General features: G+C 35.8%; 1 protein-coding gene across 3 annotated transcripts; it reads left to right on the forward strand.

Moving 5' to 3' along the window:
* Positions 1–775: 775 nt before the first annotated feature.
* LOC149559215 (dynamin-related protein 3A-like) lies at positions 776–68,190 on the forward strand. Of its 3 annotated transcripts, none has more exons than XM_089833139.1 (21): positions 776–1,033; positions 1,563–2,069; positions 18,480–18,762; positions 18,940–18,968; positions 19,089–19,190; positions 37,122–37,190; positions 37,302–37,361; positions 37,541–37,657; positions 37,993–38,041; positions 38,888–38,997; positions 39,171–39,263; positions 54,776–54,868; positions 55,004–55,141; positions 65,811–65,921; positions 66,011–66,109; positions 66,279–66,318; positions 66,579–66,703; positions 66,855–67,001; positions 67,170–67,222; positions 67,331–67,430; positions 67,538–68,190. In XM_089833139.1, exons 2-21 carry the CDS (start codon positions 1,671–1,673, stop codon positions 67,823–67,825), a joined length of 2,505 nt encoding a protein of 834 aa, XP_089689265.1. In that variant the 5' UTR covers positions 776–1,033; positions 1,563–1,670; the 3' UTR covers positions 67,826–68,190. The 3 variants fall into 3 exon arrangements, with proteins under 3 accessions (XP_089689265.1, XP_089689264.1, XP_089689263.1); XM_089833138.1 differs by having other exon boundaries at positions 809–1,033; positions 66,279–66,321; XM_089833137.1 differs by having other exon boundaries at positions 809–1,033; positions 66,534–66,703.
* Positions 68,191–144,179: the final 75,989 nt, after the last annotated feature.

Below are 144,179 nucleotides of genomic sequence, written 5' to 3' on the forward strand. Positions count from 1 at the left end.
CATTCATTGTCTTGACAATTTTAGAGACCTAAGGCTTTTGAAAGTACACGAACCATATTATTATTCAAGAGCTTTGTACAAATACTAGAGCGAGAGCCTTCCAAGTGCTTTGTCATCTTTACCCTTACATAAGATTTTCACATCTCAAAATAAATTAGGGCATTTTAGAGCATTTCACCTCAAATTATGCAAAAGAGATGTACATTATTGACTCCGATGTAGAAGAAGACATGTACATGCTACCATTAATGGAAGTCATAGGGGAGGAAAATTCAAAAAACTACCCAAAAAGTAGACCCTTCCTAAACAAGGGCCTCTAAATTTAGCAAGCCCAACAACCACAATTATATCTCTTGAACTATATTTTATTTTTAGAGCAAAACCTTTGAGTTGACAAAATTAGGCATGTTGACATGATATGGAGAATCTTCTATAGGCAAATAAATGGCCAATAATTCATGATACTAGTATAGTTGTTTTCTTTGGAAAAAACTTTAGAATATAGAGAGACTTATTATTTGAAAACTAACTTCTAATAATTATTTTGAAAAAAATTTAACCAAAATATTAGAAAATAATTCACATTTTATATTTCACTTCCATATATCTTGAACATACATATTCGAAACATACATATTCGAACCAACACTCACGAATCAAATGAATAACAATAACAATAACAATAATAATAATAATATCTATTAGATAAATATTTTACAAAAAGTGACATAAAGCAAAGTGCTCTTAAATACTGTCTTACGTATGCAATTTCATCAGTACAAAAACAAGAGACACCGTCGGTGTCCTAGCTCGGCACCTCCTTACATTTCAAAATAGCACGCAATAAATTAGCAAAACCAGCAATTAAAAAAAAATCTTTGCCGCACACACTTTATTCGCTTTTTTGATTTCTGATTTAAACGGGATGATTTCATCGGAACATTTGAAAGAGCAAAAATAAGCTCATTTTCTTGGAAAGATTCCATAGCAGAAAGATAATTTTCAAACAACGCGGCAGTCTAATTTTATCCAGGTTCTTCGTTGCTAGATTTAACCATTTTTTTGTGTTTAAAATAAAGCAATCAACGTTCATATTTCTAAGGTTTGTTTGTCGCCTGTACAGTATTTAACCTTCGGTTTAGATTTCACTTGATCGGAATTTGTTTGGTGTGAATGCAATGTTTGAAACGTTTTTGCAAATTGATTTGGCAGGTTGGATAAATAATTTAGTAGCATTTAGGGTTTTCAGTCTGCTTTGTTTTGCTATTGCATCACGGGAGAGATTACGCCACTTTTTGCAGTTAGTTGCGTTCAATTTTCTATTTGTAGTGGATTTAGTCTTGTATTTGGTAGTTCTGATTAAAGATCAGTGGGTAATAAATTAGTTATTGTTCAAATGGTTTTGGCTGATAAAATTATCTAGGGTTCAATTTGTCTGACTGTACACTATTATGTAGGGTTCAATTTCTACCGTCACATCAAATTATATAGTGTACAATTCAGTTTTAGATTGTATAGCGATTTGAGGTTTAATACGTTTTCAGTGGAATTTGCTATCTCAGACTCTGTGCAGTTTCACTCATTTTTGTTGCACTATCTTCGAGAGAGAGAGAGGTGCATTGTTTTGGTGGGATTGGTTTTATTCTTGGGAGCGCAGAAGAATATCTAGGATGGCCGATGAAATACTATCACCCGAGGACATGCCTTCTTCTCCTATAAATTCAAATGCCAGTTCAAACAGCGTTAATTCATTAGGGCAATCTGTTATCCCAGTTGTAAACAAACTGCAAGATATATTTGCCCAATTGGGCAGCTCTTCAACAATCGACTTGCCTCAGGTTGCTGTTGTCGGAAGTCAGAGTAGTGGGAAATCTAGTGTTTTGGAAGCTCTTGTCGGGAGGGATTTTCTTCCCAGAGGTTCGGACATTTGCACGAGAAGACCTTTAGTTCTGCAGCTTGTTCAAACTCCACGGAGGACTGATGGATCTGAAATTTCTGAATGGGGTGAATTCTTGCACCTCCCAGGCAAGCGCTTCACTGATTTCTCAGCAATCCGTAAGGAGATCCAGGTAATGTGTATTTTCCATGCTGTAATATGAGTCGATGGAGATTTCTGGAGTATTGCTTTGGATTCTGGCTAAAGCCATAAGTTGCAAAATTTTGGAATGATATATTTGAAAACAGTCGGCATGCTCGCAATGAAACCATGTATATCTGGTTTTAGCTTTTTAATTAATCAGTTTGACTTTTGTCTCTTTAAACAGTTAAATTGGTAGACATTTGCATTTTGGGATGGAATTCCCCCTTCAAGCTTCCTTCTCTAAACAGTTATATCAATAAACAATTTTTTTTTTGTGTGCTGTAAATATTATTTTCAGAGTGGATATACTTTTTAAGTTGGCCTCTGGTTATGACTTTTTTTGGAAGAGTTGGATTTGATATTTTATTGTAATAGCTGGAGTATTTGAAGATGTCTCGTTATTTGAATAGATTTTGTAGAATGAAATATCAATTGAGGAACAAATGTTTTAAAATGGGGAGTACTTAAGCTGTTTCTTAATTACTAAACAGTAAAATACAAGCATTGAGATTCAGTGTTCTTCTTCCAGAATATAAACTTTAACATTATTAGATAGATATCAAGTATACAACACCATGCTGTTGCATGTAGATGACATACACTATTGTCGGCAAATAAATGTGTTGATTAAGATTCGGAGTTGAGATTTGCAAAAGCTTTGCTAAGTTTACCTACGATTAAAAATCATCTCAGGAAATATCGTCAAGGCATTGCTTGGGGTTGATGGGGACATGGCTGCAGTGGAGAAATCATCTACATAGAAATGATTAAAATAAGCTAATATAAAAATGAAACAGGGTGCTTTTGACAGCCTTAATTTTTTTTTCCATATCATTCATTAACAGTTATTTTGTAATATTACCTAGTGCATAATGAAGATAGCATAGCAGCACTGTTTGCGTCTGGTATCTAAAAATAGACTAATTATGGGCACTGGCATCAGATGTCTGTCAATGGTTATGCTTGTCTGCTATGACTGACACCTTATTTCGACACTTCAATAAACCATCTGAATGAAAAATTCTTTAGTAATTGCTATTCAATCTGACAGATCATGGTTTTTGTGTTATGAGTCCAACTATCACTTGTTACAGATGCTCTAACTGTAGTGGAGAAAGCCAAGTTTTCAGATAGGAAGTATCAATCTCACTTTTGGAACATAATAACAAAATTCTAGCACATTCTGAAAGTTCAAACTAGAAATAAAAACTGCAATTCGAAATTCTGAGTAGCTGCAAAAAAAAGTATTTTTTCTGTTCAAGAAAATCGAATCACAGAGCAAACTTCTATCTACTCTTTAGAATCTCAAGTGGAAATTAAAAAACACTGCAGGAAAAACCAATCAGTTCCCCATTTAATCTTTTGTTTCCTGAACATAAGAGATACTTTTATGATAAGTTATGACACCAATTTGTGGCTAAGAAAGTTACAAACCTGGTATGATTGTTCCCCTTGGCCAAAACATATTCAGACCTGTGCCCAAGAAGTACCTCTACAAAATACACGTGCTTTAATGAGTAACTTGATATATTATTATTATCTATCCCTTAATTAGTTTCTCGTTCTGTGCATGGGATATAATAAATTTTACACATAAATCAGCTATGTTGCAGAACTGTGCAAGCAACCAACAGAATGTTCTCACTATGATAGGAAAGTGGGCATAGTTGACTGGAATTGAATATTTTTCTAATTCACAGATAGGATAAAAAATTCAAAAATTAGAATGCCCATATCAGTACTCAACTAACTCAATTACGTTATATTCTGGCATCATAATATTATGATAATCTGTCATAGGAAAGGACTGTTTGTAGAACTAATGGTTTAATGTAATTTCCTCATTTTACACCTTCCTCTTCTGTTAGTGTTGGCCAGCTTTTAGGGTTTCCCAGATCTTTCCAGTTTTGCAGGTAGCCTTCCTATATTCTTGGTGAGCTCAGTTCCTATTAAAATAACCTTCATGTTTCTTTTTAATGCTCACTATTATATCTTATTATATCTCTGTAAATATTAGAATGTTTCTAATATTTAGGTGTAGTCTAGAATAGAATGTTTCTATTCTATTCGACTCCCCTCTTTGTATATATAGATCAGTTTGATCTCTGATTAATTCATTCAAGTATTCCGCCATTTACATTTGTAACATGGTATCAGAGCTAGGGTTTAAACCCTCTGTGCAAATCGATTGAAAAATTGTGTCTTCAGCTACTGGCGTTCTTGGAAACCCGTGGCTTAGTCTGTAAGTCACAAATTTGAAGGTCGTTTTTTCAAATCTGGAGGTCGTTTTTTCAAATCTGTTCACATCCAGAACTCAAAAAGTGGGATTTTTTGGTTGTTTTTTTCAAAAACGGGTCTGTCTATCGCTGTTGGATATTCTGCTTGCGTTTCAGCTGCTGGGTTTTGTTTTGTTTTTTTTTTGTTTCCCCTGCAAACATCTTTTTTCTGCCTTTTTTGACCTTTTTGGCCACCGACTGTTATTCTGCTCAAAACCTTAGTTTTTGACTTCGGAAAAATTTTCTGAGCACATATTCTTGGTGGGTTTTTTGAAATCTCAAATGGGTCTTCATCAGATTTTTGTGGGTGCCTCGTTTTTTGTGCCTCGATTTTCGAGCCAGCGGATCCGGATTTCGACAACATTTTATTTTTGGGTTTTTCGAGCTCTTTTCTGGGTACTCCAATTTTTCTGGGTCTTTCATTTTCTCACCTCGAAGTTTGTGCCATTTGAAATATTCACATATTATAAGCATCTGTATCAGCAGCATCAATAGTTGGACTCAATTAAATAGCACGCCAATGCTGCCCAACACTCAGAGCAGAAAGAATCTATCTACCATGCCTTTATGGCCAGCATACCTGCAAATCATGTGAAATCTTCTGCTTGGTACATCGATTCTGGTGCCTCCCGACATTTCACTCATAGGCGTGATTGGTTTGTTGAATTCACTCCCTATTCTGACTCAGTAATCTTTGGAGGCGGTGAAGAATACAATATTGTCGGCAAGGGCAATGTTCAGATTCAGTCTGGAGGAAGAAAACTCATGTTTCTCAATGTATGTTATGTTCCTGGCATGAAACATAATCTTCTGTCTGTTAGTCAGATTATGAAGCACTCTCCTCAGTTGGATGTCGTTTTCAGTGGAAATAAGTGTTCGATTATTGATCGTGCTTCCCGCACTACTCTTGCTTTCGGTCTTGAGGATCATGGTATTTATAGGCTTGTAGATTCAGGCGATTCCCTTGAGCATGCCTTCATCGCCGAATCATCCGCTCTCAGCAGTCTCTGGCATCAGCGATACGGTCATTTGAACATTTAATATCTAGCACAACTTGCTCGAGATAATTTAGTCCATGGCCTACCTAATATTCAGACCCAGAACCATCGCGTTTGCGGAGCTTGCCAAGCAGGGAAGCAACATAGGACACCATTTAAGAATGGTGAATCATGGCGGGCATACAGAGTACTCCAGCTAGTCCATGCTGATGTATGTGGTCCTATGAATACTCCTTCTATTACTGGGAACAGGTATTTTTTACTCTTTGTGGATGATTTCAGTCGCAAAATGTGGGTATATTTTCTTAAGCAAAAATCAGATGCCTTTCTTGTATTTTAGCAGTTTAAAGCTCTAGTAGAAAAAGAGTCTGGTTCCTCCATCCGTACTCTTAGGACCGATAATGGGGGGGAATTCTGTTCTTTTGCTTTCTCTGCCTTCTGTACTACTCATGGCATTAGACGTCAGTTCACCACACCTCACACCCCTCAACAAAATGGTGTTGTAGAGCGTCGAAACCGTACCATCACAGAAATGGCTAGGACTATGCTAGAACATAGAAATGTTCCCAGAAAATATTGGGCAGAAGCAGTATTCACAGCTGTCTACCTTCTTAACTGGTCACCCACCTTTGCAGTTAATCATAAGACTCTTGAGGAAGCCTGGTCTGGTCGCAAACCTAGGATCAAACATATGAAAGTTTTTGGCTCTCTGGCATATGTATGGATTCCTGATGCCAAACGCACTAAGTTGGATTCCAAAAGCCAGAAACTTATGTTTACAGGATACAGTCACACACATAAGGCCTACAGACTGATTGATGTAAATACTGATCGTTTAATCTTCAGTCGTGATGTTGTGTTTGATGAGGAATTTGGACCATTTCCGCTCTCTGACTCCCCACCACATTCCGAGATTCAGTCTTCAGCAATCTCTGACTTGGGTTCTTCTATTTTATATGAGTCATTTGATGCTACTGATACACCACCTCAGTCACTTCCAGATAATACAACTCCTGCTCCTGCTTCTCATCCAGCTATTCCGTCAGCATCTGATATTGGCTCCTCGACTCTTCGGCCAAAATGGTGGGCTCAAACGATTAGTGATCTTCGTCCTAATGAACTCATTGAAGGTAGAACCTCCAGAAATAAGAGCCTTCAGCACAACACAGTTAATATAGCTCTTATGGCCAACATCCACAGTATCCCTGAGCCCCAGATATATGCAGAGGCCAAAGGAATTCCAGAATGGGAACAAGCAATGGATTTCGAGCTTCAGAGTCTTCAAAAGAACCACACTTGGGTTCTTTCAGATCTCCCTCCTGGGAAGAAACCCATTAGCTGTAAATGGGTCTATAAGGTCAAGTACCATGCAGATGGTACCTTGGACAAATACAAAGCTAGACTTGTTGCTCGAGGATTCACCCAGTGCGAAGGCATTGATTATGAGGAGACATTTGCACCGACAGCCAAGATGAGCACTATTCACATTCTTCTTGCAATTGCAGCTCAGTATGGTTGGAAAGTTCATCAGATGGATGTGAAGAGCGCCTTTCTCAATGGTGAATTACAGGAAGAAGTCTACATGACGCAGCCCCCAGGTTTTAAGGTTGCCGGTTCAGAACACAAAGTATGTAGACTCCAGAAGGCCCTCTATGGTCTTAAACAGGCCCCTAGGACTTGGTACATAAAGATTGATCATTACTTGGTTGCTCAAGGATTTCAGCGTAGTCCGTCAGATAGTAATCTATATATTAAACACTCTGGTAATGATATTCTTTTTCTTGTTGTCTATGTGGATGATTTGATCATTACTGGAAATTCAGAACATTTGATTTCAGAAATCAAATAGGATCTATGCAGAACTTTTGATATGACAGATCTCGGATTGCTTCATTATTGTTTAGGTATTGAGGTTTGGCAGACTGACAATAGTATTTTTTTGTCTCAGTCCAAGTATGCCAGAAGTTTGCTTGATAGGTTTCGAATGCAGGATTGCAAATTTGCCTCCACTCCAATGGAGATTGGTCTGAAATTGTCCGCACAATCTGTTTCTCCTCCTGTAGATGAAACACTCTTCAGGCAGCTAGTAGGTAGTCTTATCTACCTTACTACTACTAGACCTGATCTCAGTTTTGCAGTCAGCTACATCTCACGGTTCATGACAAACCCCAAGACTGATCATTGGATTGCAGCGAAACGTGTGTTACGCTATGTACATGGTACTTTAGATTATGGTCTTCTTTACAGAAGGAGTACTACTCCTCAGCTTAGTGGATTCACTGATTCCGATTGGGCCGGCTCAGTTGATGATAGGAAATCTACTTCTGGCTATGTGTTTAGTATCGGATCTGCAGCAGTTACTTGGACCAGTAAGAAGCAACAAGCACATGCACTCTCCTCTACAGAAGCAGAATATAGAGGAGCTGTCAAGGCAGCTTGTGAAGCAGTTTGGCTCCGGCAGATGCTTGCAGATATGCATATTCCTCAAGCAGGTTCGACTTCTTTGTTTTCAGACAATCAGGGCATACTCAAACTTGCCAAGAACCCAGTGTTTCATGAACGAACCAAGCACATAGAGCTTCATTGCCATTACATCCGACAATTAGTAGAAGATGGATCTATTCAGTTACGCTATGTTCCTACCTCAGAGCAATCGGCAGATATTTTCACTAAACCCCTTGGTCCTGACAAGTTTGTTAAATTCAGGGGATCTATTGGTGTAGTAAATAGATTGAGCATTAAGGGGGGGTATTAAAATAACCTTCATGTTTCTTTTTAATGCTCACTATTATATCTTATTATATCTCTGTAAATATTAGAATGTTTCTAATATTTAGGTGTAGTCTAGAATAGAATGTTTCTATTCTATTCGACTCCTCTTTGTATATATAGATCAGTTTGATCTCTGATTAATTCATTCAAGTATTCTGCCATTTACATTTGTAACAGTTCCCAGTTTGCTTGCACGACACCTTAGTGTTCCTGGTTTGCCTAAACCTCCTCTGAACCAAGCCTTGGTTCGAAACAGTACCTGTTTTGGGTCCAGTTCGCCAGTGGTTCTGTCAGGGATGTTCCAAAATGGGCCCCTCAGTTTGAACTTGTGTCTCTGATGTTCGAACCCAGGCAAATTTGGCTTGCCCAGATTGAACTAAGGGGCCCTGCAGACGGCCAAAAAGTGCATTTGTTTTTGCAATTTTCATAATGTTTTCACATCTTTAACTGTAAAAAGTGTAAGTGCAAGGCTTATATTGGCTTCTAACTCTCATTAGTGGTGTGCAAGTAAGTTATTCTGTTTTGAGCAATAGCAAATAGATGGTTAAGCAAGAGTTGAACTTAGCTCTGTTATTGCTGTTGCTGATCCCATTGGCCTTGGCTCAGTTGTTGAGTTAACAAATGCCAAAGAACTAGGAGGAGAAGAAGAAGGAGATGATGGGAATGATGAAGAATGAGAATATTAATAAATTTTTAATCCATTAGTTGAACTTGAAATAATGATAGTTGAACTTGCTGTTATGAATCATGATTTAATTTTAATATTTTGAGTCTTTGATGTTGAACTTGAAATATATGATGGTATGATCACGATTCATGATGCTATGATTACAAGTTTAAAGTTTACGTTGTTTAAATGATATGATTTTCCGATACTATTTGACATTCTAATTTTAACTTGTGCTTTTAGGCTTCATAAATACGTCTATATATATATTTTCATAATTTTTACATGTTTTGTACGAATGGACCCAAACCCCTTTCCAAAATTTTGTCGTATTGGCAAACCAATTCTTTGAACTCAAACTGGTAACTAAGCATGACACCAATCTTTTTGGATTATTTTTTGTTTGTTCTCTTTGCTTGACAGGGAACATTGCTATTTATGCCAAGTGCTTGCATGGCGTGAATCTTTTTTTGGTTTTTAAGATTTGTTCTCTTTGGTTCTTAGAGAAGAATGCTTTTTTTAATGAGTGCCTGCATGACTCTAATCTATCTAGTTTTTTGGGTTTGTTCTCTTCGGTCCCTAGAGAACACTGCTATTTATTGCAATTGGGTGCACAGTACTAATCTTTTTGTGTTTTTTTGGGTTTGTTCTCTTTGGTCATTGGAGAACACAGCTATTTATATAACTTTCTAGTTCGGGTTTGAGAACCCAGTTTGTCTGTAAGACAAAATTTCGAAATGGGTTTTGGGTTTGTTTGTGTTAGTAAAAAACAATCTAAATTATACACACACATGTGTATATATATATGCACACACACACAAGCAAAGAACCAAAAATTGGAATCGGATCGGAATCGGCAAGGCTTGCTCGAATCGTGAATCGCCTATGAATCGCCTGAATTGCCGCTATGAATCGGCAAAGTGAAAAAAACCCTTGAAATTTAAAGATTTTAACGATTTAAAACTTGTTTCATACACCCTTTACTAGGTAACTAAAAAACACTATAACATCATCAAATAGAAGTTAACATACATAAACAAGAAACCTAATTGATAAATCCATCACATACGTAAAATGTGAATTGTAGCTTAAGTAAATAAAAATCATAGGATCATAAAGTCATGACATAGATATATAGATTATAGAATTATAAATGTTGTCAATATTTATAAATTTTCATAACATTGTGAAAGATTATATAAATATCTCTAAGTTAATATTAATCTCTTACTTGAAAATATATTCGATTTTAAATTTTTTAATAAAGATCAAATGTCTTTTACCTTTTAAAACATATATGAAAGTATAAATGAGGAACAAGAATGTTTTTCATCATTTTTAATCTCCTAAAGAAATAAATATATAAAATGATAAAGAATAAAATAATATATACATTAAAACATTACTCACCATTTTTGGTTACCATTTCCGGCATCCTCCAATCTTACCCTTGCGATATCCTGTATTCGCAAGCTCTCAATATTAGACTTCCTGATCTTGCGATTTTAGTTAAAAATTAGGGGTTTCTGAGAAAAATGAAGCTCTCGTGGATGAATATGCGTTGATCCTACCATAAGAAAAAATAGGATTGATTTATGTTGAAAGGAAATTGCATGTTGATATTCTTCATGAATCGACATAGCTTCTTTAGCTAAATCTGGTGCCTTTATAATATTACATAAATATGACGGGAAATTATTCTTGTCATTTTAACTCAATTCTCTCATGAATTCAAACATGATATAGGACGAGATTCACTCGTGCATCCGTACTAAGTATTCGATGCAAATTCGTTGATGAGATTGTCCAGATTTGGGAAATATATGTCAAGTAATGAAATCTCTGTATTGAAATATTTGCCGATTTCAAGTGATTTTGGGAGATTTTTAGTGAATCGCCATGCATCGCGATTTTGGTGATTTCTGACCCAAAAATCGACAAGCCGATTCATTGACTCACCATGAATCTCTCGGCCTTACTAGGATTGCTGAATCGCCCGAATCGCCTGAAATGCGGCGATTCACGTTACTTTGCATACAAGCATGAATCAAGAAGAGAATGTAACATAGTATCATATAAACAACAAAAGCACCATAAATTTGTAATCATGAATCTACATCCAATATTAATTATAATAATTTTAACATCAGTCTTGGTTTAAAAGATTATAACAATAGGAAAGCACCAAGAAGAAAACCTCCAGTTGTAGCTCATGAACTAAAACTAAACAAAATTTGATGTCCATAATGGCAAATCCCATCACAAAACACTCGTTTGAAGTCCATCAGGAAACCCATCCTAGATCTACCATCTTAATGTATGAGTCCCAATCAATTGATACAATACCCAGTGTAATGCATTGAGCCACTCCTTTATTAGGCACACAATACTAACAAATCAAACTACCCTCTGATCCATCTGAACTTCTTGCCAATGATGCCATGAGGAAGGAGAAAAGCTCCATCAGATTTGTCGAAAGAAGAGGAAGTTCCACAATGAAACAATGTCTCTTCGAAGGTTTCAATTATGGGAGACTCATCCAATATATAGAAGCCTGATCTTTGCTTACACATCAATGTACAACATCCAAGACATCTCGAGAACAATTGTTAGCTGTTAATATCAAAGAGATCTGCCATATAATAGTTCCTTACTACTGGTGTAAATAATAGATCATACAAGTTTGATAATTATTCTTTACAGCCAAACCCAAATACCCAATTGCTCAATTTGTATAGATTCAGGGAGTGCAGAGATCAATAGGAAATATCCAATCAGATCATATGTAATACCAATGTAATTATAATAAAACTCTTAACGCATCTCATTGCATAGTTTGTTATAATATAACTAAAGAATCCCATCACTGGGGTCATATTAACCTTCCCATTATTGAAATACTGAGCGGAAATTGAACCAATGTTCAAACAGATCTGACAATCAAGGATGAGAGACAACCTTGGGATAGTTTGCCCCAGCTTCACCCATACTTGACGTGCAGATCGAAGAAAAGGAAGACATTCCTTCTCAATATTTTAATAAGAGCATATTAATATGCTTAACATGTTGAGGAGTCTCTTTGTTGCTTATTTGGGGTCTTCATTAAGCTGATTAATATGACCAGCTCTTAGATGAAAATTCAATATGTTCATTTATACAAGGAGTGAAACCTAGATATACTGCTAGATCTGCTGACTACCTGCCACATTTATGATTAAAATTAGAATTCTATCATTTCCTTTGTGATTAGTGAAATTCAGCCATATTTGTGATTTGTGAATATTCCCCTCATTTTGAAAAACATTCACAGAATATGAAGCTATATTTAGTAGACAACTTATGGTCTACATACCTCTTTTCGGTAGACTAGTTCTACCTATTATATTTCCTTGACTTCATATAATCTGTCAAGAGCTAAATTGCTAACCCATCTTGATTTAGTGGTTAGAACATAAGTGATATTCATAGTTTTTAATCAATTAAATGACTATTCTTCCTGTTTGGTGTCAATCTGTAAGATTGGTTTCATGAATATGTTACACAGATTCACCAGCTTTAGCACCTATTCGATTCCTTTTTAGTGATTAGCAGTTTGTTACTTTATCATAGTTGGTATTACTATTTACCTTCCATTTATCCTTAACTAAATGCATTCATGCTTGGAATATTTGTTTTTCTGGACATCATTTCTACTGCTACCAAATTTATCACATAAGCTATGTAATCTGTGATGAAAGTATACAAAACAGAGTTTTATAATGTTCAATGAAGCTTGAAAATCTAGATCTTACTGAACCTCTTCATATTTATCTTAGTAATATTCTCAGCCATTGATTCCCATGAATGATATGTTTGCCATTCAGCCTTATTACCAATAGAAGCTGGTATATCAGCGAAAAGTTGATGTATCTGTAACACTTTGAACCATCCAACCATAAAATAAATCTGATTATAATCATTGCGGATAACTGTGTAATAAGGATGCATCTTAGGATCCGCTGACTGCCTATAAGATAGTCTATATTATTTTGTGTAGAGTCTGAGGTTCTTATTGCAGAACTTCTTCCAAGAGTTTTGGTGTATGCACTGGGGACACAAAATTGGGTCATACAAACCCTACCTTGTAACGCCCTGCCAGGGAATCCAAAATAAATTAACCAAAAGTTTCACTAAGTTTATCAAATAATTTTTTATTTATTTTAAAGATAGTAACTTAAACAACAACAGATATAATAGCGGAAGCAATAACTCACATACATACAACCATCATAAACAAATTACATCTCTTAAGGGTCCCATGACGTTGAATCACATTTAAGTTTAATTAACACTAAATCCGATACATAATAAATCCACATCAAAGAATAACTACAAGTACAATTCCAATTAAATAATATACAATTACATAGGATGCCACTTGGCATAATCAGAATGTGTAATAATCCACTGTACAAGTCACGGGGTATGAAAAGTTCAAAGAATATACATCATGAATATAATACATCATCTCATAAGATTGCTGAAATCAAATACAATATAACAAGGTATAACCATCCAACAAAAATACAAGATCAGAAAGAAAGGATCAATTGTACAGGTACATCCAACAATGACATCCAACGGTCGGATGTCAATGGTATAAGAAAAATGCACTAGCATTTGACCTCATGGAACCTAAATGGTCCACTCCCACTATGCTGAGGAGATAAACTCAAGTCCCATACAGATATCAATCTCAAAGGTCATAACCAACATCTAGGTCAAGGAAACCCCTGAAAGCAAACTATCTCTATCTCAAAGGGTACCAAGACACAAGTATCATCTAATCTCAGAGGCAACAAAGACACGTAGGAAATCTATTATGTAAGTGGGCAAGTGTCATTGCATGAGCCAACTCTAAGGTTACCTTGGCAGCCTCTCTGGACTCATCCCCCCTAGTATCTCTATGCAACACCAATATCCTTTCGTACAAACAAGGAATACTAACGAAGCAAGGTCACAACCAAGCATCCTCTCTACTCCCATCCTAGCCTGTACTAGCACTTGAGGCATGGGCGAGGAAAAACACACTCTTATTAATTCATTTTAAAACCCATTTAATGAAATGTTATCACTTATTAAAACAACCTACAATGGGTTACCCAGACAACCACTTAGGGCTCTGGCTTCCATTGCAAGCCACTTCCCAACGTACGCATAGATTACCTACCCTAGGCTCATAAAAGTACAACTCATAGAATCACACTTTTCACCTTAGCCCTTTACAAGCGATTGGAAAGCACCTATAGATAAAACACAGTAATCACCTTAGTCCTTTACAAGCAATTGGAAAGCACTTAAAGATCAAATCTCAATATCACCTCAGTCCTATACAAGCAACTGGAAAACACCAAAAGATAAAACACAATAATCACCTCAGTCTTATACAAGCAATTGGAAAGCATCCAAGGTAACTAATCGAAGACTCAAAGGTTACACTGGAAAAGTCACACCATTCATTGCAGTTCCACACAAGAAAACTGGAAAGCACCACAAACATCCAAACAAACTCATCATAGAAAATACGTGATACATCACCATGGTTAGGTATAAAAGATCGTATACATAATATTTTCATAGAGCAAACCCCCAAGCCTTTGGTAAACATCCCGATTTGGTCAAAGTACTAAGTCAAAACCCGAACCCCAAATCATACAATTCAAAATACATCATGTCAAAAGTAATTCATAATTCGTTTGTTTCGAAAACATACATATCCGGTTTACGAATAGGGTTTCAGTTTTCCATTTTCCCTAGTGTTGATTTGCTAATGTTTTCGAGTTTACAAGAATAATAGATTCAAAAAATCTTATTAAAAGTCCATTAAATATGACATTGAACTGTCAACCAAAACCCGAGTTTACCAAGTTTTTCCCAATTCACAATTTATTGTACATATACATTATAATAATACATTAATTAAAAACTTTAATTAATTTTTTTTAAGATTAAATCAATAATCATTAAATCATTAATGATAATAATTATTTATATATTAATAAAATAATTTATATTAAATTATTAATAACAATTATTAATCTATTAATAAAATAATAATTAATAATAATAATATAATAATAAAAACTTTTAATATTAAATAAAATATTTACTAATTATTAACATTTAATAATTTAAATAACATATATCTAAAAACATTTAATAAACTAATAAAAAACCAAAAAACAATTTAAAACCAAACCCTTACCTATGTTAACATGGACTGTGTTGAGCAACCGTTGGCTGCCTTTGGTAGTTGTGGTCCGCCTTAGGCAGTCGCGGGCTACCTTTGCCGTGGCATGCTCCAAAGCACAGCAGCCAGACAGAGAGAAAGGGAGGAGGAGGGAGGTGGGGTTGGGGTCCCGCCTCCCTAAAACAAATTAATACTTAAAAAAAAAAAAATCAAGACAATAACCCACTGCTCGTACAAAAATCGTAGTACAAATACATAGATTCCCATATTCAGATTTTCATTTTAAATATTTTTGGTGTATATTAAAACAAACAAAAACAATGCCCTCACAATGCCCTCACAATAACCCTTGCAATTTCAATTATAAATATATTTTGTTGATAATTTCTGTAATAGATCTGATATGAAAACAAACACAACCTATCAATTCTGTCAATTTAACTTTTGGTAATCCTTACCAAACCCTCATCCCGATTTTATCAATTCTAAATACAAATCTCCAAATTAACAATCAAGGTTTTCAAAAAGATGAAATTTATTCACAAGCGTCTTCGATGACAAGGAACAATAGCTCCACAAACAAGGGTTTTAACCCAATTGAAATTCTGAAAACAATTTCATTTAGATACGGAGAAGACATAGAATTTAAAGAACGAAAACTACTGTGCAAAACCCACAAGATCCTACCTGGATCTGATGCTAAAACTAGGAACACACGAAGCTCATGAGCAAATCCTTTTTCTTTCGAAAACCCTCTTCTCGGAAATTGGCTCCTCCAAATCTTAGTATGGACAAATGAACTCTAATTTCCTAATAAAGAATTTTCCTCAAATTAGGGCTTCGATTTTGCAATCACGTGAAACCCCTTTTCCAATAATTATTTTAATTATTTTAATTTCATGCATAAACTTTTTGCAATTAATTAAAATAATCTTTATTAATCAATTCCGTTCTCTCTCTTATTAAATCACAAGACGTTTTTAATAAAATATTTGTTAATTCAACTAATAATAATATTTAGAGTTTATTATAATAGTGAAACTCCTAAATATTTATTATTAAATTAAATAAATATGATTACGCCAAAATTATAATTTTAACTATATTTTTAAATATAATTCTTTTAATTAATTAATTTTTCAATTAGTTAAATATAATTAAATATTGAATTTCCTTTATATTTGTATTTATTTTTCAGAGATCTTTGTGTGTTCTTGCTGTTGGCAATCTCATTGTTGTAATCCTGCAGTCCCATAGACCTTTTGTTGGTCTTTTGTTGGACATTAATATCATTATCTTATCTTATCTTATCTTTATAAAAGCACAGAATCAAACTCCAGGGTCAAAATCATGAATTCACGTCACTTGACAAATTCGGATGGGTAAACAACTTAGATACTTGTCCTACTTTCTAGGACAATTGGCTTAGGGTTTAGAATTTGGACTCAAGATTTATCTTCCCTCTTTTACCATTGAGATACTGCGATAGGGCACGCTCATCCTGGCAATTTAGGGAAATTGATGCTTGGTATCTGCAATCTGCATAAAATCCGAGCATGTACAGACACATAATCTAAACTAAACAGGCAATGGTGGGGAGTGGTGCATTGTGGGGATCTTGACTAGCAGGTGACTACGACTCCCTCCTTCAACCACATCAGGAACGTCAAACATAAAGTAAAACATACAAGTAATCCATACACATGCAAGTATGGGGAAAGCATCCGTAGAAAATACATATAAATAGTCCATCTAACTATCATCATGAAATAACTGAAATCACTGTATAGAAGTATCATCATCGAAGAACAATCATGCATACATGAAATAACTAGTACCAAAGTAACTCATCATATAATCAACTGAGTATGAAATAATATCCAACAATCTAAAAATCAATGTCACTAATCATCAAACATAAACATAAAACTGGCCTAAAAGAATCCGGCAATCCAACATAAAAAGTAAACTAGGGGTAGGCATTACATACCCTATATAAATGTGATATGCTGGATTTCTTAGTGTATATTAGTAATTAACTATCTTTGGACAATATAGGCATCAAACAAGTCCAAATGACATGGCCAAGAAGTAAAACCAGGCCCTAGCCCAAACATATGTAATAATAGTATTTAAGCCCCGTGAGGGAGAAAATACAAGGTGGGAGAAGAAGGATGGATGGCAGAAGGCCACATGAAGCCAAGAGGGATGGTATATCTGCTCTTGGGCCTAGGGTAGAGGATCACTTTGGGCACTCTATTGTATATCCCCTAAACCTCAATGTCTGTTAATTGTTGGGATGGACTCAAGGGAGCCTCAATTATAGGAGGGTAAATAGGTAAGGTAGGTACAAGCTTCCTCATTGTGTACACCACTTTGTGAAGGCGGATGGCAGAAGGCCACCCAAGGCCAAGAGAGATGGTATATCCAGAAGGCCACATGAGGCCAAGAGGGATGGTATATCTGCTCTTGGGCCTAGGGTAGAGGATCACTTTGGGCACTCTATTTTGTATCCCCTAAACCTCAATGTCTGTTAATTGTTGGGATGGACTCAAGGGAGCCTCAATCATAGGAGGGTAAATAGGTAAGGTAGGTACAAGCTTCCTCACTGTGTACACCACTTTGTGAAGGCGGATGGTAGAAGGCCACCCAAGGCCAAGAGATGGTATATCCGCTCTTGGGCCTAGGGTAGAGGATCACCTTGGGCACCATTTTGTGAAGGCGGATGGCAGAAGGCCACGTGAGGCCAAGAGAGATGGTATATCCGCTCTTGGGCTTGGGATAGAGGATCACCTTGGGCACCATATCATGTCTCCTAAATTGTATGTGTTATATGATTGATATTTTTATAGATATATTTTCTTTAACACTAGTAATAATAATTGATTTTATGAATTGTATCTTCAACTAATGTCTAACATGATTGCAGAATCTCAACAAGTATCCATGTTGCTTTTACATTCTTTCAGTAAAATTATATCTCTAACTATATTATGTTCCTTGTTTGTATGGAATTTGTGATTCTACGGAAAAATATAGGGTAATCCTAAAATGGTCTGATTACACATGAGACACCCTTGGAACCCTTGTTTGTAAGAACTGTTTATTTGAAATAAAGCTTTACCATACTGTGTATCATGTGGATGCTGCAATTATTGCCATCAAGCTTATGCTTGAATAAATATGAAATAGTCCAATGCACATAATTTTATCTTTCCTTCTCTATCATCATGATATTCCTTGCTTATTTTGATATGGTAAAAGTGAGTTTCCATATATGCAGGCAATACGGGGAATGCCTTGTGCTGGAATTTTAGTATTTGATTTAGTGGCTCCCTCATCTTAGGAAAAAAATCTATTTTTCGCTATCCTTATTATCCTTTTGATTGATTCTATCTGTGGACAAAAGAAAAAATATGATTTTTTTGTTGAGCTTCTTTGCATTGAAATGGTGCAGGCAGAAACCGAGAGGGAAGTTGGAGTAAACAAAGGCGTTTCTGATAAGCAAATTCGATTGAAAATCTATTCTCCAAATGTTCTTAACATAACTTTAGTAGACTTGCCTGGTATAACCAAGGTTCCAGTCGGTGATCAACCTACTGACATTGAGGCTAGGATTAGAACGATGATTATGTCATATATCAAGCATGAAACATGTATCATACTAGCAGTTTCACCTGCAAATGCAGACCTGTCAAATTCTGATGCACTTCAGATGGCAAGAGTTGCTGATGCTGATGGTAATTCACTTTGAAGTATGTTTAGATAGCTAATTGAGATCTTGATTTCAAGTGTTCAATTCTAATGTGTCCTTTGCGGATGCTGTAGGTCTTTTCAAGTACATAGGCCCACTGAATTTAATTGCGTATTTCTTGTCTGGGTTATTTTAATTCTGGGATTTGTATCCATTTTTTCAGGTCATCGTACTATAGGTGTGATTACAAAGGTAAGAGAAGCAGAAAAAGTTGAGAAAATAAATTGTTGATTGATTTTATTTGAGAATTGATCAGTCTATTCTATTAATGAATTTTTAAAATGTAATGTCTTGTTAATTGTATATTTGCAGCTTGATATTATGGATAGAGGAACTGATGCTACTAATTTCCTTCTTGGAAATGTGATTCCCCTGCGCTTGGGTTATATTGGAGTTGTTAATCGCAGTCAAGCGGTATGCTTAATATCTGTCATTTTTCTTTGGATAAAGTAATTCTGGAAATGATCTATCTTCTTCGCATGTTTATAAAAAGGTCAAATTGCAAAATTGAAATATTATGTTCTTCCATTCTTTCTTTAGATTCTATATGTCAGTGACTTCTTTAAATTTTCAACTCTAATTTAGTATGGCTGTAAAAAAGTTTGCTTGAATCTTTTTACTTGGGCTACTAGTTGACATTTTTTACATCTATCACTCTTTTGGGACCTCCCATGTAATAGATTTCTGCCTGCAATATCTTATATGAATTATTTATTAATATTCTTGATGTCGTGAAGGTTTGTAATGTTTTTGCCATCTTTTCAAGGGATGGTTATGTTTATTGTCACACCTATTTCAAAGTCAATCTCTCTAATTACAAACAATACACCGAATTAAATTCAATAGGAATTTGAGTAGAGATTTGGTAATCATGATATTGCTTTATAAATAACATCGACAGCAGAAGCATTTGATGTTTGTCATGTCACCCCCTCAATCTAACAATATGGAGGTTGTTGATCTCTTTAGGGAGGTCATATGCATTTGTTTATGTTTTGTTAAGTTTAGGAGGTTAAAGAATTAAAGTTTTGTCATGAGTATTCTCATGCATGGTTTTGTAATATTAGAGATTCCTCCATTCCAGTCTTCAGATCTTATTTGAGACCACTCGTGGGGATTCAGTAATCTGTTAACTGCCCGTCCTTTGAAATCAGACTTCTGAATTGCTAAGGCAAAATCACTGTGGTTGGTTTAGTGATGCTGTCTGTTTTAATAATTAGTCACTCTAGTGGGAATTAGTGAGGTATAAGTAACTGAGTTGAGAAAAGCATCAGTACAGACTAAGATAACTCAGTTAATTGTATCTCACTAATTGGATATTTTTCTCAACTCAATTAATTGTATTGTGCAAGAATATAGTCGCCACTGATAATCAAAGGTCAGTGGGAGGGCAAGGAGCTGATAGTTTTAAAATTGATATAGGATCTCCTTTATGGAGGCACACTACAAGAGTATCACAGGTTGTAGGAGGTGGCTCATATCTTGGAAGTGTAATTATTATCAAAGTAACAAAGGCAAACCATTCAACAGCACATATTCCTGGGTCAAACTTCATTTTATGGGCCTTGCTGGTTAAGGATTCACAATGTGCAGAGGCACAAATGGGAAGGGATGTCTAATGCGCAAATAGCTTCATATGTAAAAGAACAAGAAGCTGCTGATAAAATGGTTAAAAGATAAAAGTTTTTATCAACCTCATTTCAGAAAGAAAACAATGCAATTACCCATTGAACCTCCAAACATCCATTCTTGCAAGTACCTGTATTGGTTGAGGAAGAGGAAGATGTAGAAATTATCATCCGCAAAAGTGATTCATTAGACACTGCATTTAAATTGCTGATCAAGCCACTGCACATTGCACATGTGCCAATGGTCTTCCTTTCAACTTGGTGAACTCACTATATTGGAAGGAAATGGTGGCAGCCATTGATAAAGCACGAGGTGGTTACACGTCCCGAGTGTGAGAAGTGCGTACCATTCTATTTTAAAATGAGAAGACTTGTGTGGAGAGTGCTATTTAACCAATTAGAAATTCTTGGAAAACTTTGGGTGTTTCTCTTGTTTCTGATAGATGGAAAGATACAAAAAACCGGCCATTGATTAATATGATTGTAGTGTCATCTAAAGGAGCAATGCTTTTGAAGGCATTTGATTGTGAAGGGGAAGTGAAAGATTCACAGTTCATTTTCAGAATTCTCATTGAGGACATAGAGATGGTGAGTAGTGAGAATGTGGTCTAGGTGACTACAGACAATGCCAAAAATTGTAGGAGTTTACGTGCTTTGGTTGAGGGCCGGTATGACCATACTTTTCGGACACAATGGACTGTACACTCCCTAAACTTGGTCATGTAGCAAATTAACACTCAAATAGATTGGGTGAAGCAAATTTATCAAGAGGGGGATGAGATGCAGATGTTTGTGATGAACCATCACATATCACAATTTATATTCAGATTGTTCTCCAAATTGGTGTTGTTGAAGATAAATTGTAATTACTAAATTGAATTTATTTATTTAAATGTATTTAATTTTATGCCATGATTAATTATCAATTGTATATAACTTTGCTTAACATTTATTGACATTGTTATTATCTTGCTTAGGTGGCTGAAACTCAATTTGCATCTCATATAATTGCTATGAGATGATTTGTGAAGGTGCAAGATGCATTAAGCCATATGGTTATTTCTAGCTAGTTGGGTATATGGAAGGTTTCAAATTCAGAGAGGGCCCAAAAGATCAAGGCATTGATCTTGGATGATAGTTGGTTTGCTCATGTGCAAAATGCATTAGATTTTAGGGACCTTAATTACCATGCCCTACTTTGCTGATACAAATCAACCTTGTTTGGGGGATGTCTATGATGGCATATACACACTGGTAGAGAAGATAAAACTTTCCATACAAACACATGAGAATGACCCCACACATATTGAAGCCTTATGCAATCAACTTGAAACAATCACTCATGATCGTTGGTAAAAGATGATTACCACAGTGCACCTTCTCGCATATGCCGAATCTCCAAGGTACTATAGCGAGGAAGTACTCACTATGCTAGATAGAGTAGCACCATATGTAGATGAGGAAGTTGCTAGTAGGTGTTACAAGTCTTTTGCAAGACTCTTTTGAGATGATGACATGCACAAAAAATTTAGGACAAAATTTGGCTTGTTTGCTTTTGGAGCAAAGCTTAGTCCAATGACAATAAAGGACCAAAGTGACATGGGAGCTATGATATGTTGGTACCTCTATGGTCAGGCATTTAAGTATCTACAACCTCTCCCAATCAAGATCCTCTCAAAAGTAAATTTTTTTGGTTTTTGTTTAACATTTGTATTCGACAATTCTTTAAAATGCTTTCCATTTTTATGTTTTACTTAAATTTTGTGCACATTGTTCGGGTTGCAAGTTCTTCTGTGTGAATGGAATTGGAGTACTTACATCTTCATCCACTCAGTGAAGCTTAATTGGTTGGGGTCAAAAAAAGCTGAAGACATGGTTTACATTCATACCAACTTGTGTCTTTTGTTACGTAAGGAGGATCACTACAAGGAAGAGGCAACCAAGCTTTGGGATGTAGAACCTAAGTGTGCGAACTTGGATGCAACTATTCAAGATCTTACTACAATCACATATGCTGATAGCATCATAACCCCATGGTGCATCTAGCACAAGTGGAACAATTTTCAGTTCAAATAATCTTAAACTTGCAACAATTGGAGATCATGAGGGATTTTTTGTGAATACATATTATTTTGATTTGTATTGATGATCATGAAATTATGAATTATATTTTGATTTTGTAATTGTAATGTTTTTCTGATTTGCATTGGGATTGTGAAGATAGATGTGTATGATGCCTTATTTGGTTAATAGTTATTTGAATTTCAATTTGAATATTCTATCAAATATCTTGATCGAAGGTATTGGGGAAGTATATACTATCAAATGATTTAATTTTGTATATTTCTTGCATTCACTTTCCATATACATAATATATAAAAATGCATCCTAATACATCTACATCTACCTGAAAATTGTTTCACACATCTGCACACCCAATTCTCACATCTGCATCCATATCTGCACCAGAATCGACAACTTAGGCAAGACCAGTTGAAGGAAGATTAAAGCATGTGTTAGGGCGAATAGAAGATACCTTATGGTTTCACGACTCATGATTGGCCAAAAAGTCATCTGTGTGGGGTTTTCCAGGCTCCAAATCACTAAAGGTCGGATATAATCACTAGAACAACCAGCTACAATTCTAACCCAAATCAAAGCTATAGGGGGGGGGACTCTATTTATATGGGTGTGGGTTGTAAAAGGATTTATCTAAACTGTTGCTATATTTATCCTTGTCAATAATTTTTTTGTAAGAATTGTATTACAAATTACTTTTGTAATCTTTGAAGAAATTATATTTTGTTAAATATATTAACTTAATGCATGTTCTTCCATGATTAGAGTCTTCTATTTGTGTTAGCATTAAATACTATGTACTATTTAGACTAGCTATCTGAGTTTTGATTAAGGTAGTCAAACCCCAGGTACTTGAAAGTGGTATTTGAGCCATTGTCACCTTTCTCGTTTGTGGGTTTGTGATGCATAGCTATGTAGTTGAGTGATTGTGAAATTAGATACCAATGAAGAGGAATAAACCATGGGTGATAAAGGTGAGGAAATCAACATTCAGGAGGTCACTAGAACCAAAAATAAAGAGCTAGTGAGAGAATCATAGCCGTCTACAAGGGATTCTTTGGCAAAGAGGGTGGGGACTTTGAGAGGAATGAATTGATAATGCAGTGTTGGAAGGTCAAATTCCAATTGTGCTCAAGGAAGTCACTTACACAATAACAGAGTTTCAATCAACCCTCCAACCAAGACATTTAGATGCAAATTTTTACAAAAGGGAGGAGAAGGCCCCACTTGAAGAAGAGGAACACATACCATCTAATTCCATTGAGGAGATAACAAGGTTTCATTCTTATTATAGCAATCTAAATCCAATCATTCCATGTGACGTGATGTTTAGTCATAACAAGGTACGACAAGCAGTCTCATAGAGACATACAACAACTTTTGCAAAAGATTACAATAAATACTTTTGATGGATTAGGAACTTGTTCAACTAGAGCATGACTGCAAAAATTAGATACATACTTCTCTTTGGACCCAATGTTTGGGGAAGATGCCATCAAGTTTTTTTATCTTGCATCTTGAGGGTGTAGCATATGAGTGGTGGAACTAGGGCATCGTATCACCCAAGGATATGACTCAATCACTATCTGAGAAGGGTTAGCCAAAGATTGTTAGAGAGGTTTGATAGGAATGACACATTGATTAATTTTAGAGTTCTAGCATAATTAAGACAAGAGGGCACAACAGAGCACTATGCCAAAATTTTAGAGGCTATTAGTGATGTACCCAAATGTAATAGAAATGAGCCTCATAGTTCTTTTTGTAGAGGGCTTATCCAAACCACTCAACGGCTTGGTTGGTCTTTGAATCTTAATTCCTTGTTGGAGGTCATCGACAAAACATTAAATCAAAAGATTCAATATTTGAAACCAAATTGTACTCCAAGAATGCATCTACAATTTAGCATGAGAAACTTTTCCTTCAAGAGTTGGAAGGCAAGAATTGTGCTTCACTTGTATAGAGCCATGACATGCTAGATCATAATTGTTAGGGAAAAGGACAAATATATTACATATTGTGGTTTTTGATGAGGATCCTAAAGTAGAAAAGTATGCTCTTAAGGTTGTAGTGGACAAGGTGGAGCAAAAGGAACAAGGAGGAGATCATTTGATTTGCTTGAAATATTATATTTGGGATAGAAGATCAATACTCAAGTGGTTAGTAGGGAGGATTAACCTAGGGTATGGAAGTTTTGACATTTGAGAGGATCTATGGGGCTTTACAACTAGTATAAGAGGTTTGTGACTGGGTCCTCATATAGTTGATAGAAAAGGGGGTCTTCTCTTGGAACAGTTCAGCATAGAGAGCTTGGAACAAGATCAAGGTAGTAATGAGTTTATGACTTGTGTTGGCTTATCTAAATTTCTCACTCCCTTTTTCTTAAGAATGCGATGCTTCAAGCGAAGGGATTGGAGTAGTCTCGGTTTAGAATAGACACCCTATAACATTTACTCACTAGGAATTTGAAGGAGACAATGATAAGATAAATTTATTAATGCCCAACAAGAGACCACAAGGGGTCTAAGGGATTGAAAGCTTACAAAGAAGGCAACAACCAACAACATGAACACCAAACGGGGACCAAAAAATGAACAAACAAGAAAGCAAAGGATCCACAAAGGAAGACTAAAGGTCCGTCCTAAGCGGGAGAAATTCCAGCGCAAAAGGATAAGGTCTAAGGCGAGGGCAAGGGCAAGGGCAAGGGCGAGCTCTGGACCATTTCAGAGTACTGCTGGAAGAAGAGTGTTGCTGTTGAGTGGGACCATTGCGAGGTTTCATAAACATGATGCCATTGAAAGTTGGAGTTTTCTAGCGGCCACTTAGTGCTGTGAGCAAGAGACAATGATGAGAAAAAGAAGTGATAAGTTGATCAAAAGTATGACCTGAAGGGAATAATCACGAAGTTGAATAGCCTTCGGGAGGTACAAAACAAGGCACCACTGGTGGACGTAGTTGAAGAAAGATGAAAAAGACATGCACTCTCTGAATAGTCAGTGAAGCTTCTCTTTGATCTCGTACTAGGTGGGTCACTGGAAGATAAAGTGAATCTCAGTCTTAACCTCAACCGAGGCACAAACGCGATAGATCTTGTCATCTATGTCAATTTGATGGTCAGTCTAGTTGCAAAGCTAGTGGGAGATGATGAGGAAGGAACCTAGGGAGATGCAAAGAGCATGACTTTAGCATCGAGATAAGTATACATGACACACAATGACCTTGTCTTGAATGTCCAAAAAGTGCTTAGCATAGAAGTCCATCCTTAGTCATAGACAACCCAAAGAGTTGCACAAGGTCGTGGTAATGTACTGTTTGTAGATATCCAATTTTGCATGCATGTTCAACTCTTGCTTCGAGGGAAGGAGGTCGGCAAGAGCATCCAAAGAGTATTGGAAGGGAGGGAGGCGATTAATCACGATCCCAATCGAGCTTAACAAGGACAAAAGCCTTGGTGTACCAACGAGCTCTGCTAACAAGGTCAGACCCAACAATAGTCGTAGACAAACAATAGGCTAAGTAAGTATTTGTGGTGCCTATCAGTAGAATTCGCAAAACCCCTAAGATGGTGAAGGAACCAGACCAAGTCAAAGATGGCTCTGAGCTTGAAGGGATGAGCACTGAACTCTACGACAATGATGTTGTGGGGAGTAGATAGATGACATCTGATAGTGTACCGAAGGAGAAGGATTTGAGCTCTTTTAATGGAGGTCCAGTCAGTGTTCAGGAGAGAAGGTCCTCACACAGTAGAACTGTAGAGCACTGTTGGTCTAACCAAGGAGTGTAGAAGGGACAACTTAGACGTGGTGTCTTGAAAGTGATGTCTCTCCATCATAGCAGGGGTCCAAACCCCTTAACTTTGGGTTGCATGACAGGTCCATATGAAAGTGGGAACCAAAGAATTGAACCCCAGGATAAGTGTAAGAGAAGGTAATCTCAATCTCAAGACCTTGAAAATAGAAGTGAAGATGGGAGGTCTTCAAACACTTAAAGACTATCTCCCTGGTCTTCCCCATGTTCATAACTATCTGTCTCAAGTCACAGAAGGAGGCCAAACCATCAAGAAGAACCACATCAACTACAAATAAGAGAATAGAGCTCGTAACTTGGTGCAAATAGCAACCATCATTGAGGAGCGAGGAATCATAGAGGAAAGTCTCAAACTCATCAATATAAATGCTGAATAAGGTGGGGGAGAGAGGGCAAACCTGCGTCATCCCAATGGTGCTCTAGATTGGGTCGGAGAACCCTTGAGGAGTTGTAAGTCTGCCAACCACAGTCTCATATAATCTCATGATAGCAACTAAGATAGTTGCAAAAATCTCACTGTCTTTAAGATGTTGAAAAAATGCCTCAGGAGGAACAAAGTCAAAATAGTTGTGAATGTCTACAAAGTGGGAGTAGGCTTTCGCTGAGTGGTGTCAAGCCTCAATAATAGCCCGTAGAGTCAAAATATGATTTGTGGTTTGAAAATCGATGCAAAAACTAGTCTAACTCCTCACACGATAACCTCACTTGTTAAGCTTTCTAGATAAAATAGTGTTCAGAACTGTAGCATAGAGTTTGGCAAAAGTGTGCCCAATCATGATAGTTCGGTAGTTGCTGGGATGGGACACCGACCAGGCCTTATGAATAGTATAGATAATGCGCCTTGATGAAGAATCAGGAAAGCGCGTGCAAACCACTCTATTAAAGAGCACACACAGGAAGGAGCCCAAAATTGTATAGTCAAGCTTGAAGATTCCCGCCTGGATATGTTCCTCATCTGCAGATCTACTACAACTCATGGATTTGATGGCCTCATGAATGCTGGAGAAGATGAAGAGATGGTAGTGGGTCAGAGGAGTGAGGTGGAGGGAAGGCTGGTTAAGGATGTTGTAAAGCATGGAGGTGTGGGTGATTGAGGAGCTTTGGTCCAAGATAGAGGGGGTGGGGAGGGAACAATGTGCACCAAAAGTTTGGGGGAATGCAAGGGAGAGGCATTGAGGGATCAACACTACAATGCAATGAAAAATTGCTTCTTGTGGTGGAGAAGGTGATAGTAGGAGAGGTGCAGCTGGGTAAAGGATGATGAGTGGAAGGTGAAGGCAGAGGGAGGGGGTGGGGAGGGAACAATGTGTGCCAAAAGAGCTTGGGGGAATGCAAGAGAGAGGCGCAAAGGGATCAACACTGTAGTGAAATTAACAATCGCTTCTTGTGGTGGAGAAGGTGATGGTAGGAGAGGCATAGCTAGGAAAAGGACAAGGAGTGGGAGGTGAAGGCCGAATGGATCAAATGTTGGAGGGACTTGTAATGATCATTGAGGCATTGGCTCATTGGGTGGTTGCTTCTCTGTTCGGGACTGAGGGAGAGGGTTGGTGCGGTGGGGGATGGAGAGTAGGGCAGACTCCCAAAGCACAGTCGCCAGAAGGTCGAACCTGGATGTGGTATCAATGGACTCGATGAAGGAGGTCTGAGAGAGGAGCTGCTTAAGATGGAGGACAAAGAGGTTGCAGTGACTCTCCGAAAAGAAAAGGAGGTGCGAGTGAGTATTGACAAGGTGTAGAGAGGGGGAGGAGGGGGAGTAGTGGAGATAGCGCCTTGCATTGGTTTATCAATATTTTCCTCATACTTGAACTCTCTTGTGATATGTTGTAATTCCTTGTTCAACTTTCCCACTTGATTATCTTCCTCTTTAAGGATATTTGAAACTTCTTGCAACCCATCCTCAAGAGTCACCTCTTGAATTATACATGAATGCTCACCAAAGATTTCCTTTTCGTCCACCTTTTGATGTTCCATTTGTAGTTCTTCGTGTGTCTTTACCTATTGATTTTTTGCTCCATCAACTTGTTGAATCTCAACCTTCTATCTGCCATGTTGATCTTCTCGTTTTAGAGGCCCTGGGATTCTCTTTTCTACTTGTTCTAAGGCCACTGTACACAAGGAGCAAGATGACTCTGAGTGGAATGCATTGTGAATTCTGCACCAATTGGGTAATAAAAAGTTCTCTATTGATATTCAGTTACCCGACTCCAGTCCTTGTTGTACAGTTCGAGTCTCAAAGTTCTTGAAGCTCTCAAACATGCCTTCACCCACATCGGATGAAGCATCTTGATCTGACTCAATCAGGATCTTGGTGGAATCCTTTCCTTTGCTTACCGTCTCCTCTCTCTCTTGGATAAATTCAATTGTTCCCTCGATTTTCTTGTCAACCACTCCACCTTGTGATATAATGTGTGAAGGTTCATCCACTTGGTTATCTTGAACATTAGAATCAACCATATCATCTTGATAAATCTTACCCTTTTCATTCTTTGGTGCCCAACTTGAAAGCTGAAAGAAATTCTTACTACCTCCTACTGATATTTCCTCATACCAACCCAATTGAAACTTGACCAAGTCAAAGGTGTCTTGGCAAGATGGGCAAGTAGACTCTGAATATATGAGACCATGTGCAAGGCATCAATAACGTTTTCCACATATGTTTTTTGGTTCCCTATTGATATCTTCTCTGAAAAAAAGAAAATCTTCCTCCGAATGGACAAAGACCGCAAGCTCATGTATTTGTGAAAAATAAAATTTTCCTCTTAACGACATGTCCACTTAAGAGAAACACCAAACAATCCATCTCCCCATGATCCGTAGTACCATGTATCCTACATTTCCTTGATGCTGCAAGTTGAGACAAATTCAATGGATGTAACCTTTTGTTCAAATCAGTCCAAATGGGAGGAACGTCCACTCGCCTATCCATTGAGAAACCTTTCTTTTCTTTTCTTTTTTTTTGAATTTTTTGATTTTAAAAGAGATCTCTTGTCTCAAATCTAACCTTGAAAGCTCATTCCTCAATCTTTGCTCCGAATTTCCAAGTTGATCCGAAAATGAAAATCATTCAACCCTCCTTCTAGCGCCAGATAATGTTGATGCGAGTTTTGTATCACTTACATAACATATTAGGATTTGAATATTCAATATGGGATATCAAACATGCAACTCCTCTCTTGAAAAGTTATTACTCATGAAGACATAAGCAATATCTCCAATGTTCCTTACATCATTGGATACTTGCTCAGTTTTATCGATGTGATTCGCTGGTAATCACGTAGGCGGCCTTATGCTATTCTTTCAAGGATGACTTGGACTTTGGTGGGATGAAGGTGATGGTGGCTCAGTTTGTGAAATGTGCGAGTGTCAGATAATGTTGATGGTAGTGATGATGGAGGGTGTGTTTGCCGATGATGATGTTGATGGGAAAGCGATGGTGGTGGAAGGTGAATGGATGTATTCTAATACTCGACCTACTCCTCTAACTTCTTTCCCTAAACTTCGACTAACCAGCTACTCACTATTCTACTCCTACTCCTATGAATGGAAGGTTAGCAAATGGATGGGGATCGAACCTAATGAGAGCTGACCAGCGGCCTCACTTTCACAGGTGCAATGATTCAAAGGAACAATAAACTAGTTTACCACATAAAGCTTCCCAACCGGCCGCTAGGATGCTAGTGGCCTAGTATTGATTGCTATCAAACATATACCAATGCTACCATACAACTATCCATCTACTTTAACTTCACTTAAACAACTTCAAATGCAACCAACTTAAAACAACTTGGAAGAAAATATAACTATGTGGAAGTAGAAAACATGCAATAATACCCAATGTTCTTAATCAACATGCAAATCGCAACAATGAAAAAGAGAGCAATTTTGGTATTATCTTCGCAATAATTTCTCCAACACTTTACAAATGAGAGTAAATGGCCTTTTATAGGGGCCAAAAATACAATGGACGGTGGAGATCAAAACAAGATCAATGATCCAGATTGGATCCTCAAAACCCTAATTAGGGTTGCCACCCCATCGGCCAATGAGAAGCTGCTACCTCATCAATGGACCAATGAAAAGGTCTAAAAGTGGCAACCGATGAGAAGGCACCAAAATGGTGGCCAATCAGAAATAGACACTTGTCCTATTCTAGAAGAAAGGGGAAATTTGCCACTTGGGCTTGCATCAAATGATCTAATATAAATCTTCCCCTTTCTTTCATTTTCTTAGCTAAGCAATGAACTTAGCTAGCCTTTCGTTAACTTCTTCCATAGGAGGACCAGGTGTGTGCTTCGCCTTGAGTTTCGCAGACTTCGCCACGTTGCTTGCTGCTTGTAGTATCTTTTTGTGATCCTTCTCATATTCCCTCGCAAATCCAATAAAAGCATTGAGAGAGGAAAGGGTGCCCAAATGTTTCTACCTGATGGCAACCTTTCCTAACTCATCCAACTTCGATCCAAAATCTATCTCGTTGACATCGTCTTTGCCAAGGGGGATTGTCCTTCCTTTAGTCTGTCTCTCATCCTTATCATGTCCACTGTACCGATATTGGTGTCGGTTATTCTCTTCATTTTCGAGAAGAAGGGAGTTTTGGGCATCATATCCTCTTTGTCTTTCTTAGTGTTTGCCCGCTAGGGATTCTTACTTGCACTAACATCCTCCATGCTCGTCGCCCTATTATGGAATGGTAGAGTGGTGGACCAGAAGGCAAGAAGAACCAAGAGGAGCAATCCTTAGACTAGAACGAAATAAGGATGTCAGCTTAAGGACCCCTTACAACTCTAGATGATGAAAATTCACCTTAACCAATAATCTTACAGCGACCTTTCAGAACCTAGGACAAGACCTCAAGAACTCCAAATCCTTTTGCAAATTAAAAATTTAAACCTCTAAAATATCCAACACTTGCTCAATCAAACAAAAATCAAACTTTCATATGCTTCCCTTCTCCCAACAAAATCGCCAAGTCTGATATAAAAAATGCAGTCCTAAATAGGGAAAAAATCAGACCTTCACCATGAATTGTCCATGTCACAAAATCAGATCTGCCTCAAGAAAATGCCAAGAGTGAAAAGTTTTGCCCTTGCCTTAATTCGCACAAGCATGGAAGTCCTCAATTTGCCCAAAAATGTCACCTAGGGCGCAAGTCGCAGCCCACAAAAAGAGAACAAATCATTAAACTCTGCAAAAATCTGCCCTCAAAGGAAATCGCCAAGGCCTGAAAATGGCCAAATGCAAGCAAAATCGTCCAACAAATGCAAGAAAACTGCCTTCCACAAAATCGCCAAGCATGGAAAAATCTGCTCCTCAAGGAAATTCGCTCAACAAAGGAGAGGAAGAAATGAATTGTGAAAAAGAAATGGGAGAGAGGTCTCCTTTATACCCAATTTCTTTTCCCTCTAAGCTGGCCGACTTGGTCTTGGAGGAGAGAAAAAACAAAAATTAAATCCAAGTTAAGGCCCATAATTAAATACTTAGCTCAAAATTTACTCTTGCCAAAAAGAAAATTGCATTTTAAATTTGCCAATTAACTCCAAATTGCAAAAAGAAATTAAATAATGCCTTGAGGGTGTTAAATATTTCCATTAAATGAGGGTTTAGTAATTAACACGTCATTAAATTTGGATTTTGGCTAACCAAAAGCCATTTTAAAAATATTAAATTACCAATTTCGTTAAAGGGAAAAAGTTTTCAAGGCAATTTTAATCTATTAAAGCCAATATTTTGCAATTTCTCTCTAAATCGTTTTTTGCTATGCCAATAAAAATAAAATAAAATTGCATCTAGAACCAAAAATCGATTTTTTGTAATTTAGCCCTATTTCAACAAAATTAAAGTTTTCACCAAAGAGAAAATTGAGATTTTGCAAAATTGAAGTCTAGCAAAATTTTTTCTTTTGAAAGATTTTTTAAATTTATGCATTTATATCCAGATTTTCAAAAGAAAACATCTAAGTACAAATTTACAATTTTATCCTGCCAAATATTGCTCTTAAAAATTTTGTTTGGCCTAAGGATGAAATTGGTTGTTCTGGAAAATCAAGCGGAGTTGGGTGAAAATAAGCTAAGTCTATCCACATTTGTTCTGAAGGTGCCAAGGCGTGAAATTTTCAAAACTCAATAATTTTGGGCAATCCAAAAATTTGCCAAGGCGATAAAAAAGAAGGGGGGTCCCCAAATTTTTGGGGCGATGGTGTGAAAACCTCACAACAGGACCCTCATTGCAAACTTTTCAAATTGAGAACTCATGAATATACTCATAACCGTCAACCCAAACCCATAGGTTTGCATGACATTTGAGGGTTAAATGATGCTAGCTTGCAAATCCTTCCTTCAAACCATTCAATAAGAGGGATAATGAGCTTCACTATTTATGACAAAGGACAGGTTAACCAACATGAATGCATTGGCCAAATCTAGGCAATACTTGGGTTGTGGGATAGATAGCTAAAATGAGAAAGTTTAAAGTGTATGATTTTGATGTTTTGCTAAAGGAAAGAATAATTTGGCGGTTGATGCTTTTTTTAAGAAACCTAATTTTTGCTTTATGATTGATATATTTCTTGATTAGAAGGTTTTTATAATTGTTGGATATGTCACAAACACATTTTCTATTGACATTTTGGTCGGTGAATTTGCAAGTTGGCAGGTGCAAAGTGGTTAAAGGAAAATATTCTACTTTTAGATTTCTGTTCTGCCTAGGGGACATAAGATTACTGTCTTGGAGGATGGATTTTGCTTGCTAGATTGGGTAGCCACCTTTATTATAACATGAGGTTGCAGGTCAGTGGAATTAAAACTAATTCAACTTTTCTACTTTAAACAACAATGTAATGTGTTAATCATTATCTCCAAGAAGGCAACAAAATTGAATCTTTTGCACATATAAACTACCGATCTTTTGAGGTAGTAACATCCCATGGTTGTGGATCTCAGACCAACCACTTAGCGAAAGCTATGGCTGATCTCCATTCCCTTTTGTTTGCCAACAAGTTTGGTTGTAGCAAGGTTTGGCTTGAAGGGGACTCTAACAATTGTAAGGTGTCTAAAGGGAGCCTCCCCTCCTTCATGGACTATTAAGAACATCATTTCTATGGCTAAAAATATCATTAACTCTTTTGAGAAATGTTTTATCTTCCATTGTTCTAGGGAGGTCAATAGTATGGTGGTTTGGATTGCTAATGTGGTAGTAAGAGCTGATAGACCTACGAGTTGGCAAGGTGGATTTCCCCCATGGTGCCAAGGCTGTATTAAATTTTGATAGGACTCATGGGGAGGTGGGTGTCCTTAATACTGATTACAATGCATTTTCTAATGGCCAAAGCAATCATGATATGTGAAGGTACTCGTCTGATTGGCAGAGTGAGGAGTAATGATGTCATGACTCCACACACTTTCTGGGTGTTTTTTCCCCTTATTTTGGCCTAGGGATTTCAAAAGTGGAGATTAATATTTGGTTTCAAGACTCTTTTTGGCTCTATCTGTGTGCATAGGTTTGAGTGATAGTGAAAGAGGTGGTATGCGAGTAATAGAAAGTGGAGGGAGCCCTTGTCTTATGAGGAATGGTGACAAAACCCCAGAAGTTTTGGATATTTTGGAAGTAGGCAAGATGACTTCCTGCATGGTTGGAACTGTTTAGTGTCCAAAATGTTTAAAGGAGTGAAAGTAGGGAAAGATGATTATTGGTGGGAGGAAGTTTAAAATTGACGAGGGTGTGATAGCGAAAGTTATTTGTTTGCCTATTGTGGGGAAATTTTTTTTCATAGATCAAAAACTCAATGATGATGCTATCAAGAAATTTTCCGAAGAGTAGAAAGAGAGGGTCAATTTGGTGAAAATTGGCAAAAATTACTATGCTCCGAAGGTTATTAAGAAATCCTGAAGGTGGGTTTTGTTTGCTATCATGCAATATATCATGCTGGATGATAGATGCCCTTGGGTATATGACCACCACTTTGTCTTGCTCAACCATTTCCGCCACAAAGAAAAGGTATCCCTAGTCTATTATCTCTTCTTTATTAATTCGAGTATCAAGAGTGCTAGGGTCAATCTGGATGGCAATCTTGCCCTCCATGAAGGGCCTATGGTTTTAATTGTTGATTATTTGAAGGCTACTTTTGTTGAGCCTTCCATTTCTAAGCATTCGTCCTTGGATGAGGATCCTATTGATTTTGACAACTTTGAGGAGGATGGGGAGTTTGATATGGAAGTGGAGGAAGAAATTGATATAGATACCCTAGAGAAAGTAGTGCTAAGGGAAAGAGTAAAGCCCTTGTTTCTGGGTTTGGTAAGAAGAAGAAGAAGAGTACTCCTAAGAGAAAGAACTAGAGAAAGTCAAAGGAGGATTTGTAGGTTGAGGAGGGTCATGATGATAGTGATGGTATAGACACTAGTTCGGAGGATGATGTTTGGCCCTCCCCTCCTTGAAAGAATCCCGAAGGTTTGGCCTCCTCTGCTAGAGGCTCTGGTGGTGGTGGTGGGAATTCCCTTGCTCTCTTTCCTCCCAAGGATCCTCTTATCCCTAGGGTTTTCAATCTTGAGGATATGGCTGCCCCTTCCCCTTCTTGTGCTCCCAATATTGCCCCTGAGGTGAGTGTGCTGAAGAATGTGGTGGGAGGTGGTTCTTTCTCTATAATTGTTGATGCCATCACTGATATTGTTAAGAGTAATGCAAAGGAGGATGTTGTCTTCTCTGACTTGAATTGCCATAGTATGGAACCCAACATTAATGTCCTGTAGGGTGCTAAAGATGGTGCAATGGATTTCTACATGGTTGTGGGTTTTCAATGAGGTGAGGAGATGTAAATTAAACATAAGTCCTTTTCTATTAAGCTGGATTACTTGGAGGCTCTTGGTGATGGAAAATATAGCTCTTTCCCCAAAGCTCTAAGAGACTTCACTAAGGTTGTCAATGATACTGAAGCCTTGTCTGAGGTTTATACTTCCATGTTCAAGGAGGTGGAGACTAGGCTCTCTGGTGCTGAGAAGAAGATTGTTGGAGTGGAAGATACTCTCAGGAAAATCAGTGAGCAAAGTTACAAGATTCTTAAAGCCTCTATGGAGCACCTCAAGATCCTCATTGCCAAGCTTGAGAACACCAACCGGTAGAAAGCTATCATGCAGGTGATGGACAAGAAGGATTCTAGCTCTGAGGATGCCCTTGCCGGTATGGGTAAGAGAACTCACACTAGCACTAAGAAGATGATTCTGTGTGGCGACAAGGATTTTGAGGATATCAAGAAAGCTGCAGGTGGTATGGATCTTCTTGAGCTGGAAGTGGCTGAGCTTCTGAAGAATCTTAGCTCTTTGTTGGTTGGCTGTTCTGTTGTCCTTTCTGTTTCTGTTTGCTGTCCCTTTCTTAGTAGCTGTCCCGCCTCTGGCCTTTTGGATCTGCCTGCCAGCTGTTGTGTTTTTGTTTTTTGTTTCGTCTATGTGGTGCTTTAATGATATATCTTTCTCCATTATGATGTAAAGGCTTTCAGGGTACTTTCAAAACCTGCTTTTCACTTGATCAAAAACATCACATGGTTGTGTATCACCTTTTCTGGTGGATCACTTAAATTCTGCGGGAAGTACTTGTCTTCGTCATTGGAGGTAGTGGAAGGAGCTTTTAAGCATGATTCAGAGCAAAGAGTAGAATGAAATAATGAATAGAAAATTATTTGAAGGGAATGATGATGGGTTTTTAGGCGGGTCTTGGAACTGCCCTACACCTGCTTGCCAATATCCAAAGTGTCCAAAGCTGAAACACTTGAAGCCAGGGAAGCAACTGAAACCGTTTCTGTCCTTTCATTGAATCAGTTTATGTTATACTGGATGTTAATTTTATCTATCTTTTGTTGCTATCAAAGATCATTTTCAATATGAACTTCGCTGAGCAATATGATCTCAGCTGCCTTGCTCAGCCAAGGTTGCTAATTTGAATTTAACATTTTTATGTTGTATACTTATTTATGTGCACAACATGTTTAACTATTTTTTCAGGAACTTTTTCTAGAATTCTGCATTTGATAGCTTTATAGCCACAGCAGGAAACCATTTTTTGCACACATGGTAAGTATGGTAGAATGGTTTCAGTGATCAATGATAGTTCAAGGTTTAAGGCTTTCATGTGTTGTTTAAAATACACCAAGCTTTGGGTAAGTTTTTATATGTTATTCTTATAATGCATCTTCACACGGAATGGCATATGTGATTGTATTATTTGGTATGTAGAGTATGCTGTCTATTAAGTTTTCTTGTGCTTTGTGGAGAGTGATATCTTATTCTATGTCCACTTTGAAGTTGTTTGAAGATATATTTCAACTCTAATTATAGTTTCACTCTGAATTTTTTTAAAAGTTTACCAACAGTTTCAACATACAATTTTAACAAAGTCTTGGTTCAAGTGCTCTCATCATACTCATCCAGTCCTATATTGTTGCTAGTATTTCATCTATCTCCTGTTATGCATTCATTTAATAATTTTTGGTTGACGACGACAAATTCTAGTTTCAACATTTTTTAATTTAAATTTAGAATTGCGAGTCATAAAAACCACACAAAACATTATTATGCCATAAAACATAAGGAAATATATGGCAGGAGTCGTGAGTGGCAGTTCATCTATAGATTATACTGTGACGTGAGAATTATGAACTTTAATTCAGAAGGATATCTATAGTGTTCATTGTTTTCCTGTAAGCTTTTATTTTGCAAGTATTCTGGATGCATCATATACAATAAAAATTGTAGTTGGTAAATGGCAATCATTTTGCAGATATATTAATTACTTTGATGATAATATTTGATGTTTTTATTTTAAAATTTCTTTTGATGCAAATGTTGTGAAACAGGACATTAATGGGAATAAGAGTATTCAAGATGCTCTTGCCTATGAGGAGAAATTTTTTCGTAGTCGTCCGGTAAGATTAACTTGTAGCTCATATACATAGTTGAATGCACCAGTTGAAATATTATTATTTACACGAACTAGTTGCATAGTTTTTAACTTTTTACTCGATTGTTTTTTGTAGGTGTACCACAGGTTAGCTGATAGATGCGGCATCCCACAATTGGCAAAAAAATTGAATCATGTAATATATCAATGCCTTTCCCACATACTTTTGGTTTTCAATGTGTACATAACTATGTTGAAGAAAGTTGGGGTTCAAAGACCTTTTTTGGTCCTGGCAAGCTATTGGATGTTGAATTGTTGTCTCAACTTAATAGGATTGTCTCATTTTAACTTCATCGTTCTTTTGCTTGGCTTCAGATTTTGGTACAACACATCAGAGCAATTCTACCTGGTCTGAAGGCACGGATTAATGCTCAAATGGTCAGTGTGGTGAAGGAGATTTCCACATTAGGTGGTGAGATCACAGAATCTAGGGTAAGTGCCAAAGTATTGAATTGAGAGTAGCATTTCCTGAAGTTATCCAAATAACAGTGAATCATGAAACTGAATGAACTGCAAGGTGATAGTATTTGCATTATAGAATTATATCAACTAAGATTTGTATCTATAATTCTATTGTATCTATTTTAATGATAAGGTTTGTTTTATATCGAAATTAAAACCTGTTGTATCTATTTTAAATTTCTAACCCATGTTCTGATTTCACACTTGGTCATTCTAAGAGCATCTTTTATTTGCTGTCTAACTGCTAATCTTTTTCATTTGGCATTCATTGCTTCGTGTTGTTTCTTGTGTTTGATTGGTTATAGGCGAGCCAGGGAGTTTTGTTACTCAACATTCTGACAAAATACTCTGAAGGTATTTTACATTATTTCAGTTTGAATTTTAATTGTTAACTTATTGCTTGCAATCTTTCTGACATGTCCCTGTTGAGATATTGACCCCAAACCTTTTGTTTAGGGATAGTGTTTAACTTTAAACTATTGCATGCACAACAAATTTTGGTTTTACAGTTAGTATAGTTGGGCCATGTCTCTGAATTATGCACAACTTAAATAAAAAGATAAGAAAGAGAATAACATTTACACAAGTAAGAAACTGAAATTAGGCTGGATAACAACAGTATTCTTACTTGCCACACCTATTGGAATCAACTTTAGGCAATCAATGCCTATCCTCTGGGGAATACTATATTGTATTACCATTGATTTCAATAGGTGCCATGTTTTATATTGATGAGTTCTTGCGTCCAAAGTAATTTTTCAATAGAACATCTGTCCTTTCAAAATTTTAAAAATCTTGGCAAAAATCTTAGTTTTTCTATTTTCTTAATTAATTTAGGTGCTGGGAACATGTAATATTATCACTGGAAACATAAAAGTGAAGATAATACCATTATAAATTTCTAATTATTGATAAATTGGCTGCGAATCAGTGAAAATCCATATAAATAATGCATAGGGAAACAAAGTACATTGAGAAAAAACAGCTGAGGTGAAAGAGAAGGCATGCATGTTACTGATTTACAGAAAAAGGCAAATTACAGCAATTTTAAATCTTTTTAAAGTGCAACCTCTGAATTAAAGATTGCAGTAATTTTATTTTTTTGGTGACAATTGATTTATTGTTGGACACTCTTGATAAGAGTAACCTCTTCAGGCTATTATTCATGCTCTTACTCTCCTTTCCTTGATTATTAAGCAGCATTTACCTCAGTGGTGGAGGGTAAAAACGAAGAAATGTCTACAGCAGAGTTGTCAGGAGGAGCAAGAATCCATTATATTTTTCAGTCAATTTATGTCAAGTGTTTGGAGGTACTGACTTAATCTATAATTTTATTGCTGAAACAAAAATTTCCGCATAAAAGTCTTTAGCTCTCCAAAGTGTCCTGTAAAGTTGTGTATTCAATGTGAAGTCACAAGCTTGTTAGTTTTTTTTCTTTTGCATAATTTATTGAATTATATGGTATTTTTTGCCTGTGCCACAGCTCGTGGATCCATGCGATGATCTAACAGATGACGATATTCGAACAGCTATTCAAAATGCAACTGGTCCGAGAAATGCCTTGTTTGTACCCGAGGTGAAGATATTCTCATTCTTGTTTGCACACTTTGTCAATCTGCCCCTCTTTTAAGTCAGACACCAAAATTGCATATTTTTTCCTACTTTAAAGGTTTGCTTTGTACCCATTTGGAAACATTCTCTTGGGTAACATGATCATATCTTTATAGGCATACCCAAGTCTCGTGGTGTTTGTGTTGATAGTGGATGAATTTATAGCTGGGCTGGTTCCTTCAAGCAGCAGAGAAACTAACAGTCTGAGACGGCAGCTGATGAGTCGGCTGTCAATTTCATGAGAGTTTGATTATTGAATAATGTTTTAAATTAAGATTATTGAATAATGTTGTAAGCTAAGATAATTGAATTATTCTATAAATTATTATTATTGATTTTTTTTGCTTTGCTTTCAGTAACTTGGATGAGGCATCTGAGAGCTGCTAACAGTGGTACAAATCAAGCTCATCAGATCCCCATAAAAAGCATTTGTGTCCACTCAAGAAGGCTAAACAAAACAGAATTGTTATTAAATACAAAAAATAGTTTTGGTAAATTAAATGTGATGGCAAATTACTACATTGAACACCTTAACTCTAAGTTCACATATTCAGGAATGCCATCTTAAAAGTTGATTGAACTGATACATTTTCAGTCATGCATATTTATTAACACCTTGGGTACTCATCCTCCTCCACACAACAAATACCCTTGCGAACCATAGCTTTGTTGGTTAACAAACTTGTCACTGCGAATGCTTTTTTCAGAATGACCCTGTTCGTCCTCTGAGCAGTGAAAATTGTGCCAAGAGTTGGAGAGATTTTGATCAAATAATGATTTACGAAATCTTCCTCTGCATTTGAGAGGGGTAGCTCCCTCGTATGATGGGCATTATTTGGTATTTTCAAGTACTTCTCACCAGAAAGTACAAAAAGGAGGCAAAACAAAAATAAAGAAAATAGAAGGCAGAAACCCCAGCGATAGACACATGAATACCAAGTAGGATTTTACAATAGATGACAAATTACAAGGAAGTTGAAAGAAAATATAATTTGATATACCAAGATAACGAATGAAAGAATATAAGGAAAATTTTATAGAAGAAGTTATTCCTTTGATAAAAGATTTAATAGAGAGATGTCGATTGGAAAATTGCAAGCTTTTAAGACTAGTAGATCAGGAGATGCTTTTCCTAGAGTTGAGACTTATTTCAAAGTTAGTGTACATAATGAAAAAAGAGTACTAACCAAGATTGCAAGCACTAGTGGAAACTATACAAGAGATTGGACAAAAATTCAAGAAGAGGAGAAGAAGATTGATGAGCTTGTTTCATCAATTGCAAAGAGAGAACCAAAAGGTAAGAAACTTGCTTTTATTTGTTGGCATTGCAAAGAAATTAGTCAATTCTCTTATAGATGTCCAAAGAGTGAACCAAAAGTTAAACCTAGAAGGCCTTATAAGTCAAAAATTCCAAAAGATTGTCTGTATATAAGTGTTGATGAAACAAAATTTAAGGAAATCAATTTTCTAGACAAAGATGATGAAGATGAGATAGGGTTTTTTGCTATTGAGGAAGAGATTCCTATTAAAGAAGAAAAGGCACCTGTATCACATGTTGAGAAAAAGAAAACTGATTGGATGACAGACAATGGAAGCTCACATCACATGTCAGGTGACAAAGATAAATTGTTGGGTTTAATAGCTATGATGGTAGTGTAGTTAGAGTTGGTAATGATGCTATTAAAATATGCACCTTATGAGTTATGTTTTGGTCATACTCTTGTGAAGTATTTCAGAATTTTTAGAAGCAAAGTGTTACATCAAAAGAGAAGATGATATATCAAAAGAGAAGATGATATAGGGAAGTTTGATCCTAGAAGTGATGAATGCATCTTCCTTGGTTATTCTACTAAAAGTAAGGCACATAGATGTTATAGTCTGAGATTGAAGAAAATTGTTGAGAGTGCAAATGTTAGCATTGATGAAAGATTTCAAGTACAAGAGAGAACACTTGGTTATGATTCAAATGACATTTCAAATTAGGCTAGTACAAGTTAGAGAACAATGATACATCAAAACATAGAACATGAACAATTCTTTTAATTCGATAATGAAATACGTGCATAGATTGACGGACCTAGAAAAGAACAGAGAACATCAAAATATGTTGCAAGGAATCATCTTGAAGATCAGATCTTTGGTAAGGTAAGGTAAGAGAAGAAACTTGTTTGATTTATCAAGTTGAAACTAAGACTATTGAAAAGGGCATGTAAAGATGAATTTTAGGTAAATGCAATGAAATAAGAACTTGAGAAGATATAAACAATAACACATTGGAATTGGTGCTTAGACCTAAAGATAAGAATGTCATTGGCACAAAAAGGATATTCAGGATCAAAATGAAAGAACAAGGTGAAGTTGTAAGAAACAAAGCAAGGTTAGTATGCAAAGTTTATTGACAACAAGAAGTTACATTTTTTGAAGAAACTTTTGCTCCTGTTGCAAGACTAGAAGCTATGAGAATGTTTTTGGCTTATGCAACTAACAAGAATCTCGAAGTGTATCGAATGGATGTGAAGTCAACATTCTTGCGTGGCAAACTTGAGCAAGAGGTATATATTGAGCAACTTGATGGTTTCCCATTGATTGGAGATAAAGACATGGTATGCAAGCTGAAGAAGGTTTTGTATGGACTAAAGAAAACACCTAGAGCGTGGTATGCAAGGTTAGAGAACCATTTATTGAGTTTGGGTTTCAAGAAAGGAAATGCAAACAATAATATGTACTTTAGAAATATTTCAAATGGCTTGTTGATCATTGTAGTATTTGTTGATGATATTATTTTTGGAGGTAATGATGAAGCAAGGGAGAAGTTTTCTAATGAAATGAAGAATGAATTCGAGATGTTTATGATTAGTGAATGTGATACTTTCTAGGATTGCAAAGAACACAGAACAAAGATGGCATTTTTATATCTTAGACTAAGCATCTTAAGGAATTGCATGTGAGATTTGGTATGGAGAATTGTAAACCTGTTGGAACACCTGTGGTGAATGGATGTAAATTGTCTAACAAAATGACGCACTCGTGGCCATGCAAATGAGGTACAAGTCAATGATTAGAGGATTGCGATACTTGACTCATACATGGCCAGAGATGGCAAACGTAGTTGGGATAGTGACGAGATTTTCAGCAGGTACTAAAGAAACACATTTTGCAGCAGTAAAGAGAATTTTCAAATATTTAAAGGGAAGAATAGATTTTGGCTTGTAGTATGATAGATCTAATGATTTTACAATACGTGCATATACTGATGCTGATTGGGTAGGAAATGTTGATGACAAGAAGAGCACGAGTGGTGATGCATTCTTTCTTGGTGGAAGATTGGTACCTTGGTCGAGTAACAAACAAGATTGTATCTCTCAATCCACAATAGAGGAAGAATATGTTGCATCTGCTAACAAATGTAATCAGATCATGTGGATGAAAAAAATGCTAAAGGGCATTTATATTGTATTTTTAGAATCTACCATTAAGCACTGTGATAACACAAGTATAGTGAGTACGACAAATGATCCAATTTTACATTCCAAGAGTATACATATTGCAATTATCATTTTTTTTGAGGTAAAGTTGTTGAGAAAGAGAATAGATTGGAGTATGTGAGAGTACAAAGGAACAAATTCTATTTGTATTTACAAAGCCATTGGCTAAGGACACCTTTGATTATCTTAGTGGCATGCTTGGGGTAATGTCACAACTAGTAGGGATCAATCCAGTATACTAAGAGCACTATTCATACACTTGGATGTGATTCTTGGTAGTGCTTTTTAGGTGGGGTGATCGCAATGAGCAAAACTATTATAGAGTTCTTATGTAATATTTTCTTGCATAATAGTGTTTGTTTGGCATACATACATTTTTCTTATTTGGATTGGTTTGATCTAATGCAAGTACTTTGATGGAGATGTTCATAAAAGAGGGAGCACTTCAGATTGATATTTGGCATATTGGCACCTGTGCCATTGATGTTAGAGGGCGCGAAATATAGTGAAAAACCAAAAGTAAGATCTATTGAGTAGCAGAAGCTTGAAAGGCTATTTATGTTGAGGATATTAAGAAAATTGCAAAGGTCGTATATGTTGAGGATATTCAAAAAATTGTATTTAGAAGCTTATGTTTTGTATTGATGGTTTTTTATTATATGTTGCCATCAATGCCAAAGGGGGAGATTGTTAGGATTAGAGATCTTGCTGGCTCTTGGATGTGCTAGTTATGTGTTGTATTAATGACAGGTTTTGTCATTTATGACAACATATGTTTGTGTGATCATGACAGACTATGATTTTGTATATCATAGAGGATTATGGCACTGAAGTTGGTATAGAATAGGTTAAGCTATGCGATTATGTTGAGTATTGACTAAGTTACAGATCCTTTGGTGAAGACTGGTAGCAGACCAGAGTTCAGGAAGTGTTGTCAGAGACAATTGTTAGTATATTGGCTATATCTTATTAGTGAGATAGAATTAATGATGACGAGTTCAGATCGTTGTTGAAGACATGTTTGTGATAGCAAGGCTTAGAGATTATTCTGGAAAGATTGCTGAAGTGAAACATGAGATATGTTTTACTGTCATCTGACTGTGTTTTGGAAACGTATTGATCTTCATTGTAAAATGTATTAATTGTATTAATGTGTGGGAACCTTAATATAATATTTGTAATGATGCTTAAAAATGCGTGTATGCCATATCATGGTCCTATGCAATTAAATGTGCTTTGGGGAAGCTCTAATAAGCTGACTTAATTTAGTAATTGTAGTGGGTATAAAGGAAAGATGTTCTCATTGATTGAGATCATCCGTGTATCGTGTATGTGATGTTTGATGTAGGCTTGTATGCTGGATAATCAGACCAGAGAAGAGTTGATGTTGGTACATGGTATTGGGCTTCAAAGGACCTGTACAAGCAATTAAGTTGTAGATTGATCAATTCAGTATTGTTGGATTTGTTATCCTGAAGATTGTGCTTCATAGTTGCTAGAGCAATTTAGCCAGTGGGTTTAGTTGTTTCCCTATTAGCCTTTAATAGGGTTGGAACCTTCTAATAGGTGTTTAAGGTCTCTTAACAACGATATGTTCTCTAATAGGGAATGTTGTATTGAATGCATTTTAATTGGCTTGTAACATTATCACATCCTTTCACAAGGAAATTATTTATTAATACACTATCTTGTGGGTGCTATCCCCATCGAAGTTTTCCCTCTGATAATATTATTCCTTATTCAACAAATCATTGTGTCATTGTACATGGTTTATCTCTTGTTTTGCTTCATTGTTTTACTTATTGGAGTTGGATATAATAAGTTTGGATTCAAGTTTAATTACTATCAACTGGTTCACCCCCCAGTTGTGTCATTATTTTTCTTAACAGTCCATCCCCATGAGTTTCTTTTATTCTTCACAACATCATACACAACCTCATGTTTGACACTTCTCCTTTTCACCATTTGTTTTCTCCATTTCTTTAGCTTCTTCCTTTAGCATGGCTTTCACTTGTGCCATGGTCGATTTTATTAATTTTACATGTCAAACCTTGTTAAAATTGGATCTTTAAATTTGTTAAGGAATTCCTCTTTATTTTTACACTGGTTATACAAATGGGTAGAATTAATTTTTCCTACTTGAATAGTTGATTTGGTGGACTGTTGTCTAGAGTATTGCACATATTATCATCATCATTTAAATACCCATGTCCTAGAAACATATCAATGTCATCACTGGATTGGAAGATATCGTTTTTACTCAAATGAAGAAAGGCTTGATTCCTTGCATCATATTTCTCCATAATTGTGTCAGGCTTGTTCCATTCTATCCAAATTTCTAGAGTCTTGGCATAAAAATGGAAGAATGCTCTGTAATATCTTTGTAGGAGGCAATCCCCCTCTGTAAGAAATTTCAAAGCTTCCTTGCACAATTCTCTATATGCACTTTCTACGCTCAATTCTTGAGATGACATACCTTCAACGTATTCTATCAAACATCCTGTGAGTCTTGGCTTTGTATCCTTCACATTTTGCATCCATGTCATCAAGCATTTAACACAAAATTTCAATCATTACATGCCATGAAAAGGCATCTAAAACCATTACATTCGTTGTTTGAGCTTTGCATTATCTGTGTTCTTTTCTAAACGAGTTTTCTGGTCAAAATTTCTGGTGTTAGATGATTAACAATCTGTTTGAAAGTTCCATTGTGGCCGCTGGGTAGAAACTGGCATGGCTCGTGGAATTTGGTATTGAACCTGCCATCTTGATTGCCTCGAGAGTTTTGAAAGTCTCACTTCTGTGTAATTCTTCTAATTATTTGTTACAATGGGATGGAACTTCTTTGATCGATACCCATACCCCATTACATAACTTTGAAGGATGCTGTTAAAGGATTAATTGCAAAGCTGTTCAAAAGTTGTACCTGATGATTGGAATTTGTTTGATGGTTTTAGATGCTTTGAAGTTTCTAAATCTTCTTCAATGTACTGGTTTTGTCAATGCCTGCCATCATATCATTTCATGTCATCATATCATTTCATTTCATTCCTTGGGATTCTCTCTGATGCATTCTGTTAGAAAATCCAGTGATAGTCTTTGTGATTCCACATTTTACTTGCATGCTTACCTCGAGTATTTCCATTTTTATAATATGTGACGAAAGCTCATGGACATCAAGCTTTGGTGGATGTGTTTACTCCCATTAAGAAAAGGAGTTGGATCATGCTAACAAAGGTTGTGGAATTTGGTATTGAGCATGCTTGAAAGTTTGGATAACTTTATTAACATATCTAATTTTATGGGAATTCCGCAAGCATATCATTACCATGCAAAGACTTCTCACTGAGACATTTTGACAAATAACTCATCTGTTTTGTCTCTGATTTTTAATTTCTGATTTTGATAAACAGCTCATCTGCTTTATCTATACTTCAACATCTTGCATGGTGTCTAGCTGATGCATTCTCAATGATAATATCTGATGTCTCTTTTACAGGCCACATCTTGAGTTATCCAACAATTTTGTTAAACATTCATGTTACCAGTCTATGCTTCTACGTCTGCATATTCATCTCAAGCATTCTGTTTAAACAGAATTGTCTCTTTGTCTGTGACTCCACATTGTGGCACGGGCACGATGAATGTGAATAAAAGTTCTGTAATTTGGTTTTACACAAGCCATTTGCTTTTTCTCGTTGGTTGCTAAACCGTTTTCAATAAATCCATCTCAACACAGTCTGTAGTCATTTAATTTATGTCATCTCGTTGAGGTGTTTTTTCAAGCAGTTACTGTGCTTGCTCTGTCCACTCTTCACATGGACATCTACTGACATTTCTAACCATAAAATCAGATGGAGGTTCCTTTAGTAATGCCTTGAAGAATGTCAATATGCAGCTGCCAAAGCTTCTATTATAGCACAGATAGGGAGAGCGCAACCAAGGTTGTGGAAATTTTCTTTACATTAGCTGATTGAAATAACTTGAAAGTTTCTAAAAATTTTACAACATGCCCATTTGCGCACTGTCAGCAATCACGACATCCATGAGTTTGGCATTATGTCAAAATATTCACATGCCCTGTGTAAGCTGTATGTTTTGCAAAAACGTTTTTGATTAAAATCTGACTTCATTTTGCTGTGCGTATTCAAACCCTGCCTTGAAGCTCTTACATCTTCACGCATGCTGGCTTCATGAAGTTTCCTAAGTTGAGCAAAGCCAGAAATCATGGAATTCCATATAATTCTATTTCTGGGAAGCATTCCTTCAAATGGCTGTTGCACATCCTCTTCTATCCTTTACAGTTTGATAGGTGCCCACACTCTGTACTGAAACTTCACGCATGCTGGCTTCATGAAGTTTCCTAAGTTGAGCAAAGCCAGAAATCATGGAACTCCATATAATTCTATTTCTGGGAAGCATTCCTTCAAATGGCTGTTGCACATCCTCGTCTATCCTTTAGAGTTTGATGGGTGTCCACACTCTGTACTGAAACTTCTTTGCATGGAGAGTGAGGAGCTGGCGGAACATTGTTCAACCTACTCTTATAGCTTCCCATTTCTTTTCCTTCAGATTTTTTTAAAGCTTTTGGAATTGATTTATTTCCTGAAAAGTTTGCAGTCATTGCATTCAATGAAATGCCGTGCATTTATGACACCCTGTCAAACTGTTAAATTGCTTTGTCTTCTTTCACATTTTGATTTCATGCACTTGTGCTGGTTTACCAGAGCAACTGCTTCTACGCTGTGTGCAACTCTACAACACTTCATGCTTTGGTGGATGGCTGTGAACTGTTATCGAAACTCCCAATTTAGCTCATGCAAGAAGGAACTGGCAAAGGTTGTGAAATTTAGCATTTCACCTGCTATCAGCATTTTCTTGAAAATTGCTGAAAGATTGTTTCAAATTTCTTAACATGCAGAAATTTTAGGACCAGAAGGATCGAGAAGTTAAATCTTGGGGTCAAGACATGCAAAAAATTCACGTTTGACCAAATAAATGCAAAAGTTAAGGTTTTGACCAAAATCTCATAATAGTTCATGTTTGGAGTTAGGATTTGCAAAAAGCTTGTCTTTTGATGATTCTTGTGCGAAGTTTAAGCTGTTGACCAAAAAGATGTAAAAAATTGGAGTTTGAGGTTAGGAAATGTCAAAAGTTTGTGTTTGAGCAAAATTTTTGCAATTTTTTTTGGGTTCAGGGTTAGGATTTGTAAAAAGTTAAGGTTTGAGAAAAACTTTTGCAAAAAGTTTGTGCTTTGAAAATTCTTTCATAAAAATTAATGTTTTGACTCCAAATATGGGGAAAGTTAAGCTTTTAGCTTGAGGCATGCAAAAAGTTGGGGAATGGGAAAAATTATTGCGAGAAGTTCATGATTTGACTTATGATTTGCTCAAAATTAATGATTTGGATTAACTTTTACAAAATGTTGAGGTTTGCAATACATCTTCACGAATAAGGGGAAATTGACTTACAATTTTAAATATAGATTCAAATTTAATTATTTAAAAATGCAACCCTTTGAAGCAGGTTCTTCAAAAGCTTACCTTTGTATTACAAAATTCTTCCTTTTATTGGCAGTCTGTTTGCATACTCTTCTTTTGCCTTTGAATCTTCTGAAAGACCCACATTACAATCTGCTCCTCAATTCTGACATAATTCCTCTCTCAATCTGGTGTGGATATCTATCTATCATTAAGAAATCACACCTTGTATTAATTCGGTCATCGCTGCTCATAGTCATTAATGATTACTGCCTTAATTTTTGTTTTGTAATAGTTGCTAATAGTAAAGCCTTTCTTTTCCAAATATAATTGCTCCATGAGATCACAGCTTCTATCTACACACTAATGTTTATTAGCATAAACATATTATATATATCAGAGATACATCCAACGTCTCCAATTATTTTATTTAAATCAATCTATACACAGATTGCTCACCTAAGAGCTATAAAATTGATTTAAGATAAGTGTGATTATAACATCAGATTGGTCAGCATTGTACCTTACAGTGTTTGGTCTTCTTTTTGACAGCGTGTGTTCCTGATGACGAAGTCACAGCATTTAGTTCTCCAAGTCATTAGTGATTGCTGCCTTATTTTTTCTTATAATAGTTGCTAATTGTAAAGCCTTGCTTTTGCAAATATAGTCACTGCATGAGATCTCAACTTTTTATACACACAATAATTTTTATGAACAAAAAATACATACATACATACATACATACATACATACACATACACCATTTTAACATGGTGATGCATCCCCCCCTTGCCCCACGCACCGGGGACTTGGGGACTCCGTTCACCCGTCCCTAACAGTGCCACCATATTCTACCACCTCCGCCGAGGATGGGGGGATTTCTCGGTGTTAACTACTTGCTGATTTGACTATTTATGTTCAATGTTCGATGTTCCAATTCAATGCAATGTTCAAGTATTTACTCTTTTACATCTTTATATTTAATATTGCAATACATCTTTTCATAACTAGCATTTTAAGTACCATATGTATAGTATATAGTATATATAACACCCCTCCCCCCCGGGTCCCCTGCTGCCGTCCCCAAATTAAGGCCCCTCTGTCCCCTTGTCTCGGAAACTTGTCCCCCCGTCCCCCAGGGCAGTGTAACTATGATACACACACACATGCACATATATGTATGTGTATAAATATACATTTACACACACACACACATCATTTTGACTTTGCATATATATATATATTTTATGTACTTTTATTATATTATATTTTTTATATTTTATATTTTGTTTATTTTTCATTTTTTGTTTATGAATTTGATTTTTTACTAGTGTGTTTTACGTTTTTAAGTTTATTTAATAGATATATTTTCTTTAATAGATTAAGTTTATTTAATAGATATATATGTCAGCGATGCCTCCAAGATCTCCAATTGTTTTATTTAAATTTATCTTTGAACAGATTGGCTATATCAATGATGCCTCCAATATCTCCTATAAAATTTATGCAAGGTCCCTGATCATATCCCTATCCTCTTTGTCAATATCATACCTGAACCAGCATCTGTCTTTACTAGAACCACCAAAATCTCTGTCCTCCATAGTGCCAAACTAAGTCTCCTGCAAGTGTAATGTACTCCTGGTATAAATCGCTGTGCCATAAATGAACCCAGTTCCCTGTAGGCTGGCAGGAAACCACTCTGATACCACAGTAAAGAGCCCTGCTGGTTCTCAAACAATCTTGTGCTGAAGAATGCCTTTTTTTATTACTTGGAAGTTTTGTAATTTTATTGTGTTTTTGCAATATATAATTTTTTGGTTTTTCAGAATATATAAGTAACAATGCTTGGAAATGCAAGGAAAATGATCACACTTCAATGCCTACTTTATTTACTAAACGAGACATTGTAAATATTTACAATTGCAAATGCAATAAGCAATAATCTAACTAATTCAAAGAACTTGGCAAATGGAAATGCTCAACGTTGGATTCCATGTTGGTGGTAGGAATTAATTTTATCAACAATTGCAAATTCAATATGCTCAAACGCTGCCCACAAAATATTAACTGCAGCCCCAAGATGTGAAACACTGCTTCTCAAGAATGAACGCAGCTAGCAGTAGTTTGAACACTGCTTCAGCAATTGTGATTGCAGACCCTCAATGTGCATCCAAACGATGTCAATTGCTGTGTAATCTTGCAGAGATATGAATGCCTAAGGAAGTCATCCTTCCTTTCATCAATTTGCAGCAATGATAATTAATTTTCACCAACATAAATATTTCGAACCTCGAATCAAATGATAAACCAGTAATCGGATTATGTGGCAAATTTGTTGGCAATATTATCCAATTCAAAGTGCTGAATATTGGAGAGAATTCACAAATTTCTCAGTCAAACCTTTGATAGTCACAATTCACAAATCACAAACATTAAGAAATCAAATGCTCATAGAATGGTTCGAACTTTGCAAGAGCTTGTATTTATAACTTTGATTCAAAGCTTCTTCATGACACCAATTGCCCAAGGCTAATTGCTCACACTTCCATTTTAGAGAGTTCCTCATCACACTTTTCACTTGAGTTATAATTTTGCATTTGGAAGCATATTCAGCTTTTAAATATAACAACTCCTTTACAACTTAATGGCTAGAGTCTTCTTGTTCACACTCTTCAATAAAGAGGCCTCTTGGACACACCATTCAATTAGAACAATAAACCCATATAGTTATTCAATTAAGTCAACTTAATAAATAACCTCCACCGTGTACCTTTTAAAGCTCTATGACCAATCTAAGATAGCGTGACCCAAGGCATTACTAAAATTAGAAACCAACTGTTGTGACTTATTATAAATAGCTCATGAGGGTCGCGATGATGATCAAATGCACCCATACTCTTGAAATCAATTTTTCTCTAACACTCTTTTCCTTTCTGATCACAGATACAATTCTTCCATTCAATGCCCCCATTATTTACACTTACTGTACTTTTCTAAGATCTCTTCAACTTTGATCTCCTCCCACATCTTTATTGGTTCGAATTTCAATCATGTGGGAAAGAGGTGGGTGTGGCTTCCACACAAAACAAATCCTGGCACACATACTAAAATCCTCCTTTACAATAGCTTCATCCGCTTAAATGAACTTGCAAGCTTATTGCCTAGGGTTTGAAGAGTCACCTTTTCCAATATTCCCAAGGCAGGTTATAGAATTGAACCCAAATAGGGATTTCCTCAATGATAGCCTGCTTAGGGTTGAAATTGAGAACCCAATCCTTTATGTAGAAACTAATTCTACCCATCAAGAATGGGCCATTATACTTGATCCACTGTTTCTTCCAGACATTAGTAGCCATTACTAGACAGAAACCATTGACAAAGACTTCATTGAAAAATATTCGCCCTAGTTTTCATTCACCTACTTTCAAATCCTGGGATACACTGGTCAACTACCGCCCCATTTCAGGAAAATAAATCTCTCTGTCATAGCACAAACCAACATCTTCCATGCCTGTGACTCTATTCGAGCATCGATTACCATGTTGATGTTATCAATCATTGTAGGGGTTTCAGATGGCAATGAGGGTGGGAGAGCTGAAACCTTAGGTTGCCATTCCTTCTTCTTCAATGGCTTGAAACCACCCTTTAAACCATTGAAAATCCCAGAGTAGCCCCACTGGTTTATTTCCGCTGCCCATCTAGGATTGTTGTTTTCATTGGATTCCTTCCCAAAATAGTCTGCGGCCCTTTTTAGATGCTCCCAAACCTGACCCGATGGTCACCGTGGAAGGCCGCAACATCAATGACAATTTATCAACAATTTTGGTTTTACAAAAGCTGATAGAAGTCTTTTTGTAAGCCAAATGAAGAAATTGTCACAGAGATTTTAAACTGCATGAGTACATCTCCGTGGCAGGCTGCCGCATTTTAGGAGAACCTTTGACTCAAGTTACTTGTTCATTTTTCCACATTTGCTTACCTGATTGTAATGTGGTCACAATATGCCAACATTCTAAAGCTTTAGAAAGACATTTGTAATTGCATATAGGATGTTGGTGATTTGAGATGGATGCCTAAAAACTTTCCAAATGTGTGATGCCTATTCTCTCTGTTTGTCAATGTTCATAAAGCTGGTTCTATTGTTGGCTTGTAGGCGTTCTTGTGTGCTTGACAGGCTGTGACTTTGTTCCCCATTGGATAGCCATTGATCCTTATGGTGAGAAGCCATCAATTTGAAAACTCAATAATTTCTCAAGACTTCGGTAGTTCAGAAATAGTCTATGCTTCTCCATGCTCCTGTATCATTGGTGTTATTTTTGCCTTCTCATATCCAGCCCTAGGATTGACAAACTTTAGTAGAGCTTATTAGTGTGCTTCCCTATTGGTGTATGAAAATCTAGGTTGATTTATTATGGGGGTAGACATTGTGGTTATCTTACAGCTGCATGGCAAGAGGATGTTTATTACGTTGTAATAACTAACTTAATCTCCATTGTTGTTATTTTATGTTTGCACAGAAAAAAGTTGTCTATTACATTGTTGTTATCTTGCTTCTATACACAGGGATGGTTATTACATTGTAGCAACTTGAAGTGAATCTCCATTGGTTGCTTTCAGTTGTTTTGGAATGCTTTGCTGTAAAATTATATCTGCATTCTATATTTCATCAAATACTAAACAAAAAAGTATTGAAAATTATCTATGGTTGTATTTTAACATTTGAGAAGTGGTTTGTAGTGTTCCCTTTTCAGGATTGCCCTAGCTTTTGCCCTAGAATTGTAAATTTCATTAGAATCAGAATTGTAAGATGGTCAGAGGTATAACTTTGTGGCTTAAAATGTCCTTCATAAGGTACAGCCTGATTTAGGTTCTACAATCAACAAATAAGGGACAAGTGCATATATATTTAGACACACACATACTAATTATTTTGTGTGATGTCTGCCTTGAGCTTTGTAAATTAATAATACGAAGAGATATACAATACAACCTAGGAATTAGGTAACAATATAATGAGGAATGAGATAAGAAAACAATGGTGAGGTGCTCTCATTGCCTCTGCCCTTGGCCTAAAAGCAGAAACTTTGACCCCCTTGGCCCCATGCTTCATGGGGTTGGTGTACCTAGTGGAACCTTTACACCTTTCCCCTCTATCACTCTATCTTTCTCCCCTCATATGGTTAAATATCTTTTCCTTAGCTTCACAATAGGGTGATTTTAACCCTAGGCTCAAGAATAGAAACTCTACCTCCTTGGTCCCATGCTTAATGGGGCTGGTTTTCCTAGTGAGGCCTCGACGGTTCCCCTTATTGTAAATGGTGCCTTTGTATGATGTAACCCACAACCATTCCACCACAGGACTTATCTATTACGTTGTATGATGTAGCATGGCTCCTTCCACTCAAGACTTACCTAGCTTGCGAGGTACTAATACCACTCTGCCTTTTATAAATAGTGCCTTTATATGATGTAATGCACACCCTTTCCACTGCAGGTCTTAGCTATTGTCTTTGTATAATGTAGCTCAGTCCATTCCATTGTAGGATTTTCCTATCTTACAAGGTATTAATACCACATTTCGTTGTTTCCTTTGAGGGTAATATATTATTTTCCCAATCATTCTCCTCTTTTTGATTTCTTCTTCAAATGGAATCTTCTCCTCCTTAGTATCTCCTTTTAGTGTAGGGGGTCACACATTTTCATTTGTTTATTCCCTTATGAAAGGTCACATCCTTTGGTTATGAAAATATACATATATTTAACAACTATTGCTCCTTCCACTCCTTATTTAATCTTCACCTATCCCTCACTTATCAAATTTATCTTTACTCCTTTTAAAATCTGCACATATGCCTTTCAAAATCTGCATTTCCTCTTCTTATTTTCTTCTTTCCTTCTCGATTCTTATTTCAGATCCCTTCTTTATACTACTGTAGATCTCTACTTTTTCCTCCATTCCATTTGATCCTTTTTCTGCATTATATCCTCTCTTATGAGGTACAGTTCACCCTTTGAAGAGTCACAGCCTTCATAACTACTGTTGGGTGCTGTTGCTTTGGCAGATTAACATTTTTGGTTATTACATTTTAGTAACATAAATTGTATCTCCATTGGTTGCTTCTAGTTGTTTTGGATGTTTTACTAGTAAACCATATCTTCATTCTCTATTTTGTCAAATAGTAAACCAGAAGTTATTGAAAGTTATGTATTATTTTAACATTTTAGAAGCAGTTAAAGTGTCACATCTCATCTTTTCTTCCTTAGCCTATCCCTTAGTTGATTGTAATTTTCATACTTTTATGGAAGCAAAATGTTTGTGTGAAGTATGTTTTTGGTGATAACAGACCAATTGTTAGGCACTCTCTTTGGCAGATTCAGTAATTTGAATATTTGATTATATTCATTTGATATATACATTATTTCAAACCGACGACATTATTATTTACTGTGGAAGACTGGCTTTTATGATATCTTTTGTGTATCAACTTAAACACTGATTGAAATTTGGCCAGGTTCCCTTTGAGGTCCTTGTGCGAAGGCAAATTGCTCGCTTACTAGATCCAAGTATACAGTGTGCACGCTTTATTTATGATGAGCTGCTGAAGGTATTCCCACATTTACATTTTCTGTATTCTTCCTCATGTGTTTTCCTTCTAGTTTTGCTAGGAAAATTCATGCATATTCAACATAAATAATAACAATTGTTGTGTAAACAATTCCTTTTCTGCATTTATCAACAGATTGCTCATAGATGCAAGGCACTTGAGCTGGAACGGTTTCCAGTACTTCGGAGGCGTCTAGATGAAATTGTAGGAATTTTTTTACGTGAGGGCTTGTCTCCAGCTGAGAGAATGATTGAACATCTCATTGAAATGGAGGTATTGGTTTAATACTTATTTTAAATATATCAGAATCATACAAAATTGATTTAAATAATTAAATAAATAATTTTGTAGATTATGCACAGGTACGACAGAAGTAATGCAATCCAAATATGGATTAATACATACACAAATATTCATTGAAAGAAGAGATCAAAATATTTATGATTTCATAATATTTGGCATCCTTATCATATCCATATTGCCACAATCAACTTGAATTTGTGTACTGTATTATTAATTTGTTTTTTTGAATGTGATATCCATTTGGAGTCAACAAACCCTAGATCTGCAAGAAGCATAGATATTTACCATTGAGCTGATAAAATCTCCCTCTACTTAGAATTCATCTAAGCAAAGATATACCTTTAAAAAAAATTAAAAATCATCTTCAATAAGCAACATTTGAGAGGTTGCTGTGCAGAAACGAATAAATCAGGGCATGCTGTGACATTGTCGCTATTAACATATTTCATAGTGTCCCGCTAACAAGGTTTGTAAGACAGATAACCTGAATTAAGCCCAAAAATGGCTAGTTAAAACTGTTATCATACACGACAAAAGTGACGTCCACCCGACCATTGATTCTTCTGTCTCTGTAGCTCCTTATCCTTATAAATAGATTATTCCAAATTCTGCCTGAGAGAGGACCAACACAATGTGTGGGAGTGGGGTTAGGCCACTGGAAGTCCATGCCACCATTTGATTTTTCAGAGTCCCAACTAAATGTGATGCTCTACACAAAGTGAGAGGTGGGTGATACAACATTCAAAAAGGAAGGAGATAAGGAGTTACAATTAGCAATGAATAATAATTAAACCGATTTATTCCTTGTCATTGCTGTAGGCTGTCATTGGGTTTACTGAATTTCATGTAAAAACTTTAAGAAAATCTCAATCATTTTATAGTTTGCTCTAGGTTTGTTTGAAAAATCAAAGTACAATTAAAATATATTTTAAAAATTGTACTTTTGATTACTGTGTTTCTTGGGTTTCTGGAGTCTTAGAAAGTCGCTTTCATTATTGTGGTCCTTGATGTGTTAACTGAACTGAACAGTCCAGATTGAAGACATTGTAGTCGAGTTTGCTGTTGATGCATTAACTAAACTTACCATAACCTAAGATGCCCAGTTCGACCCTAAGGGCCCCCGGGTCAGCCATGAGTATGAACTGGTCTGTGGTTCTGGTCTGGTCCGCTGATGGGTTCGGAAAGGGTCCGGCCTACAGCGGGGTGGTTCGAGCTAAACCACACCCAGTTTGGAGCCAGGTGGGCCGGGTGGAAAACATGGAACCGCCAGCAAAGTTGGTCATGTAGATGGTCAATGTCAGTGGCCAAGTTGGTGATTTTTGCAAATTTAATTATTTTTTGACATCACAAAGGGGGCAAGGTACTGTCTGACAAGAATCTTCAATGAAACATGACTCCATGAATGTCGTAATTTGCCGAGTACACCTGGAAGTAAATTTGTTAAAAGGGTTAAACCTCTGTACAAATGGCAGGGATGCTGTTTTCCACCAAATTTTGCAGTAACCTCTCTGCCTTTGCTTGCAAATATAACCTTGGCGCAGGGTGTGGATGTCCTTCAAAGCATGATATCAGGGGGATTTTGTCAAATCTCATAGTTGGTAATGCTTCAGTAGATTTCTTGGTGAAATGTGATATGCAAAAGATGTTGAAAAGTCTTCATAGACCTTCATAGCAAGTGAAATGTCACATCTGTTACCAGATATGTTTCTCTTGCGCAATGGGGTGGGAAGCAATGTATGTACATCCATCAAGGAATCAAAAAATGTGGTTTTAATGTTTTACAATGAATGGAGAAGTGTGCAGTGCAGATGGATTTGAATAGAAAGCCCTTGAAATTTAAGGCAAACACAAGTAGTAGGTGTATACTTAGAGTGAACAACCATTGCAAGTATGTGCGATGCCTTTGTCAGATTGATGACGTTGGGACTGTTTAGAGGCATCCATTAAAGCAGTATAATCAAAGGATTTTGTCTGATGTTATGGTACACATTGTGGAGGATATGCCCGTGGAACAAAGTTAAATGGAATATTGTTTGAAGAAAATATTTGCAGCAAAGGAACTTTGTTGAAAAGTCTTTTAGGAACTTCCAAGTTAAATGTGGTTGGCTGGTGTAAAGCCTATTTCTGGCTTGTTCAATGGGTGCTTAGCGCGCTTGAGCTGGAGTAGTACCGGAATGGGTGACCTCCTAGGGAGTCTAGTGCTTCACCTCTGTGAGCATCGCCTAGGTCCAATGAGTGCTAAATGTTCCATTTATTGTAATGAGAGATGGATTCGTGTGAATCAATACTCATGAAACATGAGTCAATGAGTTTGACTCAAAAGCTACATAGTTAAATCGTGATTTGACTCAAAAACTACAGTGTAAAGCCTATTTCAGGCTTGTTCAATGGGTGCTTAGTGCGCTCGAGCTAGAGTAGTATTGGGATGGGTGATAACCTGGGAAGTTCCAATGCATCATCTTTGTGAGCATCACCTAGATCCAATGAGTGCTACGTGTTCCATTTATTGTTAGAGAGATGGATTCGCGTGAATCAATACTCATGAAACATGAGTCAATGAGTTTGACTTTAAAACTACACAGTTAAATCCTGATAGCAATATCATAATTTGACTTGCTGTGGAAAAATATCTCGTACTTATCAATTGATGAGATTAAGGGGCAACACTTGGTGAAGGTCTTGCAAATGGGGTTGTGAGTGGAGTGGGTTTAACCATGGAGGAAACTCCGTAGTTAAGTGTGTTTGAGCTGGAGTAGTACTTGGATGGGTGACCTCCCGGGAAGTCCTGGTGCTTCACCTCTGTGGCCATCACCTAGATCCAATGAGGGCTAAGTGTTCCATTTATTGTAAGTACTAAGTACAGATGGATTTGTGTGAATCACTACTTATGAGACATGAGTCAAAGAGTTTGACTCAAAAATTACAGAGTTAAATCCTAATAGCAATATCACAACACATTCCTTGTTCATGCTGATATGTAGTTCTTAGAACAGAGATTTTGTCCAACAGAAAATGTGCTTGACAATGTTTTCCACTTGCTACCATGCTAAGCAGTGGAATGAAAAGAATGTAATATGAATGACTTAAAATGCTTGATGAAATAGTTAGAGGTTCCCATATAATTGCAACTGGCAGGTATCAAACCAAGAAAATCAATGTCCACTTATGCTTTTAAATGTTTGTGACAATGCTACTAAAATGCAAAGAGTGTGTTTGCAAAAAATTAGTTTATCGTCAATTCATATTTTCTTGGATCATCATGCTTTAATTTTATTTCTTGGATTTCCCTTTGTTTATTGTCAAATATTGTCTCCATAGTATACTCTTGGTTTTTCTTTCTACATGTATATTAGCTCCCAAATTTTCATCACACTCGTGACATAAGTTTTTCATTCTAGGATTCCCTCAACAGAAAAGATGTCTCAGATCCCATGTATTTTTACATTTAGAGCATTTTTTTCTCCTTGGGTTACAAGTGTTCCTTGTGTTCCCATTTCTTCTTGCAAACACAACATAGCCCTCTCTTTTGAAGTTCTTCTCAATTGTCATGGTGTACGGGCACCTAATAAATCCAGCAATGGAGAGTGGAGGACTTCAAGGCAAGACAAAGACATGGAGAAACCAATAATGATTAACTGTGATGTATTGACAAGGATGCTCTCTCGTGCACCTTTCACTCCCATAGAGGTGCTTACTGCTTGATGTATTTTTATTGGAGTTGATGCTTTTCATTTGCTTTTGAAGAATCAAGCCTAGTAGCTTTTAGGATTGTATCTTGGAATACAATGGGTCCAACATTCTCACTAGGCGATGAGTGGTATCCAACAATCCGTCTATAAATAGGTAGTTGAGCATTTCCTCTGATATTGTGAGAACCATGAAAGAAAGTCTTTAGAACTCAGCCACATAACATTCAAAGGTTCTTTTCTGCTTCATCCATGGCAATTCTCTGAAGTATCTTTAGGAGTGTTTTTGATCAAACATCTCTATGTGTTTCTTCTTGAAGGCATCATAGGTCTTTATGCTTTGAGGGTCTTGGATGATTAAGCTGTTGTGCCACTGATCATGATTGACCCTTTCTAAATGCAATATGGAAAATGTAATGGCATCCTCCTCCAACATGGGGCTAAGGGTCAAGTAGTTGTCTAGTTTTTGGATCTATGCATGGCTTGTGATTTTCTTGACCCATTGAAATTTCAGATGGTCAATCTTCCTACTTTCTGTTGAAAACCTCGACAAGTTTAAATCTTCAATTTTCTTTGACTCCTTGCTTTGGCCTCACAATATTCCGTAAATGGAATTTTTTCTGAACTTCAAAGTCAAGCCTTGTGTTGGTGCTTCCAACTGATGCTCAAGATAGTCCTAAAGATTTGCCATCTCCTATTACTGGGTATCTTGAATAAGTGGCCAATTGAGAAGAATCAGTCGCAAGATTGAATCTCCTACACTTTAGGCTTTGTAGGACCTAGGGGATGATCCTTTGTAACGTTTATGAATATCTACCATTTTTAAACAAATGTTACATTCAATAGACGGATTCCAGAAACTATACGAGAACTCGTGAATAAAACATCCAGAATTTACTCTATTCTGCCTCTGCACCACTTACAACAGCTGAGAGTAAAAGAACTTAAACCCACACTTGAATAACAAGGAAATAAAATAATTTCCAGATTTAAAGATTTGGGTCCATCCAGGGTTCGCACAAGAAAACCCAGCTGACCTGTCCCTTATCCAATCACAAAGTCAACATGAAATAACCACTTCATCAATGATAATAACACAAAACCAGTGATCATTAAACATCCGTGCGTTACAAAGATGTGATCTCTCGTAGACATGCCAGTAATATTCTTCATATTTCAATAATCTCTAATATTCAGCTGAAAGAAAACTTCAACTTGCCCCTTGGACACGAGCCTACGCCTGAATATTTGTCACAGAAAATGTGCAACATAAGCCATTTGAGTCCTTGACTCGAAAGAAAACCAAAAGCCATTCAAGAGAAGAGATTAACATATGCTTTCAACTCCTACAGTGCTAACTAGTTTGACTATCACTATCATAAACTGATTACAACATGCTGAAACTAAAACTTAAAAGGAAAACAAAATTCACTTCTAATCCGAACTGTACAAGGCATTACATTGACAAAAAAAGGAATAGGTTAGAACCCTTAAAATGAAAGAAGAATATATGGAGAAGAAGAGCAGCTCCCGATTTCATTTGCATTTGACATCTGTCCACTCTCTACAAAACCAAATCTAAAATATCTTCTTTCAAACTTTCTCTTGCTGAAAATAGATCTGCACATTGTCTGCACCATTGTCTCTTTCCTTTTTGCTCTATTCTTCCTTTGATCTAAGATCTGCATTAATTTTCACCTTGTAGCTGCCCATTTTGAGAAATGCCACTTTTTCTCCTTTTGAATTTGACACCTTTTATCTGCAGTTCCCTGAATTTCAGTCCTGTAAAATCTTTTCACCCCTTCAATAAAAGCATATCCGCTTGGTGCTTGTTTATACGTCCCTTTTGCATTCACATGCCTCACTGAAAAAATTTCATATCCCCATGAAAACAAAAATATTCTTCACCCACATCTTCTATGATATTGTTCTCACAAGAGGGAAAACAAATTATTTGCAAACACACTCTTACTGTAATATAACCCTTGCCCAATTCGGTAAACATCCACAATTAACAGTAACAGATTTCCACAATCCATTTGTAAAGTACTGAGTTTTCTGGATTAGATTGTGTTTGTTTATTTCATCTAAACAAACAAACACAATCTAATCCAGAAAACTCAGTACTAAACATCCACAATTTCTTTCATCCAACTAAACTACTTCTAAATAACATGAAATGAAATCTACCCCAGGAGAGGATTGAGGGAGCCATGCAACATTAAGTAATTCATCATGAAGACCAACAATGCATTACTTAATGAAGACCAACAAAATCAAGTCTCTCCCTTGCCTAATTTAGTCCAGCCTCCCTTAATCTAATGCTTCTATAATCCAACCTCACTAACTGACCAACTTCAACTAACTGTTACAAATGGGAAGACCTTGTCCTTTTATAGTTGTTCAATTACAATGAAGGGCCAAGATTGATTCCTATAAACCCTAATTAGGGTTGCCCCCCTATCAACCAATTACATGAAGACACCACCCTATGAGCCACTAAGAAAATTACAATGCTTTGGAAAGCTAATGAGAAAACTGTACAGTTGGCATAATTTGATTGGAACATGTGTAACTACAATTTTCTGATTAGTAGAAGAAAACTAGGTGCCAACTCAGTGTCTATCTTGTAGACTTGACCAGTTCTTTGTGATGGGAAAATATCTCTTGATACTCGACACTATCAAGCTCTCCAACATGATGGCATATTTCCAAATTGCTTCATCTTCTCAAATCTTCTCCATCTTTCCTGTAAATTTTTCTATTGCTTGACATGAACTTGCACTTAGAACTTGAATTTCCTTCTCATGGGGAATCCTCGAGCTTGAAATATCTCCTTGCATCCACTTGAAGTCTTGTAGTCTTGACATCTACTTACCTTCTAGCTTCCCCTTCTTGAGTTGACCTTTCAAAACAAAGAAGAAAAGCATTAGATTTTGTACAGTTAATAACACCATGACATCTGAAAGTTTTCATGATAATTGCATTTATTTAATTTAAATGAAAATGACTTACCTTAGTTTCAAGATTACATCTCCTCTTCCTCTTGCAAATTTTTACTTATTAACTTGGGTAAGAGTTCAAGTCAAATCTTGTTGCATTTTAATCCATTTAATTGAGTTCTTACCATCTGAAACCCTGCTTTATGCAAATCAGAAACTAAACTTTACCAAACCTAAGCTTTAGACAAGTCCTACAACCTGAAAGGTGCCCAGATTTTGCCTTTCTTTCCCACCTCACCACTGATTTTTGAAGCAGAACCTGTTCTCGTGTGTAAAATTATTGCCTTGATGTTTATAAAATGGCTGCCATTCCTGTAAGACTTTTCTACCAACGCTAGGAGAAAATTGCTGTCTATAAGCAGGAGCAAATTTGTCATTGTGCGATGTTTGAAATCAACTCATCCCACCTCCTTTATATAGGCGGTGAGGTCTTGAAAAGGCACAATCCTCTGTGTGCCAACCTGGCTTTAATTAGCCAATGGAAAGCTTTCTTTAATTTGTTTTCTAGGCATATTAGGCCGACTTGATAGAAGAGGATCAAAGGCGATATGTTGTTTCTCAACCCATGGTGAAATCGTAGTCTCCTATCCTTTGATCGATTCTCCTCCAAGGATAAAATATTCTAAAGGATTCCACCATCCCTCAAGGAATTCCCTTAATTTTATTCAACCTCCACCTAACTTTCAGATTCTCCTATTAACTGTTATGATTTTCATCATTGCCCTCCTTTATGTTTGTTTGGAGACTAAAGACAATTCTTTTAGCATTAATAATCCAAAGTGGATATTACCATGAAACCAGGATTGTTTCTCACTGGCTGGCAGTAATCAGGGGTCATAGAGGATTCCATAAAACCCATAGTAACACAGAGACGTGTCCCCCCCCTTTTTGCCCCACGTCTCGTAGACTTGGACGCACTAGGGACTTGGGGACTCCGTCCCCAGTGGCACCACCAGATTCCGCCACCTCCACCAAGGATGAGGGGCGTCCTAATGTTGACTATTTGTTGATTCGACTATTTATGTTCAATGTTCCAATTCCATCCAATGTTCAAGTATTTACTCTTTTACATCTTTACATTTTATATTGCAATACATCTTTTGATAACTAGCAAATTAATGTACCATATGTATATATATACACACCCCCTCCTATCCCCCACCACCGTCCCCTCGCCGTCCCCCCCACCGTCCCCAAATTAAGGCCCCTCTGTCCCCCCGTCCCAGAAACTTGTCCCCCTGTTCCGCCATCTCCCCGTCCCCAAGGGTGGTGTAACTATGATAAAACCTCACCTCTCCATGCAACATAGAGAATAAGGCAGGTTTCAGCAGTGCTTGAAGATTTTTTCTTTCAGCTGAGCATAGATTAGAGGTTCCTGAGGATTTTATCCTCTTGCTGGGCAAAAATTGCACTAAGGCAAGGATAAGAATCCACTCTTCCAACAAACTTCCTTTCTTTTCCTCAAATTGCTATCATGCTTCAAGACTTTCTCCTCAATCTTCGATTTGCATCATGTCAGCAATAAAAAAAGTTGAATTGTTTCTGCTCTTAGGGGGCAGAAATCCCTGCATCAAGAGGATAAAATCCTAGACAGGGGGCAGATTCTGCCTTTCTGAGGATTTTGAATACGTTCCAGCATAAAATCCATAAAAACTCCATCATTTTCACATGTTTATAACTGATCTAATTATCATCTAATCGACATTTGTTTCAAAAGTGAATTAATATTTCTTTCAGGTCTGATTTGGGTAAGTTTAAGTTAAACTCTACACTCTGATTTCAACCTTTCCCAATCTGATTTTCCTTTTCTTCTTGACATTAGACCTTTCAAAGTGTGCCTAAGTCACTCCTGACTACCTTAGAAACTTGTTCATGGGCGGGAATGGAGGGCAGTGCAGGACCTTAGGCACTTAGAGAGAAGGCATAAATCTTATCGTGTTGAGGATTTATGAATTCTCAAGGGCAGGCGAATGCCGCCCTGCTCTATTGATTATTCCTCATGTGACATCCCACCAAACTTCGTAAATTGCCATTCTCCCAAACTCCTTAAAGTTATGATGTTTATCAATTGATTGCACCTGGTTGAATTGGGGTTCTAACATTTTCCATTACTCATCCTCATTATACATTCTTGCTAATGCTTAGACTTACGGGTCTGACCGATTTTGACTTCTCACTCTCCACTTGGACTTCATCAAACTCTTGCTAAGGCCTCGAGACGTAGAACTTGTTGCTAGCTGAGACTCCCCAGGACCACAACTCCTACAGCTAAAGCACAAAGAGAGGGTCCCCATTTGCAATGGGATGATGGTGTGATACCTCACAATAGTGTCTTAAAATCCTAAGATAACAAAATCAAACAGCCAGATAGGGTAAAAAACCTGCTACAATCCTCAGTTGAACTCTATCCTTGCACTGCTTTGTTATAACATGTAATTGATGAGGCATGTGGTGAAATCAGTCCAGCTGCCTTTCTAATATAGCTTATTGGATTTTTCTCTTCTGATGTTGTTCCACAGTCTTCTCTTTACTGCAATATGGCAGTACCAAGGGGGTTCCATGCACAGGTTATCCATGTTGGAAAACAAAGTATCTATTGCACTTATTTGTTGAAGTTTGTTTTTATTGATCTAATTTAATAAAATTAATTGTGTAGACAAATAATTTAGTGGTTGTAGATAAGATAAGATAAATTTATTAATGTCTGACAAGGGACCACAAATGGTAGGGACTGAAGAGATTACAACAAGACTGCAGCCAGAAACGGAAGCACCAAACAGTGTCCACAGAAAGAACAAAATAGGAAAGCAAAAAATAAAGAGATAGAGCAAGAAAAACCCGAGCACTTCTCACAAGCGAGAAGTAGTCCAGAATCGAAGGATATGGCCCGAGGTGAAGGTGTATAATGGTCTTGGGCTGTCTGGAGGTACCACTGGAGGTAGGGTGGTGCTGCCGAGTTTACCCTCTGTGACGTCTCACGGATCTGGTGCTACTAATACTAGTTTATATATATATTAAAACTAAAAGTAATAATGGTTTATATATATTTTTGTATTTAGCTTGAACTATATGATGCTATGATGGAATGATCATGACACTATCATTACAAGTTAATGGTTATTTTGTTGTTTATATGATATTGACATTCTAATATTAATTTATGCTTCTAGGCTGCATACATGTATATCTATATATAATTTTTAGACGATCTTGTACTAATGAACACAAACACACTCAAACCCCCTTTTAAAATTTAGCCGGTGAACTGGTTGTTCTTCAACCCGAATCCAATCTGGCAAATTTTTTTTTTTTGGGCCGTTAAGAATTAAAAAGTTTTAGTTATATTAACTAGCATATCTTTGTTTTATTGAAAGAAAAAAAAGCCCAACTAAAACCTTTGTTCTTGTACTTTGAAGTAGAAAATAATCTTATTTTCTCAATATTTATCATACCTTTCCATTCAGTATTAAAATTATCAGAATTTTGGATTAGCAATAACTTGTTCTTCCTGGAGAGTGATGTCTTTGATTTTGCAGGTAGTTTTTGATGATCTTACCCTGAAAATTGTGAGGAGTAACTTGTCCATCTATTCATCCTTTCATTGAAAGTTGTCAATTGATTAGAGACCTTCAGAAATTTTGAAGGAAAACATTCAAGCATATTATTTGCTTGCACATCTGTTATTTAGGTTTAACCTGAACAGGAGTGCTTCTTTGACTGTGACAAACTCACACCTCTAAATATAAGTGAGAAATCTTTGCATATTAAGTGGATCTTGTTCAATATTTAATGAGAAGTTGCCTGCACCTGAGAAATAGGCTACAGTTGATTACTAGATGATTATATCTTTTATATTATATTATATTATATTTTATTAGCTTAATTTAAGAAACAAATGATACATATATTCTATACATACTACTTTGTTAATATAGTAGCTATTATGTGCAGATGGACTACATAAATACTTCACATCCTGCGTTTATTGGGGGCAGTAAAGCAGTGGAAGTGGCATGGCAGCAACAGAAGTCAAAATCTACAATCCCCATGGTTAAAACTAAGGTCAGCAAATGGATTGAAGTTGACTGTTATGATATAGTGCAATTGGTGTATTCTTATTCTTCATGTCATAATTTATCTCTTCCAATCAGGATGGTGCTGACTCCGAGAGAATACCAGCAGCTGATAAATCTCAAAAATCACGGGCTATATTTGCAAGGTCCACTCCCTCAAGTGCTGTTGCTGATTCTGTATGCACAGACTTCCTTGCCCTCAATGAAATGTCCTCTCAACATTTTTCGTACATTGAATTTTGTAACTGCCTAACTTAATAGAACTGAACATGCTCTTAATATGGAGACCTATCTTTCAATTCCTTTTATGTTGCCCACTTAACATTTTTGTTGGTTTTGAATGCAGAGCTCGCGACCAATGGCAACATATGAGAAGGCAGTTTCAGGTGGTATATAAATATAATCCTACAAATAAAATATTCAGAGTTTTAAAATAAATTTTTGTTCATTTTCTTTTATCCTTCATTAGGGAAATCTAAGTCCAAAAAAGTTTTAAGGCTTTTTTTTTCTTATTTTGGTAAAAGCAATAGTGACACTTATTTTATATTTAGTCTATACATTTGAAGGAACATATCATAAATAGAGGATGACACATGCTTAGTTTTGTCTGCTGGTGTCCCATACTTCCCAATGATAAAAACCACAGGAATCTCCTCAATTTTTGGAAGCAGCGAATCACGTACATTTGCTAAAGACAATGTGCCAAACAACACACATAATGAATCTGTTAATGGTGTGGAATCCATGTTATCCATGATCCAATTGAGAGAGGCAAGCTTTACATAAGACACGTTTAATTTGAACACACATCTAAACTACTTGTTAGCTTTAGTGGGTTGGCACTGTTTCTTATCATATAATTTGTGTGCTACCCTGTAGTATATTAGTTTTTTTGATAAGGTAACTGTTTGTGAATTTTCAGCCACCTGCAGTACTGAGGCCTGCGGAATTATTGACAGAGAATGAGTCCGTTGAAATAACAGTGACAAAATTGCTCCTGAAGTCTTATTATGACATCGTCAGGAAAAACGTTCAAGACTTTGTACCTAAAGCAATAATGCACTTTTTGGTAAATGTGCTTCACTGGAATAATTTCAGAATTGAGTTTGGTTTAGTTAAACCTAGATTATCTTTTGTATAATTGAGCTTGATCTGGTCTTTCAGTTTGATGTTTTCCTTAAGCATCAGTGATCTTTTCATCCTGTTTGGCTATGTTCTTTATAATTATGTCTTGTAGGTAAATTATGCGAAGCGAGATTTACATGGGATTCTCATCAAGAAACTGTATAGGTATGGGTGGGGATATGGTTGGTAATTCTGTGAATATGATATTGTCCTTCAGACACTAGAAAATACAAAGTTATACTCACATTAACCACTTGAAATTTAAACATGCAGAGAGAATCTGTTTGAAGAGTTGCTGCAGGAGCGAGAAGAAATAGCAATAAGAAGAAAACGTAATAGGGAACTTCTGCGGGTTCTGCAGCAAGCAGTATGGGTAAGTATGTTTAAATTTTGTTGTTTCTGTTACTTAAAGCTGTGACAGGTGTGAATCTTAATCATTCCTATTTCATGTACTTTTTTTGTTGTCTTTTGACTCTTCAGACATTGGATGAATTGCCTCTGGAGTCCGATGTACCATCCAGAATGTCAAACTTTGCGATGGATTCAACAGGCTTACCTAGGGCCAGTGCACTTACTCCCTCTATTTATGGTATGGTCAATGGCGACTATGGTGGAGTTGGGTCCTATATGGGCTCCCCTACTCGTACAAAGTCTCGTAAGTCCCCCCACTCAGGCGAGCAGCCATTGCCATTGCACTCAAGTGCAGCAGCTAATGGCGGTGGACAATCTTCAGCTATAGGGGCAAGTTACCCAACAATTAATCCTTGAGTGCTTCAGAATCTTGCAGATTGAATATGGTGTTGACATGTATTCTTATGTCCAGTCCCACCTTGGATTGGACTATCTACGGTCGTCTGACTAAGCTATTGCCTGTTCTACTGATCTGGTGAAATCTGTGTTTTCCCTTAAGCACATATTAACAGCTGGAGGCAAAATAGTCACTCCTGCTTTTGATTGATAATAGTGTGTACATGTATTCAATTCTATTTATTATTTTTGGGTAGCCAGCCCTGCAATTGTTTATTGTCAGAATGGTATCATGAGGGTCTGAATTACAGAAGTTATGGTTTGGAACTTAGTTTACCGAATCATAGGTGTTCAGTTAAATTCATGAAAGCTTTTTATCTTGCACAGCTGCTTGGGTAGCCTCTTTGGATATATGCAGTTTAATTTTTCATTTTTCGGAAATAACACAATAAATTATGCAAGGAATGTGCGGTTTGGCCAAGATCTAGTTTTCTTGCAATTGGCTAGTACTAGTTTAGTCTAGAGAGAGGGTAGCTCTTATTTTTATGTTTAAAAGTAGTTCGTCAAGCTGTCACATATAGATCTCCTCTTCAAGATCCTCATGTAAGAAAGTAGTTTTGACATGAATTTGCTTAATTTCAAAACTAAAAGCAATAGTGATACATAATTGGAATCTAATGGAGGTTGAATCTTAATTGAAATCAGCTCCCTTTCTCTAGGCACAGCCCTTGGCAACCAGTTTGGCCGTGTATTTCTCTAACAGCTTGTCTGCACCAAACTTTTTCCTAAATACTCACATGCATCCAATTTTATTTCTTCCTTTGGGATAACATACAAGATCTTAGGTGTCAGAACTATCCAAAGTCATTATTCGCTCACAAATGACCTTTATCCAAGACTCACATTCCTCTAAAAAGTGAGATTCCATGAAAGATCTATTTTCATCATTAATACTTGTTAAAGAAAGCTTAGAAATTTTTTTTGATGGGCTATACTTGACAATTGGATTGTATTATCTTGTAGACCTTCTCAAAGGTGGCATAAGAAGTTCTACCTCATGCGCTTCATTTCGATTCACTTAACAATTGCAATAAAAGAAGTTTCTCTACATTGGCAACGATTTCCATATTTGATGTCGCTAGTACTATGACAATAAAACCTCTATGATTATTAGTTGGGAAAGAAAATGCAAATTACCAAATTCACAACCCTAACTTGGATGAACAAGAGAGAAACACTCCTTGCGATGAGTGGATGCTAGTTGTCAATATAATATGGGAAGAAACAACATGCGTTGGCAGAGCGAAGGTCGGGGAGACATCTCAGATCGATAAAGAGAGTAATCTCGGACAAAAGCATATAGTCCCTTTATACATTTTCCCTCAAATAAGGCGCATTCTTCGCAGGCTCACAACCAAAAGCAAAATCAATGGAGCAAAGACATTGTCGAATAGAAACCATGCATCTAGAAAGGCCAAAGAAGTCAGGGGGAATACAATTGATAGGAATGATTCCACATTACACCACAGGGGCAAACCGTATTAGTTTAGGACAGAAGGAACCCTGCAAGTGAGGTTGAAGGAAAAATTATTTCAAAATGGGAAGGAAACACCCATGAAGAGGCGGTTTAAAAGTCCAGCTAGGGCACACCGAGTGATGAAAAGGCAATTTAAAAATATTCCAAATCAGATTTTGAAGCAAAGGAATAAATATCCTCCTCTCGAAAAGGTTCTTCCCAGTGCTGAACAATCTGAAGTTGCCTACTGCGTGTTAGCCAAGCCGCATTCAAAACGATTAATGGCAATGTGGAATGTAACAATTTGCGAGAGAGAAGGAATGGAAAATTGGTGGAAAAAGTCTTTTCGTGATGTGGTAAGTATAACCTACACCGCTCATAAGTTTTTAATGATGGATTGTTAAAAAAAAGAAGAAGCTTTAAAACAAACATTTCTATCTAACACAAAAATGATGTTCAACGGATATCCTTTTTAATATTTTATTGGTACCCTAATTTTGATATATCTACTTTTTCTCCTTCTATGGCTTCACAATGTTTTAGCTTAGGGCATTTCCCCAAAACTAATTAATTGGGATAACATAGCTTCCATAGGTAATACAATGGGTACTTTTTAAAGGTTTCGAGAATCTAGGTTGTGACAAGAGAAATCAAAATTCTCATAGATTGTAACTTGACATGTAAAAAGAAATCTATCAAGATTGCAAGAGGTAGAAAATGATGAAATTTACCATAAGAAATATCTTGGACCGATTGAGTAATCTACAATAGTAAAATCAAACATAATTAATACATTAGAGATGATATTGGAATTGATGGGTATCCGTCCCTATTATCTTAACCATCAAGAAAAATCTCAGCTTAGAATAATCTTGATAGAGTAGGGGGAGGTTTTGAAATTCTTCCTCGCTCTGAAAACATCGATATTTTGTCAAACCAAAATCTTTGTACGTCCAAGTTTTCATCCCCTACCACATTATCATAAGAGGTTGATAAGACAATAAAGGACAAACCTAGCCCTAGTTGTGACCCTATAGAACAAAACCTACAAGAGTGAAATGTCCCTTTTCTGATTTGATATGGTATTTCACACCTCTAATCAAATTTTCAAAAACCAAACAACTGCTATCACAAAGATCCACCAAATTTCTCAAGAAACCCCAAATCGGGTATGTTGAAAATAGTGCTAAAAGTTTCACAACTTCACAAATTATTAATGAATCTGAAAGTGGAAATTTTTACAGAACTTTCAGCAGCATAACAGCCTACAAATTGACATTTCCAGATCCGTATAGCCTTTACACAATAGCTTGAAAATGTAGGACCAAAACTATGCTCATCGGGCTCCCGAAATAGCACAAAATATGCCCGGAAACACCACAAGAACACTAATAATCTATCTCAGAAGTTTAATCACGTCTCAATATATATATTCAGATCTATTTTAACAGCTTAAAGTATAAAATACAGCAGCAACCAAAACTGATATGAAATACTCAACTGGAAACACCAAACTCTTACAAAAATACACCCGGAAACTCACAAATCTGCACTGTTCAGCACAAAGGCAAACTCTGTATGAGCATGCACATGGAATGGCTTCAAACTCCCATCCTTAGCCTTCCTGGAAACCTGCAAACTCCCGTTCTTGGGTCTCCCTGGAAACCTGCAAACTCCCGTTCTTGGGTCTCCTTCTCCACAGGTTTGGCAGCCTCTGAAGAATAACAAAGAATGAGTGAAAATCAAGTCTGGAATTCCCCCCAAAATGCCTCCAAACCTCTTTAAAAAGGGAATAACTGTAACTCACGTCCAAGAGAGGTTAATGAAACATATTTTAATAATAATTATCATTTATTAGTCCAACGGTTTCCAAAGATTAACTCCCTTTTTCCGAAACTTCACTTTCTTGGGCCTGCCTGTCTTAACAAAGATTATTATTTTTTTATTATTTGAAAAGGGGACATGACAAGTCCTCCCCTCCCAAACATTGCTTGTCCTCAAGCAATGGCTGAACAATAAACCAATCAATCCTCCTGGATCCCAAATGTAGTCATGAACTATACTACTACCAATTAACACAGACTCCTGCAAGATCCTCTGCAATATGACCAAGAGGAATCCATAATCAAATTGGCAATTATAGCTCAACCAAACTCCAAAATCACCATTACCACAGTAAAAAACCCATGAGACACAAACTCTTAGAATATCAAAACCCAAGTAAAGTGGACTACCAACATAGTAAATACCATCAATGCATTCCACTGGCCTATATGGAATGTACAATCCAACTCTGCAACAATGGTGAATGCTCTCAAATGAAACTATACCAAGTATGGAGAATCCACACACTGTACAACTCCTGCAGTCAACACAACTCTGTAGATCATTGGCCACTGTCTCATAACCATAACTCCCATGCACCCCTGATGGTGAAAAGCCATCACAAGATAAACAACAAGAAATGGAACCCAAACCAAATTTTCCTGCCATCAACTCCTCAGCATAAGGATCAATTGTTAACTGATGTACATACCCTGCAATATAATGTTGATTAAAAAAACCAACCTCAGTCAATAGCTCACCATGAACAAGTGATACAACCCACTGTGACTGATCACTAGCTAAGTCAGGAGATGTCATAGCCAAAGGAGTAGAATCAATAACAACACTTGCTGAAGCATCACTCCAAAACTCCTGCTCTAAGTCATGTATTATCAAGCTATCAACTATATAACCTGTCGCCATGTCGTGCCCATCACAACTCTCATCTCGAGGCATCAAACTATTCCATAACTGATGATAAGCACTAGGAACCAAAGTACATCTCTGTATCATAATCTCATCAACATGGTCATCAAAGGTAAATTGATGAGCGTACCTCACAGTGTAATGCCGATAGAATGCGCCAATCTCAGTCAGTGGCTCAGACTGTAATCTAGATGAAACTAACTGCAATTGATCATCAACCATGTTGGAACTGACTACTACCTCCAAAGATATCACCAAGGGAGTAGTATTACTAGCAGGAACCATGCCAACTGTCGACTCACCAACATCACACATGACCTTTGATACATCTCTAGTCTCTGTGCCTTTAGTACTAGAGGCCACCACCCTGTCAGGCATACAATAATCTGCTACAATACCCAACTCAACTAAACTTGACTCTAGTGGGAATGAACCTGATATGCCAATGTTAGTATCAAGGATGGATGCATCCCCATCTCCACTGTCTCTGACAATCTCAGCCATGGACATCCTCGAATCACCAAACACCATAGCTTGTGACTGTATAGAATCAGATAAAGACTGTAGTCGCTCTAACTCCATGGTCACCTTAGCCAAATGAAATTGTGACTCCTTGAAAGCCAACTGTGTACTCTCAAGAATCTCAGAAATCACCTCAAGCTGCTCAGTAAGCTCACTCACCTCATCTTCCTTGGCCAACAATGCATCATATGCTGTACTACCCCACTCCATAAGATAATCTCTGTCAGCTACCAACTGCATATAATTTTGTCTCAAAATCCGAATAGCCTCCCATAAAGAGTGGATCTCTGTCAAGGAAAGATAACTTCCTTCCTGCTCATCACTAGTAGGAGAACCCCATCCATAAACTGCTAATAACTGACGAGCAGCATCAAAATGTTGGCAAGTGATAGCAATGTCTCGGTCACTAACTCTCAACTGATTAGACACATGATGGCATTGGCTTGACTGTCTCCTACAAACCTCCTTTGATGCACTGTCTAAAGGAGTATCCTCAAAGTTACTAGTCTCTAGAGTATTACCATCCATGTCCCGTGAATCAACTCTAAAGCTCATATCAACATAGAGAGTATCAAAAACTGTAGCACTGCTGTCGTCTTCAAAATTGCCCACTACATCCTCCTGGATGTCATCAATGCCAATATGATCCTGGGACTCATCTGTACACACTGCCAAATATGAAAGATCATCAACACATTCCAGCAAGTATGGTCGACTGGATATATGAACAAAGCCCAACACCGGTGTATAAAAACTAATACCAACATCAGACAAGATACTGGCACAAGAAAAGACAACACCGTGTAATCTGCTAATCAAATCCATGATAGCACCCAAACAAACACTGCTACCAAAAAGTGTTAAAGATCTCCAGTCAACTGAATCCCAAATGCCAATATAACAATCTCGAGTCCATATCCGTAAACTAGAATCAACTGGTAACTCAAGCAAACTCCTCACCTGAGTAATATGACCAATACCAACTAACTCCACATACCTGTCATGATGAGATAATGAAGTCACAATACTATCTGTGTTCACTTTCAGCTGGTTGGATAAATCATGTGAAGTACTACCAGCCCCAACCTCATGTGTTGAAGCATCTAACTGTGCCTGGTACTCTTTCTCAGCAAAGTCATGAATGCTCAATGTCTGCTCATCTCTACTAGGTATCTCACCATCCTGCACAACAACATCCTCATAATCATCATCTGAACCCACTACACTGTAGTCACTGCCTGTTGTAACTATACCATCCTGAATACCTGTGGCATCACCCTTTGACAACCTGTAAACAATTGTCTCAATTTGAGTATCAAGTTGACCGTTACTATCAATCTGTGTAATATCCTTTCCCACCACCTCTTGTGGCAGAGTAGAATCTGAGACCTCTACCTGGCTATCAGCTAGTTTCTCAAACTCCTCATGCAAGTTCTTGGAAATTGTGTCATCTGTCTTGTGAGAAAATCTGCCAAATAGAAATCCAGTCAACTTATCCACCTTAGCTGGGTCAGATAACATGTCATTTATACGGTGGTACTCAACCAACTGTTTAGACATGTCATGGCTTATTTTCATAAGTTTATCTCGAATGTCTAAATAACCATCCTTTCTACTATTTTGACTCTGGCTATCAATTGTCCAAGATCGTTCCCTCTGAGACTCTGTACTATACCTGTCCATTCTGGATAAAATAGAGTGTAACCCCAATAGGATATAACTTCTTCAAACACCAAGAACTAACATGCAAATGATTAGAAGTAGCATGCAACCATAGATTTGGACATGCAACTGATTAGAAGCAACATGCAACCACCAAATTATGACATGCAAGATCTGGGTAGTTGTCAAAACTGACATGCAAACTTCTACAACCACCAAATTCACTAAGAACTAACATGAAAATGATTAGAAGTAGCATGCAACCATAAATTTTGACATGCAGCTGATTAGAAGCAACATGCAATCATAAATTATGACATGCAAGATTTGGGTAGTTCTCAAAATTGAAATGCAAGATCTGGGTAGTTGTCAAAACTGACCTGCAAACTTCTACAAACCCTCAGGCTGGCAAGATCATGGCTCTGATACCACTGAAATGTCCCTTTTCTGATTTGATATGGTATTTCACACCTCTAATCAGATTTTCAAAAACCAAACAACTGCTATCACAAAGATCCACCAAATTTCTCAAGAAACCCCAAATCGGGTATGTTGAAAATAGTGCTAAAAGCTTCACAACTTCACAAATTATTAATGAATCTGAAAGTGGAAATTTTTACAGAACTTTCAGCAGCATAACAGCCTACAAATTGACATTTCCAGATCCGTATAGCCTTTACACAATAGCTTGAAAATGTAGGACCAAAACTATGCTCATCGGGCTCCCGAAATAGCACAAAATATGCCCAGAAACACCACAAGAACACTAATAATCCATCTCAGAAGTTTAATCACGTCCCAATATATATATTTAGATCTATTTTAACAGCTTAAAGTATAAAATACAACAGCAACCAAAACTGATATGAAATACTCAACTGGAAACACCAAACTCTTACAAAAATACACCCGGAAACTCACAAATCTGCACTGTTCCGCACAAAGGCAAACTCTGTATGAGCATGCACATGGAATGGCTTCAAACTCCCATCTTTAGCCTTCCTGGGAAACCTGCAAACTCCCGTTATTGGGTCTCCCTGGAAACTTGCAAACTCCCGTTCTTGGGTCTCCTTCTCCACAGGTTTGGCAGCCTCTGAAGAATAACAAAGAATGAGTGAAAATCAAGTCTGGAATTCCCCCCAAAATGCCTCCAAACCTCTTTAAAAAGGGAATAACTGTAACTCACGTCCAAGAGAGGTTAATGAAACATATTTTAATAATAATTATCATTTATTAGTCCAACGGTTTCCAAAGATTAACTCCCTTTTTCCGAAACTTCACTTTCTTGGGCCTGCCTGTCTTAGCAAAGATTATTATTTTTTTATTATTTGAAAAGGGGACATGACAAAGAGCAAGAAAACTTAGTTGAGGATGTGAAACTTATAATGAAAGACCTTAAGTGCTCTTTTAGGGGAGATCATTTCTATGCATAATGAAATCAACAATGGATTATTAACATGGCATTCATTAAAAGAAGAATTGGAGCAAATCAAAAACAAAAACAAGGTTGAAGATTTGGATATCCCCACTACTAATCCTAAATCCAATTTAGAAGAACCATTAAATGACATTTCTCCAGAGCTCGAGGCAATATACAATATGATGGGCATAACTAATATTCTAAATGAAATCGAAATAAATAAAGATTCAGTTCCTATCAATCCACTCTTTATACATTTTATGGAATAACTTGAAACAAACAACAAGGATGATTATAAGGAAATTGATTAAAGAATGACTGAAGACAATATTAATAGCAATATGGGTATAGCCCAAAACAAAAAAAGGCGTAAATGTGTCATTGCGAAAAATCCCCTAAGAAAAGAGGATGCAAATCTATATCAAAACTTAGAAAGAGGGATGGTAATGCAGAAAACCAGGTTAGAATTTCAAATATGTTCAATGTAGGGAAGGGGAAGTATGTTTTGACTAGGTTTTGAATCTTTCAAAGTTGGTTGTTTACTGTTGTCATGTTGATGTATTTTTCTCAAAATTTTGGGAGGCCCTATTTGACCGATTATAACTTTGACCTAGTTGACCATACTGAGAAAATTATTTTTGCATTGTATTCTAGAGATCACACACTTTCTATGTGCTTGATTTGAGCTTATGATGAATCCATTTGATCAGTTTTCAAATGCGATTCCAAATGCAATTTGTGAAGTTTTACTAGTGTCGAGAAAGGTAGATTGATCAGTACCCCTGTTCGGGATGCCATAACCTTAAACCCATAATTGATGAGATCAAATGGTCTGTACCATTGTGCTCTACTCTAAAAATTCTTCAAGTGTGCCAGTTTTCGTGTCTTGACAAATTCGTCTACACACTTTCCTAGGTCCATGTCGTTTGAGAAAGTCATTGTTTTGCCATTGTTCCTAGCTCTGCAATTTTGAGTACCTAACTTCACACTCTTTCCAAATGCACCTTGTTATTCGTCATGAGGCAAAATCATAGATTCATATTCTCTCCATGAAAATGAACTAATGTTCCAGTTTTCAAGCCCCCAAGTATCCATTTGACCTGTTTTCGATGCCAAAACCAAATGCATTTTATGGTTATCTGACATGTTTGTTCATAGACTGTTTTAACTGAGAAAATTTGACAGTCAATATCTTTTGACCCATATGTCGTCATGACACAAAATTTGACAGGGTACAAGAACGTGGAATAAAGAAGTGACATGTCAGCTTTTAGAGCCCAGTTATCTGTTTTTGTCAGTTTTTAAGGCTAGTCAGTGGACCTCTTGGTAGAAAAATCACAATTTCTAGAAGGTGTTAAAGTGAGTTTTAAGTTTTTAGGCAATGGTCAAATTTGATTTTAATTCATGCCAGGAGGTTCATTTGATCAGTTTGAAGGGTCAGGCATTTTAATTTCATTTTTTTTTTAGCCGAACCCACTTTGGTGCCCAACTGAGTACACCAGAGTTGGTAAGACAATGTGTGGTTCAATGTTATTTGGAGACGATCTTAACCATCATTATTACAATTTAATATGCATGCATATCCATTTATGGCTAAGCATTTCTGTGGTATCAAATTCAATAAATATAAACAAGGAGGTCATTCTAGATTGTGTCACTTGTGATGAGCATCTAAAGTTGAGATTAATACAAGGGGGTATAAGAGGTAAACTATTTCATCTTTTCAAGAGGATTCTTGAGTCTCTACATTCGAAGTAATTGGTTTCCCCTTCACCAATAAGTGTTTGAGACTTGGGTGATATGTTACACATTGTGTGAACAATTATGTTGCAAAGAAAGGACATTTGGGGAATATGCGATGACATCATTTGGACAAGATTATTGCAATGCCTTAGCTTAAAGATAAAATAGCTAGTCCATCTCTTCTCGTCCTTAGCTTCGGCTCGAGGTGTGAAGCGACCATATAGTTTCCCTAACACGAGCCATTCTAGATCTATGAGACCCCATTGGGGATCTCCTCACCAACAACACTCCTCTCGTAGCACTCAACTTCATCATAGGGCCTCTAGTAGCTGCACAGATCAGTCGTTGTTGGACTTTTTTCCTGTGAGGACAGATACCTATTCTTTTCCGTGATGTCTCCTACTTTCTTCTTCTTTTATTGTACTTGTTCTTTTTTGGACACCGTTTGGTGCTCCGTTTGTTTGCTTTCTTCTTGGTGTAAGTTTCCAGTCCCATAGATCCACGTTGTGGTCTTTTGTTGGACATTAATAAATTATCTTAATATCTTATCTTATCTTATATAAATTATAGGAGGATTTAGTTCCCCAAATCAAGCATATGATATGCCCAAGTGAGTCTTTATCGTAGAAGATAGGTGTGTTTTCTATTTCCATTATCCATGATGTGCTCAATCCCACATTATATCTGTTGAACAAAGGAAGACCAAACTAGTGGTTTCAAGAGAGAATGGAGGAAAGCCCTTTCCCCATGCTCGGTTGTTGATATTAAATTAGATTGTGATCAGATTTGAATAAGATCAGATGCACTAAACGACCACCAAGAAAGAATTGAATGTTTTAACTGAGCAGATGCAGAGGTGGTTGAAGATTCATTGCTAAGGTCAATCAAGGACAAACAAAATCAAATTGAAAGATTTGTACATCTTGGGTGTGTATATGAATTTTCCTTCAGAGGAGGGCTTTCTCATTTATTCTAAGAAGATATTTCTGTAACAACAATGAGTAGATTTGATTGCCAATAGAAGAAGTAAGAGACAATTTCTACAGTAGCAGAAGGAAGAGTTTCAGCTGTACACTTGGTAGTATCCGATTTTGATTTGGGTTTCTCTTCCTGTCTATATATCTCTCCTCTTTTCTCATTGCAAGGGCTCTAGTTCTGGAGAATTTTCTCATTATTGTGATATCGTGGTTGGTTCCAATTTTATGATTGTGATACCATATTTTCAGTTTTTCTCTGTATATGAACAACAATAACAAAGTTTTATGTATAGTCTATGTATATTGAGTTGTTTCTCAATTATTTTCATGCATCTTAAGTGTATTGTTTCAAAGAGATGAGTACAATGAACAACCAATTTCATAGTTTCATTCTGATTCTCGTCTCCTTCCTCTGTTGTTTGCAATGTTTTGTGGTTTAGGAACAAAGAGCTTAAACCCATTTGTAACCCCTTAAAGTTGTATGTCTTGTTAGATTTCTCTATTGGAACAAAGAGCCAAGAAAATGCTTACTTATCTTGACAAGGTTGCAGGTTTTATCAAAAGGATATTGCATATGTATGAGAGTTTTTATGAACATTGATGTATGATTCACAAGGAGATAGGATAGATCCGGCATCCTGATACATGATATGTGTCAATGATTTGCAGGGATGTGTGTTTGTAAGTTGTGGAATTTTCCAATAGATAAGGCACTGATCAATTGTAAGATCAACATGTTCTTGCTGTTTTATTTTCAATTTTTTCTGATATCAAACTTAAATGAATTATCCTTTTCCTTTTTTGTTTAAGAGATGAAAAGTGTTACCCTCACTTAGTTTATCAAATTCATGAGTTATGTCATTAGCTATTTCATATCCATGATTGTTTGCATAAATACATAAGATTTAGGGGTTTTTATTTGTTATATAGATTCAATTATATGCTTTAACACTAGCATAATATAAAGAATATGAGGTCCACCCGCCTAGGTCTTGGACAGCCTGGAGAAGAAGGAGAGTAAATAGCCTTATAGTTGGCCTTCGTGTCTGAATAGGTAAATTGAACATGGGAATTAGCTGCTCCTAGGTGCATGTGTTCTTATCACTGGGTTATTAAAAAAATGTTAATTTAGGAGCCAACAACCTAGACTATAATACGAATATCTTTAGAACTCTTAAACCTCCAAAAGGTTCCAAAGTATGGAGCTTTATGCAGGAATATAGGAACATTATATCAGAATAGACCTCCTCGGATATAGGTCTAGGTAACAAAGCCCTATTCTAGGAATATTATTTGGGGGGGGGGGGGGGGCGGCTCTTCGCTTTCTAAAGTAATTTCCCCTAATATCAGGACTACTCTCTCCAATTTATCGGGAAAAACCTTGAAAAAGATGTGGTTTTCCTTGAAAGTGACCCAAGCATAGAATAGAAATGGAAATCCCTTGACAATACCCCTTCGAAAAATGACAAAAAATTAGAGTTATCATCCCTTATAGATACTAGATCTATTAATCCCATGAATTTGGATGACTCTCTAGTATGGTTAGACTCTAATACTTGAAAATAAAAAGTTAAAGAGGGGTGCTAATGTTGAAAACAATTATTCAATTGTATATTGTTTTTGATGTTACACAAAATGTCAAGTATCAACTGAGCAATTAGTGTCTTCTAAGCTCACTCAAGCATTGAAGACAGTCTGCAGTGTATGACGAGCACAGTTAGTGTCTACCGAGTTCACTCGGACATCAAAGGAAAGTTAGAGAAGATTCAATGTTAACTGAGTTCACTCAGTTACTAAAGGAAGTTAGCGAAGATGCAGTGTTAACTGAGCTCACTCGGTTAACACAGGAAAATCATTTCTAAGTTAGTGTCTACCGAGTTGGGTTGGCTAACAAAGGATTTTTCCTTTGACAAGATATTCAGTTTAATAAAGTTATTTGTCAGTTCTAGCCAACTGAAGGGATGAAAATTAATTGTTCAAGGTTGTATTCAAGCTGACTTGACAATGTAAAAGATATAAGGTCAAGTTATGGATGAAGATGAGAATGTGTGGAAGATAAGAAGATGAATAGAGGAAGCGAATTGGAAGGATAATCATAATATCCTAGTTTACTGAGATACAATGATTAATCTGATCAAGGAGGATCAAGTATACAAGCGAGAACTAAGATTTGAATCAATAAAGACAGTTGCATCAACAATTAGGTCAAGTCATTGTTACACTCTAACAATTGTAACAATGAGTCAAATCTCCTAATAAAGTTAGCCTAACAACTATTTTGTAAATCCTCTAATAAGGTGGCATTTCTAGATTGAAGTGTCTAAAGATCTCTAATAAGGCCACTCTTAATAGGATTATTAAATCCTTTAATAGGGTCACACCTAACAACTTGTTTTGTAATATCTAATAGGGTTGGCTCCTAACAGGGATCACTTCATAAGAGTAAAAAATAATAACTAGTTGTAATTGGTGGTTTTCCCAAATTGGGTTTCCACATTAAATCTTGGTGTCTCTTGTGTTCATGCTATTTCCTTTATGTGTATGCAACTAAGTAAAAATTAAGATTAAAACACTAAGCATCTTAAGAAGTTGTTATTTTAGTGCTTACCGAGTGACAGTAATTGTTAGTGTTAACCGAGTGATTATGTTCTAACTGAGTTACAACAATATTTCAGTTTTAGTAGAGTTTTGGTTTTGTTTTGTGTTGACATCTTAAGGGATCTTGGATTTGTTTTTTTCATAACTGATTCACCCCTCCCCTCTCAGTTACTCTTATATTTCCAACAATTGGTATCAGAGATTTTGATGCACTTCGAAGCATGAAAAGAACTCATAAAGATGCATTTGGCAACCATTAGTGACTCGGGCCTAAAATACTTGGAGAACAAGTATGTGGCACCTAATGGAACTTTGACATACTGAAAAGAAGAATCATAAGTTAATGATGATTGATATTGCCTCCATTCTCAATTATGTTGAATTTGATGAAGTCAAAGATTGTGCTATTGGTCATGAAATGTGGGTCAAGCTAAAAGACATCTACGCAGGAGATGACAATATGAGGAGAGCCAAGTAAAAAAGTTTAAGAGGCCAGTTTGATCAGATGAAGATGAGAGAAGATGAAAACATTGCAAAATAGAGTGAAAGAATCAAAGCAAGTTTCAGTGCAATTAGAGCCTCAGGAGGGGTAATAGATGATGTAATAGTGGTCAACAAGGTACTCAAAACTCTTCTTCCTATCTATGCAATTAGAGTTTCAGCTATTCAAGAAATGAGATGCAATCCCAAGAATGATATAACTTTGGATGCACTAGTGGGAAGGTTAACAAACTTTGAGTTAGAGAACTATGATATGTTTCTAACTTCGGTAGCATTGAGTTTGCATTTAAAGCCGAGCTTTCACTAAAAAGAAAAGGTGGAAAATCTAAAAGCAAACAATCTGAAATTGAAGACAGTTTTGATAGTGATCTTGAAGCCACCGAATCCCTGCTTGCAAGAAGATACCCCAAAGGAAAGGGAAAGTACTAAGGTAAAATTTCTCTAATCTATTTTTCTTGTGAAGAAGTTGGTCACATTGCTGCAAGGTGTCCAAACAAAGAAGACAAAGAAGAATATTAAAAAATAAGTACAAAGGCAAGAAGGATTTCAAAAACTACAAAGACTACAAGGATAAAGGTAATAAATCCTGTTACATGGCTAAAGACTCTAATAGTAGTGATGATGATGAAATGGTTTACATTGCTATACACGATGAATCAAATGATGAAAATGATAAGATGAACCTCATTTCTCACGTCAAAAAGAATGACACATGGATTATTTGTAGTGGTTGTTCTCACCATATGACTGGTGATAAAATAAAATTTGAACAAATGGAATACTATGATGGTGGGAGTGTCAGATTTGCAAATAATGAACCTTCTTGTATAAAAGGAAAAGGTTGCATTGCATTAACCAATGAACTCAGATGTGACAATGCCTACTGGGTTGAAGGACTGAAGCACAATCTATTGAGTGTGGCATAGTTGAACAACATTAGATTCAAGGTAGATTCATGAATGGGAAGGCCAAGCTGCTAGATGGAAAAGGCAATCTAGTTGGGACTGACAATCAAACAAAAGGTAATTTATTCTACCTAGATCTAAGTGAAAGTTCATGTTTCATAACTCAAGTAGAAGAAAGCTCGTTGTGGCATAAAAGATTGTGTCATGTGAATTTTGATAATTGGATCCAAATAAGCAAGAATAAAAGAGTGAGAGGTATTCCAAGTCTAAGGAAACCTCATATGGGCATGTGTAAAAATTGTCAAATTGGAAAGATGGGAAAGAAAAGTTTTAAAAGAAGAATTATCATTTTGAACAAGTCTTGGAGCTGGTTCATGCAAATCTTTGTGGACCCATTGGCATAGAGAGCTACAATGGAGATAAGTATTTCATTTCATTTGTTGATGATTATTCTAGAACGATGATAGTAATGTATTTAAAAGATAAGTTTGAAACTTTTCAAAAGTTTAAGTGGTATTTGTCTAGAGTAGAAAAAGAAACAAGAAATAAACTAAAGTGTTTACGGTTAGATAGAAGAGGATAATTCATCTCAAATGAATTCAATGAATTCTGCAATGAAAGAGGAATTAAGAGACAAGTATCAATCCTTGGTACACCTCAACAAAATGACATAGCAGAAAGAAGAAACATGTCTATCATGGATTGTGCAAGAACCTTGATGATATAGAAGAATATTGCAATCAAGATTTGGAAGGAAGCAATCAGTACTATAGTACATACCTTGAACAAAGTACAATTGAAGAAAGACTCAAATCAGACTCCTTATGAATTGTGGTATGGCTATAAACCTAATGTCAGTTATTTCAAAGTATTTGGAAGCAAATGTTATATCTTAAAAGAGACCAGGAAAGAGAAATTTGATGCAAAGAGTGATGAAAGTATACTCCTAGGATACTCCAACAGAAGCAAATAATACAAATGTTTGAATCTAACTACTCATAAGATTATAGAAAGTGCACATGTAAAAATTGATGAGTTTGTAGAAAAGAGTGAAGAAGAGAGAAAAAAAGAACCTGAAAACTAGAAAAGTTTTGTTTACTTTGAATGTAATACATTGCCTAATGTTCAAACAAACACAATTGGAAATCAATAGTCTTCACCACCCGAGTCCCCTAAATCTCCAGAAGGACTCAAGTTGCACCCAGTGCAACTCAAGTTACAGTCTGAAGGACCCGAGTTACAAACAATGAGACCTGATTATGATTCAAAAGATGATGTTGAGAACAGTGAGTTGAGTGAAACAAGTTCTAAATCCTAAGTACCTGTACTTGCAAGATATGTCAGAAGGCATCATGCACCTGAGAAAATAATTGGACATCAGTCAAAATATTTCGTGACAAGGAACAAATTAAAAGGTATATATTTTCTTACTAAATTCGAATCTAGAATTGTTAAAGATGCACTGGATAATGAAAGTTGGATTGAGGCAATGAATGAAGAGATTGAAAAAATTGAGATGAAGAAAACTCAGACTCTTGTTCGTAGACCCAAGGACAAAAATGTAATTGGTACAAAATGGGTATTTAGAAGTAAGTTGAATGAAGATGGAGAAGTATCAAGAAACAAGGCAAGGTTAGTATGTAAAGGTTATTCTCAAGAAGAATGTATTGATTATAATGAAACTTTTGCTCCTGCTGCAAGATTAGAGGGTGTTAGAACACTACTTTCTTATGCTACACATAAAGGATTCAAAGTATATCAGATGAATGTTAAATCAACATTCTTGAATGTAATCCTAGAAGAAGAAGTCTACATTGAGCAACCTGAAGGTTTCATAGATCCTCGGAAAAACGATATGGTTCACAGACTACAAAAAGCTTCATATGGTCTCAAAAAAGCCCCTAGAGCATGACATGAAAGATTGCATAATTATCTAGTAAAGATTGATTTTCGAAGGACAAATGACAACAACCATCTATACATCAAAGAAGGACCAGGTAAGAAGATATTGCTAGCAGAAATATTTGTAGATTGATGCAAGGGCATCTGAGGGTCAAGGCTATTGACTTAGACGTGGGTTTTTGTCAAAATTTACTTCTGGGGGTCATAACTTTTGACTTAGATGTGGGTTTTGGCTGAAATTTTATAGGTAGTTGCATGAGGAGTTATTTGGATTGCCAATCGAGCTTAGCTCGATAGGTGGTCATTTCAACATTTTCTCAGGAGCCTGAAATATCATCTTGACCTCTAAAATTGGTTTTTTGTGTTTTTTCCAATTTTTTTAGAAAGTTGTTTTTGTAATAAATTTGAAATCAATTTTTTGATTTTATCAATTAGTTGGAAATTCATCTTGTCTTTGTTGGGGGCTTTTTCTGAGAAAAACAAGATTCATACAATGGGTTTTTAAAATTACCAAATATGGAAAAATTTATTTTTCTCAAAAACTGCCAAATATGGTAATTTTTTGAATTGTAATAAGTATGTTTTATATTTCATCGTAGATGCAGAGTAGAGTTGCAAAAGTTTAATGAAGGATTATGGTGTTCTGAAACTTCTATGTTGTGTCATTTTTTGGTTTATTCTTTGAAGAGTTGAGGGTTACATCATAGATGATATATTATTTGCTAGATATGATGACCTATGTAAATCCTTTTATGAAGAAATGAGTAAGGAATTTGAAATGTCAATTTTCAGAGAGATCAAATTCTTTGTTGGCCTGCAAATTCAATAGAAGAAGGATGACATCTACATTACTCAATCAAAGTACATCAATGAGATATTAAAGAAGTTTGGAATGGAGGACTCCAGTCTAGTTGGGAAACCTATGTCTACTAGACATAAGCTTTCTAAAAATGATGATTCCAAAGAGGTAGATTAGACTAAATACAGATCAATGATTGGAAAACTTCAATATATAGTGCACACAAGACCTGATATTGCACTATTAGTTGGTATGGTGGCAAGATTTTTAGCTAATCCAAAAGAAAATCATATGATGGAAATTTAGAGAATCATGAGGTATCTAAAAGGTACTGAAGATTATGGCTTGTGGTATGAGAAAGGAGGCAACTTTTCATTGAAAGCCTTCACAGATGCTGATTGGGTAGGAAGTATTGATGATAGGAAGAGCACTAGTGGTGGAGAACTCTTTCTTGGAAAGAGGCTAGTGTCTTGGACAAGAAATAGGAATAATTGCATCTCTCAGCCTACAACAAAGGAAAAATAAGTTGCAGCAATAGTCAATTGTTCCAATATTATTTGGTTCAAACAACTGTTGTCAGGTATGACAGAATAAATCAAGGATCTTGTAATTATCTTCTATGATAACACTAGTGCAATTAACATATCCAAGAGTCCTGTGATGCATACCAAGACCAAGCACATTGCAATAATATATCATTTTATGAGAGAATTGGTGCAAGACAAAGAAGTAAGATTGGAATATGTGAATACAAAAGAAAAAATTGCAGACATATTCACAAAGCCTTTACCTAAGGATGCATTCTTGTATCTAAGAGGTAAGCTAGGGTCATTTACCTATCTAAAGCTCACTAAAACAAAATTTTGGTGATGCATCAATTGAGTATTTTGAAGATCAGTCAAGTTGATGTAGTAATAAAAGAACATATTGCATATGAATCTATATATCAGATACATTGAAATTCATTGGATGCTGTCTTTGGCATGAGATGTCAAAGAGGGAGACTTTGCTATCATTGAAAATTTGTATTTGAGATGAGGGAGAATGATTGGGATGTCAGAGTTTGATGTCATATCAGAGATACTGCAATCAAAGAATCATTCCAGAGGGAGTTCTCATGAATGAGAATTAGAATGAAAATAAAGATATTATCCTTACTTCTATTTTTCTCTAAAATTTCATTGTATAATGACATGTTGTGTTGTCATCAATTCCAAAGAGGGAGATTATTGAAAATAATTATTCAATTGTATATTGTCTTTGATGTTACACAAAATATCAAGTATCTACCAAGAAATCAGTGTCTGTCGAGCTCACTTGGCTGTTGAAGATAGTTTGCAATGTATGACGAGCATAGTTAGTATCTGCCAAGTTCACTCAGGCATTGAAGGAATGTTAGCGAAGATTCAATGTTAACCAAGCTCACTCGGTTAACAAAGGAGAGATGACATGGAACCAGTTTTAACCAAGCTCACTCGGTTACTAAAGGGAGTTAGCAAAGATGCAGTTTTAACTAAGCTCACTTAGTTAACACAGGAAAAATCATTTCTAAGTTAGTGTCTACCGAGTTGGGTCAGTTAACAAAGGATTTTTCTTGTGACAAAATATTGAATTTGACAAAGTTATTTGTTAGTTCTAGCATATTGAAGGGATGGAAATTAATTGTTCAAGGCTGTATTCAAGTTGACTTGACAATGTAAGAGATATAAGTATAAGATTAAGTTGTGAATTGAAGATGATAATGTGTGGAAGACAAGAAGATGAATAGAGGAAGTGAATTGGAAGGATAAGCATAATATCCTAGTTGACTGAGCTGCAAAGTTTAATTTGATCAATGAGGATTAAGTATACAAGCCAAAATTGAGATCTAAATCAACAAAGATAGTTGCATCAGCAATCAAGGAAAGTCATTATTACTCTCTAACAATTGTAACAGTGAATCAAATCTCTTAATAGAGTTAGCCTAACAACTATTTTGTAAATCCTCTAACAAGGTGGCATTCCTAGATTGAAGTGTCTGAAGACCTTTAACAAGGCCACTCCTAATAGGGTCACACCTAACAGTGTGTTTTATAACCTTTAACAGGATTGGCTCCTAACAAGGCTCACTTCTGAAGAGTAAAAAATAGTAACTAGTTGCAATTGATGGTTTTCCCAAATTGGGTTCCCACATTAAATCTTGGTGTCTCTCATGTTCATGCTATTTCCTTTATGTGTATGCAACTAAGTTAAATTAAGATTAAAAAACTAAGCATCTTAACAAGTTTTTATTTCAGTGCTTATTGAGTGACAATAATTGTTAGTGCTAACCGAGCTATGTTGTGTTAACTAAGTGATTTTGTTCTAACTGAGTTACAACAAGATTTTAGTTTCAGCAAAGTTTTGGTTTTGTTTTGTATTGACATCTTAAGGGATCTTGGATTTGGTTTTGTGGTAACTGATTCACCCCTCCCATCTCAGTTACTCCTCTTATATTTGCAACAAGTAATCCTTAGTAAATAAAGAAAATTGGAACCACTCTAAGCTTCAACTTCATCCATGTTGGGATAAGATGTATTTACCTAAAGATGACATGTTCACCCACTCCGAGCTTCCACTTCATCTATGTTGGGATAAGTTGTGTCTACCTAAAGTAGGCATGTTCACTTGGGTTGTAATCTAAAAACACATCTTAAGTGATGAACGATTTAGGAAAATAGGCTTTGATGACCCTTCTAGATGCACCCTATGTTAAGCACAGGAACAAATTGTGGATCATATCCTATTAAATTTCTATTTTGTTCACAATTGTTGGCTATGATTAATTAAAGAATTACAATTATACATTCCCCTTCCTAACAACATTCTCAATATTTTCAAAATTTGGCCTTACCCATATAAGAAAAAAACCCCTCTATCCATTAACTAAAATTGTTCAAAATGTAATTGAAGGATATCTTGTCCAAGAAGATGAAGCCAAATAATTTGATTAATAAGATATAAGTAAGCATATCAGAAGTAACATGCAATAGAGTTAAGAAAATCAGATCCTGAAATAATATATTCTCTCAGTGGGACAATGAAATCCAAAGTCATTGGTATAACTTGGATGTTCCACCTCATTTTGGTATAGAGGGAAAATATTCTTCTTTAGTCAAACAAAACTATATTTGGCCTCCCCGCAATTTTATTGGTATAAATTAAAATTTGGCAGAGCTTTCCCTGGAATTCTTAATTTGGCAGGCATTGGAGGTATTATCCTTAATTGGAATAAATACATTTGTGGAAGGATTTCTAAAGCCATTGGGAAGGCCACTAATAACATTGCCAAATTAGAAGTCCTCTTTGAAGCGCTGATTATGTGTAAAGATCCCATGATTAAAAACCTTGAAATTGATGAAAACTCCAAAATTGTAATTACTACCATTAGAATAGGTGCAACTCTTAATTGGTGCTTAAACTCTAATCTACAAAGAATTTGGGGTCTGCTAAAATAATTTAACAATGTTAGTTTTAAGCATAATTACATGGAGGGTATTATCAAAGTAGATCAAATCACATACTTAGGCATTGTAGGATCAAAAATCTTTGAACTAATCAATAACATCCAACCTATAGACCTTCATACTACTAGTTAATTGTCTTACATTTTGACTACACAACCATTTGAAGATAGTAAATCAGCCTTTATTGAGGTTTTATATCTCAGAATACTATTTAGTCAGATTAACAAGTTTCAACAATTGGATATAGTTGATATAATAATTTTAGCCTATGTGAGGCTATTATGATCTATTTTTTAATCTAACAAACTAATAATTTATGTAGTAGCATATGTGTAATCTGTGTAGAAATACTCTCCATTTTCATGACACAAAGACAATAAATGGAAAACAATTCTATTTATAGTTTGTACAAAATTATAAAAGGTTTTCCATGTTATATGATGAAATGAGGAAACCTCAAGCTATAATGTAATCTTTGAAACCCTGAGGGAATGCCCTCAAGACAGAAAAAGTTGTAAATAGGGGAATACCCCTATACTTAATTTTCTTGCAATATAGTGAGTGGAGAAAAAAAGTCCTTAGGTAAGGATGGAGGTTTTATTGAATCCTTTCCTTCCTGCCAGCGCCCATTTTGAATAGAGAAAAATGTATAATTTAATTTAATTTTTTAATTAAATAAATATGACTATTTGCTTTTATCGAATAAAAAAAATCACCAAACTCCCTTTAACTAACCCACAATTAGAATCATCAAGCATCACTTATATTTCAGAATCGCTCAATTTAGAAGATTGAAAGTTATAGAGTTGCAAGACTTGGAATATGTAAAACATTGTCAATGGAAACAATCCTCCTATCACATAAACATATTGTTATTTTTTCTTTATCCATAATCTTCACTTAGGTGTAATTGAAAAGAAAAATATTCATGTATGAAGAAAACCACTCCTTGTGAGAAGTCATATGAGATGATGAATGTGAATCAACAAGCCAAACATGATTACTTGCATAACTAAAATAAACAAAGCATCATATCACAATCACTTGAGGATTTAATCTATGGAAGCATCTATTCTCTTCTCAATCTTGCATTCCTTATTCACCTACATCTTTTTCAAAAAATGATCACTTAGCTCATTTGGGTGGTATTAGAGAATCCTTGTGACCCATTCTTGTTTTTATCTCCTCTAGGCCCTTTCTTCTTGGACCTTCCTTGAAAATTCAAGACATCTCAAAATCCAAGAAAAGTACTCGATTTATAAATGGATTGCATATTGACTTTGACCTTGAGTTGTAGAAGCCTTGGCTATTGGACGAGAGGAGAAGCATTTCCAGTGGGCTTGATGTCCCAACTACAGACCTCTAAGTAGTCTCATACATTCTCTAACAAGAAAGAACTTCCCTACCCTAGGCATAAGGCTTGGGGCACCACTATCTAACCATTGGGCATCTTGGTGTTAGAGCGTCAGTTATACAACCAACTAGGCTTAGGATACCTACCCTCCACATTTATATTAGTTGTTAATGCTCTAACCTCTAGTGGTCACAACAAAAAGCATGCCACTAACCTACCTTGGCCAAGGATTTGTGAGGGCACTATGTGCGCACTCAACCACCACTCAACTTGAGAACAAGACTATATTAGGGACTCTCATGAGATGACACTGGTTCTTGTTCAAATAAAATTGCATATTTTAGTTATTGATGGTTTTTTCTTTCTATCATGCAACAATAACCATAGTTCAATGATTTGTTTCTCACACCCTTTATCTCAACCATACTAGTCTTCCTAGATGATTCATTAGGTGGATGCATAAATAATTGTAATCAAATCCAATAAATTCACCTCACTGGCTTGGCATTATAAAGAGATTCTAAATTTTAAAAGCATTCTATGCATAGCCAATCCATTTTCCATTCTAGCATTCATATTACAAAATATATTTGAAATGTTTAAGCATCCACACACCTAGTTAATATATCTTCCATTCAGAAAGCATATGATAAAGTTGTTTGACACTTTCTTTGTAAATCCCAAGAGGCTTTAAATTTTTTAGAAAGATGGATAAACTTAATTTTCAATTTCACATCTGCACCTAGGGTATGTGTAGGATCATGGTGTGCCAAAAAGTGACAATGTGAAAAAAGTGGAGTTTGAAAATGTCTAAAGGCGTTTCAAAATCCACTCTAACTTTTTTCCACCTATCTTGATACCAAGGCTAAAAGTTTGGGCCAAGCCTTTTCAGGTATCCAATCTGTAATCGAGTATCTGATTTCATATCGGATACCCGATATGAAATTGGGTATATGATATGAAATCGGATACCCAAAACCTGTGACATAGATGTTAAAAAAAAAACCTGAGAGTTATTTTGCATTATGTTTTTTTGAGTTTTATTGTTGTGCTCCATTCAGAAATCAAATTTCTAAATGAGCATCAGTTAAAGGTAAGCTTTTTTGTATTTTTTAATGATTTGAATGAATACTATTATAAATTAGTTATTTTAAATATAATTTGTCAAAATTAGGTTTTTTTTAATAGAAATTGTTGAAATTTAGGTTGTGCTTAATAGAAATTATGTTTTTGCAAATTAATAGATATGGCTGACCCAAATGATGATACTGAGATAGGAAATAATGTTCCACATGACCCTCCACCAAATGATCCAGTAACCCCTCAAAACCATATACTAAATGATCCCCTACCCCCTCAAAACCCTCCTCGAATTGAAAATTTGATAATTGAAAATCTCACTGAACTGAGGATTTTGCAAACTGCATATAACAATATACCCTTATTGGCTCCCATGTTATCCATGTTAAACACCATAGTGGATAATATTGAAACACTTACCAATGAACACAATGCTACTCTTCACTGGCATGAGGAAATGCATGCCATGTTTGATGATGGGTTGGACTATGAATAGGTTGTGGCCCTAAATATAAGTAAAGATGATATAGTTAACCTTTTTGCGGACCCAAAAACTGGTAAAAAAGTAGAACGCAGAAAGCCCAATTTATCAATTAAATGGTGCACAAATGAGGCTATGCATGCAAACTTTTGGGATCATTGGTGTATGGTTTTTGACATCCCTCCACACAACAATTTAGAGGTGCCATTCTATTTCATTAAAAAATTGCATGCCAAATTTGTGTTGCACCTCAAGGTGAACTATTGGAGCATGAGGCCCAACATGGGTGTAGGAGGAGGAGCTCCTCAGAATAGACCCTTTGTCTAGTGGAAGAAAGATGGCACTTTTGTCCCTCCGACCGATGTCTCCCCCCTCCTCTAGTGCAGGATCATGATATCATTGCAAAGGCTAGCTCTCATACTATTAGAGCCATCCATAGAGTGAGTAGACTATTGATATCCTAGGCTAGGTTAGTATTGCCTCCCCGTGTTGATGATGCTGGTGTGAGTTCATCATCGACAAGCTCATCACATGTTTGTGTGCCCCACACTTGCATAATGTGCAAGAATATTTCTTTGGGTCCCATAGGTGATCATTCTGAGTATTAGTTTGTATTTGAGGAGGATACACTATACACACATATAGAGGCTACACAAATTAATGTGAGAGAGGAGGGGCATGTAGAGGCATGGAATCCTTCTGTGTTAGTACATGTATACATTCTTTTGTTGAAACATATGCAATTTAAAGTTAATCTTTATAATAGAGTAATTTTAACCCATACTAACTTATACATGTATGTGATCTTCATTCATGTTTAGTTGATGACTGAGGAGGAGCTCAGACAGGTTGATAATGTCACGCTCTTGGCTATTTCATTTGGCCTTGAGACATCTATGGTACATTATGTTGTGTTCTCATTGTTTTTCTATTTGATATTGGAGCATATGTGGTTTCTAATATTTCTTTTGTCTTGCAGGTATCACTTTTTAGTGGGGGGAAGAGTGTAGGGGGTGAGGAACAACCCATTGACAAGGGAAAGGTAATTAGGTGCTTTTAAAGTGATTAAATATTGATGCATTCTTGTAAAATGTTTGTGGTAATAAAATTTAATTACATTTTTTAGTATAGGGCGTGGCTACTGAGGATGAGTCTAGGAAGATTTGACATTGCAAACCCTCTGGCGTTTCATTCGTAGTGAGAGCCCCATCATAGGCATAAGTATCATTTATTTTTTATTTTCATTATTTTCATAAATAAATTCAAAACTAATTTCTATGATATTAACGACTAGTATTTTGTATCTCATAGAAAACACCTAGTGCACAGAAGGTTGGACACTAGAGTTTTTTTTATAAATCTTTGATGATGCAACCATTATATCCAAAGGAGGAGTTGAAAGAGGTAAGTTGTAGTTTGAATTCTTGATTATATGTTATAAATTTAGTATGATATGAATTATAATATTATAGTTTAAGTTGTAGATTCGTCTGACAAACATACTTGAACATATACAAGCCACAATCAACGAGGTTCAAGCATTGCCGAGGACATATGAGAGCCTAACTAGCATAGCAGGTTGACGAGAGAGGTATTTATGATGAAAGTTTAATACTATAAATCTTCATTAAAAAAAGGATCATTATGCATTTGAGTAATTCAATGTTAGATACATAGAATCATATAAATTTTGTAGTCTAACTTTGGGTTTTCCTTTTTTACTTATGTGGGAGGCATCCAATCCACCTAGTGCAGTAAAGAGGATGCATTTTGATCATCCACCAACAACATAGGATAGTATAGTTCTCATAGGATGTGTCATGAGATATTTTGAGATGGCATATACCACATTGCATACAGAAACATTGATATTATACACATTTCGATGACATAATTAGCCAGATTTTGTATATGGATCTATGTATTTTGATATATATTTGCATAATTTGTCTATGGATACATGAACTTTGATATATATATTTGTGTAATTTGTCTATGGATACATGTATTTTGATATATATATTTTTCATTTATGTACACAATGATATACATATTAATTTAGTATAATATTGTTCAATTTATCATGGATCATGTGTATTGCTCATGTTTATGGAATATCATTCATTTTAATCATGTTTGTTATATTTGATTCAAATGCAATAATTTGTGAATAACATTTTAACAACCATTATTATCAAATTTTGATGCAATTTTTAATTTGAAATGATATCATATATGTTTAAATTGAAATGATCTATGCAATCCCTTAATATGTCACCATGGTACACCCACTCAAATGCACTTAGAGCACCTTGGATATTCTTCGATATAGGGTGGCCGTGAATGATGGAGGCTCTTTGCGACTAAAATAAGAATGTCACTAGGGTTCACCCGCCCATCCAGAGCTAATGATGCTGAGGATTCAATGCCAAGATGAACGATTTCAAAGTTACGCAGTGATGCACCTATGAATTGAGGCACACTGCAAGTTTTCGAATCGAGCAAGATCGCTGTGCTGAATCCAAAAAGAATGTGATCTCTTGAAAATGAGATAGATTATTGTAGGCCTCAACATGACTATCTAGTAGAATTCTACATTTCATCGATAGCCCCTACGAGCTCTGAGTTACGACCCTCAGAAGATCAACCTCAAAACACACTTAGAGAACCTTGGAGACTCTTTGGTACGAGGTGGCCATGAACAATGGAGGCTCTTAGTGGCTGAAAAAAGGGTGTCACTAGGGTTCAACCACACATCTAGATCTAATGGCACTGACGATTTGATGCAAAGATCAGGAGTTTCAAAGTTACGCAGTGATACACCTATGAACTGAGGCACACTATGAGTTTTGGCATTGAGTGAGATTGTTGTGCCGAATCCAAAGAAAATGTGATCTCTCAAAAATAAAATAAGTTATTGTAGGCCTCAAAATGACTATCCTATAGCATTCAATATTTCATTGATATCCCCCATGAGCTCCAAGTTATGACCCTCAAAAGATCGACCTCGAAATGCACTTAGAGCACCTTGGAGACTCTTCAATATGGGGTGGCCGAGAATGATGGAGGCTCTCTGTGGATGGAACAAGGGTGTCACTAGGGTTCACTCACCCATATAGAGCTAATGACACTAATGATTTGATGACAAGATCAATGGTTTCAAATTTACGCAGTGGTGCACCTATGAATTGAGGTACATTGCAATTTTTGGCATTGAGCAAGATCGTTGTGAAAAATCCAAATGGAAAGTGATCTCTCAAAAATGAGATAGGTTATTGTAGGCCTCGACATGACCATCCTATAGCATTTTATATTTCATCGATATCCCCACGAGGTTTGAGTTACAACCCTTAGAAGATCGACTTCGAAATGCACTTATAGCACCTTGGAGACTCTTCAGTATGGGGTGGCCGCGAACGATGGAGGCTCTCTGTGGCTAGAACAAGGTTGTCACTAGGGTTAATCCACCCATTCAAAGCTAATGATTCTAAGATTAGCAGTTTCAAAGTTACACAATGATGCACCTATGAACGAAGGCACATTGTAAGTTTTGGCATCGAGCGATATTGCTGTGCCAAATCCAAATAGAATGTGATCTCTTAAAAATGAGATAGTTTATTGTAGGCCTTAACATAACCATCCTGTAGAATTTTATTTTTCATCAATATCCCCCATGAGCTCCAAGTTACGACCCTTAGAAGATCAACCTCGAAATGCACTTAGAGCACCTTGGAGACTCTTCAGTACGGGGTGGCTGTGAATGATGGAGGCTCTTTGCAGCTAGAAAAAGGGTGTCACTAGGGTTCACCTACCCATTTCAAGCTAATGATGCTGATGATTTGATGCCAAGATCAACAGTTTCAAAATTACACAGTGATGCACCTATGAACTAAGGCACATTGCAAGTTTTGGCATCGAGCGAGATCACTGTGCTGAATCCAAATGGAATGTGATCTCTCAAAAATGAAATAGCTTATTTTAGGTCTCAACATGAACATCTTGTAGCATTTGACATTTCATCGATAACCCCCATGAGCTCTGAGTTATGACCCTTAGAAGATCGACCATGAAATGTACTTAGAGCACCTTGGAGACTCTTCAGTACGGGGTGGCCACAAATGATGGAGACTCTCCATGGCTAGAAAAAGGGTTTCACTAGTGTTCACCTACCCATTTAGAGCTAATGATGCTGATGATTTGATGCCAAGATCAGCGGTTTCAAAGTTACGTAGTTATGCACCTATGAACTGATGCACACTGCAATTTTTGGTATCGAGTGAAATCATTGTGCCATATCCAAATGGAATGTGATCTCTAAAAAATGAGATAGATTATTGTAGGCCTCAACATGAATTTCTTGTAGCATTGAATGTCTCATTGATAGCCCCCATGAGCTCCGAGTTACAACCCTCGAAAGATCAACCTCAAAATGCACTTAGAGCACCTTGGAGACTCTTCAGTATAGGGTGGCCAGGAATGATGGAGGCTCTCCATGGATAGAAGAAAAGTGTTACTAGGGTTCACCCACCCATCTAGAGCTAATATCACTAATGATTTGATGTCAAGATCAATGATTTTAAAGTTACACAATGATGCACCTATGAACTGAGGCACATTGTGAATTTTGGCATCGAGTGAGATCACAATGTCAAATCCAAATAGAATGCGATCTCTCAAAAATGAGATACATTATTGTACACCTTGGCATAAAAATCATGTGGAATTCAACATTTCATCGATAGCCCTCATGAGCTCCAAGTTATGACCCTCGAAAGATTGACCTCAAAACACACTTATAGCACCTTGGAGACTCTTTGGGTACAGGGTGGCCATGAACGATGGAGGCTCTTAGTGGCCGGAACAAGAGTGTCACTAGAGTTCAACCACCCATCTGAAGCTAATGGCATTGATGATTCAATGCCAGGATCAATAGTATCAAAGTTACATAGTGATGCACCTATGAATTGAGACACACTACAAGTTTAGGCATCGAGTGAGATTACTATGTCGAATCCAAATGAAATGTGATCTCTCAAAAATGAGATAGGTTATTGTAGGCCTCAAAATGAATATGAAGGCTCTCCAAAGCTAGAAGAGGAGTGTCACCAGGGTTAGTATTAAGTAAAAACATTATTTTTTACCTCTCTAAATTTTTTGGCATTGGGCACAGTGCAAGTTTGGTGTTAGTATGTATTAAAATCATCATTTTTTAGGTCTCTCCACATAAATTGCACTAAGTAAAAACATTTTTGTTTCTTACATTAAATCAACAAGTTTACATTTTTAATATCTCAAGTGTTTCATCATTATTACATCAATACACAACTATCAAAAATCATAGTGTCAAAAATAGAATATATTTTTCTTCATTCTGCTCCTTATTTAGTTTTTTATCTTCATGCATGGCTACTCTTCATGATGTACCTACATTCCAATATCATAAAAATATTAGTGACTTATTGTATTAAAAAAGATAATCATCAGTTCACTGAATCATTATGAACAAAATAACATAAGAAGTAAATATACCTAGTCGAGTGTTCTTGTAGGGTCCCCTCTTTGTTTTAGGGTCTCCAATAGGGCTTCGTGATCAACATTAGTAATAGTAAAAAGTTCTTTTTCTTTTGGTATTCCTTGATGCTTCAAAAAATTCACTTTTTTTGTTATAATAAGATGTGAATATATGATAATTGTTTTGTGCTTCTGATAGTCTTCGAATGCAAGAATTCAATTCCTTCTAAGCATGTATGTCCGCAACCATGTTCCAACAACAAAAAAAAAATTAGTAGGATATGTGAATCCATCATCATCTATGATTGGTTGTGCAAGCTTTTGTTACCTCTTACATAATGTGCTAACCAATAATTTGATTTCTCATCATTCCCTTGTGGTGCAACCAATGCAAAGACACACCGTAACTAAAGAAGATATGATAGATGGTTATGCTCAAGTGAATTTTCCATGTCATCATTTTTGATAGAGGGTATGATAGAAAATGGAGTAAGATAATGTGGAGCCCACGTGTCCACCCACTCACTCAGCTCACAGTCATCCCAATCACATTGAAAACAACTAGGACAAAAGCAAACTAGCTATCCTGTCCAAATGCTCCATTTACTAGAATCAAAGCTCCAGAATGAATGCATTTTTGATGAGTCTCTAACTGTAGCACAATTTGATCTATCACCTATGGACCCTTCCTCAACCAACCAAAAGAACCTGCATATTATTGAATCAAGAGTCTCCCTATGATAATGCTGAACTATACCAATCAACAATGCTACGAGCATCAAGAAGCTCTACTAATGAAATCTTCAATTGCTCCTTAACTAGAGCTCTCTTCACACATGCCCCTGATCTATCATGTTCCCCTTTCCCATGGCCAGACTCAAAATAACTACAAATATGAGCCACCACTTCTCTACGTGCATCCTACACAACCAATAAAATATGTGAGCATTCTTGAATCAACCTGTGCAATTATTTGACCAAATGATATGTATATCCATAGCAATGTCATACTCCTGTAAGAAATCAAAATAATTCTCAAAATAATGTTGCATAGACTTGTGAGAGTGAGATCTATCATCACTCATGTAAAAATGGTACTTTCTAATAATCTTTCAATTATCTTTTGTACTATCAAGGGCATGTCTACATGTTATGTGGACAAAAATAACAATCGAAATGGAGTTGTAATTTTGAGATTGTGTCTCATTTTGAGGCTGCAATGTGTAGTTCTCTACAAAGTTAGCAACTGATATAATAGTTCCAATGGGAAAAGTCTCCTTACACATTCTAAATTGTTGATCCAACCACTGAGACCTTTGACTATGCCTTGCATACTTGTAGAAAAGATTTGTCTTGAAATCTGAAATAAAACTAGCCACACTGATTTCTTTTGCAACCAATTCACATCTAGAGCCCTCACCCCAACTCTTCAATGTGTATTTCACCATTTCATTTACCATTTTTTTTACCATTGTCCTCCCAAGATCTTTTTTGCACCCCTCATGGAAACACATGTCAAACTTGGATAAGCCACCACATTCTGAACACTTCTCATTTAAGCAAGCATTTTTGTAAAAGAAACAACCATCAACTCTACGAAATAAAAATTGATCTAGCAAATCTCTTGATGATTTTGGAAGCCTAATAGCACCACAATTCTCCAACACTTCTTTACTATGCAAAGTATAACAGATGAAGCATAATAGTTCATGGTGCATAGAAAACTTGACATGATATTAGCAACAACATGTATTTTAAAATTTAAATGGCACACAATAAAATGGCTTCATTCAAAATCCATTTGTGATATATGCAATCTTGGATGAATTTCTCTAAATTCTTTGAACAACATAGTTTGACTTACCTCCAAATAATGTTTAGGATGTGGCATGCGGTCTTTGATGTCAATTTTCAACTTCAACATGTCTTTAGCATTGGGTGATAGTCTTGAGCTAGAGTGCCAAAACTGTGTAATTTCTTCCTTCACATCATCAGATAGCTTCTTATCAAAACATGGAAGTCTCCTACAAAAGCCTATGTTTCATTTTGAAGAGGATCATCATTTCTCTCTCATCTACTATGTGCTCTTCTCAAAGTAGTACGATTTAAATTCAAGTCAATACAAGTTTGTCTCATATATCTACCCTTTCTCAAATGATGACTTACCAAAGAGGTTATAATAACCCTTCAAGAAACTCTCTTATCCTTCTCCCTACTCTTTTTCCTAGTGCTATTGAGAGCACTTCAAAGATTCTTCACAATAATGACATTTATTTCCAATTTTTTATTGACATGAATCTTCAATTTGGAAAGCATAGGTCTCATTTGTTGCATCTTTAGTAAGAGCATAAAAAGTTGACATTGCTCCACCACTATCTTGTTGTCGAAAAATATCTTATATAGTCTTGAAGCCATAACCAAATGGTTATTTGTGATTTTTTTCCTTCCAAATTGGTAATAATCATTTCATCAATTTCAATTACCCATTTTGGTGTTCTAGGACCTTCATGTCGATTATAATTAGGAGATATGTAACATTCCTGTGCATTTTCATTTCGACATCATCAATCGTGCGATTCACATTAAGAACTGGTAAATTTTCATTCACTAAATTTTCAATCCCGAAATTATCATTATCAATTGATACATTTTCATTCTCCAACTGTACATATTCATTATTTGACTCTATGATTTCACCTTCGATAAATACATCGTCAACTTGATTCACATTTAACATACCTTGTCTCTTCCTTCGGTGATTTACCTTGTCCCTTTCCCTTTATGATGCAATGTCTTCATTCGATACCTTTCTTTTGTGTTTAGCCTTTTAACGACTACTGCTCCCCATTCAGACAACAATATCAGACACATAATCATACATTATAGCAACATTTTCAATTGTATGGGTCCCAATAAATCATTTTTTGCCAGTATTTTGGGTACCTAATATGATATCGGGTACCTGATATGGACACCCAAATTTTGGAGGGAAGTCAAAATTTGGCAAGTGTGGGCAATGCGAAGAAAATTGTATATTATTATATATTAGTATTTTATTATATATAATATAGTAATATATATATGACTATTAGTATTTTATTTGATATCATATAGTAATATATATGACTATTATTATTAAATATAATATAGTAACATATATGACTATTATTATTATTAAATATAGTATTGTAATATATATAATAATTATTATGATTATTATTATTATCAAATATAATATAGTAATATAATAATAATAATTATTAAATAGGTCATCATAATATAATAATAATTATTAAATATATTATAGTAATATATATGATTATTATTATTATAGAGTCATATATAATAATAATAATTATATTTAATAGTCTTATATTATGATTATTATTTTATTTAATATAATCATATATTATAATTATGTCCCTAGGAGTCGTAGGGACCTATTTGATTTAATAAAATGGGTCAAAAGGGGTCATAGGAGAACCTATGACCCCTTTCGACACATTTCATGACAATGTATGTTCTTACAAGTCCTAGGACCCCTAGGGACCTATTTCGTTTGATTGAATGGGTCGAAAGGGGTCTTACGATAACCTATGACCCCTTTTGATGCATTTCATGACAACATATGTCCCTAGGGGTCCTAAGACCCCTAGGGAGCTATTTTGTTTGATCAAATGGGTCGAAAGGGGTCATAGGGCTACCTATGACCCCTTTCGATGCATTTTATAACAAAATATGTCCCTAGGGTTCCTTATTTCATTTAATCGAATAGGTCAAAAGGGGTCATAAGACAACTTATGACCTCTTTCGAAGCATTTAATGACAACATATGTCCCTAGGGGTCCTAGGACCCTTAGGGAACTATTTCATTTGATTGAATAGGTCGAAAGGGGTCATAGGACTACCCATGACCCTTTTCGACGCATTTCATGACAACATATGTTCCTAGGGGTCTTAGGACCCCTAGGGACCTATTTTTTTTGATCAAATGGGTTCAAAGGGGTCATAGGACAACCTATGATCCCTTTTGACCCATTTCATGACAACATATGTCCCTAAGGGTCCTAGCACCCCTAGGGACCTATTTCATTTGATTGAATGGATCAAAAGAGGTCATGGGACAACCTATGACCCCTTTTGATGCATTTCATGACAATATATGTGCCTAGGGGTCCTAGGACCCCTAGCGACCTATTTGGTTTGATTGAATGGGTCGAAAGGGGTCATAGGACAACCTATGTTCCCTTTCGACACATTCCATGACAACAAATGTCCCTAGGGATCCTAGGACCCCTAAGGATGTATTTTTTTTGATCAAATGGGTTGAAAGGGGTCATAGGAAAACTTATGTTCCCTTTTGACACATTTCATGACAACTAGGATGCCTAGGGACCTATTTGGTTTGATCAAATGGGTTGAAAGGGGTCATAGGATAACCTATAACCCCATTCGATCCATGACAATATATGTCTCTAGGGGTCCTAGGATCCCTAGAGAGGTATTTGGTTTGATCAAATGGGTCAAAAGGGGTCATAGCTATAGGACAACCTATGACCCTTTTTGACGCATTTCAAGACAACATATGTCCCTTGAAGTCCTAGAACCCCTAAAGACCTATTTTGTTTGATCAAATGGGTTGAAAGGGGTCATAGGACAAACTATGACCCCTTTTGATGAATTTCATGACAATATATGTCTCTACCCCTAGGGATCTATTACGTTTGATCAAATGGGTCAAAAGGGATGCATTTCATGAAAACATATGTTCCTTGAATTCCTATAACCCCTAGGGACCTATTTCGTTTGATCAAATGGGTCGAAAGGGGTCATAGGACAATCTATTATCCCTTTCAATGCATTTCATGACAACGTATGTTCCTAGGGTTCATAGGGACCTATTTTGTTTGATTGAATGGGTTGAAAGGGGTCACAAGACAACTTGTGAGCCCTTTCGACACATTTCATGATGACATATGCCCCAAGGGGTCATAAGACCCCTAGGGACCTATTTTGTTTGATCAAATGGGTTGAAAGGGGTCATAGGACAACCTATGACCCCTTTTGATACATTTCATGACGACATATATCCCTAGGGATCCTAGGACCCCTAGGGACCTACTTTGTTTGATTGAATGGGTTGAAAGTGGTCATAAAACAACTTATGACTCCTTTCGATGCATTTAATAATGAAATATGTCTCTAAGGGTCCTAGGACCCATAGGGACCTATTTTGTTTGATCGAATGGGTCGAAAGGTGTCATAAGACAACCTATGACTCCTTTCAATGCATTTCATGATGACATATGTCGCTAGGGGTCGTAGGACACCTATGGACCTATTTCATTTGATCGAATGGGTCAAAAGGTGTCATAAGAAAACCTATGACCCCTTTTGATGCATTTCATGGTGACATATGTCCCTAGGGGTCCTATGACCCCTAAGGACCTATTTGGTTTGATCAAATTGGTCGAAGGGTGTCGTAGGACAACCTATGACCCCTTTCAATGCATTTCATGACAACATATGTTCTTAGGGGTCTTAGGACCCCTAGGGACCTATTTTGTTTGATTGAATGGGTCGAAAGAGGTCATAGGATAACCTACGAACCCTTTTGATGCATTTTATGATAACATATGTCCCTTGGGGTCCTAGGATCCCTAGGGACCTATTTGTTTGATCAAATGGGTCGAAAGGGGTCATAGGACTACCTATGACTCATTTTGATGCATTTAATGACAACATGTCCCTTGGGGTCCTAGGACCCCTAGGGACCTATTTCATTTGATTGAATGGGTCGAAATGAGTCATAAGACTACCTATGACCCTTTTCAAAAAATTTCATGACAACATATGTTCCTAGGGACCTATTTTGTTTGATTGAATGGGTTGAGAGGGGTCATAGGCCAACCTATGACCCCTTTCAATGAATTTTATGACAACATATGTCCCGAGGTGTCGTAGGGCCCCTAGGGACCCATTTGGTTTGATTAAATGGTTCGAAAGGGTTCATAGGACAACTTATGACCCCTTTCAACACATTTCATGATAACATATGTCGAACCCCTAGGACCTATTTTGTTTGACGAATGGGTCAAAAAGGGTCATATGACAACCTATGACCTTTTTCAATGCATTTCATGATAACATATGAAAGGGTTTATTGCATAACCTATGACCCCTTTCGACGCATTTCATGACAACATATGTCCCTTGGGGTCCTAGGACCTGTAGGGACGTATTTTGTTTGATCAAATGAGTCGAAAGGTGTCATAGGATAGCCTATGACCCCTTTTGATGGATTTCATGACAACATATGTCCCTAGGACCCCTAGGGACCTATTTTATTTGATTGAATGGGTTGAAAGGTGTCATAGGATAACCTTGACCTCTTTTGATACATTTCATGACAACATATGTCCCTAGGGGTCCTAGGATTCCTAGGGACCTATTTCATTTGATCAAATGGGTTGAAAGGGGTCATAGGTTTTCCTATGACCCCTTTCAATGCATTTCATGACAACATATGTCCCTAGGGGTCCTAGGACCCCTAAGGACCTATTTCATTTGATCAAAGGGTTGAAAGGGGTCATAAAACAACCTATGACCCCTTTCGGTGCATTTCATGACAACATATGTCCCTAGAAGTCTCAGGACCCATAGGGACTCATTTCATTTGATTGAATGGGTTGAAAGGGATCATAGGATAACCTATGACTCCTTCCAATGCACTTCTTGACAACATATGTCCCTTTGGGTCCTAGTACCCCTAGGGACCTATTTCATTTGATTGAATGGGTCGAAAGGGATCATAGGACTACCTATGACCCTTTCGATGCATTTCATTACAACATATGTCCCTTGGGGTTCTAGGAGCCCTAGGGACCTATTTCATTTGATTGAATGGGTCAAAAGGGGTCATAGGACTACTTATGAACCCTTCGACAAATTTTACGACAACACATGTCCCTAGGGACTTATTGCATCTGATCGAATGGGTTGAAAGGGGTCATAGGACAACTTATGACCCCATTCAATGGATTTGATGACAACATGTCCCTAGGGGTCCTAAGACCCCTAGGGACCTATTTTTTTTGATCGAATGGGTCGAAAGGATTCATAGGAAAACATATGAGCCCTTTCAAAGTATTTCATAAAAACATATGTCCTTAGGGGTCGTAGTATCACTAGGGACCTATTTCATTTGATCAAATGGGTCGAAAGGGGTCATAGGACAACTTATGACCCCTTTTGATGCATTTAATGACAACATATGTTCCTTGGGGTCCTAGGATCCCTAGGGATCTATTTTGTTTGATCGAATGGGTTGAAAGGAGTCATAGGACAACCTATGACCCCTTTCAATGCATTTCATGACAAAATATGTCCCTAGGGGTCCTAGGACCCCTAGGGACCTATTTTGTTTGATCAAATGGGTTGAAAGGGGTCATAGGTTCGATGAATTTCATGGCAACATATGTCCCTAGGGGTCCTAAGACCCCTAGTGACTTATTTCATTTGATCAAATGGGTTGAAAGGGGTCATATATCCTATGATCCTTTTTAAGGCATTTCTTGACAACATATATTCCTAGGAGCTCTAGGGACCTATTTCATTTGATTGAATGGGTCAAAAGGGGTCATAGGACAACCTATGACCCCTTTCGACACATTTCATGACAACATATGTCCCTAGGTGTCCTAGGACTCCTAGGAACCTATTTGATTTGATCGAATGGGTCAAAGGGGGTCATAGGATAACCTATGACCCCTTTCGATGTATTTCATGACAATATATGTCCCTTGGGGTCCTGGGAGCCCTAGGGACCTATTTTATTTGATTCAATGGGTCAAAAGGGTTCATAGGACAATATATGACCCCTTTTGATGCATTTCATGACAACACATGTCCCCAGGTGTCCTAGGACCACTAGGTACCTATTTGGTTTGATCAAATGGGTCGAAAGGGGCCATAGGACGAGCCCTTTTGACACATTTAATGACAAAATATGTCCCTAGGTGTCCTAGGATCCCTAGGGACTTATTTGGTTTGATTGAATGGGTTGAAAGTGGTCATAGGACAATCTATGACCCCTTTTGACACATTTCATGACAAGATATGGACCTATTTAATTTGATCGAATGGGTCAAAAGGAGTCATAGGTCCTTTTGATGCATTTCATGACAAGATATGTCCCTAGGCATCCTAGGACCCCAATATGTTAGGATTAAACCATGGACATAAAATAAAAATTACATGCAAATATAACTAGTAACAGAAAATAACGTATCACATAGAAAAGAGCACAAGGAAACAAGATTTAACGTGGTTCACCCAATCCCTGGGCTACGTCCACTAAACAACAAGTTTGATATTATTATGATTCAGTGATTACAACTTGATTACAATCAATAATCCCTTACAACTCAATACCACTGCAAGAACCAATTTCGCATCACAACTTAATGAAAATACCTAACCCTAAGCCCTTTTATACAAGCAACTTTATGCCACTTTAGGGTTACAACATGTTGGCCATATGTCAGCCACAATGTTGACCACAACCAAACTTTTTTTCAAGGTGATGCCTCGAACCCCAAAGAATTTATGAAGTATGTGCAAGACTTTCTTGATTAGTCACCACAAACTAACAATCTCCCACTTGGGGATTGATTAGACTCCACACTAGACAACAATATCCCACTTGGAGATTGATCCGATAGAAATTACCACACAATGCTCTCACTGAATTAAACCACCCTAAACTCTGCTATTCTTTTATTTAGGTTCAGTCTAGAAGACCAATCGAAGCTGAAGAGGAGTTCAACTTCTCCCTTGTCACCACCTTTGTAAACATATTTGCTAGATTATCATTTGTATGTATCTTGTCCAAATTTAACTGTCCATCCTCCAAAATTGATTTAATGAAATGGTACCACAACTGTATGTGTTTGGTCTTGGAATGCAGAGCTAAATTCTTCGCAAGATGAATGGCACTCTGACTATTTGTAAACAAATAATTATCCTTTTGAGGATGTCCCAATTCTTTCAAGAAGAACTGAAGCCATATCATCTCCTTGGTTGCCTTGATAGTAGCAACATACTCTACCTCTGTAGTGGATAAAGCATTAACCTTCTGTAACCTAAAAACCCAACTCACGGTTGCCCCACCAACAGTAAAGACATAACCTATAGTACTTCACCAAGTATCAATATTCCCTGCTAAGTATGAGTCAACATAGCCTTGTAAATCAATAGTAGAACCCCCAAAGTGTAAAATCTTATTGGATGTTCCTTTCAAATATTTGAGAATCCATTTGACTGCATTCCAATGCTCAATTCCTGGATGACTCATATACCTGATAATGACTCCCACTACATGTGCAATATTTGGCCTAGTACAGACCATAGCATACATCAAGCTTCCTCCAGTTGAAACATAAGGTACCTTGGACATCTTATCCTCCTCTTCTTGTGTCTTGGGACACATCTCCTTAGTCAACTTTAAATGACCAAGTAAAGGTGTGCTGACATCTTTAGCATTCTTCATAGAGAAACATTGCAACAACTTCTCAACATAATCAACCTAAGATAGCGTCAATTTCCTATTCTTCCTATCTCTGCAAATCTTCATACCAAGGATTTGTTTTTCTGCCCCCAAATCCTTTATAGTAATTGCATGTGCTAATTGGCGTTTCAGCCCCTTAATGGGAACCATGTTAGACCTAGCTACAAGCATATCATCAACATATAAACATAAAATAATGTAGCTATCATCATCCAACCTCTTAAAGTAAACACAATGATCTGAATGACACCTATTGTATCCATGCTCATGCATAAAACTATCAAATTATAGATACCATTGCCGAGGTGCTTGCTTCAAGCCATATAAACTTTTCTTCAATTTTCACACTAAGTTCTCCTTACCTTTGACCTCAAATCCCCATGGCTAAGCCATATATATCTTTTCATCAAAATCACCATGAAGAAAGACTGTTTTAACATCAAGTTGCTCTAAATGAAAATCTTTGGTAGCCACAATACTTAAAACAATACAGATAGAAGTCATTTTAACAACAAGAGAAAACATCTCATCAAAATTGATTCCTTTTTTTTGTGCAAATCCTTTTACAACTAACTTGGCTTTAAATCTTTTCTTACCTCCTTCCTCTTCTTTCAACTTGTAAAACCACTTATTTTGTAAAGCCTTTTTACCTGCAAGCAACTTGCATAAATCCCATGTCTTATTGTTTAGAAAAGAGTCCATTTTGTCTTTCATTGTAGACTCCCACTGAATCTTAGTATTCACTTGCACAACTTCATCATAACATTCAGGTTTACTAGCATTTGTTAATAAAATAGAATACAAAGAGAGAGAAAATCTTTCTGGAGGTCTAATTTGCCTTGTTGACCATCTAACATGCACTGGTGTGTGTGGTATTTGTGGTTGTTGCACATCATCAGGAATGGCTGGAACATCATCTTGTGGAGTATCATTGAACACTGCATAATCATCTTCTTTCTTCTCATGTTGCTGCAACAGATCTTTATACAACACTTTCTCATTGATAAGACATCCCTGCTTCTTACAATTTTTTAATTTTCAAAATTCCAAAGCCTACAACCAAATTCATTAATTCCATATCCAAAAAATACACATTTCTTTGACTTAGCTTCTAGCTTGGTTCTATTTTTAGAATCTATGTGAGAAAATGCTTCACAACTGAAGCTTTTGAGAAAAGAATAACTCACCTTCTTACCAGTCGATGCTTCCTCTGGAATACCACAACCTAAAGGAGTAGAGGGACCTCTATTAATCAAATATACAATAGTATTGACAACCTCTACCCACATGTGTAAAGGCAATCCAACATGCAACCTCATGCTCCTTGCACGTTCCATTATAGTCCTGTTCATGCGTTCAACCACTCCATTTTCTTGTGGAGTCCTTGGAACAATTTTCTATCTACGAATACCATTAGTGGAGCAATAATCTTCAAATTCATGACTGTAATACTCACGACCATTATTAGATTTGAGACATTTTAATTTCTTACCAGTCTCATTTTCAACCAAGCATTTCCATTTCTTAAAAGTTTGAAATACATCAAATTTCTGTCTAAGGAAATAAACCCATACTTTTCTAGTTGCATCATCAATAAATGTAACATAATGATGAGAGCCACCAAGGGAAGATAACTGAGCTGGTCACCATACATCGGTATGCACAAGCTCTAATTTCTCCTTTTTTTTCTTTTTCCTTCCCAGTCTTGACAAAACTCACTCTCTTTTGTTTTCCATACACACAAATTTCATAGAAATCCATATTAACACATTTTAGACCTGGTAAAACTTTCTTTGAATGAAGTATTTTGATACCTTTCTCACTCATGTGCCCAAGTCTATTGTGCCACAATGCTGTATCAGAATTTACAACAACTATTTTTTCTCCCTACTCAACTGTAGCAACTGTTCCTAAACATTTATTTTTCTCTGAAACAATTAAAGTAGAAGGAATAATATGGCTTGTACAAAGATATAAGGTGCCTACTTTCACACCATTTACTACTACAAGGGAACCTTTTGAAACCTTCCAATTTTTATCATTAAAAGTAACTACACAACCCTCATCATTGAGTTGCTCTACTAAAATTAAATTCCTACTCAGCCTTGGAACATGTCTTACCTCATGTAGTAGCCAATGATTCCCATTCTGCAATTTAATCTTAAATTTTTCCTTTCCAACAATCTAATAGGGTTCATTATCCACCAAATAAACAAGTCCAAAATCCCCTTGGACATAATCAATGAAATAACCTCTATGAGATGTAACATGAAATGAAGCACCAGAATCTAAAACCCAGGAATCACAACACTTTCTAAAGACAGAAGCAAAGCATCCTCTTCGAATTTGTCACTTACCACATTTGCCTCCTTTTCTCCATCTAGTTTATCTCCTTCATTTTTGTTTCGATTCCAACAATCTTTATTTTTGTGGCCTAGTTTCCCACAGTACCAACAGTCATTTGGTCCTCTCGATTGAGACCTCCTCCCCTTTGACTTTTCTCTTGATTTCCCATGATTTTCAGAGTTACTTCCTCTCTTAATCTTTTTGCCCCTGCTTTGTGTATTCAAAAAAATTCTTGATGTAGATCCACTTGACATTTTCCTATGAGTTTCCTCACTCAAAACAACACCAATCACATCCTCACATTTTAGGGTACTAGATCTAGGAACATAATTACTCACAGCCATTACCGAGCCATTCCAGCTTTCAGACAAAGAACACAAAATCAAGAGAACCCTAATTTCTTCATCAAAATTGATACCCATAGAAGATAACTAACTAGTAATAGTATTATACTCATTTAAATGATTTACAACAGATCCACCTTCTGCCATTTTCATATTAAATAAATGTTTCATGAGAAATACCTTGTTTGAAGCAGAGGGTTTTCATATAGTTTCGCTAGGGTTTGCATCAATTCTTCTGTCGTCATCACTTTTGTAATATTATATGCCACTGATGTGTCAGGCATAACCGAATACTTCTTAGTGCCTTTCTATCTAAAAGATCCCATTTTTCATTTGACATAGATCCCTGATTCTTGGTTTTGCCTTCCAAAGGCTTCCATAAATCCTTCTGATAAAGATAGTCTTCCATTTGCATCTTCCATAACTAGAAGTTCTGCTCGTTAAACCTATCAACCCTCAGCTTACCCTCATCTGCCATTACTCCCACTCAACCGTGAGACTCCCACTTAACTGTGAGACTTTCCTACAGAGGATAACTAAAAAAAAACCTTGCTCTAATACCACTTGTTAGGATTAAACCACAAACAAAAAATAACAATTACATACAAATATAACCAGTAACAAAAAATAACATATCACTTAGAAAAGAACACAAGGCAACAAGATTTAATGTGGTTCATCCAATCCCTAGGCTACGTCCATCAAATAATAAGTCCCATATTATTACAATTCAGTGATTACAACCTGATTACAATCCGTAATCCCTTACAGCTCAATACCACCGCAAGAACCAATTTCACATCACAACTTAATGAAAATATCTAACCCTAAGCCCTTTTATAAACATAGCTCTATGCTGCTTTAGGATTACAACATGTCAGCCATATGTCAGCCACAAACTAACACTATAGACCTATTTGGTTTGATCAAATGGATTAAAAGGGGTCATAGGAAAATCTATGACTCCTTTTGACATATTTCATAACAACATATGTCCCTAGGGGTCCCAAGATTTCATTTGATCGAATGGGTTGAAAGGGGTCATAGGATAACCTATGACCCCTTTTGACACATTTCATGACAACAAGGACTGCTAGGGACCTATTTGTTTGATCGAATGGGTTGAAAGGGGTCACAAGATAACCTATGACCCCTTTTAATGCATTTCATGACAACAGATGTTCCTTGGGGTTCTAGGACCCCTAAGGACCTAATTTTTTTGATTGAATGGGTTGAAAGGGTTCATAGGACAACCTCTGACCTCTTTCAACACATTTCATGACAACATATGTCCCTAGGTGTCTTAGGATGCTTAGGGACCTATTTGGTTTGATCAAATGGGTCAAAAGGGGTCATATGACTACCTATTAACCCTTTCGACGAATTTCATGACAACATATGTCCCTAGGTGTCCTAGGACCCTTAGAGACATATTTGGTTTGATCAAATGGGTTGAAAGGGGTCATAAGACAACCTATGACCCATTTTGACGCATTTCATGACAACATATGGACTTATTTCATTTGATTGAATGGGTCAAAACTTATGACCCCTTTCGACGCATTTCATGACAACATATGTCCCTAGGGGTCCTAGGACCCCTACAAACCTCTTTGGTTTGATCGAATTGGTCATAAGGGGTTAGAGGACAACCTATGACTCCTTTCGACACATTTCATGACAACATATGTCCCTAGGGGTTCTATGACTCCTATGGTTTTATTTCGTTTGATCGAATGGGTTGAAAGTGGTCATAGGACAACCTATGACCCCTTTCGATGCATTTCATGACAATATTATATTTAAAATAATAATATAATACTATATATTTTAATATAATAATAATATATTACTAGATTATATAATAATAATAATCATATATTATTATATTATATTTAATAATAATAATCATATATATTACTATATAATAATAATAATATTCATATAATATTACTATATATATATTTAATAGTAGTAATAATTATCCTATATATTACTATATTATATTTAACAATAGTAATAATAATTATCATATATATTACTATATTATATTTAATAATAATAGTCATATATATTGCTATATTATATTTAATAATAATAATAATCATATATATTACTATATATAATAATAATATAATATCACTATATATAATAATAATAATAATCATCATCATCATCATATATAATAATAATAGTCAATAATAATAATGATCTCCCCATTTCTCAGATTTTGGTTTCCTTCCAAAATTTGGGCTATTTCCACACTTCCCAAATTTTGGTTTCCGTCCAAAATTTGGGTTATGAATCTTTAGGAAAAATTTTGGCCACCACTTTTCGGGTAACCGATGTGATCTAGTATCAGGTACCCAATTAGGCTTGGTATTTACCAAACCTATTTGGTCAACTCAAAAAACATGTTTGAGATAGGTTTCAATTACATTCAGATTTCGAGTAGCCATCTGACAATTTTTTTCTTATCAAAATTGAATGAAACAAAAAGGGTTTTTTTATAACAGTCTCAAGATTCCATCAATATAATTGCTGTCAAATTCTTAGTTCAATAAGTGTTTATTAGTTAATTTTTAATGAATATTTTTGTAAACTGCTAATTGACATACTGATTGAAAAATAGCTATAACTTTCAAATAGTATAACATTATTGAAATCCAAAAGTTGTGTCACATTCTATGCTTTGCCTAGTATAAGAAAAAAATAATTTTGTAAAGTTTTCAATTAGTTAATGTGGTCAGACACAGAAGTTTTTTTAATTCTAGAAACATTATAGTAGAAAATTCATATTTAATTATTTATTTGGAATAAAAATACCCAAAAATATGCGTCACATTCGAGAATGAGTTTACTTTTTTTAAATCTATAATTATATTTTAAAATATCATCATTTGATTTTGACTAAGGTGGTCAGACATACGCTTAATTTTTATTTTCTCCTTGAAATTTTGGTAGTACTGCACTAAAATCTAAAATTTTGATAAATCAAATAATTTTTTCTCTAGATAAGGCCTAATAGTTTAGAAATTAAATTAAATTTCCCATAGATTCTTTTCTTACAAATTTTGATATAAAGCCCATAACTACTTTAAAATTATGTGTCAAGTTAATATAACCCTGATTTGTTGGTTTTTCACTAACACTTAAGGCCATAGTTTGGTTGACCATGATCCTGCACATACCCCCTAGAATTTATATTCTTATAAATGGTCAACCATAAGGTTTCTTTGATATATTAAGAGGATTAAGACAAGGGGATCCAATATGTCCCTTCCTATTTGTGATCATGACTAAAACTTATGGAAGGATGTGAAAATTTTATTATCCCTTGAATAGAATTAAAGGTGTTAAAGTAACTCAACGTGTTTCAAACATTACACATCAATATTTTGTAGATGATACTATTTTAATAATCAAATGTTAAAAGGAAGAAGCCCTAATTCATAAAGAGACCCTTCAGGAATATATGAAAGCCTCAGGCCAACAAGTAAATAGCGATAAACCATAAATCTTTTTCCTAAATAGTGATGCATCAGTAGAATTTGAAATATGTAACATTCTTTGTTTTAAGAAAGGGGCCTTTCCTTGTGAATAACTGGTCATCTCAATTGAAAAGTTTAATAGATCCTCTAAGGCTTGGGATTTGATTCTTAATAATTTTGACCAAAAAATGGATAAATTTGAAAGGCAAATGGATTTCAAATGTTGGATGGTTAACAAAGGTTAAATCCATTCTGTCATCCCTACCCTCATACCTGATGTCTTTCTTACCTCTTTTTGTTAAAGAAAACCCTAACATTGAGAAAAAAAATGAGGAATTTCTTTTGGCAAGGCATCTCCAATAATAAAAATGGCATTAATCAGGTGGGAAAAATATTGTAGACATATTGATAATGGTGGTCTTGGTATCAAATGAGTAAAATGACAAAATTAGGCTAAAGGAGTCAAACTAATATGGAAGATGTATCAAAATCCAAAAAGTAAATTTGTTAGGATCCTTTATAACAAATACCTTGACCCCAATGATAATAAAAATATCTTTAGAATCCTTAATCCTCCAACAGGTTCCAAAGTATGGAGCTTTATGCAGGAATGTAGAAATATTATATCAGAAAAGACCTCCTTGGATATAGGTCCAGGTAAAAAATCCCTATTCTGGGAATATTACTGGGGTGGGTAATCTTCGCTTTCTAGAGTAATTTCCCCTAATATTAGGACTAATCTCTCTAATCTATAGGGAAAAACCTTGAACAATATGTAGTTTTCCCTAAAGGTGACCCAAGCCTAGAATGGAAATGGAAATCCTTTGACAATACCCCTTTAAAAAATGTCAAAAAATTAGAGTTATCCTCCCTTCTAGATACTATATCTATTAATCCCAAGAATTTAGATGACTCTCTGGTATGGTTAGGCTCTAAAACTGGAAAATAAAAATTTAAAGAGGTATACTAATCCTTAGTAAATAAAGAAAATTGGAACCACTTTGAGCTTCCACTTCATCTTTGCTAGGATAATACATGTCTACCTAAAGATGACATGTTCACCCACTCCGAGCTTCAACTTCATCTATGTTGGGATAAGTTGTGTCTACCTAAAGTTGCCATTTTCACTTGGGTTGTAATCCAAAAACACACCTTAAGTGTTGTCTGGTTTAAGAAAATAGACATTTATGACCCCTCTAGATGTGCCCTATGTTACAGGAAGAGACTGTGGATCATATCCTATTAAATTTCTCTTTCGTTCACAATTGTTGGCTATGACTAATTAAATAGTTACAATTCTACGTTCCCCTTCCTTAAAAAATTCTCAATATTTTCAAAAGTTGGCCTTACCCATATAAGAAAAATACCCTCTATCCATTAATAAAGATTTCTCAAAATTTAATCGAAGGATATCTTGTGCCAAGAAGATGGAGCCAAACAATTTGATTAATAAGATAGAAGTAAGCATAACAGAAGTAGAAAACAATAGACTTAAGAAAATCAGATCCTCAAATAATATATTCTCTCAATGGGACAACAAAATCCTAAATGATTGGTATAACTTGGATATTCCACCTCATTTTGGTATAGAGGGAAAATATTCTTCTTTAGTCAAACAAAACTATATTTGGCTTCCCCACAACTTTATTGGTATAAATTAAACTTTGATAGAGCTTCCCATGGAAATCTTGGTTTGGCAGGTATTAGATGTATTATCTATAATTGGAAGAAAGACATTTCTAGAAGGATCACTAAAGCCATTGGAAATGCTGCTAGTAACATTTTCGAATTTGAAGCCCTCTCTGAAGGGCTTACTATAATGTGTAAAGATCTCATGATTAAAAACCTTGAAATTGAAGAAGACTCCCAATTTGTTATTAATGCCATTAGAAAAGGTGCAACTCATAATTGGTGCTTAAACTCTAACCTACAAAGAATTACGGGTCTATTGAAATACTTTACCAACGTTAGTTTCAAGCATACTTACATGGAGAGTATTATCAAAGAACATAAAATCACATACTTAGGCATCATAGGATCAAACATCTTTGAACTAATTATGAACATCCAACCAATAAACCTTCATACCACTAGTTAATTGTCTGACATGTTGACCTCACAACCATTTGAAGATAGTAAATCAACCTTTTTTTAGTTTTCTATCTCATAAGGAATAGTACTGAGTTAGATTCATAGGTTTCAAGAATTGTATATAGTTGATATAATAATTTTAGCATGTACAAGGCTATTATTATCTATTTTTTAATCTAACAAACTAACAATTTTTCTAGTAGCATATGTGTAATATGTGTACAAATACTCTCAAAGATCATGAAACAGAGACACAATGAAAGGAAAACAATTCTATTTATAGTTTGTATAAAATTAAAAAAGGTTTTCCATGTTATATCATGAAATGAGGAAACCTCAAGTTGTAATGTAATCTTCGAAACCCTGAGGGAATGCCCTCAAGACATAAAAAGTTGTAAATAGGGGAATGCCCCTATATTTTATTTTCTTGTAATTTAATGAGTGGACAAAAAAATTCCTTAGGTAAGGATGGAGGTTTTCTTGACTCCTTTGCTTCTTACCGGTGCCCATTTTGAACAGAGAGAAATGTATATTTTAATTTTAATTTAATATTTTTTTTTTTGGCTATTTCCTTTTACTGATAAAAAATAAAATCACCAAACTTCCTTTAACTAACCTACAACTAGAATCATTAAGCATCACTTATATTCCAGAATCGCTCAATTTAGAAGACTGAAAATTATCTAGTTGCAAGACTTGGAATATGTAAAACATTATCAATGGAAACAATCTTCCTATCACATAAACATAATATTACCTTCTCTTTATCCACCATCTTCACTAAGGTGTAATTGAAAAGAAAAATATTCTTGTATGAAGAAAACCACTCCTTGTGGGAAGTCATATGATAGGATGAATGTGAATCAACAAGCCAAACATCATTACTTACATAGTTGAAATAAAGACAACATCATAATCACCATCACTTAAGGATTTATTATATGGAAGCATTAATTCTCTTCTCAATCTTGCATTAGTTATTCAACCACATATTTTTCAACAATTTATCAATTAGCTCATTTATTTGTTATATCTCCTTTAGGCCCTCTCTGCTTGGACCTTCCTTGAATATGCAAGACATCTCAAAATCCAAGAAAAGTACCCAATTCATAAATGGATTGATGTTGACTTTGACCCTGATTTGTACAAGCCTTGGCTATTGGATGAGAGGAGAATCATTTTCATTGGGCTTAACCTCCTAAACACAAACCTTTAAGTACTCCCATACAATCTCTATCAAAAAAGACCCTCCCTACCCAAGGAATCAGGCTTGGGGCATTATTGTCTAACCATTGAGCATCCTGGTGTTAGAACATAGGCTATACAACCAACTAGGATTAAGATACCTACCCTCCACATCTATACAAGCTATTAATGCTCTAACCTCTAGTGATCACAACAAAAATCATGCCACTAACCTACCTTTTCCAAGGATTTGTGAGGGCACCATGTGCCCGATCACCCACCACTCGACTTGACAACAAGAATACACTAGGGAAACTCATGAGATGATACTGGTTCTTATTCAAATAAAATTGCTTGTTTTAGTTACTGATGGTTCTTTTCTTTCTATCATGCATCAACAACCATAGTTCAATGACTTCTTTCTCACACCCTTTATTTGGAGCATATTGGTCTTCCTAGATGATTCATTAGGTGGATGCATAAATAATTGTAATAACAATCATTAAATTTTCCTCATTGGCTTGACATTATAAAGAGATTTTGAATTTTAAAAGCATTATATGCATAGCCAACCCATTTTCCATTCTGCCATTCACATTACAAATTGATAAGTAGGAGATAATTTCCATAGCAAGCCAAATTGTGATATTGCTATTAGGATTTAACTATTTGATTTTGAGTCAAACTCATTGACCCATGTTTCATGAGTAGTTATTAAACATGAATCCATCTCTCATGAGAATAAATGGAACACTTATCACTCATTGGATTTAGGTGATGCTCACAATGGTGAAGCACCAGGACTTCCCGAGAGGTCACCCATCCCAGTACTACTCCAGCCTGAGCGCGCTTAACTACAAATTTTCCTCCATGGTTAAAACCAAAGTTTGCAACCCCATTTGAAAAAATTTCACCAAGTGTTGTGCCTTATGAACCATTCAATACAAATCCCCTTAAGCTCATCAATTGATAAGTAGGAGATAATTTCCACAACAAGCCAAACTGTGATATTGCTATTAGGATTTAACTATGTGATTTTGAGTCAAACTCATTGACCCATGTTTCATGAGTAGTGATTCAACATGAATCCATATCTCATGAGAATAAATGGAACACTTAGAAATCATTGGATCTAGGTGATGCTCACAGGGTTGAAGCACTAGGACTTCCCAGGAGGTCACCCATCCCAATACTACTCCAACCCGAGCACGCTTAACTACAGAGTTTCCTCCATGGTTAAACCCAAAGATTGCAACCTAATTTGCAAAACCTTCACCAAGTGTTGTGCCTTATGAACCATTCATTACAAATCCCCTTAAGCTCATCAATTGATAAGTAGGAGATAATTTCCACAACAAGCCAAATTGTGATATTGCTAAAAGGATTTAACTATGTGATTTTGAGTCAAACTCATTGAACCATGTTTCATGAGTAGTGATTCAACATGAATCCATCTCTCATGAGAATAAATGGAACAATTAGCACTCATTGGATCTAGGTGATGCTCACAGGGGTGAAACACTAAGACTTCCCGGGAGGTCACCCATCCCAGTACTACTCCAGCCTAAGCGCACTTAACTACAGAGTTTCCTCCATGGTTAAAACCAAAGCTTGCAACCCCATTTGCAAAAACTTCACCAAGTGTTTTACCTTATGAACCATTCATTACAAAGCCCCTTTAGCTCATCAATTGATAAGTAAGAGATAATTTCCACAATAAGCCAAATTGTGATATTGCTAAAAGGATTTAACTATGTGATTTTGAGTCAAACTCATTGACCCATGTTTCATGAGTAGTGATTTAACATGAATCCATCTCTCATGAGAATAAATGCAACATTTAGCACTCATTGGATCGATGTGATTCTCACAAGGGTGAACCACCAGAACTTCTTGGGAGGTCACCCATCCTAGTACTACTCTAGCCTGAGTGCTGCAGTAGCAGAGCGAGAAATAAAATAAGAAATGTTTTATGTTTTCAATATTTAAATTTAATGTTTTCAATAAACGTCCTACATGTGGTGGCATACCTAGAGTAGCAGTTCGATGAGCTCTCCAGATATAGCCACCTAGGACCAGGTATAGGTTTTTAAAATTAGAATAGTTTTAATTCGTAGATAATGATTGTTAGATTCCAATAATAGGTAGTAGGCAGTTTTGGATTCTTATCCTTTTCTTGGATAGAAGATGAAAAAATGTTTCTCATCCTTTTATTAGAAAAGGAGAGTCAGTTTTAAATAAGCCGGTTGGCTATGTAAGAGAGGTATTCGAATTTGGGTAATAGAGAAAGTTTCAGTTTTTGCTTAGAAAGGATATAGATAATCGACTATGGAGTTTGGCAGCAATTTGATCTTGATCTCTCTTGTCAAAGTGCAAATATATTTTCTATGAGGACATTTCGGGTTAAAGATCTTGGTGTGCGGGTGAAGATAAACTATGGAGATTTATATATTCAGATTAATCCAATCTTGAGTTTGGTTTGAGTTCGATCCTGGCTGATTGATGTCGTGCCCCTTGAAGTAACTTAGTTGAGTGATTATTCCTCCTGAGCTTTCCAAGGTGTGGCTCTGCATCATTTTTGGTATCAGAGCTTGAGAGTTGCAGGTTGTGAAGTTATATGTTGAACGCCCCTGATCAAGATTCTTCAGTAGGGTCAAGCAAGATGGTGACCAATGCAGAGTTAGCGAAGAAGGTCGAGGAGCAAGAAGAACTTCTCTAGAACGAGAATAGAGAGTTGAAGGGGATAGTGGCAAAACTAGCCAGTAAGTTGGAATATATGCAGAGTGTAGTTGAGAAGAAAGAAATGAAAGAAGAAATGGAAGAAGAGGAAGATGTACTCGACAGTGAAGAAGATAGAATAGCTGAGAACGAGAGGCCATTTTTTAAAGCTTTAAAGGCTTTGGGAGGAAAAACTGTTGATTTACCTATGTTTACAGGAAAGATGGATGCTGAATTAGTGTTGGAATGGATTGAAGCCTTAGAGAATCATTTTGAATGTGAGAAAGTTTCAGAATCGCAGCAAGTTAAATTGGCCAAATCCAGAATGAAGGGAGCAGCCCTTACATGGTGGAATTTCGTGCAAGAAGAAAGGGTAAAGGAAGATAAGAGGAAGATCTGTTTGTGGAAGAAGATGGTGTCAATGATAAGAGAGACGTATCTCCCTGAAGACTATGAGGTATAGTTGCATTAGAAGAGGTAGAATCTCAGAGAAAGGGATATGGATGTCTGTATTTATACAGAAGAGTTTCAGAAGTTAAGTCTAAGGTCAAAATTTGTAGAACCTGAGAGTATCAAGGTAGCAAGATACCTAAATGGTTTGAGGATGAACATACAAGAAGAGTTGCAGTTGCTAAGTCCTAACACGGTAGCTAAATGCTATTAGCTGGCTTTGAAGGTGGAAGAGAAAATCAAAAGGAGACAAGAAAATAATAAAAGAGGCAAAGGAAGACAACCATTTAGAGGAAGAGGTACATTTGCAGGAAGGAGTTCAAATTTTCAGCCACAACTGGAGATGCATAATGAAGTTAATAAGTTTGATAATTTCAGAGGAAGTTTCAGAGGTAGAAGGCCAAATTTCAGAGGAAGATCACCAGGAAGGACGAATGGACCAATAAGATGTTACAACTATAATCAGGAAGGTCATATGGCACACAAATGTCCAGCAAAAGCAAGCTCTAGTACTCATGGCAAAAGAAGAATACATCTGGCACAAGAAGCAGATTTAAAAGAAGATTCAGACAACCATGGTTATCCGGAAAAAGGGGAAGCACTTATGATGAGAAGAAAACTGTTGAAAAGGCCTGTCAGAGAAGAACCACCACAAAGGAAGTCCATTTTCAGAACTACCTGTAAATCTGGAGGAAAAGTTTGCAAGGTACTAGTAGACTCTGGTTCTACAGAAAATTTTGTGTCGCTTAATATGGTGGAAAAGTTGAAGCTACCAAGAATACAACACCCGTATCCTTACAGAATATCTTGGTTAAATAAAGGGCAGCATACTATAGTAGAAGAGCAAGCTTGGGTGGAATTTCAGATTGGAGCCTATAAGGACATATTATTGTTTGATATTGTTAACATGGATGCATGCCATTTAATTTTCGGCAGACCCTGGCAATATGATCTCAAGGCACATCATGATGGAGTGAAGAATACATATACCATTACAAAGAATGGAAAGGTCATTGAATTGATACCTTTAGTTGAGCCAAGTCAAGAAGAAGCAAAGGCCGTAGAAGCCAAAGTTATGGTGGTGGGTAAGAAAGAATTCTTAAAAGAAGTGAAAGAAAAGAAGAGCCCACTCTTTGCACTGATTCCTGTACTCAAGGACAAATTGTAGAATGATGCTGAAAATCAGACTGAGGAAGAAAATTCAGAGATGGAGTCTTCAAACTTGAAGGTGGAAGTGATAGAAAAGAACAAGAAAAAGGTACCTGACAAAGTGGAACCAATTCTGGACAAGTACAAAGAAATTATAGTTGATGGAATACCAAAAAGTCTCCCACCAGTGCGAGAAATCAGTCATTGCATTGATCTCATACTAGGATCAACATTACTCAACAAGGCGGCATATAAACTAACACCACAACAAAATGAAGAAATGGCAAGACAAATTGGAGAGTTGCTAGAGGCTGGTTTGATTGGTAAAAGTCCAAGCCCATGCACTGTACTTGCAGTCCTAGCACCAAAGAAAGAAGGAACATGGAGATTATGCACAGATTCAAGAGCACTAAACAAGATCACTATTAGGTACAAATTTCCAATGCCTAGAATAGAAGATTTACTAGATTGTTTAGGGAAAGCAAGATATTTTTCAAACATTGATTTGAAAAGCGGGTATCATCAGATAAGAATTAGGCCAGGAGATGAATGGAAAACAACATTTAAGACAAATGAGGGATTGTATGAATGGAAGGTAATGCCATTTGGATTGTCTAACGCTCCTAGTACGTTTATGAGGCTTATGAATGAAGTTTTGAAGGATTTTACAGGGAAGTTTGTGATAGTATATCTAGATGACATTTTGGTTTTCAGTGAAACAAAAGAGGAGCATTTGAAAGACATAGATTTGGTGTTGATAAGGTTACAGGAGGAAAAGCTAATGATCAATATTGAGAAGTGTAGTTTTATGCGAGAGGAACTGACATACCTTGGCTTTGTGATCTCAAAGGGAACACTCAAGATGGATCAAGATAAGGTAAGTGCAATTCTTTATTGGCCAACTCCCAGAACTATTGCAGTAGTTAGAAGTTTTCATGGTTTAGCCACTGTCTACAGAAAGTTTATCAAAAATTTCAGCTTGATTTGTGCACCTATTTTGAACACCATAAAAGGGGGCCAAAAGTGTAAATTTGTTTGGACAGAAGAAGCCAATAAAGCCTTTGAACTTCTTAAGCAAAAGGTGGCCCGACAACCAGTCCTGGCATTTCCTGATTTCAATAAAGTCTTTCAGATAGAATGTGATGCAAGCAACATAACCATAGGAGGTGTTCTTAGTCAAGAGGACAGACCAGTAGCCTTTTTCAGTGAGAAGCTCAATGAAGCCAAATAGAGATATTCATCATACGATTTGGAAATGTATGCACTTGTTCAATCCCTGAAGAAATGGAGACACTATTTGCTACCCAGGGAATTCATTGTATACACAGATAACCAGGCACTTAGTTTCATAAACAGTCAAGAGAAATTGAATCATAGGCACATGAAATGGGTGGAGACATTGCAAGCATTCACATTTTCTATCAAGCACAAGAAGGGAGTAACAAATAAGGTTGCTCATGCATTAAGCAGAAGAACTTTGACTACGTCACAAATTCAGTTGGAAACTACAGGCATTTCAAATCTGAAAGGTATGTATGTTGATGATGCTGATTTCAAAGACATTTATCAAGCATGTATTAATCTGGATGAAAGGTACAATAGGGAATATTCTGATTTTCTGGTTCAAGAAGGATTATTGTTCAAAGGAGGACAACTTTGCATCCCAAAGTGTTCAATGAGAGATAATATCATACAAGAGAAACATAGTGGGGCATTATCTGGTCATTTTGGATTGGATAAGACTTTAGAGCTGGTTCGTAGACACTATTTTTGGCCAAAGTTACAAAAGGATGTGCGGAAGTTTGTGGAAGAATGCACCTTTTGTCAGAAAGGTAAAGGTAAAAGTACCAATGCAGGATTGTATCAGCCCTTACCTATTCCTTCACGACCATGGGAAAGTATTAGTATGGATTTTGTTATGGGATTACCAAGAACTCAGAAGGGGTATGATAGCATTTTTGTTGTTGTGGATAGATTCAGTAAAATGTCACATTTCTTACCATGTAAATCCACCAAAGATGCATCATACATTGCAGATTTATTTTTCAAGGAGATAGTGTGAATTCATGGACTACCACTAAATATTGTTTTAGACAGAGATGACAGATTTGTGGGTCATTTTTGGAGGACTCTTTGGAAGAAACTAGGCACAAATTTATCATTTTCATCTGCATATCATCCACAGACCAATGGTCAAATAGAAGTTGTCAACAGATCTTTGGGAAATCTATTAAGATGCCTTACAAAACAACATGGAGAAAAGTGGGATTCCATACTTGCTCAAGCTGAATTCTCATACAATGATATAGTGAATAGAAGTATAGGGAAATCTCCATTTCAGATTGTGTATGGTACACATCTAAGAGGAATTCTTGAGCTGAGGGAACTTCCAAATACTTTTCCAAGTAGTTCACATGCTGAAGAATTTGCTGAAGCTATTAAAGAGGTCCAACATCAAGTCAAGTTGCAGCTACAGAATTCAAATCAAAAGTACAAAGAAGTTGCTGATCAGAAAAGAAGAGAGGTACAATTCAAAGTTGATGATTTAGTATGGGCGTATCTGAAGAAAGAGAGGTTACCTCAAAGGAAGAATACAAAGTTACTACCTAAGAAAGTTGGCCCTTGTCAAATTCTAGAAAAATATGGACATAATGCTTACAAAATTCAGTTACCTACAGACATCGATATTTCACCCATATTCAATGTTTGTGATCTCACACAATACAGAGGTTCTGAAACACAAGCCGTACATGAAGATTCAGTAACAGAAGATCTACAACAACTACCTAAACCAGCACCACCTCAGTTGGAGAAAATTCTAGATACAAAAATAAAGAAAACTCGCAGACGACAATACACTCAGTATCTAGTCAAATGGAAGAACAAACCAGTGACAGAGGCTATTTGGATGGATGAGCAACAAATTAGCAAACATGGTTCATCAGTACACGATCTCATCTCAAGTGGACTTGAGATTCTTTCTACAGGGGAGTATGCTGCAGTAGCAGAGCAGGAAATAAAATAAGAAATGTTTTTATGTTTTCAATATTTAAATTTAATGTTTTCAATAAACGTCCTACATGTGGTGGCATACCTAGAGTAGCAGTTCGATGAGCTCTCCAGATATAGCCACCTAGGACCAGGTATAGGTTTTTTAAATTAGAATAGTTTTAATTCGTAGATAATGATTGTCAAATTTCAATAATAGGTAGTAGGCAATTTTGGATTCTTATCCTTTTCTTGGATAGAAGACGAAATTTTTTTTCTCATCCTTTTATTAGAAAAGGAGAGTCAGTTTTAAATAAGCCGGTTGGATATGTAAGAGAGGTATTCGAATTTGGGTAATAGAGAAAGTTTCAGTTTTTGCCTTAGAAAGGATATAGATAATCGACTATGGAGTTTGGCAGCAATTTGATCTTGGTCTATTTTATCAAAGTGCAAATATATTTTCTTTGAGGACATTCCGGGTTAAAGATCTTGGTGTGCGGGTGAAGATGAACTATGGAGATTTATATATTCTGATTAATCCAATCTTGAGTTTGGTTCGAGTTTGATCCCGACTGATTGATGTCGTGCCCCTTGAAGTAACTCAGTTGAGTGATTATTCCTCCTGAGCTTTCGAAGGTGTGGCTCTGCATCATTGAGCGCACTTAACTATAGAGTTTCCTCCATGGTTAAACCCAAAGCTTGCAACCCCATTTGCAAAACCTTCACCAAGTGTTGTGCCTTATGAACCATTCATTAAAAAGCCCCTTAAACTCATCAATTGATGAGTAGGAGATAATTTCCATAGCAAGCCAAATTGTGATATTGCTATCAGGATTTAACTATGTGATTTTGAGTCAAACTCATTGACCCATGTTTCATGAGTAGTGATTCAACATGAATCCATCTCTCATGAGAATAAATGGAACACTTAGCACTCATTGGATCTAGGTGATGCTCATATGAGTAAGCACCAAGACTTCTTAGGAGGTCACCCATCCCAGTACTACTCTAGCCTCAACGAGCTTAACTATAGAGTTTCCTCCATGTTTAAACCCAAAGCTTGCAACCCCATTTTAAAAACCTTAAAAAAGTGTTGTGCCTTATGAAACATTCATTACAAAGCCCCTTAAGCTCATCAATTTATAAGTAGGAGATAATTTCCACAGCAAGCCAAATTGTGATATTGCTGTCAGGATTTAACTATGTGATTTTGAGTCAAATTCATTGACCCATGTTTCATGAGTAGTGATTCAATATGAATACATCTCTCATGATAATAAATGGAATACTTAGCACTCATTGGATCTAGGTGATGCTGACAGGGGTGAAGCACCAGGACTTCCTGGGAGGTCACCCATCTTAGTACTACTCCAGCCTGAGTGCATTTAACTACAAAGTTTCCTCCATGGTTAAACCCAAAGCTTGCAACCCCATTTGCAAAATACTTGGTGAAGGTTTTGAAAAACACTTGGTGAAGGTTGTGAAGGTTTTGCAAAACGCTTGGTGAAGGTTTGGTTAAACCCAGACCTTCACCAAGTGTTTTGCAAATGGGGTTGCAAGCTTTGGGTTTAACCATGGAGGAAACTCTGTAGTTAAGCATGCTCAGGCTAGAGTAGTACTGGGATGGGTGACCTCCGAGGAAGTCATGGTGCTAAACCCCTATGAGAATCACCTAGATCCAATGATTGCTAAGTGTTCCATTTATTCTCATGAGAGATGGATTCATGTTGAATCACTACTCATGAAACATGGATCAATGAGTTTGACTCAAAATTACATAGTTAAATCCTGATAGCAATATCACAAATTGGCTTGCTGTGGAAATTATCTCCTACTTATCAATTGATGATCTTAAGGGGCTTTGTAATGAATGGTTCATAAGGCACAACACTTGGTGAAGGTTTTGCAAATTAGGTTACAAGCTTTGGGTTTAACCATGGAGGAAACTCTGTAGTTAAGCGCGCTGATGCTGGAGTAGTACTGGGATGGGTGACCTCCCAGGAAGTCTTGGTGCTTCACCCCTGTGAGCATCACCTAGATCCAATGAGTGCTAAGTGTTACATTTATTCTCATGAGAGATGGATTCATGTTTAATCACTACTCATGAAACATGGGTCAATGAGTTTGACTCAAAATCACATAGTTAAAACCTGATAGCAATATCATAATTTGGCTTGTTGTGGAAATTATATCCTACTTATCAATTGATGAGCTTAAGGGGATTTTTAATGAATGGTTCATAAGTCACAACACTTGGTGAAGGTTTTTCAAATGGGGTTGCAAGCTTTGGGTTTAACCATGTAGGAAACTCTGTAGTTAAGCGCGCTTAGGCTGGAGTAGTACTGGGATGGGTGACCTCCTGAGAAGTCCTAGTGCTTCACCCCTATGAGCATCACCTAGATCCAATGAGTGCTAAGTGTTTCATTTATTCTCATGAGAGATGGATTAATGTTGAATCATTACTCATGAAACATGGGTCAATGAGTTTGACTCAAAATCACATAGTTAAATCCTGATAACAATATCACAAATTGGCTTGCTGTGGAAATTATCTCCTACTTATCAATTGATGAGCTTAAGGGGCTTTGTAATGAATGGTTCATAAGGGAAAAAACTTGGTGAAGGTTTTGCAAATATGGAGGAAACTCTTTTGTTAAGCGAGCTCAGGCTGGAGTAGTACTAGGATGGGTGACCTCCTAGAGAGTCCTAGTGTTTCACCCCTGTGAGCATCACCTAGATCCAATGAGTGCTAAGTGTTCCATTTATAATTTTCTTCTCATGAGAGATGCATTCATGTTGAATCACTACTCATGAAATATGGGTCAATGAGTTTGACTCAAAATCACATAGTTAAATCCTGATAGCAATAGCGCAATTACAAAAGATATTTGAAATTTTTAAGCATCCACATGCCTAGGTAATATATCTTCCATTCTGGCACTAGCAACATACATATAGTTTTAAAAAAAATATCTAACAAAATTTTTCATTACACTTTGGTATAGAAGTTTGAATATTTACAAATCTTATTCTACATGATACAAATATCTTATCACAAGAAATATATTTAAAATACCCCTGTATAAGTTGCATACTTGCTGGTTATGAATTAGGAAGAAGCTTTCCTTAGATGATATATGTTAAAGTTTGACACATTCATACATTGTATACATAAGAAATAGACATCAACTTATTCATATTCAATACAATAGCATTATGAGATCTTTCCAATGACTTCTTCTATGTCTCACAATTTATTTGAAACATATATTCACATGTAAAAAGAGGAAATAACAATACCTGATTATTGATGGGCTCACTCAATATGAGAAACACTTGATAATGCACAAAAATTCATAACTCTAAAAGGTTATAGGTATAATTGATTGAATATGCACTAAAGTATGAATGCATTTGAAAGCACTGCCTATAGAATGGTGTATCAAGTCACAAGAATAATGAGAACATAAAAGAAATCTAAAGGAAGTAGTGACTCAATTTGTTGTGGTATGCTTTGCCAATATGAGAAAATATTATATGTGCCCAATGAGCTATGCACAAAAGACTTAGCCTTCTCATCTATATGCTCAATTGTGAGAAAAATTGCAAGGGTGACAAGAGTTACAAGATAAATATCCATCAATCCAATGTTACAATTAAAATAATATTAATGTGGCCAACTACAAAAATAATAATACAAGGTCAATGATAAATTTTTATAAATATAGCCACTCAAGATGAAATATATACTTATTTCCAAGGAATATTAATTAATGTTTAATACCTTAGTATAATAATATGATTCACCACCTACCTATAATTATGTACGTATGTACACACACACATGCACAATTGTACTAAGGCATGGAAAATATCACATGAAGCTCTACAATCATCAATTTTATAAGGTAAAATTTTTTAATTAAATGTTTAGTGATTTTCTTTGATTAATGTAAATATATTGACTAGGTATCTCATGGTAGTCCCTAGTATGCTCCAAGTAATTTACCCTTTAGCCTTGGTGGTTAAAACTCATACTTGTCAACTCATTGGAGAAGTGATGTCCCTCACCCCATTCCTTTCTTGGAAATGCTTACCCCCTTTGACATATTCTTGGAAGAAGAAAGTCTCCACCATAATATCATGTTTCTCAAATAATTATAATTTACTACAATAGTTATTGAATATAAAACATCATAATGGCTAGCTACCATTAGAATTCTCATGAATGAGTAACCATCTTTCCAATATTTCTAAATAACAAAACAATAACATTATAACGAATAACTAACATGTCATCATAATATGAAATCCTAAAGATTAACCATCCTACCATTGCACATGATTATAATTTCTTTTAACCATCAACTGACTTCACATGAAAGAAAAACATCTATATAAGAAAATTTAAAATAAGGTAAAAATTGGGATGTAACAATAGGAAAGGTTTTCTATGATCCGTTTAATGTTGGACTCAATATCCTTGCATGCCTTTCTAATTTTTTCTCAGATTTCTCTTTAGCTTTAACAAATGTCATTATTGATATTTTCATAATGCATCTTCATCAAAGTCTTCTTTATGCATTCTCTAGATGTCATGATTAATGCTACTTTCCAACAATGATTGGAATGATGAAGTAGGTGTAGCTGAAATAGTCTTAATTACCTTTTCCTTTAGCTCTAATGACCATACGATGTTTGCTTGTCCTATTATGACTTGTTATGAAGGTGTGATAGATGGAGTGTCATCTTGTGTACCAACATATATCATGATAAATTAAGATTTACCTTCATTGATCATAGATCTAACCTATGTTTATGTGATTACCTCATCCTTTTCTTTTTCTTCTTTTTCCTTATCATGTTCATATTCATCAACCTAACCTACTTCATTTGTTGCCTCTATCATTATGTCTTGTAATTCATCATTGCTAACCACATTATCCATGAAAGTTTTTTGATCATTTTATTTAAATTTTTATCAAGGGTAATTAGTACACTTGATACAAAGATATATGGTTACTTGACTATACTATAAAATTGGTCAACTTCTTCTTCTATCTGTGGTAGCACTAATTGTTCTCTAATTGATATGCCAACTTTTTGTGAGACATTTCACTGACATGTTTGGACCTTGTACCTAGTTGATCCAAGAATTCTACAATAACCTTTTCTGTCTCATTAGAAACTTCCTCATATAAGCCAACCATGATTTTGACTAACCTCATATATGTTCTCATTTTGGGCCTTTCTTTCTCCAAAATTTTCTTCACTTGATCAACTGTATTCAATTTGAAAAGATTGTATAATGTCTTCTCTTTGATTCTTTAGTCTTCTTCTAGTGCAAGTTTCCCTTGTTGGCATAACTTATTTAGTTGATGAAGTTATTGAAGAAGTTAAGTTGCTAGTGCTTAGCACATGTTTGATAAATATGATATCAATTATACTATTTGTCATGGATGTCACTGCTTGACATATTATTTTGACTTGTTACCATATCTTTAGAACCAAAGAAATTGTAAAAATGTTAAGAAGGGTACACAATTATGTCGATAAGGATCTTATCATGTAACAGTTAGAACAATCAATGATGTATAGTTAAATGGTTTGATTGTTTGTTAGAATATGGATATGTAGATAGCTAAGAGAATGCTAGTAGAGAAAAATATAGGGTAAAGTAAAGAAGTGAAGAAAATATCTTTGTTGAGAACAAATTGTAATAGGAAACACTTATCGAGAAGACTATAAAAAAGAATAGGACTTATTAGTGAACTAGAAATCAATGTTGATGTTTGGTAGCCTAAATTGGATAAACAATGAGACTGAAGTGCAAAAATTTTGTACAAAAGGCACAGGACAAATAATGATTATATGAAGATAGGTGGGATGACTCAAGTGTAATTCAAAGGAAGTCTTATTAGAAACAATGGAGATTTTTAAGCAAGACAAAGGACATAGATTGATTATATGGAGAAAGATGGGATAACTCAAGTGTGATTCAAGGAGCATTGTGATGACACTCAAATAGAGACAAGGATATGAAGGATTGATCAAGAAGTTTCTACAAGGTCAAAAATAGCTTAAGGAGATGATGAAATTCTCAAGAGAAAATATGGTGATGAAGCTTTGATCATTGGATGTAGGTTTAGGTTTTGTGATCATATTATATGAGAAAAAGAGAGGAAGTTTGTTATTATGATGAAGAGGAAGAAGGATAGTAGTGAACATAGGAGATTATCAATAATACATAGGAACTGTTGCAATTATAGAAAAGTTACAAATTGAATCAGAGGATTGTAATAATGTGTTATTGTTAGCCCCAACTCATATTATAATTGATAGTGGGAGACTATTAGGTGATGATGCTATGAATGTATGTAAAAAAGTCATATCAGTTATTATATTGTTATTGATGTCAAAGTCTTATTTGGCTAGACATTATGCTAACTCAAGAAATTACCTTATCATTAGATTGATGAAGATGATTTGAAGTAAGTATGATGAAGATAGAGTTGATAAGTAAGGCACTAAATGGGTACTTGAAAGAGCTGACAATGCTCATGTAATATTGGTGTGATTTTTTTAGATTCATGTATTATTGTAATGTATTTAAGATCACAAGCTTAATCGAGTCACAAGGTTAATGAAGGGAGACTATATTTACCAAGTGACTACAATATTGCCTGAGTGATTGAAAAGGAAGATAAACAAAGTGTTTCTTGAGTGAGTTAGTATTAACTGAGTTTTATGTTGCTTGAGTAAATGTAATGTTTATCGAATGACAACTAGATGAACACGTTTAGAAAATTGGAATATGAGGCCAAATTTTGATGGAAATATGAAAAGTTTGAGAAGGTTCTAAGTGAGAGTCAAAGCTTGTTACAAGATCTATGGCTAAGAACAATCAAGAACGATAAGGATAGACACAAAGTTCTATGTAAAGATATATTTTCTATGTGTCTAAATTAATTGTATGAAGGAATTATTTTGTAAACATAAGATTGATGATGGTGATTAAGAGAAAAAATATGGAAGGATCTGGAATCATTAAGAAAACTATTTAAAGAGAAGAACAAGAAAATTTTACGTTGTTGTTGTTGCTGTTATTGTTGGTTCAAAGTTGTTGCTGATCATATTAAGAGGAGATGAAAGTGTGAAGAAGAAGAAGGAAAAAGGAAATTGTTGAGCCAAGCAAACCAAGAAATGAAAGAAGAAAGAGGAGTTATACAACCACGTCAAAGAACATAGTGAAATAAGATCCAAAAAGAAGATTAGATGACAAAAGAGAAAGACTAGAGATCTGAACAAGCAAATATAGTTGCTATTCTTAACATATCACTTTATACTATTACTATTTAACTGTTGTAGTAGAAAATATCAAAAGTACTAAGTGGACCTAACAAGTTTGTGAAATCCTATATGGTAACATTAATTAGTGGTGTTTGTAAGTCCTTTAAATCAGGCCACTATTTTTAGTCAAGGACAAGGAGTGATAAGGTCTAGATGATATCTTGGTAAAATCCTCTAACAAGGTCACTTTAACAAAGTGTATGTAAGATGCAACAAAGTTGTCTCCTAGAAGAGATCACTTCAGAAAAGAGATTTTTGGGTTGCAAGTCCTAGGTGATTTTTCCCTTAACAAGGTTTCCACATTGACAGCTTGGTTTCAATTTGTGTGAATGTTATGTGTTGTAAGTTTTTTTACATGTTTAATAGTTTACTAAAATTTAGTAATAACTAAGATATCACTAAGTAATGCCAGGAACTGTTTAATAACAATTTAAAAAGAAGTGAATGAATGGATTAAGTATTGAGTTGAATGTGTATACCAAGTATTTGAATTTATTGTTGTTAATGTTTATGATGCTTTGATGGTGTTTCTAAGTCTGAAGGGACTGTCAGATAACTAGATATAATTAATTTAGCCTCCCTCAATTATCTAACAATTTGGTATGAGAGCCGAGTGCTTGAAGAAACAAGTTTAAAGGAACTTAAGCAAAAGACCAAGATGTATAAGAGAGATGCACCAAAGCTAAACAAGGAGAAACTTTCCTCATGGAAAGATTGAATGAAACCACATCTTTATAGTATTGGAGATTATCTCACAAACTAGTTGGATAATGAATATGTCACACCTATTGGTCCCCTGATTGTGGAATAAATGAATGAAAGAAGGTGTGAATACTGCACAATATGTAAATTGAATCAAAGATGTTGTGCTTGCAATCAGAGATGCTGGAGGAGCCATCTTGGATTCTAAAATTGTAAGTAAAGTTTTAAGAACACTTTTTTCCTATTTATGCTATCAAATTTTTTGCTATTCAAGAAGGAAGAGCTATGCCTAGAAATAATATAACACTTGATGGTCTAGTTGGGTGATTGACTGCATTTGAGTTGATAAATTATGATAACAATATGGTTACAATGGGAAATGCTTTTAAGTCTTCACTAACCATCACAATTTAAAGAAAGAGAAGAAAACCAAAGAAGAAAGTGAGTTTGAAATTGAAGATGATTTGGATGAGCTTTGAAGCATTTCTTGCAAGAAGGTTATCAAGAGGTAAAGGTAAATACAAAGGTAAACTTCCCTTGATATGTTTCAAATGTAATAAGGTTGGTCACTTTGTTGCTAAATGTTCTAATAGAAGAAAGTTTGGTAGAAATGATATAAATAACAATAACAATTACAAGTATAGGAATAATAGGGATTACAAAGACAAAGGCAAGAAGTCATGCTACATTTCTGAAGAAGAGTATACCAATACAAGTTCTAATGATGAAAAGGAAGTAGTCAAAATGGTCTATGTTGCAATCAAGGAAGAGCCAAATGGTGAAAGGTATCAGAATGGAATTTCCCTTATTTCACATGTTACTAAGAATGAATCATGGATTATTGATAGTGGTTATTCACATCACATGACTCGTGACCTAAGTGAGCTTGACACATTTGAAGAAAATGATGATGGTGGAACTCTTAAGTTTGGTAGTGTTGTTCCATATTTGGTGAAAGGTAAATGACCAATAATGCTGAATGATAAGATCAAATATGATGATGCATATTGGGTTCAAGGAATTAAATATAATATTTTGAGTGTTTCTCAGTTGAATAGCTTAGGTCACAAGTAGGAATTTGAGAAAATGAAGGTCAAGATCTTTGATGATGAAGGTAATCTGATGGTAACAAGAATGCAAAAAAAGGGTAACTTATTCTACCTTGATCCTATAGTTGAGACATGTTTGTTTCCTTGATTTGAAGATGTGTGGTTATGGCATAAAAGGCTGTTTCATGTAAACTTTGAAAATATGGTGGAAATCAGTAGAAAAAAGAGAGTAAGAGGCTTACCAAATGTGCAAAAATTGGAAAATGCTATGTGTAAAGAATGTCAACTCGGTAAATGACAAAGTCAAGTTTTTCTAGCAAGACACACATTTCAAATGATATTCTAGAATTAGTGCATACTAATTTATATGGTACAATTGGAATTGATAGTTACTATGGTGATAGATACTTCACATATTATTTGTGGATAATTATTCAAGGATGATGAGTGCAATATTCATGAAAGCAAAATCACATGCTTTTGATATGTTTAAGTGGTACAAAGAAAGAGTTGCAAAGGAAATTGGTAAATCATTAAAATGTTTAAGATCTGATAGAGGTGGTGAATTTATGTCTGCTAAATTCACTAACTTTTATGCTGACTATGGTATCAAAAGACAATTATTTGCATTGAGAAAACCACAACAGAATGATATTTTTGAAAGGAGAAACATATCTATCATGTATTGTGCAAGGAAACTAATGATTGAGAAGGAGGCCTCTTAGATATTTTGGAGAGAAAAAAATAGTACTATTGTTTATAATCTCAATTGAGTTCAACTAAAGAAAGGAGCACACAAGACAACTTATGAGCTATGGTATGGTCATACACTGAATATAAGTTATTTCAAAATCTTTGGAAGTAGATGTTATATTTACAATGATGCTAGGAATGGTAAAGTTGATGTTAATGAAGATGAAGGTATATTCTTAGGATAATCATCTAAGAGTAAAACTTACAAATGCTCAAATAAGGCTACTAACAAGATGATTGAAAGTGCATATGTAAGATTCGATGAGTTTGCAGAGAGAAATGATCTGGAAAGAAAGAAAAAACTTGAAGATTACAATAAATTTATTTATGTCTATGAAGAGGTACCTAATACTCTACCCAATTTACAAAACCGAGCTACTGAGCACCAGAGAGTGACTACCGAGTCTCAAATATCTACACCTAAGAACTAGATAGTACAACATGAGCAGGAAGATTGTAAGGCCCCTTCCCTAGTACCCTAGTATAAATCTTAATAACACAAATATGATTAGAACTAGGAAGAGTAGGTGATGAGATGTCACACTTCTATCTCCTGTGTATAGAATGTAAATTCTATATTGATTACCATACACCTTATGATGTGTTATTTCACAATGATATGGGGATACTGTAGAAAGCTTACCATGCTTAATTGAATTGAGAAGATACTAGTGATGACGTTTACATTTTGAAAGTTTTCCCCTATCTTTTGTCTTAGGAGCTTTTTTATATGATTTGATGATTTAATAGATAGAAAAGGATTATGATGATATTCTGAATGATTAATTGGTTATGATAAGTAGATATTGAAGTTGATATGTAGATTTTGATATTTCAATGTTATGCATATTTCATGTGAAAATGATTAGAAAGGAAAGCTAATTGTGATAAGTGAATATGCTAGTCAATGAGAATTATGCACATATATACATGTAATTTTTATATGATCTTAATTGGACTACTAATGATCAAGTTTAGTGCGCAGGAAAATTGAACCATGAAATTTAATCGGGGAAACAAGGCCCAAACTTATGTGGACACAGTTGGAAATATTCTAGACTATGCTAAGTTATTGAGAGGGGAGGGGTGAATTAGTAACTTCTAAAACTTTTACAATTTCAACTCTTAATCCAAAAATCCAATTAGCATTCAATCTTTCTCATATAATCTGATCTATTTGCATGCATAAGAAACCGAAAACATGAAAGCATTCATAACACTATGACACAAAGATTTGGTGACCCAAAAATCTTCCAAATAGAAAGTAAAATTGGGGTGGGGATGATACCCACAAGCTTTAGTACTGCAATATACAATTGGCCTATTAAGGCTTACATTGATCACTTCTGATGATCTTCCTTGTTAGGAGCAATAAAGATTGCTAGGTTACCTTGTGAAAGGATTTACAAACATACAATGAAGTATGCACTCAGTAAAGAGATTTATAAAAGACTGTTAGGTCTACCTTGTTAAAGGATTTGACTGATCCACTTGTTAGGATGAAACAATAGCCAATCTTTGATTTTCAACTTGGTTTGTTAAATGAGATTCCTTTATGTACAAATCACCTTGCTTTTATAGATATGTCTTTGCTGCTCCTTATAATATTGTAGCCATTATAATTCACTCTTTCTGCTCTTTTTTGATTATATTCAATTAAATTTCATTCACACACACACTTGGATATGATACAATACACAACATATATACCAATCCAATTATACAAATTACAAAGTTGGCCACTATACAAGTTTACACAAATATTACAAAGTCGGTTGAAGTGTAGAAATATTACAAAGTCGGTTGAAGTGTAGACACTCGAGCTCTGAAGACTAACTCAGTGAAGTTCTACTATCAATTCTTAGCATCATCATGCACTCGGTATATGTAGAAGCTTGGTCCATACTGATCACTTCCAAGTAGTATTGAACTCGATCTGCACTGGTGACTCGGTAGATACTATGAAAATCATCATATAAACTTAATCACTTGTTTACCACTACATAGCTCGGTAAACACTATCACCTTGAGCTCAGTATAAAATGAGTCACTTGGTTAACACTAAGTAGCTTGGTTAACACTAGAGTCACATCACATAAATTGCGAACTTGGTGAACATTGCACAACTCAGTTTGCACTGGTAAACTTGGCATACACTGGGATGCACGATTTACACTACTGATCTTCACTATAATTGCAAATACTTGGTAACCATTGGGATTTTTCCAAAGGACTTGATAGTAACTGTAGAACTCAATGACAACTGAAATGCTTGGAAAACACTGTTAACCGTATAATGAGCTTGGTAGCTATTTACAATTTGAATAAGTGTATGCCACTAATAACAAACTTAACTGATATGTAAAAAAACTCACCCTTTGGCATTAGTGACAGAAACACTTATCACCCAAAATTGAATTCAAAAAGTTTCCCAAATACCTTTTATCCATCACCTTGTGATATTGGCTTGGTAGAGTATACTATTTTTTGAGATTTTTCAAAATTGATTTTCTAAGGTATATATCTATACATGGTAAGGTTCTTCCATACAATATACTATACATCTTCTTGCTATATACAACATATCTTTCTCCCCCATTGCTTTTACAACTTACTGCATTTTCTCCCCCATAACTCATATCTTTCTCCCCCTTTCTAACATTAATGACAAAGATTTATTCTATTTACATAGTAATTCCAAAATGAGATAAAAATTCTGAGTGTACCTTTAGAATGATAGCCAAAGTTTTATCCCAACTGTCTTGCAGGACCTTACATGTGTGAAGTGTAATCTGCACTTCTGCTGACAACTCTATCACGTGGTTTGTTATGCAGAAGTTATTGTCATGGATGAGAATTTTAGAATGTGCAATGTATTTTTGCAGTGCATCCATGTTGGAAAGAATCATATTCTATATATCTACCAATGTAGATCCGATCCTTGCTTTTTCTCTAAGCAATTCTGCTTGCATATTTGTAAAAAATCTTATCTTCTTGAAATGTGCAAAGCTTGAGCTAGGGTCAAGTTACAACTACTAAGTGCTTGACTTAAGATCTTCATCTATTTTGGAAAATTTTTCCTTTATTTCCTTAGTAAAATTAGAAACATTACCTAGCTTACCAAAAAGTGAGGATACATTTCTACAAGATGCTTCCAAAGAACCCAAAATTGTAAAAAGTTCTACTTGATAGATAGCAATTTGCTAAGCAATATGCTCCAACACTTTATTATCAAACTTATTTTTTGCCTTCTACACTAGCTTATCCTATCCATTAGTATCTTCATTAAACTTCTAAACTACCTCTGCTAGCTGATACAAAATTGGTTGTGAAGAATCAACCTCAATACCTATGGCCTTTGCCAAAATGTTCTTTGCATCTTCAATAATTTTGAATTCCTTATCTCTTTCCTCTCTTATACTTTTCTGTTTGGCATTCTTTTTGAGGAGTCCACCAAATGACTGCATTTGGTCTTGAGTGAGCTTGGAAATGTCCTAATTTGGGATTACAATTTCCTCATCTAAATCTATTTCTTCCTCCATCTCTTTTCCTTTACCCAAAAATTTTGTGCTTGGTTGAGGCTTGGTCTCAATTGTCCTTGCACTTATTGCTTGTGTGCCTAGAATAGAAATAATTGTAGACATACTAGGAGTGGCTATAAAAACTAATATTGCACTAATTGAAGGAATATTAACATAAATACTTGAAGAATCCAAAATTGATGTAGATGTGTCTAAAACTATTGTGCTCAAAATTGAAGTAGCCAACTTAATAGAAGAGGGAAGAGTTTGCAACTTAGTAGATGAAGTGGATGTCAATTCAATCAATGATGTGTTGAGCTAAGTAGGAGCGAAGAGTGATTGGACATTTGAGTTGTCACTGGTGGTCACAATCAATCTTGCTGGGGCTGTCTTTGTGCTTGATGTTGTCACTAGTTTTCTTGGAGAGTGAGGAAGTGAGGCAATGACTACTACAACTATCTTAACTGGATCAATTTCCTCATCATCTTGCTTTGCTTCCTCGGTAGCCTCTTTCCCTTGTTCCTCTTCATTATCAATGTTGTCAAAATGAGTTGCTTCTTCAACATTTTCCTCTGCATCTTTTTCTTTATCCTCCTCCTCCTCCTCATCTTTTACATCAATAGAAAAATCACTTGGTTTATGTAAAAGATAGATATTTTTCCACGTGTTAGTTGCATTCCTTACAACTTGTTCAATATCTTTCATCAAAATTAGACAAGTGTTGAATTTCAGAGTCATTTTTTCTTCATTTTTCTTTAGTGACTCTCTTACCTCTACATCTGATATGCTTGGTATAACTTGCCTTAGAGTTTGCCCATATATTCCTTTGATAGTTTGCATGGAAAAATCCCATATTGGCTTGATTTTCTCTAGCAAATCATTAGGAATCTAAGAAGCAAGTTAGTCTAGTGAGTATTTCCATTTACCCATTTTGTCCATTACTAGATCTTCTATTTGCTTTTGCTCTTCGATTGAATGACATAAAGTTTGTTATACCAGCTCCAACTTCTAGATCTTTTAATCTATCTTGGAAGGTGGGTGGAGGTTTTCTGAATATAATGTCTCCTCCTTCCTTGTCATATTTCTTTCTGGAGGATCTTCTTGTAAACACTATAGTGGATGGCTTAGGTGTCTTGGTGATAATTACCTTGCCCTTCTTCCTTAATGGTTCTTCTTCCTTAGATTTTGCCTCATCCTCTACTTCTTCATCCTTTTCTTTCTCATCCTCACCTTTTCCCTCGGTCAACAAAAGGGTAGAGCGTGTTTTTAGTTTTGCAATTCCTTTCTTTCCTTTGTTAATGTCCTGGGGGAGCTTTATTTCTAGTTCTATCATGGCTTTTACTTCATCATATGTACTGAAATATGGAGCCTTAGGATCAAATGGTTCATTAACAAGTGCCTCAATGATTTCTTTGGTTTCATCAATATTGACCTCATATCCAAGAGGTTTTACCCATGCAATTCTAGGCTTAATTGCTTGGATGTATACTTTATCACTATCCACCATGAAACACACATCATCCTTGTGATCTTCAACAAGTTTCTTGGGGATTCGGTATCTATTGTTCATTTTCTCCTTGAATGCATCAAAATAGTTTTCCATAATACTATTATAGTTTTCACCCATTTAAGCAATATACTCATTTATTTGATACAACATAGGCACATCTTTTTTCCAAAAAATAGTTCCTTTTGAAGGGAAAATATTTTGAACATAAAAGAATATACAAGTTAATAGGGAGCCAAACTTACATGGGTTATTATTTGATGTCCTGATGCTTTCCATATTCTTGTTGAACTGTCTCAATAGTAGCTTGGCAAGGTCAAAAGATAAATTGTTCTTTACTACCTTGTACGCTGAGTCCATAGCTTCACGTGACACACTATTCAACCTGCTAGAGCTGTAAATCTTATGTGCAATAATATGGATTATAAAATTCAATTCCATGTTTGAGACACTGCTAATCTTCATTCCTCTATGATCCCATTTTGCTAGGGTTTTCTTTTCAAGTTCAACCTGACCTAGGGTTTTGGTCATTTTAACTTTGGCTAACATTGGGAGACCACTGATTTGATGAATCATCTTCTTTGTGATCAATAATGGTTGCTCCAACCACAACTATCCATTATGCACCAACTAAGGATAAACCTAATCCATTTTACTTGAAATTCATGGGGCATGTGAGGGATGTAAGTTAACCCTTTAGTTTCTAGGTGTTGGTGCTCGAGTTTCAAAACTCCATTTACACATAGTTTATCTAGGGCATGATCCATTTCCAAAGTGCCAATCTCTCAAATAACACAATTAAAATGAGTGCAAATATCATTGATCAATACTACCTTTGGAGGGATTTGAGACTGTGCTCCATTTGGATCTAGGGTTTTGGTGACTACAAGAGTGAGCTTGAAGTCCAGTGCCTTCCATTCTACTCCACGAACCAACATATCTAAACCTTGCTTTACCTTGCTATTGCTGGATGCCATCTTCACTCAGTAGGATTTTGAGAGAATTCAAAATCTTTCACTGACAATTCACTCAAATCACTTGGATGCTTTGAAGATCGCACTTCGCAATAGCTCTCAAAAATTTCACCGTAAGAATGACTTTGATTCCATGCCTTTTGTGAAAATTTTGCCATAAATGTTTAGTACAAAAGGTAGATCGATTGGCATCATGTTGATAGACTATCATCCACTATGCTTGCATTGAACACTTGGCAAAGTCTTCGTGACTTGGTAACCATATGCATCTTCATTACTCCCAACCTTGCTTGGTAGAGTCTATGACCCAACTTCACTCGCTAGAGAAGGTAACTTGGTAGAAACTAGTACTTGATGATCTCTTTGTATCCTGAATATAGATTTGGATTATTTTGTTCTTTCAATCTGGAACTATTTTGAATATTTTCTTTGGTAGCCTAGTTCTAGTTTCTCCTTTGAGAACTTAAGTAGAAATGGTATAGTCACCCAATTCTTGAGGGACTTGATCAGCATTGCTTGGAGTTGTATTCTTGGTAGACTTTGGAACCCATTGCCGTCTCATCTATTTTTGGATGTTATCAGCTTTTGCCTTCTTCTCATCTTCAATTCTACCAATATTCATGTAGTTCTTAGAAATATGATCAAGTTCTATACAAATGAAACATCTTTTAGTAGTATCTCTTTTCCTCAAATGATGCTTTACACAATTCATTCCAATGTGTCCAAATTCTCCACAATAATGACATTTGCACTAGGTGTTGTAGTCCCTACCAAATATTGCTTTCACAATATACTTTGCTGGATTTAATATCTTAGTTTTGCATTTTGATGACTTGTGTCCATGTTTCTTACATTTGTGACATTTTCCTTCAAATCTTGATTTCTTTTTGCATTCATTAGCCTTATGACATGCTGGTTGCAATTGTAGCACTTTTCATTGAATTTTGCTTTTCCATTGCTCCAACATTTGTTTGATGTATGACCTATCTTACCACAATGACTGCAAGTAGGCCTTTGATTCTTTTGAGCTCCTTGCTTGGATGATTCTCCTTCTTTTGTATATCCAATTCTTGCTTTTCCTTTTTGTCTATAGAGATTTTTCTCAGTCAATTGATTCATGTCTACTTGGAATTTCATCATTCTTTCATTGATTTGCCTTTCAAAGTTTAGATCATTTTGTAATCTTTCATTTTCAAATCTTAGGCTCATGATTTCCTCATTTGCATTGGAGAGCTGATCATTAAGGTCTTCTTGTTGAAGGGATTGGTTCTGGATTTCATTGTTTCTTCCATCTATCTCTTCTTTTATCTTGTTCTTCTACTCCATGACTTCACATAGCCTTACTGACTGAATTTCTTGTTCTCTTCTTAGTTTTCTTACTTCTTCTTTTAGGGAACCATTCTTTTCTAGGAGTTCTTTGATTGCTTCATTGGCTTCATCAGAATTACTTGAATGAAGGTCTTTAATTCTTTCTTCAATGTAGAGATGATCATTCATTTGAATTGCAAGTTCTTTTCTTCTTTTCAGGGATTGAGAGAGTTGCTCCTTTGCTTTCTTGAGTTAGGCAATGGCCATTTCCAAATCTAACTTCTCATTGTCAATAGCTTTGTCAAGTCTAAATATCTCCATGGCCTTGATCTTTGCTTAAACTATTAAGCTTTACCCTAAGAACCACAATGCTCTAATAATAATTGTTGGAAATATTCTAGACTATGCTAAGTTATTGAGAGGGGAGAGGTGAATTAGTAACTTCTAAAACTTTTACAATTTCAACTCTTAATCCAATAGTCCAATTAACATTCAATCTTTCTTATATAATCTAATCTAATTGCATGCATAAGAAACTCAAAACATGAAAGCATTCATAACACAGTGACAAAAAGATTTGGTGACCCAAAAACCTTCCAAATAGAAAGTAAAACTGGGGTGGGGATGATACCCACAAGCTTTAGTACTGCAATATAAAGTTGGTGTGTTAAGGCTTACATTGATCACTTCTGATGGTCTGCCTTATTAGGAGCAATGAGGACTACTAGGTCCACCTTGTGAAAGGATTTACAAACATACAATGAAGTATGCACTTGGTAAAGAGAATTATAAAAGACTGTTAGGTCTACCTTGTTAAAGGATTTGACTGATCCACCTGTTAGGATGAAACAATAGCGGATCTCTGATCTGCAATTTTGTTTGCTGAATGAGATTCCTTTATGTACAAATCACCTTGTTGTGATAGATATACCTTTGCTGTTCCTTATACTATTGTAGCCTTTGTAATTCACTCTTTCTACTCTTTTCTGATTATATTCAATTACATTGTATTCCCACACATACACACTTCGATATGATACAATACACTACATATATACCAATCGAATTATACAAATTACAAAGTTAGCCAATATACAAGTTTACACAAATATTACAAAGTTGACTCAAGTGTAGACAATTGGACTCTAAAGACTGACTTAGTGAAGTTTTGATACTCGACATCCACTATCAATGCTCAACATTGTCATGCACTTAATAGACATAGAAGCTTGGTCCATATTAATCACTTCCAAGTAGTCTTAAACTCAGTCTCCACTGGCGACTTGGTAGATACAATGAAACTCGTCATATAAACTGAATCACTTGTTTACCACTACATAGTACCATCACCTTGAGCTCGATATAGACTGAGTCACTTGGTTAACACTAAGTAACTTGGTTAACAATGGACTCGCATCACATAAACTGTGAACTCAGTGAACTTTGCATAGCTCAGTTTGCATTGGTAAACTCAACATATATTGAGATGCATGGTTTACACTGCTAATCTTCATAGTAACTACAACTACTTGGTAACCACTAGGATTTGTCCAAAGAACTTGGTAGTAATTGTAGAACTCGGTGACAACTGAAATGCTTTGCAAACACTGTTAACTTTACAATGAGCTTGGTAACTATTTACAGCTTGAATAAGTGTATGTCACTAATAACAAACTTGACTAATATGTCAACAAACATAGTATAGTCAAGGTAAATCTTTGGAATGTTTCAAAGCCTCGTTGTGATGTGCTTATTTTGTAAATGTGATTTACGTGTGTGTGATAAATTTAAATTCATGTGTAAAGTAGGGATATGCCATTGTGATGTGTAATGTGTTTTAATGTATCACTTGAAACTTGTAATTGTTTATGTGTTGATGACATGTCACTTAAGGTTTTGGTCATGGTTACACTTAACCGTAAACTAATTACCTTTCAAGAGATTAAGTAAATCCACTTGGAGAAAGGATAGGATGTGTCACCATTAAGGGAAATTCAAATTCAAACTTGACAATGATTTTAGAGGGTTAATATGTGGTTCTAAAGTGTCTTTTTTGTGAAAATAATCCATCTATATGTTAACATTGTTGGCTCTTGATTCAATTTTTTTGAAAATAACCAAGAAACCAGACCAATATATCTAAGGTTAGAAAATTCCTATAATGGATGCACTCACTGTAGTCTTGGGCCAACTATAAGGATAATTTCTTCTTCTTTAGGTTTTGTAAGACCTAGGCGGGTGGACCTCAGATTCTTATTATGGTACCAGTGTGAAGGCATATAATTGAATCTCAATAACAGATAAAATCCCTTAATCTTCTATGTTTATATAAGAATTCATGGGTGAAATAGCTAATGATAGAGCACATGAATCTGATAAACCAAGTGAGGGAAAACCTTTTAGCTCCTTACATAAAGGGAAAGATATTCGATTGGTAATTTGGATCTCAACATAACTCGGGTATGTGACAACAAAGGACATGCAATCTCCAAGCTGACTAGTCCCTTATCCATTAGGCATCAACTAAACCTTAACATACAGATAGATATCCTAGTATACTCATATATTCAGACATCTAATCTATCTATCTGACTTGCAAATAGATATCAATCTTCATAAAAACTCTCATACTTATTGTAATATCCTTCTGGTGTAACCTACAACCTAATATCCTTATTGTAATTTTCAATTTCATATCCATCTTCTTCATACTCCTTCTTCTTTAGGCTTTTTAAGACCTAGGCTACTGGATCTGAGATTCTTTATATGGTACCAGTGTGAAGGCATATAACTGAATCTCAATAACAAATAAAATCCCTTAATCTTCTATGTTTATATAAGAATTCATGGGTGAAATAGCTAATGACAGAGCACATGAATTTGATAAACCAAGTGAGGGAAAACCTTTTATCTCCTTAAACATAAAGGGAAAGATATTCGATTGATAATTTGGATCTCAGCATAACTTGGGTATGCAACAATAGAGGACATGCAAACTCCAAGTTGACCAGTCCCTTATCCATTGGGCATCAACTAAACCTTTATACACAGATGGATATCCTAATATACTCATATATTCAGACACCTAATCTGTCTCACTTGCAAATAGATATCAATCTTAATAAAAACTCTCATACTTATTGTAATATCCTTTTGGTGTAACCTGCAACCCTATCAATGTAACCAAGAACTTACTTGGATCTTTGTTCCAACAACAAATTTATCCAAACATACAACCTTAAGGGATTGCAATTGAGTTTAAGCTCTTCATTCTCAAACACAAAACATTGCAGATAACAGAGGAAGGAGATGAGAATAAGAATGAAACTAAAGAAAATGAAACTCTTGCATTAATATCATTGAAACCAATACATCATCTTCATGTTAACACTCAAGAAATACAAAATGAATGACTATATAATATGAAATGCTTCAAAAGAAATACAATATGTTGTTCATAACAAAAGAATATTAAGAAAATGGTATCACAACTATGAGAAAAATCTCAAAAAATTGGAACCCCTACAATGAGGAGAGAGGAAAGATATATAGAAGAGAAGATAATTTCTGGAATGCCCTCTGAAATTGACATGTGTCCCACTAAAATAATCTTCAATCTGAAATTGTTGAAACTGAACTTCTTCATCTGCTTGCAATTAAGACCATAATGATGC

The sequence above is a fragment of the Cupressus sempervirens genome, chromosome 5 (assembly GCF_028749045.1).
Source record: "Cupressus sempervirens isolate cs-2001-9-10 chromosome 5, ASM2874904v1, whole genome shotgun sequence".
NCBI classification, from domain to species: domain Eukaryota; kingdom Viridiplantae; phylum Streptophyta; class Pinopsida; order Cupressales; family Cupressaceae; genus Cupressus; species Cupressus sempervirens.

Coding starts and splice junctions, on each gene's coding strand:
- LOC149559215 (XM_089833137.1), top strand. CDS start 1,671: ATGGCCGATGAAATACTATCACCCGAGGACATGCCTTCTTCTCCTATA. Junction 19,191..37,121: donor TTGTTAATCGCAGTCAAGCG/GTATGCTTAATA, acceptor GTTGTGAAACAG/GACATTAATGGGAATAAGAG. Junction 67,002..67,169: donor AAGCAATAATGCACTTTTTG/GTAAATGTGCTT, acceptor TATGTCTTGTAG/GTAAATTATGCGAAGCGAGA.